The 144,179-nt window shown below is 34.5% G+C and overlaps 3 protein-coding genes, 3 long non-coding RNA genes and 5 other non-coding genes across 13 annotated transcripts; 7 read left to right on the top strand and 4 right to left on the bottom strand.

Annotated features, from left to right (window-relative positions):
• Positions 1 to 19,725: 19,725 nt before the first annotated feature.
• Positions 19,726 to 24,558, bottom strand: LOC108473996 (uncharacterized). Of its 3 annotated transcripts, none has more exons than XM_017775843.2 (7): positions 24,341 to 24,558; positions 24,175 to 24,210; positions 23,606 to 23,830; positions 23,024 to 23,482; positions 21,047 to 21,095; positions 20,316 to 20,410; positions 19,726 to 20,000 (listed from the first exon to the last, which is right to left on the bottom strand). In XM_017775843.2, the coding sequence occupies exons 3-7, from the start codon at positions 23,807 to 23,809 to the stop codon at positions 19,950 to 19,952; spliced, it is 858 nt and encodes a 285-aa protein (XP_017631332.1). In that variant the 5' UTR covers positions 23,810 to 23,830; positions 24,175 to 24,210; positions 24,341 to 24,558; the 3' UTR covers positions 19,726 to 19,949. The 3 variants fall into 3 exon arrangements, with proteins under 3 accessions (XP_017631332.1, XP_017631333.1, XP_017631335.1); XM_017775844.2 differs by having other exon boundaries at positions 19,726 to 20,004; positions 24,341 to 24,546; XM_017775846.2 differs by lacking the exon at positions 23,606 to 23,830 and having other exon boundaries at positions 24,341 to 24,554.
• An 8,375-nt stretch (positions 24,559 to 32,933) lies between these two features.
• Positions 32,934 to 33,129, top strand: LOC128284789 (U2 spliceosomal RNA). The gene has a single exon (XR_008275212.1). It is a non-coding gene; the product is annotated as a U2 spliceosomal RNA (small nuclear RNA).
• Positions 33,130 to 34,474: 1,345 nt separating this feature from the next.
• LOC128284689 (U2 spliceosomal RNA) lies at positions 34,475 to 34,670 on the top strand. Its single transcript, XR_008275112.1, has one exon. It is a non-coding gene; the product is annotated as a U2 spliceosomal RNA (small nuclear RNA).
• A 24,091-nt stretch (positions 34,671 to 58,761) lies between these two features.
• LOC128284823 (U2 spliceosomal RNA) lies at positions 58,762 to 58,958 on the top strand. The gene has a single exon (XR_008275245.1). It is a non-coding gene; the product is annotated as a U2 spliceosomal RNA (small nuclear RNA).
• A 1,325-nt stretch (positions 58,959 to 60,283) lies between these two features.
• On the top strand, positions 60,284 to 60,479 carry LOC128284756 (U2 spliceosomal RNA). Its single transcript, XR_008275178.1, has one exon. It is a non-coding gene; the product is annotated as a U2 spliceosomal RNA (small nuclear RNA).
• A 14,636-nt stretch (positions 60,480 to 75,115) lies between these two features.
• LOC128284156 (uncharacterized) lies at positions 75,116 to 78,598 on the bottom strand. The gene is made up of 3 exons (XR_008274493.1): positions 78,473 to 78,598; positions 77,514 to 77,555; positions 75,116 to 75,247 (listed from the first exon to the last, which is right to left on the bottom strand). It is a non-coding gene; the product is annotated as an uncharacterized LOC128284156 (long non-coding RNA).
• Positions 78,599 to 84,438: 5,840 nt separating this feature from the next.
• Positions 84,439 to 85,525, bottom strand: LOC128283490 (uncharacterized). Its single transcript, XR_008273850.1, has 2 exons — positions 85,417 to 85,525; positions 84,439 to 84,637 (listed from the first exon to the last, which is right to left on the bottom strand). It is a non-coding gene; the product is annotated as an uncharacterized LOC128283490 (long non-coding RNA).
• A 6,669-nt stretch (positions 85,526 to 92,194) lies between these two features.
• Positions 92,195 to 92,390, top strand: LOC128284678 (U2 spliceosomal RNA). Its single transcript, XR_008275100.1, has one exon. It is a non-coding gene; the product is annotated as a U2 spliceosomal RNA (small nuclear RNA).
• Positions 92,391 to 93,066: 676 nt separating this feature from the next.
• Positions 93,067 to 94,495, top strand: LOC108471274 (E3 ubiquitin-protein ligase SIRP1-like). Its single transcript, XM_017772913.2, has 2 exons — positions 93,067 to 93,209; positions 93,403 to 94,495. The coding sequence occupies exon 2, from the start codon at positions 93,797 to 93,799 to the stop codon at positions 94,361 to 94,363; it is 567 nt and encodes a 188-aa protein (XP_017628402.1). The 5' UTR covers positions 93,067 to 93,209; positions 93,403 to 93,796; the 3' UTR covers positions 94,364 to 94,495.
• A 20-nt stretch (positions 94,496 to 94,515) lies between these two features.
• On the bottom strand, positions 94,516 to 97,251 carry LOC108471275 (uncharacterized). The gene is made up of 7 exons (XM_017772914.2): positions 97,080 to 97,251; positions 96,902 to 96,989; positions 96,770 to 96,820; positions 96,550 to 96,601; positions 95,960 to 96,018; positions 95,327 to 95,372; positions 94,516 to 94,855 (listed from the first exon to the last, which is right to left on the bottom strand). Exons 2-7 carry the CDS (start codon positions 96,968 to 96,970, stop codon positions 94,725 to 94,727), a joined length of 408 nt encoding a protein of 135 aa, XP_017628403.1. The 5' UTR covers positions 96,971 to 96,989; positions 97,080 to 97,251; the 3' UTR covers positions 94,516 to 94,724.
• Positions 97,252 to 125,275: 28,024 nt separating this feature from the next.
• LOC128284137 (uncharacterized) lies at positions 125,276 to 128,289 on the top strand. Its single transcript, XR_008274465.1, has 3 exons — positions 125,276 to 125,319; positions 126,130 to 126,213; positions 128,274 to 128,289. It is a non-coding gene; the product is annotated as an uncharacterized LOC128284137 (long non-coding RNA).
• The last annotated feature ends 15,890 nt before the right edge of the window (positions 128,290 to 144,179 follow it).

Below are 144,179 nucleotides of genomic sequence, written 5' to 3'. Positions count from 1 at the left end.
CTAGTACAAAGCCTCGGTCGTAGCCCATCACAAGCTCACGAGTTCAATTCGAGGGATTACATTCACTTATGCCTATGCGGAGGGACAAGTTAACTCATGAAAGCATAAGTCATATGTAACCCGGAAGTATTCACTAGCCTGTGCGGAGGGACGAGTTAACTCACGAAGGCATAGCGTTTACTTCTACTTAAGCGGACGGAGCCCGGGTAGAGAGCTCATGTTATGCAAAAATGCAAGTGCTCGGTGTGTGGGGAGAAACTCACAAACCTTTTCGTTTTTATTTAAAACTAAAAGAAGCTAAAACTATAAAGACTTAGAGCTAACAAGCAAAAGGATAAAACAAGTTAGAAAAATATTTACAACATGATGCAAATGCTTGATTTTTGAAAACAAGACTTGAAGATCACGACTAAATATTAATTTGAACAAGGAAATTTGAAAATTTTGACAACACGCTTAATTAGACTCAACTCTCAAAATGGGTCCCCAATGAGTCACCAAATTGTAGCGACGTAAAATTTGCTTTTGGTCACTAATTGAGGCAATTATTTGTAAAATTTAAAATGGAATTTCGATTTTAAAAGAAAGGAGTCGCCACCGATCCTTTTTCTTAGGTGTGATCGGACACCTAATAAATCCTCTTTTTTTTTAAAGAAAATTTATTTTTTAAATGAAAAGAAGGCCGAGTTTAGGTCTACGTCAAAAGTTTAGAGAAAAATAGGGTTCGGGAGTCGGTTATGCACTGGGAAGGTTTTGGCACCCCCGCGATGCCCAAAATTGGTATCTTATTAAACATGCGTTGTCTGAATTTTCAAAAATGCGAGTTCAATGTAATATTTAATCGTGATCCAATCAAAACACGAGAAATTTCAAGTTTCGCTTTCTTTTGAGAAGGACGTTCCGTTTTTAACACGAGCTGATCAATATTCACCCAACATAGCGATGAAATCGATGACTTAATGTTAAATCGATACGTTGCCTTACTTGTTGAAATTAAAACATGAATGAAAATATTTCTAAATAAAAAAATAAAAGTAAAAGAAAACTAATATTGATGTTGAAATAAGATGTGAACTAATATGTTAAATTCGAAATGCATAAATAATAATAAAAAGTTAAGAATATACTGAAGCAAATAACATATAAAACATTAACAATGTATATGTGATAATAATGGTTATAAAACAATAATAATGCATCGGTATTAAACATGATAATAATAGTAATAATGCAAATAGGAAATAGTAGTGAACATATATATATAAAACATATAATACTAGATTTTTAAAATATATATATACAATATATATTAAAAATAGTAATAATATAAAATAACTAATAATAACGATATATAAATATATACATATATGTATTAAAATATATACATAATAATAGGAATAAAAAGTATATACATAGTATTAAAATATATACATACTATATACATATTAGAAATAATAATAATATTAAAAATAGTTATTACATAAATATATACATATATATATTGAAAATTTATACATAATAATGATATTAAAAGTATATGCGAAAAAATAAAATAATATAATATAAAGTGGAAAATAATGATAATAATATATTAATAAAAGAAATATATATATATACACATACATATACCAAAAATATATTCAAAATAATAGTATTGAGTATTAAAAGTATATATATAATATAGACAAAAATATATGCATAACATAGTATTGAAAGTATTTACATGGGATAATATAAAAAAGTATGAATAATGTGATATTAAAATAGATACATAATATATATATAAATATAATGTTAAAAATATATATGCATAATATATATATATGTAAAATGTATACATAATATAGTTATTAATGTAACACCCGAACCCGGCCAGACGTTATGACCGGATCCGACATGCCACATTGAAGCGTTCAAAACATTTTATATTGTTGATCTAGAAAAACTTACTTAGTGTTTTAAAAGATAATTCCATTATAGGTTAAAGTGAAAGGAAGTCATGCACCGGTAGGAAACCGAAAAGAGGTGGTGAGTCCATCTGACCGCTATACCAAGCTCCCTTCGGATCCAATCCTAGACATGCATACCGCCATTGCCACACCTTAACGTCATGAATATTTCTAGAAACCGATTTGATTAAGTCATTTTTAGGAAAAGTGATTAATTTTGGAAAATACTTTCATTGCGGAAGCTTTGCTTGTTGTCGCGTTGTTTTGAAATCAATTGTAGTTTTTTTTTTTTTGAAAACGCGCCCTAAAGCTATCCAATTTCAACATTTAAAATAAGTAATACCTATCTTAGTAATACATATTAAAACCATCAAAAATAATTAAGCGGCCTTATTACATTTAAAAACCCAAACCTCAACGTAAATAATAGGATGTCCAGTTCACCGAAGAAAATCAAACTTTGAAGCGGTGGCCACTCCAATTCCCTCACGACTCCAAGCCCACTATGGTTGGGGATTTCTGCGTGGACGAAAATAAAAGGGTGAGTTTGGGGAAACTCAGTGTAAGGAAAACCCATTCAAAGCCCAAGTCGGTTCAAGCCTATTGGGCCTAAGCCCATTCAGTAATATGATGGTCTGGGCGAGCCCTTTTCAGATTACAATAAACTGGGTCTTAGCCTTTATTCAGATAACAAGATGGCCCATAGGCCCATTTCAAAATACATGCAACATCAAGAAACATATGCAAGCCCATTTTGGGAGACTACTCAACCCACCAACCACTACACTCCACCCGTACCAGCCATACACTCCATGTGGGAATAGCTCAACCCACCCAAATTTAACACTCCACAAGCTGACCTTGCTTTGCTCGATTAATCAAAGAATTGAGGCAAAGCCTCCAAGACGTGAGACAAGCCACTTTCAAGACTTCCTCCGTCAATATCCCAATCCCATGCATCAGATAATAACAACATGGCATGCAATAAATAACAACAGTCAAACATGCATTTAAGTCAATTTAACCCTAGGGGTATTTTGGTAATTTATCTCCTAGGGGTAAAACTGTAAATTTTCCACTTTTAAAGGTATTTCAGTAATTTATCTATTTTAGGGTTTTTCATGCATATTCCTACCTTTCACGTACTACAGAATCACGTACCGAGGGTTCTTACCGAATTGGGCCCGTTGGCCCATTATTCAAATTTTGGCCCATAAAGCCCAAAAATATCGAGGGCACAAAAATCATGCACTTTGCAGTCCAAATTTTGCAGCTTACCAAAAACATTAATCGATTTACCTCACGAGCATTCGCTTTTTCGCAAATCTACAAAATACCGATTTTCGGCATTTCGCTTTTCGACTTTTGCCGATCCAGACTAAGAAAGAGGGTGTTAGTTACACACATTTTTTATGACGATATTCGACGAGATCCACACACGAACCGCCTACAATTGGATTACTAACACGTTAATCTAACTATTCAAATACAAACTACGTATTAACCCCTTACAATATTCGGCCAACCACACCTACAGATCATAGTAAGGTTATAAGAAATCAATAAGCAACTCATTAACAAATTTTTGTCAATGTTTACCACATAATCATAATTTCACTGCAAGCTGTCTTCCTGAGCAATAGTCACTAAATCATTTATAACTGGAGCTACGAAACTCCAAATCACGTGCCGTTAATTTTCCCTGAAAATAGACTCATATATCTTCTATCCATAAAATTTTCAGAATTTTTGGTTTAGCCAATCAATACCAGATTTTTCTCAAATTTTCCCATGTTTCACTGTTTGACTAATCTGACCACTCTTCATTACGAATCAAATTTCTCATTGTACAGAATTCAAAATATGTTCTCGTTTATTCAATTTTAAACTAGACTCATTAAGCTTTAATTACATAATTTATGCAGATTCTAACTCATCTCCCACAATTTATGGTGATTTTCCAAAGTCACGTTACTGCTGCTGTCCCAAGCAGATTTATTACCAAATCACTCTTTCATACACCTATCTTGCATGCATGTTATTTAAACATGTATATCACCAATCAATCATCACATATCTATGATTTTACTTAAGTATAATCTCCATTTCATCATTTTAAAGCACAACATATTAGCCGATTTTTCCCCTTAGCATCTAAGCACATGCATGCTCATTTGTTTGGCTCAACTTCACATATCTTCCATTTTCATCAAAAGAACATGAAACAACAACCATTTCCTTCATTTTAATTCATGACCAAATGCTCACAACACAACCAAAACCAAAATATGCTTCAAGAGTTAAGGTAGAATCAAGAAGAACTCATGAACATCAAGATAGAAGCAAACTACCATGAATCGACCTTCAATTTTCTTCCCCAAGTGACCGAACATTCAAGAGCTTTCTCCTCTCATTTCTCTTCTCTAACTTTAGGCTATGATGAACAAAGATGGACAAAACTTTGTTCTTTTCACCCCTTTTTCTTTTAATAAAATTTCATATTTCATCCATTTAATTCTTTATACAAAAGACATGAAATGCCCATCATGGAACATTTACCTAAACCATTATCATGGAACATTTACCTAACCCATTATCATGGAATATTTACCTAATCCATTATCATGGAACATTTACCTAACCCATTATCAATTTGTACCATGAATTATGGATATCAAGTGCTCATATTGTCTACAACAACATGATGGCTAGCCACTTCATGTAAAATGGGAGGTTTGTCATGCAAATCCTCCTATTCTGCACTCCTATTTATTTGGCCACTTCAATTTAGCCTATAGCATTTTCAAACATTTTCACATAGGTTCTATTTCATAATTTCACCCCCTTTTTCTTATGGAACAAAAATTAACTAAAATTGCCGGGTTCTATCTTAAGCTTGGACCTTCTAGAGGCCCACTAACATAATTAAACCTATGCCAACATTCACAAGATTCCTGAAAATTGGGGCGTTACAATTAAAATATATATGCAATATATAGTATTAAGAATATACACAATGTATATGGTATTAAAAATATAGTATTAAAAACATAATATATACATATGAGTATTGATTAAAAATAATACTAATAATAGTAATAGTAAAATACTAATAAATAATAGATATAGTAATAATAAGAATATATAAACGATAATATGTACAGGGAAAAATAAAATAATAAAAGAAAATTAGTAACGCTATATATACGTAAACATATATATATTGAAATTATATATACATAGTATTAGTATTTAAATATATATAATATAATATTTAAGAAAAACCGTATATAATATATAATGTATTTGATATAGCGTTTAAAGTGTATATGTAATATAATATTAGACATATAAATATATATATACACGTAATATAGAATTTAAAATATACCTAATATATTAAAAGAATATATACATAATATAATATTAAGAAAATAATAATAACAAAAAAATATTAATAATACTATATAATATATATACATATAAGTATTAAGCAAAAATAATACTAATGCTAATAAATAATAAATATAATAATAATAGTAATAAAATATAATAGTATACATAATATTAAAATTAAAATAAAATAATGAGAAAAAGTAAAAAAGGGACAAAATTGAATTAAAAAATGAAGTTTTGGGGCGAATTTCGAAATAGAACAAAAGAACGGGGCTTATTTGAACGCGCGCAAAACATAGGGGGACCAAAACAGCAATTATTCCTTCCCATCAAAACGCAGCACATCAGTGGGGACTAAATTGAAAACCGCGACAAATTTCGGGGCCAAATTAAAAATAAAAAATGGAAGGGCTAAAAGCGCAATTAGCCCTTCCGTTAAAAAACACGCGGATCCTAGGCGGGTCGGGTCGGGTGGATCCGGTCCAAGTCAAAACAATGTCGTTTTGGGGTTTAATGGCCAACCCCAAAACTGTAACACCCCAAACCCGTGACCGTCACCGGATTTGAAACACGTGGTGTTACCGGGCTTACTTCCCTTTTTTCTCTCTTGACAATAATTGATTTCAGTTCCAGGCAGGCTAGCTAACTACGTCACTGTCACCTTAAAAATCATATCTCGAGTTCCAGAACTCGAAAATCAGTTCCGTAAATTTTCCCTAAAACTAGACTCATATATCCATCCCTGGATTTATTTCTAGAATTTTTGGTCGGGTCAATTGGTACAGTTTATTAGTTAAAGTCACCCATGTTACAGGGGTCGACTACACTGACCTTCGCGCGTTACAACTTGAATATATCTCTGTACAAGCCTTTAATACTGGTGCCGTTTGTTTCTAAAGAAACTAGACTCAAAATGGAATCTTCACATATAAGGCATGACTTCTAATTCTTTCTGGATAATTTATAGTAAACTTCCAAAGTCGCCACAGGGGACCCAGAAACCGTTCTGGCCCTGTCTCACAAGAACTCTAATATCTCTCAGTATACTGCTCATATGGTCGTTTCGTTTCATCCATATAAAAATAGATTCATCAAGGTTTAATTTCATAATTTATTCACTATTTAATTCTACTTCTACTATTTTTAGTGATTTTTCAATCTCATCTCACTGCTGCTGTCAGCAACAGTTACTGCAGTAGACTATGCCAATTTCATGAATCTTTCCTTGGCCTTACTAATCATCCATCATACATGACACAATTTATGGCCACCTTATCAAAATTAAAGTTTCTAAGACTCGTGGCTATAGGTTCTAGCATCCCACTCGACGACCACATAGGCAATTTTCACATGGCTTAAAGTTTACAACCCACAATTCAACAAAACATAATAGCCTATACATGCCAATTGTTCTCCTAGTTCAACTACGAAGACAATACCAAAAGGTTTCCAGCCGGTGTGATGACTTCAACGACGGTTCCGAGCACGCGACAATACGAGTCCAAGAGACCTAAAATGGGTGACAAGAAAACATCGAGTGAGTTTATAACTCAGTAAGTCATAAGCATTCATCAACCATCCATTAGTAAAATTTTCACAACATGAAACAGTAAACGAGGCTAGGTACTTCATCCATATCGAAACTATACCATAATTCCTCGAACCTTTCGATTCAATCTCATTCCAAGTCATACATCCACATTTCATATTCTATACAATAAGATAATTGAGGCATTTTTACACACCAACTCATTCACACCACAATCATACAATTGCAATCATCACATAGATTTAAAGCTTACCACGCTCAACCCCGAGCAAGAACGTATTGCCTATTCGTCATGAGCTCAAGGTACTTACCCGATCCACTGTCCATACTCAACTCGATGGAGACACACCCTCCATATAATTGTTCGATCGGAGATATATATATATATAGAGTACGCACACACAGTGCTTAATACTCGATTTCGCACACTTAGTGACATGCGATCTAAGCCCGCACACACAGTGCCATACCCTTCGAGCTCCCACACTTAGTGCCATATATTTCCAGCATGCACACTTAGTGCCATATATTTCCAGCATGCACACTCAGTGCCATATTTTTCCAGCATGCACACTTAGTGCCAATCTCGTCACCGTACACTCAGATTGTTCAAGCACACTTAGTGCCGAAAGCAACTTTCTACACATTTCACTACTTCTTTTACATTCAACAAATGTCATCATTCCATACACATACATTTTCATTTGTAAATATATATATCATCCCATTAAACACAATTGCATAAATTTTACAATCATTTAAGCAATATCAAATACGTGCTTAATGACTTACCTTGTGTTCGTAAATAATTCCAAGTCGGCTACTCGATGATCTTCGATTTCCCTTGTTGGACGCTCTCCTTTAGGATCTTGAGCTTAAACAAATAAATTAGCTCATTCAACCGCTTTGGTACATATATTGGTATCCACATTTTAATGATCTTATGACATACGGAACGACATGGTAAAATTTTTATCTTACTACCTTACGTTTTAGCTATTCGGCTAATAGCCTTATGCAATTACCATACTATCAATAATCCAATCATATTCATTACTCAAGTATAGTATTTTCACATTCGGCAATAGTATTACATACAATAGCCGATTCTTCTTACTTTGTATTTATGCATCTATTTGATCATTAGTTTAGTTCAAACACCCATACACCAAGATTTATCAAGTTTAGCATGAAACATAACCTTAATCCTCAATGACCACTATGGCCGAAAATCCTAGTCAACCCAAAATCACAATTTCTAACACATAATTGTTCATAACACAATTAAAGCATCCTCTCCATTCCAATACTTCAAGACACATACATTTCCCACAAATCTCCAACTTGACATTCGGCCTTAGTGTACATACACAAGCCGATTTTTTTTTCTTCCTATCATCCAACCTAACTATATGAATATTTAACTAGCTCACACTTCACCCATCCACAATCACTTATTTAACACAAAGAAAATAATCAACTCCCTTCACTATCTACCATGGCGAATACTTCATGCACCACCCAAATCCAAAATTTTAACATGGGCTAGTTAAAGAACTTAGTAATCAACTTACATTAAGCTGAAATTTCAAAATCTAACATGAATTACTAACCTTGTTTTGAGCTTAAAGTTGACCAAATCTCCCTCCCCTTTCTTTCTTCAATTCGCTAAGAGAGAACCAAAGGAAATGAAGCTCTTTTTTTTTCTTTCTTTGCTCCATTCACTGCAAGGGGGGGCAACCACACACACACACATTTTTTTTTTGTTTCTCTTCCGCAACCTTAATATTTTATCAATTTTGACATCAACCATTAACAAAACATGTTTATGACATGTTTTCTTTTGCCCATCATCCTTGTCATGGCCGGCCACTAGGCTATCTTTAGGAAATTTGACATGCAAATCCTCATTTTCACAACATGCATTATTAGGCCACTTTGCATTTGCCTAGCACATTTCTAAATTTTCTCACACAAGTCTTTTCTAGTGAAATTCACATTTATAACACTAAATCAAATCATCAAAAATGTCACACACAATTTAACACATATCATAGGCATCACAATAAATTTTAAATTATTTTTATGCCTCGGTTTTGTGGTCCCGAAACCACATCCCGTCTAGGGTCAATTTTGGGCTGTCACAAAAACGACGTCGTTTTGGGGGGCTATAAGAGGTTCATTTTCTTCAAAAAAAAATCATTTCTACACTTGAAAGAAAAGAGAGAGAGAGAGAGAGAGGGTGGGTAATTTCCGGCCACAAGGCCGATCACCGTCTCGTCACGGCGTCGTCACGGCCACCAGTGGCTGTAAAATCGAAAAAATGTATTTTTTATTTTTTTATGCTTTTTTAATATATATATATATATGTGTGTGTGTGTGCATATGTAAAAAAAGAAAAAAAAAAAAGGAAGATTCGAAGGAAAAGAAGAAGGAAGAAACGAAAATCACCTCTTTTCCTTTTGATCTTATTTTTTGTTGTTTGCTCTTTTGTTTTATGTTCAATCTCAACTATTATGTGTTTTAAAAAATATGTTGTTTTTTTCATCAAAAAAAACCCCCACATGGTTTTAGACTTGGCTTTTTATAGCCATTTACACGCCTTTTTTATTATTTGTTATCTATCTCTTCTCTGTTTGATTTGCAGGTGCAAGTTGCTAGAGCAGGTAGCGGTGGGTGGTGGCAAAGGCGTCAGAGGAGTTGGTGGTGGCAGAGGCTAAGAGCGACAGCTTGACTTAGGGGAAGGCTAAGGTTTTTTCTTTTTCTGATTTTGTTTGGGCTAGGGTTAGGTTGGGCTGCTAGGATTTTTTTAATTAGTTTGAGTTTGGTTTTGGGCTAATGTAATGGGGTGGGTAGTTGGGTTAGTTTAGTGGGTAGGCTGATTGGATAGGTTTAGTTGGGCCCGGGTAATTTGGGCTTCTACATGTTTCTTGTTTATTTATCACAATAATTGTTCACTTAAATAAATTAAGTATGTTGCTTATTTATTTATCACTATAATATTTAATTATTAAAATTAATTGACATATTAATCACTACTAATTAACAACTATAGAGTTGTTTAAATATTAAAATACTTTGAATGAGTATGAATTTGTTTAATTAATGAACTATTTTTTTAAATATATTGTTATAATTTTATTTGAAACATTTTTAATTATTGAGAAATTAATTATTTTATTATTTAAATGTTAATTTAGTAATATAATGAACAATAAAAGATAATTTCATCAATTCAAAAGTTTTTCTGTGTAACGCCCCAACTTTCTTATGTATGAATTTTTAAAATTATATCAAGTAATTTGGTTTGATTTGGTGGTTGAGTGCTTTGCATATTTGCTTATGATCTCGTGTTTGAGTCCTTGTATATGTAAATGGAAATATTTTTACTATTTCTTCTTCTGTGCCGCTCATGGTAGCAGTTTGTTGGTGAGATTCGAACTCTAGTGGTTGGATAGGATATAAAGTAATTAGATTTGTAGGACTTTAGTTAGATAGTATTTTTTTGTGTTAGGTTTATTTTTCGTTGCTTCGGTCCCGTGTTTGAGAGGGTTGTGTTGTCAACTAGGTACAGGTGAGAATGTGTATTTTTCGGTGGAAAGTTTAATCATCCTATATATATATATATATTGGTCTCTAACAATTATCCTACCCATACGTGCAAGAGAGTACTTAAGGTTAATGAAAAATCAGGCTTTAACATGCACATTTCAGTTGAAACAGTAGTATTGAAGTTTTTTTCTATCTTCAATTTTCAGAAGCGATTTTTATTTATAGAATAATTGATAAATGAATGAAAGAGAAAAACGAAATTTTAAATTGAAGTATAGAAATGAACCTCATCATTTGTGAAATATTAAAACGTCACAATCATTGGCTCTTAGGCTCTGGAAAAAAAGATAGAAGAAAGAGAGCAAGAGGAAGAAGGCGGGTGGAAAGAGAGCAAGATGTTTCGAGGAAGGAGGGATCATTTATAAGCAAAATTGGCAGGTGTAGTTTTCATTTTTTTTATTAGGACTACAACGGGGCGTGCAGGAGGGGCAAGTAATAATTGAAGTTAATTTTTCTTTTCAAATACGCATAACTACTTATTTTGCTGCCTAATTTTATAATTAAAATTTTTTTTCAATTTTCAATGTAACTTTTAATTTATATTATTTATCAAACCACTCTATAATGCATTTATTAATTTTACTTACATGGTATACATAATTTTAAATAAATTAAAAATTAAAAATTAAAAAATAAAAAGCATAAAATTACAAATATATATAATTTATTTAATAATAAAAATTATAATAATATTCTATAACTTTTAGAATTCTTTAAAATTTTAATTAATTGTTTATATTGTATATATAAGGACTGCCACGTCACACTACTTTAAATGTTAAAAAATAAACAATTAAATAAATAAATAAAATAACTTTTTCTTAAGTAAGTTATTATGTATTCTTTTTAGTGTATATTTTATTTGTTGAATGAATATATGTGTTTTATTATTTAATAAAATTTTTATTTCTTACAATTGATATAAATAATTATTATTTAAGATAATTTAAAAATATAATATTTTAAAAGTAATTGTAATGGCCCATTTTTGCTCGGGCCCATACAAAAACCAAAAATAAAATAAACCAAAATACAAAAACCAAAATTAAAGTCCAATGTCCATAATAATACCCAAGCCCAAAATCCAAATAACAAGGCCCAAAATGCAAATTAAATTGCAATGGCCCAAATAACAAAAAACTAGCCTGTGGTGAAGTTTAATATTTTCGTAAACCCTAAAGTTTCTTTCCTTATGCCATAATTGGTCTCCAAGACTTCCAAGACTTCTTTGCCTCTGTGCCAGCCTCACGTGCGCGTCCTTCACACCTCATCCCACATGCGTCACCACCTCTAGCTGGCTCCTTACCTGTAAAAACAGAATAACAGCACTAACAATCGCAGCCAAAAGAGCAAAATATAGCAGAAACATCTAAAGGAAATTATTTTCTATTTTCTATTTATTTTATTTCTTCTTAGTCGGTTATAAAAGGCCGAATATGCTTACTGTAAAAGGGGATACGCATACAAAAATCGAAAAAAAGTTTGAATAAAAAAGAGTTTTCAAGAGGTAATTGGAAATCTCATTTTTCCTTTCGTTTTGGCTTCCATTTTTTTTTTATCTTTGTTATTGTATGTAAAAAACAAAATAAATAGAAGCAAAAATACTTATCTTCTTAAGGAGGCTTCTAATCCTTGTTTGCTTCGCGATAATCGGAGGTTAGATGAGGATTGAGATATTTGTCGCCGAATAAGGCCAGATTAGGCCTTCGCCTGACGCCGTCTGCCGAAAGTAGAGGCAAAGTGGCGGTTGAGAGGCCTTTTGGTTCGGCCGAATAAAGGGGGGAATATGCCTTAGGTTTGTGGTTTTGTTTTTCTTTTAGGTGGCTAAGTGCTTAGTTTTAGGGTTTCTTAATTTTGTTTTGTAAAGAGAATAAAACGGCACCGTTTAGGGGGAAAGGGATCCACGTGTCAACCCGCTTAGGAGCCCGGATTCCCGCCTGTGTGCTTAAAATGGGTAAATTGTGCCATTCGTCCCTCCCTTTTTGCACAGGTACCTGATTGGGGCCCTATGTGTATTTTCTTTACTTTTTTATTTTCCCTGAGATTTGTGCGTTATTGTAATTTAATCCGCGCCTAAACATAGCGTTGTGAAATTTGGTATAATTTCAGTTTTGATCCTCAATCACTTGTGCGCACACTCTTTCAATCCTCAGCTCAGTTTAAATGATTTGTCTATTTATAAATTATCCTTCCAATTTTGTTTTTATTTCAATTAAGTTTATTTTATGTGTTATATTCTTTTGGATTTATTTGTTTAGTTATTTATGTAATTTTTTTAAAAACCTATTATTTTAACATATTATTTTGAACTATTTTTTAATTCCATTTTTTAGTTTTTTTAATTTTCTTTTATATATTGCTGAATTGTTTTACTATATAAATTATTATTTTAAAATTTTATTTATGTAATTTTATATTTAAAACATTTATATAATATTCATTCTCATACATTGATATTTATATATACATATACATATTTTATGTCAAATTACTTATTTGAATCCTCTTTTGAACATGTTCATATAAATTTTCTTTAAAATTTTACTTATATATATATATATATATATATATATATATATATATATTATTTGTTTCTTTTAAATCCAATTTTGGTATTATATATATATATATTTTGTTTCAAGTATTTTCCTATATTATTATCCTTTTATATATGCATTGTTTGTACTAGGTTTTTACTTCATGTATATTAATTATTGTGGATAAATTAATCTTGTTTCAATTATTTTGCATGATCATTAATTTCATATTATATAAATAGTAGTTCATATACATTCTTCTATTTATTTTTATACGGTTATATTTATCTTAAAACTTTTCGACATGTACATCATTGGTTTAAAACTTTATATTGGCATCCATTACTATTTTTATAATTTATAATATATTTTATTGATAAATTTTGGGTTTAAATTGTTTTGTATAGTATTCTTTTCAAAGTTCTTCTTATAATACTTATTTTGAAACTCATTTATATGTTAAATTTTATATATTATTTACTCTATATTTTTATTTATTTGATGATCTATTTCAAATTTTGTGTGTATTAATCACTTATATACATATCCCTAGCTTTTATGTAAAATATTTCAAATTCTAACATATGCTATTTGTTCATCAATTCATCACTTTCTTAAAATTGTTTTGTATCATATTGACTTTTGAAAATTTGGTTATATTTTTCTTGGATTAGTTTTATGTAATTGTTTGTTTTGTTAGTTAGTTAAATAAATTTATATTATCTTCATTCACGAGTTTTGTAGTTTATTTGTGCATATTATCCCCTGTTTCCACTTTTTTCCTTTTGGTTTACAAATGTCGCTTTATAATTTCCAACTCTTTAAAATCAACTATTCCATTGTATTTCAAGTAAAATTAATATGTTTTGAGTATACAAATCTTTTTAAAAATCCTAAAATAAGGCAATGTTCAATATTTAGAAATTCGAGAAATCATGCCCTACCGTGCTGGATTTCGATAAATTCGAGAAAGTGATTAGGTTTAGTTTGGTGGTTGAGTGCTTTGAATATTTGCTTACGATCTCATGTTTGAGTTCCTGTATGTGTAAATGGAAATATTTTTTACTATTTATTCTATTCTGCCGCTCATGGTTGTAGTTTGTTGGTGAGATTCAAACTCTAATGGCTGGATGGGATTTAGAATAATCAGACTCGTAGGACTTAGTTAGATAGTATTTTTTTTTTTTGTGCTACGTTTTTTTTTCGTTGCTTCAGTGCCGTGTTTGAGAGGGTTGCATTGTCGACTCGGTATAGGTGAGTATGTGTATTTTTCGGTGGTAAGTTTAATCATTTTTGTGTTGTGAAAATGTTGGAAGGTTTTGGATATTCTTGAATCTATCAATGATAATCATTTGTGTTTTGGTTAAGTGAAGGACTTGAGATTCACAACATTCCTCCAGCGAATTAAGTGATATAGGACTACTATTATTTATGGGGAACGTACTCGAATGCTGTTTTTAAGGGACTGTTTTTAAGTGATAAGCCTTGAAATTGTGTTTTGGATTCTTAGTTTGATGTCAATTTAATCTTAGATATGTATGATATGTTCAGGATTTCTTTGCTACGTTGGTGTCTTTATTCTAGTAGTATCAGGTGTGTATTCCAAACCCGAAATAACAAATTAAAACCCAAAAATCTAAAAGAAAAAGTGAATTTCGAAACTACAGTCTGTGCCACATGGTTGTGTGCACCACACAAATGTGTGCGATTACACAGACGTGTGCAATTACATGGGCAATTCAAGTAGGTCGTGTGCACCACACGGGTATATGCAATTACACGGACAATTCAGGTAGGTCGTGTGCACTACACGGATGTGTGACTAGCCGTGTGCCAGGTCATGTGGAGCATACGGGCGTGTACAATTACACGGGAAAATCAAGTAGGCTGTGTGGGCCACACCGTCTAACTTATTGGGCCGTGTGGTCCACATAGTCGTGTGGCCCTATTTTGGCTTATTTACAGGGCCCTTTTCTGGCCAGGAATAAGGTTATGGAATCGAATCTTTTGACACTCTGTAAGCTTATAAAACTGTAAGTTTTTGTATTGGTATGTTAGTAAGCATGGTATGCTTAATTAATTCGTTAAGTTTTATGATAAAAATAAAAATAAAATATTTATTCATAAAAAATATTATAATTTTTTATCATAGCTTATTTATAAAAACAACTTTCTAAAATTTTGACAAAAATTATATTTATTTAGACAACTCATGAACTCTTTAATTTTAGACATTCAAAATTTCAAATGTGGTTGAGAAGATATTGGTTGTTCTAAATATATATATCATGTTAACATCATCTTAGTATAGTATAAAAAATAAAAGTTGGATTTTGTGTAATTATAGATTTTTTATAAGAATTAATAAATTTAAAATTATTTGGTTGTGTACTTATAATTTATACTACCAAATACGACATAGAAATTTACTATGCAATTGCACTATACTAACCAAACATGTTCAAGAAATAAAAATTTCTTTCAATTATAAATGAGCATAATTATAACCCTGGTAATTATACTTTTATGCAATTACTCTTTCCAGAGTCCGTTTCTTTTTACTCCTTGTAACGCCCCAATTTTCGGGAATTCTGTGAATGTTGGCATATGTTTAATTATGTTAGTGGGCCTCTAGAAGGCCCAAGCTTAAGATAGAACCCGACAATTTTAGTTAATTTTTGTTCCATAAGAAAAAAGGGGGTGAAATTTTGAAATAGAACCTATGTGAAAATGTTTGAAAATGCTATAGGCTAAATTGAAGTGGCCAAATAAATAGGAGTGTGAAATAGGAGGATTTGCATGACAAACCTCCCATTTTACATGAAGTGGCCAGCCATCATGTTGTTGTAGACAAAATGTGCACTTGATATCCATAATTTATGGTACAAATTGATACAAATTGATAATGGGTTAGGTAAATGTTCCATGATAATGGGTTAGGTAAATGTTTCATGATAATGGGTTAGGTAAATGTTCCATGATGGGAATTTCATGTCTTTTGTATTAAAGAATTAAATGGATGAAATATGAAATTTTATTAAAAGAAAAATGGGTGAAAAGAACAAAGTTTTTTCCATCTTTGTTCATCATAGCTGAAAGTTAGAGAAGAGAAAGGAGAGGAGAAAGCTCTTGAATGTTCGGTCACTTGGGGAAGAAAATTAAAGGTAAGTTCATGGTAGTTTGCTTCTATCTTGATGTTCATGAGTTCTTCTTGATTCTACCTTAACTCTTGAAGCATATTTTGGTTTTTGGTTGTGTTGTGAGCATTTGGTCATGAATTAAAATGAAGGAAATGGTTGTTGTTTCATGTTCGTTTGATGAAAAATGGAAGATATGTGAAGTTGAGCCAAACAAATAAGCATGCATGTGCCTTAGATGCTAAAGGGAAAAATTGGCTAACATGTTGTGCTTTAAAATGATGAATTGGAGATTATGCTTAAGTAAAAATCATAGATATGTGATGATTGATTGGTGATATACATGTTTAAATAACATGCATGCAAGATAGGTGTATGAAAGAGTGATTTGGTAATAAATCTGCTTGGGACAGCAGTAGTAATGTGACTTTGGAAAATCACCATAAATTGTGGGAGATGAATTAGAAGCTGAATAAATTATGTAATTAAAGCTTAATGAGTCTAGTTTCAAATGAAATAAACTAGAACATATTTTGAATTCTGTACAATGATAAATTTGATTTGTAATGAAGAGTGGTCAGATTAGTCAAACAGTGAAACATGGGAAACTTTAAGAAAAATCTGGTATTGATTGGCCATACCAAAAATTCTGAAAATTTTATGGATAGAAGATATATGAGTCTATTTTCAGGGAAAATTAACGGCACTTGATTTGGAGTTTCGTAGCTCCAGTTATAAATTATTTAGTGACTGTTGCTCAGGAAGACAGCTTGCAGTGAAATTATGATTATGTGGTAAACATTGACAAAAATTTGTTAATGAGTTACTTATTGATTTCTTATAAGCTTATTATGATCTGTAGGTGTGGTTGGCCGAATATCGTAAGGGGTTAATACGTAGTTTGTATTTGAATAGTTAGATTAACGTGTTAGTAATCCAATTGTAGGCGGTTCGTGTGTGGATCTCGTCAGCATATCGTCGCAAACAGGTGTGTAATTAACACCCTCTTTCTTAGTCTAGATCGGCAAAAGTCGAAAAGCCGAAATGCCGAAAATTGGTATTTTGTAGATTTGCGAGTGTGCGAATGCTCGTGAGGTAAATCGATTAATATTTTAGGTAAGCTGCAATGTTTGGACTGCAAAGTGCATGATTTCTGTGCCCTCGATATTTTTGGGCTTAATGGGCCAAAATTGGAATGATGGGCCAATCTGCCCAATTCGGTAAGAACCCTCAGTAGTGATTCGTTAGTACGTGAAAGGTAGGAATATGCATGAAAAACCCTAAAATAGATAAATTACTGAAATACCTTTAAAAGTGGAAAATTTACGTTTACCCCTAGGAGATAAATTACCAAAATACCCCTAGGTTAAATTGACCTAAATGCATGTTTGATCGTTGTTATTTATCGCATGCCATGTTGTTATTATCGATGCATGGACTGGGATATTGACAGAGGAAGTAATCGAAAGTGGCTTGTCCACGTCTTGGAGGCTTTGCCTCAATTTATCGTTAACTGAGCAAAGAAGGTGCAAATCGTGGAGTGTTAAATTTGGGTGGGTTGAGCTATTCCCCACATGGAGTGTATGGGTGGTACGAGTGGAGTGTAGTGGTTGGTGGGTTGAGTAGTCTCCCAAATGGGCTTGCATATGTTTCTTGATGTTGCATGTATTTTGAAATGGGCTTATGGGCCATATGTTATCTGAATAAGGGACTAAGGCCCGCTTTATTGTAATCGAAAGGGCTCCTACCAAGACCACTTTATTACTGAATGGGCTTAGGCCCAATAGGCTTGAGTGACTTGGGCTTTGAATGGGTTTTTCTTACACATCGAGTTTCCCCAAACTCACCCCTTTTATTTTCATCCACGCAGAAATCCCCAACCATAGTGGGTGGGAGTTGTGAGGGAATTTGAGTGGCCACCGCTCGAAAGTTTGATTTTCTTCGGTGAATTGGATATCCTTTTATTTACGTTTGAAGTTTTGGGTTTTAAATGTAATAAGGTCGCTTAATTATTTTTGATGGTTTTAATATGTATTACTAAGATAGGTATTACTTATTTTAAATGTTGAAATTGGATAGCTTTAGGCGCGTTTTCAAAAACAACAATTGATTTCAAAATAACACGACAACAAGCAAAGCTTCCGAATGAAAGTATTTTCCAAAATTAATCACTTTTCCTAAAATGACTTAATCAAATCGATTTCTAGAAATATCCATGACGTTAAGGTGTGGCAATGGCGGTATGCATGTCTAGGATTGGATCCGAAGGAGCTTGGTACTTAAGCAATCGATGGACTCACCATCTCTTTTCCGGTTTCCTACCGGTGCATGACTTCCATTCACTTTAACTCAGTAATGAAATTATCTTTTAAAACATTAAGTAAGTTTTTCGGATCAACAATATAAAATGTTTTGAACGCTTCGATGTGGCGTGTCGGATCCGGTCATAACGTCTGGGCCGGGTTTGGGGTGTTACACTCCTTTATTTTAATAATATAAGTCTCTCGTTATTAATATTATCTTTGAATTTTCTCACATAACATTAAACATCACAATTTAAAATTTGGTTTCCTAAAATTAAAAACTTAAAATTTTTTGAATACAAATAAAATTTAAAATATAAATGATTAAATTTAATAATATTGCTTCATCATTAATTAATTTAAATTTAATAATATAAATGTTATTGGCATTTGAATATGATTCTCTTCAAAGAATAATTACTTTTAAGACTCAATTTTTTGAGATATTTTTAACTTAATAATATTAATAATATTCGTTATAAAAGCAAAAGCTAATAAATAATCCTAAAAGCTTTTTCAAAATTATTTTAAAAGCTACTTAAAAGTGTTGGATGCTAATGCAACTATTTATAGTGATATATTCTGTTTTAATTTATATGTTACTATAACATTAATTAAGTAATAATTATTAATTTAAAATAATAAGTGTAATTTATCACTAATAAAAACCACACATTATTGTCTATATTTATGATATAAGAATACTATAAGAGGATAATTAAAAATAAGTTTCTTGTTTATTTATTACAATAATTGTTCACCTAAATAAATTAAATATGTTGCTTATTTATTTATCATTGTAATATTTAATTATTAAAATTAATTGACATATTAATCACTACTAATTAACAACTATGGAGTTCTTTAAATATTAAAATACTTTCACTACAGGAGAACAGACTTTTAGCGGCGTTTTTAAGCGCCGCTAAACCAATTAGTGGCGTTTTCACAAGCGCCGCAAAAAAGCCTCTATAGCAAGCCCCAGCTAAAGACCATGACTTTTAGCGGCGCTTTTTTTACAAATGCTAAAGATCATTACCTTTAGCGGCGCTTTTCCCGAAAACGCCGTTAAAAATCATAACCTTTAGCGGCGCTTTTCACACAAACGCCGCTAAAAATCATGAACTTTAAAAAATTATTTTGTTTTAAATAATATTTATTTCTATGTTAAATATTATATTATGTTTAATTTTGAAATTTGAACTTTAAACAAATTTGAACTTTTAAGGATAAATAAAAATATTAATTAAATTAAATTTTCCATTAAAATTTAAACTTCAAAACTAAATATAGAAATTAATGAAATTAAATTTAATACATAAAAAACACACACACAGAGACACACAAAGTATTACAATTTCTAAAACAAAATTCATCCTGGTGAGAATATAATGCCTAATCATCATCACCTCTCATTGCAATACCTGCATATATAACTTAGTGAAGTACTTTGACCTTGATCTTGGTTAAGACTTGTTCCAGCAATAAAGAAAATTGTTAAATGGAATCTCGATCACCTGACTGAGCAAAACAGGGAAATTAGTTATACCATCTACTGTAATGAAAGTGAAATCAATAAAAAGTAAACCCATAATAAAAAAACTGATGCTAGGCTAATAGTAAATGCTACTGTAGAGAAAGTGAAATACAGAAATTATACATAATTGCTACATGTTTTGATCCAGACGAAATGCTATCCTCCCTATATGTATGTGCAGGACCAATTACCAGGCGGTGATGCTCTGAATTATGCTAGATGCCAGATTTGACGCTTCAATACAAGAGAGACTATCTATTGTATGGATATTAAAATGTGGTCAGAGATAACTTACGTAGCACCGAGGAAGAAAGCAAGGGTAAGATTGAAGCCGAACAGAAACACTGAAACAACGGCAGTGAGAAGCATTGCCACTGAAGTAGAATAGACCTGCACCACATTGAATAGACAATGGAACTTCAACTGAAGGATTCAAAATGGTTACTAATATGCTATGAATGTACCATTTGCTCCCTTTTATCACTTCTCTGAATAGGCTGATGTTTACTTTATGTTAAAAAGTTAATTTGCATAAGGTTTGATCCATCGAAATAATTTTAGTTTCGAGTGTGGTTAAATAATTCACTGGACACGTGGAGTATATCATTAGGAAGCCACAAAGTCATTCCTTAGCTTCAATTTCTTTCGAGGAGGCTTCTAGTATGCAGATAAAGATTCTTAAAATATTATTAAACCGCATACCACTTAGCTTGTGTTGCAGCAACGTTGTAAATAGTATAATCAAAAGACAAAAGATGACATTCTTGCTCAATAAAATAAATCACTTTACTTACAGGTTTCAGCAGCAAGAAAACTGGATATTACATATAGTGGAAGCAGAGGAATAAACAAGTAACCCAATCAACTTAAGAAAGAGAAGCAACTTCCTTCATTATGCCATGCAAATGCATGAACATTACTGATAACCATGACATGCCTAACAAGTTTCTTAAAAAATCAGAAAGATGGATGTAAATGCAGACAAATCAATGATTGACTAACATGAAATTTTGGGTCATATCTTACCTTCACAATATTGTCTGCATATTTCATTACCATTGATACAGCAATTCCACTGCAAATGAAACAAATATAAGCATATTTCAGAAAGCAAAATATGGAAATTAAAAGGTCTTTAAAATAGTACTTCACTAGGAAAACATTAGCAAGCTTGCAAGCAGTCAACAAAGCATCTTGAACTCTAGCAATCTGGTAAGTGTTTGAAGTTAAATACATTAGCTTAAGCCATCAATATTTTTGAGGTATTGAGAAGGAAATAAAAGGAAAACTTTCGATGGTGCAAACACTAACAATGAAAATGAAGGAGGCCATATAACAATGATTTTAGGAAGACTTAAAAAAAACTTTCTTTTATAACTTTTCAAAGTAATTTTTTTTTTTTAATTTCAATCTTGTGGGAAAGCAAAAACTATATATGTGGTAATCTATAATATATGCATATACTTGAGAGAGTGCTTTTAGTTGGAGTGGGAAACCAATAATAACAAGTAATGAGATTTCTATCAATCAAATCATCCCCTTTGAAGGCATTGTAATAACAGAATCTGCAGTATATCATCACTAGGAATGATAAAAAAATGAAAAATCAAAACTCAAAAGACATACCCTTAATCATAAGCTTGTGGAAGTTTAAAGTAGCTTATTCCAAACATAGCAGCAACTAGCTGTTATCGACTTAAAAGGATATGCCAAAAAGCTGCAATTAGATACTAATATTTTACCCTTGAGTGCAGCAGAACAAGAAAGAACCTGTACTTTCTATATATATCTAGAGCTTTTACTAATCAGTATTTGAACTGTTACATACAAATGCAATCAATGTATTTGTTTTACATTGTGAAGTTTCTTAATGTAAGCTATAAGCCACAAATGTGAGCAAAGCTCCATATACAAAATTATTTGAAGTCAATATACATGTTCATGAAATAATCACTTTAGAAGTAAAAACATAAACCCAATAGGTAAACAAATAGATGGATCTGCTAGAAGTAGAAAATTGGGTTGATTAAAATTGTATTGATTAAGCTAAATCAAAATCGTTATTGAAATTTTGATACATGACAGATCCATTCTGAAGCATCATAAAATGATTAAAAACGATTTTCAGAAATAATTCAATATAAAATGATTAAACGATTTTCAATCATTTAGGTTGTTCCTTGACAACAAGTTTAGACAGTTAAGAGGAAATAATTGACTGAGGGTGGATGAAAAGATGGCATTAAGCTAACCTTGTTAGTGCTTGAGTGGTAAGAACATATATATATAAAGTGGAGGATCAACAACACTCTCATCAGCATGCCGCAAGAAGAGCAATAGAAATATAAATTAATGCGTGTAACTCTGGAGATTTAGCCTAATCTAAATATGTGGCTATAGCAGCAGCAGGAGCTCGATAAGATGTAGGCAAGCCATAATCAGCCAACTCTGGAGAGTAATGCACGTGATTTTTCATTAGTTTTGGATTCATTTTTTAGTTCTTTCTCCATTCCTTAAAGAAACAAAGCCACTTTGATGGTTGCAGGGAATTTCCAGTCCAAATTCGAATAGTGGAACTAATGGAATCCTCACGTGTTTCTTCGTTACTTTGACACTTGGGCTAATGCATATTTGTCACTATTTGTCACTTAATGTGAAAAATAGTAACTTGATTTTACTTTTCAAAATCTTATTTTTGAAATAAATTATTTACTTTTTTTGAAAAGTAAAAATTTTAACTTTTATTTAAAGATAAAATGAAAGTATGAAAAGATAAAATATTATCATAATAATATTAATTATAATTTAAAAGAATGAATATTATGTAATTTCATAATTGAATTAATGATCTATTAATAAGGGTGATTCTAACTCAAGTAAAGTGCTTAAATATAAATATTAGATAGATAGGTCTAAAGTAAAATTCAGTTAATTAAATTGCATTATAAGAACATAAGATGCATGTGATGATGAAAACAAATATATTTGTAATGATATACATACCTCTTCCACCACCAAAACTGCCTCCCCATTTCCCTTTCTTTCTTCCATTCTAACATCTTCTAAACCCATTATCATTAGCAAACCAGAACCATCTGTGGTCAATTTTTTCAACATTGGCCACACCATTGTATGTTGCCCTTTATAGAAACATTTGAGCTCTTTTAGGGATGTAACCTCAAGTGAAGACACTTTGGGAAGCTCAAACCTCATAGGTCGATCCTCTACTCCTTTCCCTTTCGATACAATCTCCTCCACCCCACAATCACTTATGCTTAAATCTTCAAGTTGTAAAAGATGTTTAGCTATTGACGCTGGAAATAGATTTTTCAAAATCTCACACCTTGAAACACTTAATTTTCGTAGACTTTGAAAAGAATTTGGTGATAGGTCAGTATGAAATATCATCTTCACATTACTCAACATGGAAATTGTCATCGTTTCCAAGCTAGGAACAGCAACCTATTCATATATATAATTCATGCCCATAAGAAAGTTAGCTCATATAATGTAGGAAAAAAAAAAGAAAAGGATGAATCAACTGAATCATATAAGAGTGTAAGACTACTGAAATAAATAAATCACCTTCTCATTGAAGAGAGTATGCATGCCGGACTCAGTACTGCTTTTACTAATGAATTCTTTTAATTTCGGGCAATCCTCAATCATTAACTCTTTCAAAAAAGGGAATTCGATATTAAAGTTTCTAGAGCAGAAGAAGATGAGGTTTCGAAGGGAATCCATACGCAGGGATTTTAATTCCACGTGTAAGATATTGCTAGGGTACATGAAGACTCTGACTCGATCTCCCTGCAATGGAAACAAAAACACAACTCCAAACCCTTATTCTAAAACCTAGAAATTCAATCACCCTTTATTACCCAAACACTGATTTTAGTTCGAAAATGAAGCACTACCCAGCACCATAGTCAACAAAAAACCGACTTCAGCTCAATTTCATAACAAACAAACAATACAGTTAAAACTTCAACTTTATTTTCCATTAAACAGATTAAATCAGCTAAATTTAATCCTACATTTAACTAAATATTCAATTTCCGTAAAAAGGGTTTCCTATAATTCCTAAAACTAAAACCCCAGCTTTAAACCAACAACAATAAAACAGTTCAATTTTTTTGGAAAAGTCTTACTACCTTTTGTAACCCAAGATGGTTCTTCTTACATAGAGTCTGCAAAAAAAAAAAAAAAAAGTGAGTGAGTAAAATCCAAAAGCTATATTCCTTACGTCAAACTGGGAAAATTGATAGAAAAAAGGAGGTAGGTTCAGAACGAAGAAAAAGTGAAGAGATCAAAGGTTACCTGACACGCTCTCCTTGGCGTCCCTTCACCATTTCCTCCCGATTTGGACGCTGAAGCTTATTCCTTTCGAATCTTGAAAAAGGTCTAAAACCCTAATAGGATTTCCGATTTGGGGGAAATTTATATAGAGCGGCTGTAAGTTTTTAGATATGAAGGAAATTATGAAATGAAGTTGGGCCAGTGCTCTTTTTAAAAAAAATCGAAGGGCTCAAAATCTAAGGTATCTGTTCATGGCCAAGCCCTCTATTTTACATGTTTAGATTCCTAACTATTTACCGTGGAATAGATTTTGGTTACATTATAAAATCAATAACTGTGGCACTTCACGCTCGACTCGGACGATGTATTTAAATGCAAGACGTTATATCAATTATTAAATGAGTTGAAAATTTAAGTTTTAAAATGGAATCGATGAATTAAAAAAATACAAAATGACACAAAGAATACAAGTATTATTCTTTAAGTATAGTCGCATTAGTTGTTTAGATTTTTATATAATGGCATCTTGGTTATTACATCAAATTTTATTAATTTTGTTACATCAAATGTATTAATTCAAGATATTAATTCAGGTTGTGAAATTATTAATCTACCTTCTCACATATAAATTAAGTTATAAGAATGTATTTTTATATTTATATATATATAATAAAATTCGAAAAACAATTAACTTTATGATTATAACCAAAATAACAATTAATTTTTATATAAACTTTTAATAAATATATGATCTTAAAAAGAAAAAGTAATTCTCTTAACATACTTTAACAAATTGAATACTAAACCACTTAATCTGTAAAAGCTAAAATATGAGATAAGTATTTATACTTTTCAGTAAAATTAGAATTTAGTCATTATATTTCTATTCTTAAGAATTTAATTCTCTATGTTTCAAATTTCAATTTAAATTTAATTGTTAAAATTACTTTTTATTATTATTAAATTCGTTAGGGACTTAGGATGTCGAATTTGGGAATGGGTGATAATACTTTAAGGATTTAGGATGAGGAAGAAGGGGGAAATAGAACTGGGGAAAAACGGGAAAAATGTTAAGTGTATCAGCTGTGGGTAAAAAATAAGACAGCTAAATGACGAAGTTTTGAACAAAATAATTTAACATTAGCAGCGTTTAAAACCTAGCGCCACTAAAAATGCACCAATTGTGACGTTTAGGGTTTTAGGGATTATAGTTTAGTGTTTAGGTCTTGTTAGGGTTTAAGGGTTTACTATTTTAGGGGTTATAAATTAATGTTTTATGTTTTTTTGGGGGGGTTTTAGGATTTTGGGAGTTATATGACTTTTAGTGGCGTTTTACTAAAAGCGCTGCTAATGCTCTGGTCTTTAGCGGCGTTTTACCAAAAGCGCCGCTAATGCTCTGGTCTTTAGCGGCGTTTTACCAAAAGCGCCGCTAATGCTCTGGCTTTAACGGCGTTTTACCAAAAGCGCCGCTAATGCTCTGGTCTTTAGCTACGTTTTACCAAAAGCGCCGCTAATGCTCTGCTTTTAGCGGCGTTTTAACAAAAAACGCCGCTATTGCTCAGTTTTTAGCGGCGTTTTTCTTAAAACGCCGCTATTGCCCTGTGTTTTACAATTTTTGCGGCGTTTTTTGATAAAACACCGCTAAAAACGCCGCTAAAGCCCTATTTTCCTGTAGTGTTTGTATGAGTATGAATTTGTTTAATTAATGAACTATTTTTTAAATATATTGTTATAATTTTATTTGAAACTTTTTTTAAATTATCGAGAAATTAATTATTTTATTTAAAATTTTATTATTTAAATGTTAATTTAGTAATATAATGAACAATAAAAGATAATTTCATCAATTCAAAAGTTTTTCTGTGTAACGCCCCAACTTTCTTATGTATGAATTTATAAAGTTGTATTAAGTGATTTGGTTTAGTTTGGTGGTTGAGTGCTTTGAATATTTGCTTACGATCTCGTGTTTGAGTTCCTCTATGTGTAAATGGAAATATTTTTTACTATTTCTTCTATTGTGCCGCTCATGGTTGTAGTTTGTTGGTGAGATTCAAACTCTATTGGCTGGATAAGATATAGAGTAATCAGATTTGTAGGACTTAGTTAGATAGTATTTTTTTTTTGTCCTACGTTTATTTTTCGTTGCTTCGGTGTCGTGTTTGAGAGGGTTGCGTTGTCGACTCAGTATAGGTGAGTATGTGTATTTTTCGATGGAAAGTTTAATCATTTTTGTGTTGTGAAAATGTTGGAAGGTTTTGGATATTCTTGAATCTATCAATGATAATCATTTGTGTTTTGGTTAAGTGAAGGACGTGAGATTTACAACATTCCTCCAGAAAATTAGGTGCTATAGGACTACTATTATTTATAGGGTACGTACTCGAATGCCATTTTTAAAAGTCTGTTCTTAAGTGCTAAGCCTTGAAATTGTGTTTCAAATTCTTAGTTTGATGTCAATTTAATCCTAGATATGTATGATATGTTTAGGATTCCTTTGCTACGTTGGTGTCTTTATTCTAGTAGTATCAGGTGTGTATTCCAAACCCGAAACAATAAATTAAAACCCAAAAATCTAAAAGAAAAAATGAATTTCGAAACTACAGTCTATGCCATACGGCTGTGTGTACCACACAGATGTGTACGATTACACGGACATATGCGATTACACTGGCAATTCAAGTAGGTCGTGTGCACCACACTGGTGTATGCAATTATACGGATAATTCAGGTAGGTTGTGTGCACTACACGGATGTATGACTAGCCGTGTGCCAGGTCGTGTGGAGCATACGGGCGTGTACGATTACACGGGAAAATCAAGTAGGCTGTGTGGGCCACACCGTCTAGCTTATTGGGTCGTGTGGTCCACATAGTCGTGTGGCCCTATTTTGGCTTATTTACAGGGCCCTTTTCTGGCCAGGAATAAGGTTATGGAATCGAATCTTTTGACACTCTGTAAGCTTATAAAATTGTAAGTTTTTGTATTGGTATGTTAGTAAGCATGGTATGCTTAATTAATTCGTTAAGTTTTATGATAAATCTATGTTAGTAATACCATGAGCATGTCATATTTCTGAATTGATAATGTTGTATGATGCATTGGGGTGGGATTTGATATGTAATGGAGGAAGTGTGTTCTAACAGTTTTACTGTATTTCTAGCGGTATATCTGCAATATTTATATGGTAGCTCCACTGCAAATTTTCTGAGTAGCATACCACCACATATTGGTGTGATTGGATGGACGAGTTCTTATAGTTATATATTGGTGTGATTGATGGGACGGAGTTAGTGTACAGCGGATGGGGATAGGATTTATTCTGTTCTGACATATGCTTCCGTACATGTGAAAATATGTTCTGTTAGCTCTAATTAACGCATATGAGAATGTTTTGATATAAATTCTGCATGTGGGCAAAGGCACACACTAGGCTTCTAGCTCACTTTGTTTGCTTTATTATTTTTTAGGTAATATTGCTTTATTATTTTTTAGGTAATCCTCATATTTAGGATTTGGTGGCGATTCCAAAGCTTGGTTCAATTAGTTAAAATTTGGGTATGTTTGAAACTTTATCATGGACTGTAACATCCTGATTTTCGGGGTTTTTCGCGGTTCTCGGTATTTTTGGTAAAGTTTTTAAAATTTGGTATTTGGTTGTGGAATTCATAATTTGAATAGGTAAATTTTGGACTTAAGAAGTTAGGGGCCTTGGATAGGTGGTCTTATTAAAATTTGTGGGTAAAAGGTATCACAAATGAGCCTTTGGTAAAGTGGCTAAGTGACGCCACTAGGGAGCTATAAAGGTGGCGTGTAAGTGGTTGGGGGAAGACCTGGGATCGATTCCCTGTGATGGCAATTATGATGCTAATTTTTATGCTTTGTGCATGCAAGAGTTTAAAGCCGAATGGAACTCTGTGGGAGAGAGTTTGAAACAATCAAATGCATGGATTATGGAGGGATAAGGGGAGAGATTTTAGGGATTTGAGAGTGGGATAGAGCTTAGCCGAATTGAGGGGATTAGAGAGGGGATTTCGGCAGAGGGGTTTTAGTTAGGGATTTTCGGCATTAAGGTCTAGGTTGTGCCGTTTTCTTCCTTTTGGTGTAGTCTTTTCTCTCTTTTTTCTTTTTCAACCGAATCTACCATCTCTCCTCTCATCTTTTCTTCCTTTTCCTTCTTCCAAACCAGCCCACTACTTCCCTCCATTCATCTACTGTTTCTTTCCCTTACCTCCACTTCTGCCGAAAGACCGCAAAAGCCGAAATCTGTGAAGCTAGGTGGTGCCGATTCTTTGTTGACCAGTAACCTTCTTTTCCTTTTCACTTTTTAGTGGTCAATTCTCTTATCTTCTAGGCATAAACGGATTCAAGAAGAGAGACTGTGGTAAGTGCTCGAACTCTAAACGATTCCTATAGTAACTGTTGACAAAAGTCGAAACCCCTATAGTTTAGGAGATGGCCGAATAGGGGTATAGGCTCTATTGGGTTCTTCTTTTAATCTTTTTATGGTTTGTTTAGTGAAGGAGTAGCAAGGCATAGGGTCGACTTGGATTAGTTTGGATCATCGGAGTGGCTAGAGCTAGTCATCAATTTCGAAAAAGGTAAGGTTCTTAAGGCCATTATGGAGGGTGGCCGAATGTGTAAGTGTTGATATTAGATGGTTCTCGATTTGGTTCAATTATTGTGAGCTAATCTATTAACGGTTGATTATAAGAGAAATCGTGTAGGAGATCTCGTCGAGGAATATCGCAAAACAGGTGTGTAACGAACCCTTTTTCATAGCTTAAAACGATAAATGCCGAAAAGCCGAAATGCCGAAATTCTGGCATTTCGAGGACTTATGAGCAAGCGAACGCTCATTGGTTAGTTAGATTTGCTAAGTTGATGATCGGGAACGTTGGAACAGGTAAGAGCACGATTTTTGGCATTACGGTAAGTTGGGCCTCGAGGGGTTGAAGTTGGGCCCAATGGGCTTTCGGGCCCATTTGGGTAAAATGGGTAGAAAATGAAAGCCTATTAAATTACACATTAAGACTGGTAACAACATTATGGAATTTAGGCTAAATGGGCCTAGATGAAAAAATCGGCTAAGTAGGGCCCATTAGGGGTTTTGGCCCAATAACTCGGTTGCGCTAAAAATGGGCCAAAATCACTGTTTAGGACATATGAGTTGTTAGTAACTGTTAATGAACATGGAAAACTTTGATATTTGGTAAAATTATGGAATTACCCTTATAGCATAAAAATGACTGTTTTGCCCCTAGGTAAAAATGACCATTATACCCCTAGGGTTTACTTATAAATTTGATACGTGGGATATGATATACATGATTGATATGATATGCACATGACATGTATGATATGCACATGATATGTATGAAGTGCACATGATGTATTCATAAATGCGTTGGGTTGGGTTTTTATATGGATGGAGGAAGTGCAAAGGGCTTATGCCCTAGTTTATTGAAAAGGGCTTATGCCCTGGCTTCAAAAGGGCTTATGCCCCGCTTTATCAAAAAGGGCTTTGCCCGGCCATCAAAAGGGCTTTGCCCGATTATTAAAAGAGGCTAGGCCTCCAGATATATGATAAAGCAACTATCTTCGCTAGTGGTGTGTTGGTTGGGTGGGTTGAATCATTCCCACATGGTGTGTTGGTTGGTACGGTGGAGAGTAGTGGATGGTCTCCCAATTGGGCTTGCATTCATTCTTTCATTGACATTACTCGTGATAATAAATGGGCCTACGGGCCATACCGTTTCTTGATAAAGGCTTCGCCCGGTGTTATGAAATATGAAATATGAAAAGGCTTTACCAAAGATATGTTGAGGTTGGATTTGGGCTTAGGCCTAGCAAGTCGATATTGCTTTGGGCTCGAAAGGGCTTGTTGCACATCGAGTTTCCAAACTCACCCTTTTCCTTAACCTTGGTGAGCCTTGATTTGGGGACTTGGAGCCGAGGGGATTTAGAGTGGCCACGGTGATCGCCTTTGGGCTTTTGAATAAGTGTTTGGTTTTCATTAAGTTTGCTTTATTTATTATTTATTTTTGGGTTGTAATAAGGCCATTTTGACTTGATTTTCTTTCTTTTCTGGGATTATGTTATTTTTAATAACTTTAAACTGGTTGATAATAAATGGGCTAGACTTAGGACGCGTTTTCAAAACGACACTTGTTTTCCAAACAACACAACGTTACGATTATCCGATTTCTCAAAGATATCCATTTAAATAAATTTCAAATCGATATAACCAAGTGTGGCAATGGTTGTGGGCATGTCTAGGATTGGATCCAACCGAAGAGCTTGGTACTTAAGCAACCTTCATGGCTCACCTCCTTTGTTACGGATTCCTACCTGGTGTCCAGCTTCCATTCACTTTGTTAGCTTGACAAAAGTCAGTTTTTAAAGCATTAAAACGAAACATGGATTTTTAACTTCATTGTGGCACGTCAGATTCGGCCATAACGTCTGGGCCGGGTTTAGGGTGTTATATGGACTTTACGAAACTTTACGGACTTTCAAATTGTTTACTTCGTTTTTAGGACATTATTTTGGGTTTTTTATTTTTCTTGCAAAAATTAAATTGAAGTTTACTTTACGTCTATGTTGGGTTTAGGGTAACTCATGTTTCTATATATTACACATAATTGAAGTTTCCTTTTGAATAAAAAAATAACTCCATTAATAGGAATCCTAAACGGAAGATAATATATAGACATGACATAAAGTATAGACCACAATTAATGCACTAAAAGTTGTTGCACAATACCAATGTCATAAAAAAAAACCCAATAGAGGAGATAATTGATAGTAATCGTGACATTGGAAGTTTCAAAAAAAAACTAGAGATGCATTATATTGATCAATCTCCAATAACTTAGATCTCTTCGACAATGAACTTCGATCAACTAATTGCCTACAATCAAAAGACCCTAAGAGATCCCGCTACATTCTTGATGCATGAAAACCAACAATAATGGCCTATCCTCCTCTTCATTATTTTGGAGTTAATTTCACGTTCACCATCAATCTCATGTTCACCATCATATTTCTGTATCTTGATATAGTCCTCTGATAACATTTCCCAACAAAATTAATGGCACACTTGCCTTGATAAGTCTAATAGAGAACACACACACACAAAAAAAAAAAAACTAAAACAAACTAAAGTAATATGCTTCGGGAAAAATCATTATTTTTTGTAGTTGTAAAAGTATTAATATGCTTTAAAAAAAATCCATTAAAAGCCACTAATAGTGTTTTTGAAGGAGAGATTTGAATGCAAAATTTCATTTGTATCAAGGTTTTTAAAATTTAATTCAATTCAAAGAATATAAGTTAAATGGAATTATGATATTTTCTTTCTAGCTCAATTCCAATTGAGAATTCCTAAGCAGGATTTAAAGGCGGAATTGGTTATTGGGCCTCATAGAAAAAAAATAAATTCACATTTTTTTTCAACAAAAATGAACTTCAAGGTATTAAAATTTTGAATTAAGGGTTATTGCATTATTTAAGGTCTAAATTTCGCAATTGTTTTTGTATTGGAGTATAAATTTATTTAAGGTTGTATTTGTTTTATTGAAAATATCTTCCATAAAATGAGGGACAATAATGAATTATTAGATAATAATGATTGCAATAATAATTTTTAAATTTAAAATATTTTAAAATTAATTTAATATTCTTATAAAATTTTAAAACCCTAATCCTTAAATACTAAAATCCTAAAATTAAATTCCAAATAAAAAACAAAACTAAAAACATAAAAAATAAAATAAAATTAATGGCTCACCGTTGTCCATAAGTTGAGTTTATCATTTTCCATCGTAAATATTGCTTCCACAAACGCATGCCCCCTCCGTTGCTTCTAGCATCTTCTCCTTTGTCCACTTCGTTCCCAATTAGCTATGATGCAAATCGTTTGAATCATCATGTTAATATAATAGCAAAGCAGGGTTGAAATACATGGAAGCCAGTGACATAATTTAACTATACATTAAATATTATAGATTTGAGAACAAATTCTACAGAGATCGCAATTGCAATATCCTTGTCAACATAGATGGTTTTCATTTAATTCTAGCTACAAAATTTCATTATGTAAGCTTCATAATTAGTTGAATTTGTGTTTAATCATGATATATGTTTCCTGAACTTGGTCAGATTTCTTTGGTGCCACAATTCTACCATGTCTGGCCGACTTTCCAAATTCCAATGCATGAATTGAGAGATGTTTAGCTGCTGATTCCTGCCAACAAACCTTGTTCCATGCAAACACTAAACTTCTTAAACCTGAAATTCAGCTAGGTTACCTGTTTGTTTCTCCAAGTCTTTTTATCAGTCCAAGTAGCTTCAGAATGGAGTTTTCCTTACCAAAGGAGATCAAACTTCATAATGGAGCATACGTGGCACCTAATCTATCGAATCCTAAATTTGTTTTCTTTATGGTTTGACTGTTAACAAGTCCTAAGTGGCCTGTAAAGCCAACTGCTCTCCTTTATTAGGAATAGGAGCACAACAATCAGATCTTAAACTCTCTGTTAAAATCCCACATCAAGAAGTCGTGAGAGAAAGCGAGAAGCAGCTTTTAAAGGAAGGCGACTTGGAGAAAAGAAGGCATACCTTTCTCGGCCTTTTGGCTAAGATCAAGTGTAGTATCTGTTCTTATCAGTTTAATATTTGATACGTGGGCCATTGGCTCAAATGATATTAAATTTATTTTTTTAGGGGGAATGACCACCAAGGTAGCTTGCTACTGGGTCTTTCGCGCGTCGCCCAGGCGTTGCACTATAGCTCGGGCCAGGCGCACCCCACCCAATACCAGTTTAAAGCTTTAAAGTTTATGGACATTATGTAATAACTTAACTAACGATGTTTATTTCACAATGGATTAATAAATGTGTGTTTTGCATCTGCTGCTCCTTTGGAAAACATAAGACATGAATGAAGAACAAGGTATTTGTTCAAGTTCTGTTTGACTCTGATTTTCTCTTTTACCCACAGCGTTTGATCCTAGTCCTTTTTAGAACTCTTTTGTGCTGCACTCTATCCTCACTTTCTTCAGGACTTTTGTGCAGCACTCAAGGATGCCAAAAATGGTCCTATGTTTGCCCCAATCTCTATATTTTGCAATGCATGGTGTATGTCAAGTGTCAACTCACACTTCCATTATCACGCTGTATCTGTTAATTGCTAGTTCTGCAAGGACCCAAAGCATGTCCTTTTCAGGACTCGACATGCCTGGAAACACATCAAATCAACTAGGATAAAAAAGTCACTCCTGTCAATAACAAATACCAAGACTTAATGCTCTTGGCATATCTTTGGCTCGAATTTATTACGCACCTTATGACCTAAACCCTCCTCACACCCACCCTCGGGCCAATGAGATCTTAGTAGTTCTAGAGTCGCACTCTATGTGGCCTTTGTTACATCCAACCTAAGAACCGTTTCATCGCTAAAGTGCTATACCATGGAGATGCTTTCTTAGTCCCTGTTGATCTATTCAATTCCATTTCTTAGTCCCTTTACTTAGCAGCCAGAATCCAAGTATGATTACCATTGCAAATGTAGTGTTCAGATGAAGAAGTAAATACTTCTATAAGCAGTAAATACTTTATGAAAGCTAATAAGAAAGCAGCAACCATATACAGGGGACAGAGACTTACAAAAAGCCAAAGCTTGTTTGTTTCCTAGATGAAGAAGTGCTCCTTTCTTGATTCCTCTCTAACTTGCTTATATTAAACTTTGACAGTATTGTATAGACAAATCTTGCATGGTTATAAGATATTTAAGCAAAGCCAAGATCACCATACTGAAAATTAATTGTTCGAACTCGCATTGGACAATAGAGGGAGAGAAGCTGATTTCTGATATTTCATCATGTATATATACGCTGTGATGGTTAACGTGTTCCATTCTCATTCAAAAATATTAGGCAATAAGTTTAACTCCAAATAAATATGCTTCTTCAATAATTGTTTATTTTCCTTATATTCTCATTATTTGTAGAATAACATTGCCTTGAAAGCAAGGTTTGAGGACAAACCCTATTCAATCATCACAGCTAAGCAAAGCCTATTTCTCCCACATCAGGCTCGGATGACACTAGGAAGCAGGAGACTTCTTATAAAGAGAGCGAGCTTGGCTTGGAACAAACATACCTTTCTCGGCCTTTTGGCTAAGATCAAGTGTAGTATCTGTTCTTATCAGTTTAATATCTGATACGTGGGCCATTGGCTCACACGATATTAAATTAATTTTTCTAGGGGGAAGGCCCACCACAGTAGCTTGCTTCTGGGGCTTTCATGCGTCGCCTAAGCGTTGCACTATAGCTCAGGCCTGGCGCACCCCACCCAATACAAGTTGAAGTTTTGTAATTTTGCTTTTGATTGAGAAGACGGTTGTGATGAATATATTTGCAGTAAGTTATATGGAATTTGTATATTCCAACTAGTTATTTTTCAGGAGTATCATGTGTCTATGAACTTCAAAACTTCATATTTTTTGTGTTCAAATTTATCATATTAGATAGTTGTTGAAATAAGTATAATGAATAATGCAGTATACTAATTGAAACTATTATATCCGATAAATGTTTTTCCGATTATTAAGCAGTTAAGAAGCATCACCATATTGTTTGGTGGAGAAATTTAGTTTGTGCTAATGCAATTAGAGTTACGTACCAAAGATATAGTCACGTGTATCAATAACCAAAGTACATCAACAAATTCATAAACAATATTAGCATTGAAAAGATAGCTTGAAGTACGTAAATTAGTGTTGGCACTTTATCGACTGTACTAACAAATTCAAACCTACACTCTTCTCTTGATTTCTATGATTCGCTTCCACAAATTTGAAGCTTTGTATAGAAGAAATTGTAGACCTCCTCTTTGTTAAGAATATGTAGGTAAAAGGTACTTATTGGGTTTGTACCTTTTCAACAACCAGTTGGGAATGTTGAATTTGTTAGATAACATCCACGAGTAGCTCAAATTTGACCAAAAGAAAAAAGTTTTGGTGATATCATGAGATGAAAATTGAAATTCAAGATTGGTGAAACATAATCTTTATTACGTGTAGCTTTTTGAAACCCTTGAAAGGATAGGAGATGCATATCATACATAGATACTTTCATTCGCTTTATTTAGACAGCATAATATATTTCTTGTCTCGATGTTAAGAAAATATAAGTCAAATCCGAGTCACGTTATAGAGTTAACTTTCATGAGACTTAAAAGAAGATTGTTCATATGAGGAGTATCCTTTAGTACTGCTTATAGAAGAACAAATTTTAAGGAAATGCACAATTTCGTATGTAAAAGTTGAATTTCATTTACATTATTTTTTTATCAAAAAGTGATTTTGAGAAATTTGGTTAAGCAAAATAATGGATACATTATGTAAATATTTTACTACTATATTATGTATATATTTCAAATACTATATATAGTATATTTCTAACACTATTACTATTTATATATATATATATATATTACGATATACTCTTAATATCATTATTATGTATATATATTCATTGTTTTTCTTTCGTGTTTAATACTATTATTACGCTTAATATCGCATGCATTGTTATTGTTTTTAATATTATTGTCGTATTTATTATGTGCTTTAATGTATTTCCAACTCTTTTATTTTTGTTCTTACCCATTCTGTATTTGCTTGCTTTTCTTATTATATTATTAGCATATCATTATTTTTATTATTTTTTTATTGTAAATACTATTTTATTTTTATCCTAGTGCTTTTATATTATATGTTAATATTTGTCATTCATTATATCATTGTTTGCACTGCTTATTTATTTATGATTTTTTATTTTAAAAATATTTTATTCATTTTTTATTAATTTCAATAAATAAGGCCACGTGCCGATTTAACATTAAGTCGTTGATTTCATCACTATGTTGGGTGAATATCATCGGTTCGTGTTAAAAACGGAACGTCCTTCTCAAAAGAAATCGAAATTATAAAAATTCTCGTGTTTTGATCGGATCATGATTAAATGTTACATTGAACTCGTATTTTTGAAAATTAAGACGATACATGTTTAACGAGATACCAATTTTGGGCGTCGCGAGGGTGCTAATACCTTCCTCGTGCGTAACTGACTCCCGAACCATATTTTTTTCTCTAGCTTTTAACGTAGACCTAAACTTGGTCTTTTTTTTGTTTAAAAAATAAATTTTCTTTTAAAAAAGATGATTTATTAGGTGTCCGATCACACCTAGGAAAAAGGATCGGTGGCGACTCCCTTTTTTAATAAAATCAAAAGTCGATTTTTAAATTTCCAATAAATTGCCTCAACTAGCGACCAAAGCAAAATTTTTACGTCACTACTATTATCATCATCCATAGCCAAAAATCAGTAAAAGAAATAGGGTTTAGAGCTTTCATCCATTCGGCCCTTGTTCATCTTGATTGAGATATGAAATTTGTTCGGTTTTTGATGATTTCTATACTTTTGTGATCGTTGCTTTGAGTACTAGCTAGCCCATGTCTTAATTTTTGAATTTTTTGATGATTTTATGAAGTTTCATTGATGAATGCTTGAGCTTTTTGATAGCTGATGATGAAAAATGAATAATTGTGGTTAGTTTTGCAAGTTTTATAAAGAAATTTTTGGTGAAATTGCATAAAAGGGATTAATTTGTGAAAAGATGAAAATATGTGGTTAAATATGTGAAATATTGTAAAATATGGGCTGCTAGGGGCACTATAGTAACTCGGCTAAGCATGGATCTTATTGAATTTTTGTGAATTTTGTGCATTTATGAAATAGGGGCTAAATTGTATAAATGTGAAACTTTAGGGGCTAAAGTGCAAAAATGCCCAAATATGTGTTTGTGGACTAAATTGAATATGTTGATAAATAAAAGAGTTAATTTTGGATGTATTTAGATCAAGAAAAGAGGAACCCGGACTTAGACCGATGCAAGAACAAAGTACTCTACTAATCGACTAGTTTTGTCGTTTTTACGTTAGAGGTAAGTTCGCACGTGATAGACATTGTTACAATTATGTTTATAATGCTTTAATATTGTATAAATTATATATATGAGACGATGGTTGTGTACGACGAATTAGTGTGCGTTTCTAGATAGCTTCGGCTATATAAAGCACTTAGTGTGTGAACCGGAATAGCTTCAGCTATATATGGCACTTAGTGTGCGAGGTTGAGATAGCTTTGGCTATGAAAGGCACTTAGTGTGCGAGATTATAATAGCTTCGGCTATGCTTTAGCACTTAGTGTGCAAGATATCAAGTATTTGACAGTATCAAGTAAAGATATGAGTTCGATATAAATTTGTACTCGTATGTACATATAAAGCATGAAATCCAAATAGACGAATTTATGAACTTGTTCATAAACACTAGGCTAAGTATGAGGAAAGTTTGTTGGTCACCATGTTTTAGATATGAATTAGTTCAAATTGATGATTTGTATATTATGAACTGTTGAGTATATTTAGTATAAACTTACTAAGCTATGAAGCTTACTGTGTGTTATTTTTCTATATTTTATAGAGAATCAAAGCTAACTTGGACTTAGGGATCGTCAAGAAACTTCATCACACTATCGATCATCTCGTTAGTACTTTTGAAGCTTTGTATATATAATATATGGCATGTATAGGCTAGTGTCATTTTGGTATATTTTGAGTCATAATATTAACCATGAGATTTGGCTTGTAAATGTTAATGTGTATGGCCATTTAAGTTGGCTTGAATTATGTGTTTGATAGATGTTATATGTGATGTATATAAGTTATCATGTGTTTTGGCATGTTTGCCATGGTTGTTGTTATGGCTAAGTGATTACTTATTTGGATAGTTATTAGTTGATGTATTAATACTTGAGGAATAGTAAATTTTGGTATGATTTATGGATGATGAATTGGTATGTTTGAGAAGCATGATTTGGTTGATAGAAAGGTGAGAAATTCATTTAGGAGTTATGTGAGTTTGATGATTCGGCATGATGATTTGGTAAGTTTTGAGTATGGAATTTAGTAGTTGAATTGATTGATGATAGATGGCATGATATGTGTGTGAATTGGCATGTTTTGGCTGCCTATATATGTGTTGAAATGATACCATTTTGATGGCTAGGTGTGCATAAAAAAAGGGTGGCAATTTGGCTTTACAAATGACCTATTTTTGTCCACACGAGCAGAGACACGGGCGTGTGTCTCAGCCGTATGCGACACACGGTCATGCTACACAGTTGTGTGTCCCCTAGGGTAGCCCTACGAATTATGTCAATATACCTTACAGTTTTGACATGGTCTAGACACACGGGAATGTTTATTGGTCGTGTGTGTCACACGGGTTCACACACGGGCGTGTGACATAAGTCAGTATACCCCCTAAATGGCACATAGCCTAGCACACAGGCGTGTGGTCGGCTGTGTGACCCAAGTCAGTAACCCCTCTAAATTTCACACGGCCTAGGACACGGGCGTGTTCTCGGCCGCGTGGTACAAGTCAATATGTATGCCCTGTTTTCACACGGCCTATGTGTAACATCTCGATTTTGGGCCTAGTCGGGACAGTGATTTCGGGACCACAAATTCGATGAAGAAAATTTTTTTTTATTATATTTTTATAGTCTACGATTTCACAGAATGATTTCCTGAAAATTTCGTTCGAAAATTTTAACGTTCGGGCACTCAATTTAGTTAAAAATGACTAAATTGTAAAAAGTGCAAAAGTTGAGTTCTAAATATTATAAGTTTCAAATTGTTATGATTTTTTACATTAAAGATCCTTAAATGGTAATTAGACCATTATTTAGTGATGGACAAAAATAGACATGAAATGGGTGTAATAAAATATTTTTAAGTTAAGGGCATTTTGGTAAACTAATAATTAAAGGAATTAAAAAGCCAAAATTTGTTATCTTCTCCATGTACCAGCCGAAACACCCATGGAAGCCATGGCTAGGGTTTGGTTCAAGCTTCCAAGCTTCATCGTAAGTGATCTTGAACCTCGTTTTTAATGTTCTTTACATTTTTGAAGTCCAGGTAACATGATCTACTCATTTCTACCATTATTTTGAGCTAGGATTTATGTTTAAAAATTGACCCATTGTGACATGCATGCATTTTGATGGTTAATGGTAGAAAATGAGTGTTGGGTGTTAAATAAACGACTTTTACTAAGCGATTTTCGTTGAAAACGTCCGAAATAACCATTTTGTAAAAGTTGTAAAAATGGTATAAAAGGATGTTATGATTAGAATTGAAGTTTGTTATAGTTATAAAAATGGTTCGGCTAGGCCTATAGAGTGGGAAAATTGAATAAAAATCATTTTAGGAGCCTAGGGGAAAAAGTGTAATTTCAAAAAAGTTTAGGAGAAAAAATGCAATTTTTTCAAAAATATGATTTTGGATTAATTTAAATAATGTGAGTCCTAAATAGGCTATATTTGAAATGATTGATCAATGAAATCGAGATTCGGGCTTAAATCAAGGATTTGGACTAAAATGGTAATTTTACCATTTCCGTATTCGAGGTGGTGTAAACTGTCTGGATCTGTACTGTCTTAGTGCAAGCAGAGGAGCATATCCGACGGCTCCCTATACTCCTAACAAGGGAACCTAATCGAAATCTCCGCATCGGTATAATATTTCATCAGGAACCATCCACGAGGCTCTTGTAACGCCCCAAATTTTTGGGAATTCTGAAAAAAAAAGTTTGTAAAATTAAAAATTCTGTGTTCTGCTTGTTAAGTGTAGGTTTAATTGTGATAGTGGGCCTCTAGAAGGCCCAAGCTTAGGATAACCCGATAGTTTTAATTAATTTTAATTCCATAAGAGAAAGGGGTTCTGGTAAATTGGGCTTTGAGGAATTAATTGTGTAAAATAGATCACAAGGAAGCAAGTGGTGAAGTGGCATGTGACGCCACAGGGAAGGCTATAAGTGGCGTGTGGAAGCTAGGGAGGACCCAGGTTCAAGTCACACTGATAGCAAAACAAGGGATTAATTTTTATGAACAGAAAAGGTAGGTAATGGAAATGAAGTGAAAGACTGTTAACAAGAGTTTGAGTTGCTCAGGAGATGGAGCAAGGAGGGGATAAGGGAGAGAAATTAGGAGCTGATTAGGGAGAGATGTGTTGGCTGAATGTTGGACTCTTAAAGAGCAAGAGGTGGCCGGCCAAGGGATTCTTTAAGGGGGCAAAATTCGGCTAGGTTAAGGAGCTAGTATAAATTCGGCACTTAGGGTAGTTGGTGCCGTTTCCTGACTTTTCTCCTCATCTTTTCTTTTCTCCTCTCCTCATCAACCTTTTTCTTCATCTCTTTTCCTCCATTGCTGAACCTTCCTACCATCTTTTTCATCTCCATTTTTCCCTTCAACCGTTTCAAAACCTTCATAGCCTGTGGCCATAAAAAGCCGAAATCCCGAAAGCTTGATTCTTTTTGTGCCAATTTCTTATAACCAAAACCACATCTCTTCTCTTCATCATTTGTGGCCGATTCACCAGCCCTCTAAAACCTCAAGTTTTGATGACAAGACCATAGCAAAACCCTCTCGTTTTACCTTTCTAAACATAAGTTGCAAAAAGCCGAAAACCCCACATTAAAAGGGACTTGGCCGAATACTGGAGTCACTGAAAGCTCGACTTTTGTTATCATCTGAGGGCTTAGATCTATATCGGGATCGAGTGGGAAACTCATTGGAATCATTCACTAAGGAATCGGTGGTAAGTCTTCTCCAAAACTTAGTCTTCTTACATATTTTAGGAAAAGCCGAAATCCCTAAAAGTTAGGGAGGTTGTCAATTTGGACTTGTAACCCTGAGGGGTCGTAATAACTATTTTGTTTTGGTGATAACGTGATTTAGAGGCGGTTGATCAAGGGCTTGGACAGGTGGAACGATCGGATCTTTGGAGTTAACCATCTTTCGGCAGTAAGGTAAGAGCAATAAAGGTGTTAGGCATGTTTGGCCGAATGTGGTAGGGGACTATATACTCAATCTTATTTCGATATTTGGAGTAATATTAAGTGATTCAATTGTAGCCAGTTCATGTGTAGATCTCGTCGAGGAAATCCCAAAAACAGGTGTGTAACTGACACCCTCTCATAGGCTAGATCGGCAAAAGCCGAAAAGCGAAATGCTTAAAAGCCAGTATTTTGGGCACTTGAAAAGCGAATGCTCGTAAGACGTATGGGTAATTATTACTGGTAATCGAAAGTGATAAAACTGCAGTACGCGTGATTTCTTGCGTTTTGATATTTTGGGCTTAATGGGCCAAAACTGGGTTAATGGGCCAACGGGCCCAATTCGGTGAGAACACTCGGTAAGTGTTTCTGGCTAAACGTAATGGCTACGATATGCATGAAAACCTTAGAAATAGTTAGATGTACTAGAATACCCCTATGTATGCAAAATTACCATTACACCCCTATGTATGCAAAATTACCATTATACCCCTATGTATGCAAAATGACCTCTATACCCCTAAGGTTAATTTTGTCTGAAAAGCATGATGAGTTAAATCTGTATGATGTATGCCATGAATGTATATCTGTTGCATGGGGACATGGGTTATATTATGGAGGAAGCGTCCTAGTGGCTATGCCATAAATTATCTGTTTTGGTGGCCCTGCCACGTATATCTGTTCTGGTGGCACTGCCACAAAATATCTGTATCTGGTGACTTTGTTACATTTTCTGTATCTGGCAGCCATGCTGCATATTTCGGTGGCGTGTAGCGGTTGGGTGGGTCGAGTAGTCTCCCCACATGGCGAAAGGATGGTATGGGGGTGTATGTGGTTGGATATGGTTAGGTTTCTGCATAAGCATGATATATCTATTTTGGTCTGTTCTGGGCCTATGGGCTTTATTCGATATCTTCGGGCCGAGGCCAACTTATTCTGCTCTCGTGGTTTGAACCGATTTAGGCTATGGTTGGGTTGAATTACACCGAGTTTCCCAAAACTCACCCTTATTTTCATCCTCGCAGTAATCCTCATCCATAGTGGGCTTGAGTCGTGAGGATTGACCGCCTCATGTTTCTCTGAACTTGGTTTCTTTTCGTGAACTGGACGTCCTTTTAATTTCATTTATGGTTTTGGGTTTTAAGTGTAATAAGGCCGCTTAATTATTTTTATGGTTTTGTTTTACTTTTATTATTTTATTTTATTATGATGAAAAAACTATGATAACTAAGGAAAATGGGTTAGCTTTAGGACGCGTTTCCAAAAACATTAAGTGATTTCAAAATAACTCGATTACAAGTAAGACTTCCGCTAAGCAACGTTTTCAAACTTAATCACGTTATTAAGATGGACTTAACCAAATGGTTTTCTCACAATTACACGAGATGTTAGAGTGTGGCAATGGCGGTGTGCATGTCTAGGATTAGATCCGAAGGGAGCTTGGTACTTAAGTAGTCCGACAGACTCACCTCCTCTTTTTCTGGTTTCCTACCTGGTGCACAGCTCCCATTCACTTTAACCTATATTAAAAGTATCTTTTACATCACCAATAAGGTTTTCCAAACTAAGTAAAACGGAATGTTTTGTACGTATAAATGTGGCGCACTGGATCCGGTCATAACGTCTAGGCCGGGTTTGGGGTGTTACATTTAGTGGTATCAGAGCCAGGTTGCAACAACTCGGCTGTGGAATGGGTTTACAAAACAAAGATTTTCAAAAAAAAAATCGGACTTCAAGGTGGCATTCAATCTCCTACCAAGCTCGTAAGTATTTTGAATTTTTGAACATATTCAATTATCTGTCTCAGATGAAACTTTACTAGAATACTCTAGATAGGATGCTATCAAATCCTAGAAAAGCTTGCTAAAAGATCGAGATCGTAGCTAGACATCGATTCTGCGAAAACCAATTACAATTATCGTCGAATCATAAAACATCTGTAATACACATTGGAATGATATTAATGCATAAAATTCGTAATCAGATAATACGATATGAGTACGCGAGCAGCTCGAGGTAGAGGCCGTGGACGGGGTCGAGGAAGAGCTCGAGCGGGATCTTCGTCTTCAGGACATATGCCGGTGGCGAAGCACACCGTATCTTGACAGCGGAAGTGGAATCACATGATCGTGGTACCGGGGATGACGCCCTGTCGCAGGCAATGCTTCGAGTTCTGGAAAGGGTTGCCGGGGCAAGTTCGGGCAACGGAATTCGAGGATCGATTTCTGAACGACTCCGGGCTAACGGAGCGGAGATCTTTAGGGGTGTATCTGGTGTAGCCCCGAATGTGGCAGAATATTGGTTGGAGGCCACGGAACGAATTATGGATGACTTGGACTGCTCGTGGAGCGGTGAAGGGCCGATGTCGTTCTTTGCGAGATGAGGCTTATCGGTGGTGGCTCACCGTGAGGGATGGAACCCCGGTGATAGGGTTACTTGGGAGCTGTTTAAGACAGCCTTTAAAGGAAAGTACGTCGGGGCAAGTTATGTGGACGCCCGTAGGAAAAAATTCCTGAATCTGGTCCAAGGAGGCAAAACTGCTAAGGCACGAGGTGAATTTCGAAAGGTGAGTAGGTATCTTTGTGGGGATAGTTGCTACTGAGTATGAGCGTAGCGTTCGATTTGAGGATGGACTCGAGAGATGACCTTAAGGTCTGATTGCTCGCAGAGGAGCGTGACTTACTGTTACGGTGGAAAAGCTAAGATCACCGAGGAGGTAAAGCGTCTCGAGAGGCGTAATCGTGAGAAAGATTGAAACCATTTAGGAGGGATTCGGACCTTGGTGGAGCAAATAAGAATGCCAAAAGGGCGAGAGTGGAGGAGCCGATTCGGCGATTCGATGAATGTGGTTAGACCGCCAATCTGTGGGGACTGTGGTAAGGTACACCTGGGTGAGTGTAGGAAACGTTCTGGTGCTTGTTTCTGATGCGGATCTATGGAGCACTGAGTTAAGGACTATCCACAGAGAGCTAATCGTGCTCAAAGTTGTTGCATGAGGGTTGTTCAACCCATGAGAGGTGGACCACAACCACCGAGAGGACGTGGACAAGGTAGGGGCAGAAATGGGAATGGAAATGGTCAAAGTCGAGGGGCGCCTGGCAAGAGAGCCAGAAATGCTGAGGCTCGACAGCCAGCGTTGGTGTATGCAGCTCGTCGTCGAGAGGAGGGCGACGCTTTGATGTCATAACTGTACGTTTTAGTTTCTAATATGCCGATAACGCCTTGGTGGATATTGGATCTACTCATTCTTATGTTGCGTGTGCCATATCTGGGTCTTTGGGAGTGCATTCTGAGAAGATAGTGAGTAGGGTATCTGTGCTAAGTCCCTTGGGTCACTCGGTTAGGGTAGACAAGCTGTATAAGGATGTACCTTTAGAAACTCAAGGTAGGATCTTTCTTGGCGATCTAATGGAGTTGCCATTTGGAGAGTTTGATCTCATTCTAGGAATGGACTGGCTTGTTAAGCATAAGGCGACTCTGGACTGTGCTGCTAAGTGAATGGTGCTAAGGACCACGGAAGGGGATGAGGTTATGGTGATAGGAGAACGAAGGGACTATTTGTCTAATGTGATATCGGTATTGAGGGCTGAAAAGTGGATTCGGAAAGGTTGTGAGGCCTATTTGGCATTTGTAAGTCAAACAGATGTAGAGGGGCTGATAGTGGATAAGGTTAGAACTGTAAAAGAGTTCCAAGATGTCTTTCCGGAAGAGCTTCCGGGATTTCCTCCCAACCGAGAAGTCAAATTTGGAATCGACCTGTTGCCTGGGACAGCACCAGTGTCCATTGCACCATATAGGATGGCACCGAAGGAGTTAGTGGAGTTAAAGGCGCAAATTCAAGAATTGTTGGATAGGGGCTTTATTAGGCCAAGTGTGTCTCCATGGGGAGCACCGGTGCTATTCGTGAAGAAGAAGGATAGGACGATGTGCATGTGCATTGATTATCGCCAGTTGAATAAACTGACGATTAAGAATAAGTACCTTCTGCCAAGGATTGACGATCTGTTCGACCAGCTTAAAGGAGCTTCTGTATTTTTCAAGATCGATATTCGATCTGGATATCATCAGTTAAGGGTCAAGGAGGAAGATATTCATAAGACAGCATTCAGGACTCGTTATGGTCATTATGAGTTTCTGGTTATGCCATTTGGACTAACAAACGCTCCTGCAGCGTTTATGGATTTGATGAATCGTGTGTTCCAACCATTTCTGGATCGGTTCGTGGTCGTCTTTATTGACGATATTCTGGTATATTCTGAGACCGAAGTGAAACATGATGAGCATCTCCGCACTGTGTTGCAAGTGTTAAGGGAGAAGGAACTTTATGCGAAGTTCAGCAAGTGTGAGTTCTGGTTGAGGGAGGTAACCTTTTTGGGGCATATGGTCTCTGCAGAGGGGATTAAAGTGGATCCTCGAAAGATTGAAGCAATTTTGGAATGGAAGCCACCTAGGTCGGTTTCAGAAATTGATGTTTCCTAGGGTTGGCGAGGATACTCTGAAGGTTTGTGGAAGGTTTTTCGTGATGGCGGCACCTCTCACAAAACTCATAAGGAAAGGAGTATCGTTTGTATGGACGGAGAAGCGAAGAAGCTTTTGAGAGGTTGAAAAAGTTCGATCAAGCACTGTGTTAATTCAACCAGAGTCTGGGAAAGATTTTACTGTGTACAGTGATGCATCACACGTAGGTTTGGGTTGTGTGTTGATGCAAGAGGGTAAGGTGGTTGCTTATGCGTCTCGACAACTTAAGCCTCACGAAGGGAACTATCCCACTCATGATTTGGAGTTAGCAGCAGTGATCTTTGCACTTAAAATCTGGAGACATTACTTGTATGGAGAAAGGTGTATTATATACACAGATCATAAGAGTCTCAAGTATTTGCTGACTCAGAAGGAACTGAACCTTAGGCAAAGGAGATGGATCGAGTTGCTTAAGGATTATGATTGTTCAATCGAATATCACCCAGGCAAGGCTAATGTGGTAGCCGATGCTCTAAGTCGTAGAGTTGTATCTGATCTGAGAGCAATGTTTGCTCGTCTAAGTCTGTATGATGATGGAAGTCTGTTGGCTGAATTGCAAGTAAGGCCAACCTGGGTGGATCAGATTAAGGAAAAGCAGTTGAAAGATGAGTCTTTGGTCCCTCGTTTTCAACAAGTTAAGGAAGGGGAAACTTCTGAGTTTAGGTTAAATGATGATGGGGTTCTGTGTTTTCGATGTAGAATTTGTGTTCCGAAGGACTCTGACTTGAGACAGTCAATTTTGAAGGAAGCTCATGGGGGACTTTGTGCCATGCATCCTGGAGGGAATAAGTTGTACCATGACTTATGAGAATCTGTATTGGTGGCTGGACTTAAGCGAGAGGTAACGGAATTTGTGGGAAATGTCTGACATGCCAGCAAGTGAAAGCTGAGCATCAGTTACCTTCTGGATTATTACAGCCAGTAAAAATACCATTTTGGAAGTGGGAGAGGGTAACCATGGACTTTGTGAGTGGGCTACCCTTGACACCATCGAAAAAAGACTCGATATGGGTGATTGTGGATAGGTTGACCAAGTCGGCTCATTTTATACCTGTTCGCATGCACTTTTTCTTCTTGGTTAGCCAAGTTGTATGTGGCGTAGATTGTGCGATCGCATGGAGTTCGGTTTGATTATCTCGATCGGGATCCTAGATTCACATCTCGGTTTTGGCAAAAGTTGCATGAGGCGTTGGGAACGCAATTGAACTTTAGTACGGCTTTCCATCCCCAAACTGATGGTCAGTCGGAAAGAGTTATTCAGATTCTGGAAGACATGTTGAGGGGATGTGTTATTGATTTCCGAGGTAGTTGGGAGGATTACTTGCCTTTGGCAGAGTTTGCATACAACAATAGTTATCAGTCGAGTATTCGAATGGCACTTTATGAAGCACTGTATGGGCGAAGGTGTCAAACACCTAGTTGTTGGACTGAACTGGGGGAGCGACATGTTCTTGGACCTGAGTTGGTGGCGGATACTAAGGATAAGGTCAGGTTAATTAGAGATCGGTTAAAGGAAGCGTCTGATAGGAAAAAGTCGTATGCAGATCTGAAGCGTAAGGAGATTGAATACTCAGTGGGCGATATGGTCTTCTTGAAGGTTTCACCTTGGAAGAAGATACTAAGGTTTGGTAAGAAGGGCAAGTTGAGTCCGCGGTTCATTGGGCCTCATCGGATTTTGAAGCTTAGTAGGCCCAATGGCCTATCGCTTGAATTGCCTTGAGTTAGACAGATTCACGATGTTTTCACGCTCCATGTTAAGGCGCTATCGTTCTGACCCTACTCATGTCGTGCCGGCTGCAAAAATTGAGGTGCGAGCTAATTTGACCTTTGAGGAGGAGCCTGTACAAATATTGGATCGAGACGTTAAGGTTCTGAGGAGGAAATCTGTACCATTAGTGAAAGTGCTTTGGCGTAACCATGGCAGAGAAGAAGCTACTTGGGAGCCAGAGGAGGCAATGCAACAACAATACCCTCATCTGTTCGGATCAGGTAAATTTTGAGGACGAAATTTCTTTAAGGAGGGTAGAGTTGTAACGCCCCAAATTTTTGGGAATTCTGAAAAAAAAAGTTTATAAAATTAAAAATTCTGTGTTCTGCTTGTTAAGTGTAGGTTTAATTGTGATAGTGGGCCTCTAGAAGGCCCAAGCTTAGGATAACCCGATAGTTTTAATTAATTTTAATTCCATAGAGAAAGGGGTTCGTAAATTGGGCTTTGAGGAATTAATTGTGTAAAATAGATCACAAGGAAGCAAGTGGTGAAGTGGCATGTGACGCCACAGGGAAGGCTATAAGTGGCGTGTGGAAGCTAGGGAGGACCTGTGTTCAAGTCACACCGATAGCAAAACAAGGGATTAATTTTATGAATGTAAAAGGTAGGTAATGGAAATGAAGTGAAAGATCTGTTAACAAGAGTTTGAGTTGCTCAGAGATGGAGAAAGGAGGGATAAGGAGAGAAATTAGGAGCTGATTAGGGAGAGATGTGTTGGCTGAATGTTAGACTCTTAAAGAGCAAGAGGTGGCCGGCCAAGGGATTCTTTAAGGGGGCAAAATTCGGCTAGGTTAAGGAGCTAGTATAAATTCGGCACTTAGGGTAGTTGGTGCCGTTTCCTGACTTTTCTCCTCATCTTTTCTTTTCTCCTCTCCTCATCAACCTTTTTCTTCATCTCTTTTCCTCCATTGCTGAACCTTCCTACCATCTTGTTCATCTCTATTTTTCCCTTCAACCGTTTCAAAACCTTCATAGCCTGTGGCCATAGAAAGTCGAAATCCCGAAAGCTTGATTCTTTTTGTGCCGATTTCTTATAACCAAAACCATATCTCTTCTCTTCATCATTTGTGGCCGATTCACCAGCCCTATAAAACCTCAAGTTTTGATGACAAGACTATAGCAAAACCCTCTCGTTTTACCTTTCTAAACACAAGTTGCAAAAAGCCGAAAACCCCACATTAAAAGGGACTTGGCCGAATACTGGAGTCACTGAAAGCTCCACTTTTGTTATCATCTGAGGGCTTAGATCTACATCGGGATCGAGTGGGAAACTCATTGGAATCATTCACTAAGGAATCGGTGGTAAGTCTTCTCCAAAACTTAGTCTTCTTACATATTTTAGGAAAAGCCGAAATCCCTAAAAGTTAGGGAGGTTGTCGATTTGGACTTGTAACCCTGAGGGGTCGTAATAATTATTTTGTTTTGGTGATAGCGTGATTTAGAGGTGGTTGATCAAGGGCTTGGACAGGTGGAACGATGGGATCTTTGGAGTTAACCATCTTTCGGCAGTAAGGTAAGAGCAATAAAGGTGTTAGGCATGTTTGGCCGAATGTGGTAGGGGACTATATACTCAATCTTATTTCGATATTTGGAGTAATATTAAGTGATTCAATTGTAGATAGTTCGTGTGTAGATCTCGTCGAGGAAATCCCAAAAACAGGTGTGTAACTAACACCCTCTCATAGGCTAGATTGGCAAAAGCCGAAAAGCCAAAATGCTGAAAAGCCGGTATTTTGGGCACTTGCGAGTGTGCGAATGCTCATAAGACGTATGGGTAATTATTACTGGTAATCGAAAGTGATAAACCGCGAGACGCGATTTCGTGCGTTTTGATATTTTGGGCTTAATGGGCTTTATTCGATATCTGCTCGGCCGAGGCCAACTTATTCTCTCTCGTGGTTTGAACCGATTTAGGCTATGGTTGGGTTGAATTACACACCGAGTTTCCCAAAACTCACCCTTATTTTCATCCTCGCAGGGAATCCTCATCCATAGTGAGCTTGGAGCGTGAGGATTGGATCGCCACATGTTTCTACGAACTGGTTTCTTCTCGTGAACTGGACGTCCTTTTAATTTCATTTATGGTTTTGGGTTTTAAGTGTAATAAAATGACTTAATTATTTTTATGGTTTTGTTTTACTTTTATTATTTTATTTTAATATGATGAAAAACTATGATAACTAAGGAAAATGGGTTAGCTTTAGGACGCGTTTCCAAAAACATTAAGTGATTTCAAAATAACTCGATTACATGTAAAACTTCCGCTAAGCAAACATTTTCAAACTTAATCACGTTATTAAGATAGACTTAACCAAATGGTTTTCTCACAATTACACGAGATGTTAGAGTGTGGCAATGGCGGTGTGCAAGTCTAGGGTTGGATCCGAAGGGAGCTTGGTACTTAAGTAGTCCGACAGACTCACCTCCTCTTTTTCTGGTTTCCTACCTGGTGCACAGCTCCCATTCACTTTAACCTATATTAAAAGTATCTTTTACATCACCAATAAGGTTTTCCAAACTAAGTAATACGGAATGTTTTGTAAGCATCAATGTGGCGCACTGGATCCGGTCATAACATCTAGGCCGGGTTTGGGGTGTTATAGCTCTCCATTCAACGTCTTCTTCTGGCAAATTTTAGAGAACCGTCATCCAATTTTCTTCTATAACATCATCTCGCCTCGGTGTTGCCACTAACTCTTTCAGTGGAGAGTAATTTTCAGAGAAGATACGATACGAAACCTTTTCCACTTCCAAAAATAGTTGTGGAACCAAGATAGCAAGAGTTGTGCACATCCAATAAATCTCCCTTCACCCACTCTTCTACAAGCACTCAATGATCTGAAAGTTTCAGCCAAGATTGCGGGTACAGGTGTGGTTCCTTTACCAAGCCTGTCAAAAAGGTCGGAAACAACCTCGTCTACATGCCTCAAAACCTTGGGGAAGATGACCAGTCCGTAAATACTCAGGGCGAAGACATCTACCCTTTTCTTCACGTCGGGGTGTGCTAAGATTAGATCCCTCAGGTTCCTCCAAGGAATGCATTTACAATCTCCTTTTTGTTTGATCCGGGTCGTCACCCACTGTTCGCTCATCCCTGTGATGTTCATCAGCTTTTGTGAAAATGTTGGGACATTAGCAGGTCTGGAATAAATTGTGTCAACCTGAATATTTAGGCAATGGAGCAAGGTCGTGTATTCTTCTATAGTAGGTACCAAGTCTACTTTCCCGAAGGTGAAGCAACTGTAAGCAAAATTCCAATATTGGGCAAGGGCTCGAAACAGGTGTTCATCTACCTTGACATCAAGCAGATAAGGTAAATCACCATAATGACAATAGAATAGCTGTTTGACCTCATCATCCCACTGACCCCAAATTTCTTTCATCTCTTGGAGATTATTTTGAGTTACGTTGATCCGAGTAAAATTCCATAACTCTGACACGTACACTAGGTAAGACTGTCACCTTTCTCTTGTTGTGTTGTCTCAGCCCATATCCGGACAGCTGTGTTGTCTTCTACTTTATCAAAAAACCCCTTTTCCATGATAAGCTATCTATTTAGGAACCGAATGCGAATCAACACCTTTTGTGATGAAAATTCCATGCAAATACAATCAAAGTAAAACAAAGCAAGTCAGTATTTCATACGCAGTTCAAAGCAAACAAAGAATAATAAACATAGCACTTGCTCAGGTAACCACTAGGGTTTCGGAGTGGCTCTACCTAGGGTGGGTTCTTAAGGCTCGCTATATGGGGTTTGGTTCTAGAGTAAGGGTGCCTGAACCAACAGATTCCTCGATCTTCACCCATTATAGGCTCATACAGACCGAGTTTAGTTCAGGGGAATACATTTCCCTATGGCTGCACGGAGATGAAAATCTCATGAAGACATAGGTACGGATGTATCCCGAAAGCGATCCACTATCCTGCACGGAGGTGAAAACCTCACGAAGGAGTAGTTTCTCACTCCCACTTAAAGGGGTGTGACCACAACGGTCATGCAATGCAATATGCAAAACCATTTAAATACTCGAACCAACGCAGCAGGTATTGTATCATAAACCAAAAAATAGCTGATGAAATGTAATGAAAGGATCGTATTTCAAAACCAAATTTTCAATTTTTGATAAAAAGACAAAAGTTAATCAACTTGTGGCTTGACTCTCTTATTTGGTGTCCCTAGTGGAGTCGCCAAGCTGTCGTAACCATTTTTAGGGAAAAACGGGAATCGACTTGGATTTTAAAAATGAAAGAACGAGAGTCGCCACCAATCTCTTTTTGATGAGGTGTGATTAGATCACCTTAAATTAATCATTTTAATAAAAGTTAAGATTTACTAAAATGATAATTTTTGGTCTACGAAAGTCAGAAAACGAGTTCGGGAGTCGGTTACGCACGAGGAAGGATTAGCACCCTCGATACGCCCAAAATTGGTACCTAGTTGATTAATTAGTGTCTTAGTGTCGAAAATTTAAAAACTTGAAAGAATTTTGAAATACGATCCTTCTTTATAAAAAGCTCAAGTGTTAAAGACCTTCTCGTCTCAAAATATGAAATGTCACATCCAGTAAGTTAGGACACGACATCTTGAATTTTCGAAAGCGAGCTTGCCTTTTATATAAAATTTCCGTATTTTACTTTATTAAAAGGGTATTCGATTATTTAGAGTAAACGAGAGAAATCGAAACCCATTAAGTTAGGGCACGTTTTCTCGAATTCTCAAACGCCGAATATCGCCTTTATTTTAAAACAAATTCTTATTTCGAGGTGACAAAATGTTATACCCAGTAAGTTAGGGCACAACACTTCGTATCTCCGAGAATAAGCATCTTTCAAAGCTCGTATAGCGATTTAAAAGAGTATTCCGTTATTTAGGTTAAATGAGAAAAATCGAAACCCAGTAAGTTAGGGCACGATCGTCTCGAATTACTGAATACAGATTATCACTTTTATGAAAGAATTATTTTAAGGTATCGGATAGAAAGCATGATGCGATTTATAGTAAAATATAAAAGCAAATTATGATGCTAATACGTAATAATAAGCGTGACAATGTCAAACATAATAATACGAGCAATTATGAAAGGTGAAATAATAACAAGACTAGTAAACAAGCGTACGAGGAAAATGAAATGATCGAATACGCAAGTAAATTAACAAATAATTAAATAAATGACAAAATAAAATGACAATGATAACAATAACGATAATAATGATATATATATGTATTAAAGTACTTACGTAATAATAGAAGTAATAAGAAATATAGGAATATATATATACACAATAATAATAGTACGATATTAAAAGACACATATGCATGGTATATATATATAAAATGTATACGTAATAAAAATTACATAGTATATAGATATATGTTAGTAATAATAATAATGATGATACAAATAGCGAATGATTTAAGGTTTGAAAGAATTTACAAAGATATAAATAAATAGGTGATGATACGATAATAATGTGAGTAATGATATATATAAGCCAAATAAGTATGCAAAATGTGTATATATATATATCTATATTAAATTAGTATAAAAGCAATAGCGTATGGGTAATTATATATATATAAAATATTATAAAAGTAATAATACAATAGTGATGATAATTAAAGGTATAATAATAATAATAATAATAATAATAATAATAATAATAATAATAATAATACAAAGATAATGATAATAATAAAAAAAACATTACATAAGTATATATATTGAAAATAAATATACGATAATATTAAATGTATATACATAACTGTAACACCCCGAACCCGAGACCATCGCCGGTGTCGGACGCGAGGGGTTAACGAGCTAAATCCTCTTAAAGCACCGACCAACTTGGCATTTCCAGACAGGCTGGAAAACTGCGTCACTGTCGCCTTAAAAATCATATCTCGAGTTTCAAAGCTCGGAAACTGATTCCGTAAATTTTCCCTGAATTTAGACTCATATATCCTTCCATGGATTTATTTCTAGAATTTTTGGTTGGGCCAATTGGTACAGTTTATTAGTTAAAGTCACCCATGTTACAGGGATCTACTGCTCTGACCTTTGCGCGCTACAACTTGAATATCTCTCTGTACAGGGCTTTAATACTGGTGCCGTTTATTTTTAATGAAACTAGATTCAAAATGGAATCTGCACATATAAGGCATGACTTCTAATTCTTTCTGTATAATTTATAGTAAATTTTTAAAGTCGCGAAAGGGGACCCAGAAACCGTTCTGGCCCTGTCTCACAATAACTTTAATATCTCTTAACATGTAACTTCTATGACCGTTTCGTTTCTTCCATATGAAAGTAGACTCATCAAGGTTCAATTACATAACTTATTCACTATTTAATACCATTCCTACAAATTTTTGTGATTTTTCAAAACCACACCACTGCTGCTGCCAGCATCTGTTTTCAAGGTAACCTTTACCTATTTCATGATTTCCACGATTCAATTGGCCCTTTTGCATACATAGCATAAAGTGTGATCATGATTAACCATTCCAATGGCTAATCTTTTCAAAACAATTCCATACCCCATAATGATCATCATACAAACGATTATAGAATCATACTAAAACGTATATAAGCCATTTTCGCATGGCTATCCAAGCTTACACAAAACCGAAAGGTACATGACCTTCAACAATAGGGTAGTCCTATACATGCCATTTCAAAGTTCAACCAAAATTATACCAAAATGGAGGCTTTGATAGTGTAGATGACTTCGACTTTAATGATTCGAATCCGATCGCTAACGAGCAAAATCTATAAAACAGAGAGCCAAAGCAACGGGTAAGCATTTTTATGCTTAGTAAGTCTCAAGCAATAAAATCAGCTTTAACTAAGCATTACATTCACATAGCCAAATGAATCATTTCATTAATACACATTCACATAATCATACTTACTTCACACTTCATCATTATATACTTTCACAAGATATCAACCAATTCAATAGCTGAAAACTCGTTAGTCGATTGAGCGAATGTTACTCAAACATATCGACTTTTCCAATGCACATATAAACATACCTTATCCTTTGGGCTTTTCGAAGCGTACTAATTAAATTTATTACAGCAACCAACGCTCACCTCCAGCCCAAGCTTCTTGAATACGACGGATATAACCACATGCACGAATGCCTTTGGGTCTTAGCCCGGATAGAGCGACTTGCACAAATGCCTTCGGGTCTTAGCCGGATAGAGCGACTTGCACAAATGCCTTGGGTATTAGCCGGATTTAACAACTCGCACGAATGCCTTGGTCTTAGCCGGATTTAACAACTTCGCACGAATGCCTTGGTCTTAGCCCGGATGTAGTCACTAGCACAATTGCCTTGGTCTTAACCGGATATAATTACCAGCATAAATGTCTTGGGACTTAGCCGGATATCATTCAATTGCTCATGCACACACATACATCAATAATCATTACACATCCATGTTTCATTTTCGTTACTAAGGCTCAAACACAAATATATCACTAGCATAATCGCCTTGGGACTTAGCCGGGTATCATTCAAATACTCATACACACATAATTCAATAATCATTACACATCCATATTTCATTTCACATAATTGAGTAGGGTCATTTCTTGAGGACTTACTTCGGATGTTGTCGAACGGCTTCAACGGCTATTCGATCACTTTTTCCTTCCCTTTATCGGATTTAGCTCCCTTTGCTCTTGAGCTTAACGAATACAAGTAGAAGTATTCAATATTTTCTCAATAATGTTTACTAGTCAATCACATTCGCATCTCATATCATCTCACTTTATTATAATTTATCATTCAACCTTTGAACCAAATCGCCATTATACTGCCACATATACATACATCCATATATTTAAGCTCAAGAATTTTAACATAACATCAAGTGCTCAAATTACTCATGTGGCCGATTATACATGGTCATAAATACACAAAATCAAAAATAATTTCAAGGTTTTCACCCTATACATGTACTAGGCGAATGTACATGCAAATTTCACAACATTCTTCAACAAATTTCTTCTTTAAACAAACATATTTATCACTTTCTTCATCACCAAAATATCATGTGCAAACATATATACACATATAGGTGCAAGGTCAATTTCAAGGTGTCCATAACCATCCAAAGCACAAATTTTAACTAACATGCAAGAAGCATAAACCATGCTCATGAATGCTTCATGGCTGAATACATCACAATCATGCCCCTTTCAACTTCGGTCATGGTTAAACAAAAAAGAAAACTCAATGTCTTACTCAAGATTGCTACAAAGAAATTTCAAGAGTAGACAATCCATCATTGCATGCATCATTAGCAAGCTTCACATTTCGCATGCAATGGCTTTAACACAATAACAACTTTGGCCAAATACCATTTCCATGGCATAACAAGGATTTGAACCATGGCTAACATGAACATCAAGTTAGCAACTAAAACATGCATGAAACTCATAACACAACCTCATACATACCTTAATCTTGATGCAAGTTTAGCCAAATCTCCTTCTAGATCTCTTCTAAACAAAGAAAATGAAGCAAAAATCTCTTCTTCCTCTTAGAATTTTCGGCCAAAAGAAGGAGGGAAAAGATGAACAATTTTTTTTGTTTTTCTTTCTTAGTTACACGGCAATGGGGGGGAAAGAATGCTACACACATTTTTTTTTTGTTTCTCTTCCCACATCTAATTATTTTATCTCTTCCCACATCTAATTATTTTATCACTTAATACATCATGCATTAACAAAACATGTCATAACATGTTTTCTTTGCCCATAATTCCTTGCTATGGCCGGCCACCACCTATAAAAAGGGGGAATTTGACATGCAAGTCCATTGTTTTGCATGCATGCTTTAATTAGTCATCACACATTTCCCTATCGTACTTTCAAAATTCACTACTAAGTCCCTTCTAGTGAAATTCACCTTTATAACACTAAATCAATCATCAAAAAATGTCACACATGAGCACACACATATTATAGGCATCAAAATAAATTTTAAATTATTTTTATGCCTCGGTTTTGTGGTCCCGAAACCACATTCCAACTAGGGTCAATTTTGGGCTGTCACAATAACAATAAGAATACAATATTAAAAGATATATATGTATAAATGTATACATAATATGATATTAAAATATTTACACGGCATATACGTATAAGAAATAATAATGAAATATAAAATATATGTATAATAGTATTTAAATATGTATCTATGTTTATTAGGGTAATAATAATATTGAGAAATAGCTATAAATATATACATAAAATATAAATATAGGTATTAAATGAAACTACAAAATAATTCTAATGATAGTAAAATATACTAATAATAATAATAATAATAATAATAATAATAATAATAACAATAATAGTAAATAGAATAATAAATAATACTTAGAGTAAAAATGTTAAAATAATGTAAAAACCAAATTAAATCTTAAAAGGGGACTAAATAAGGAATAAAAATGAAGTTTTGGGGCCGATTTAAAAAGAAATATAAAATAGGGGACTTATTTGAACACGCGTGCGACTGCAGAGGGCCAAAAGGGCAATTTACTCGAGCCCTTAAAACGACGTCGTTCGAATGGAGGCCAAAATGAAACCAAAAATAAATTTTAAGGTGAAATTGAAATAAAGCAAATAAAAAAATAACTTAATTGCGAAATCAGGGAAAAGCGGAGGGGCCAAAAGAAAAATAACCCCTCCGCTTAAAAAACACGCGGATCTTCTGCAGAGTGGGTCGGGTCCTCGGGTCGGCGCCTGAATGGCGTCGTTTTGGTGCTGTGAGTTGAGGCCCAAAACGGCGCCGTATCGTATCACTATATAAACCCAAAAATTTTTAAAAATTTTCAGTTTTCTCTATTCCTAAAAAAAACAGAAAACAGGTCCTTTAGCTCTCTCTCATTCTGGTCTCCATTCTTGGGACCGGTCACTGTCCTCCTCGCCGTCCCTTGTGGCATACCAAGTTTCGAAAAAGGTATATTTTTTCTCCCCTTTTTTATATTTTTTCTTTTTAATGTATATTTGTATATGAATAGTCAAAAAGTTTAAAGCTTCGAATAAAGAAAGAAAATAAAAGAAAAATCGACCTTAAGGCGTTTGGACTTTCTTTTTGGCTCGTCTGCCTGTTACTCACTATTGACTATTTTTTGTATGCTTGAAACTTATGCTTTTTCTTTGTATTTGAAAAGAAAATGTCCGAAATTACAATGGTTTTAGATTTGGCCTTAAATAGCCGTTTACATGCCTCTACTTTCTACTTTCTGTCCCTTCTTTATTAATGTTTGCAAGTGTTTGTGGCGGTGGACTTGACCTGTCGGTGGGAGCAGAGGCGGTGGTGGATGGGACAGGGGGCAAGTGGCTGAACGGCTAGGGTTTTAGGTTTTTCATTATTTTTCTTTAATGTATTGGGCTAGGGTTTCCCTTGAAATTGGGTTTTGGGTAAAAACAGTTTGTGCTTTGTGGGTTAGAAGATAGGTTTTGGGCTAGACAAGGGTCCATTGGGTTTGGGTAGATTATTTGGGCCCGCAAATTGGGCTTGTACACCAGTGACATAATTTAACTATACATTAAATATTATAGATTTGAGAATAAATTCTACAGAGATCGCAATTGCAATATCCTTGTCAACATAGATGGTTTTCTTTTAATTCTAGCTACAAAAATTTCATTATGTAAGCTTCATAATTAGTTGAATTTGTGTTTAATCATGATATATGTTTCTGAACTTGGTCGATTTTTTGGTGCCACAATTCTACCATGTCCGCCGACTTTCCAAATTCCAATGCATGAATTGAGAGATGTTTAGTGCTGATTCACGCCAACAAACCTTGTTCCATGCAAACACTAAACTTCTTAAACACGAAATTCACTAGGTTACTGTTTGTTTCTCCAAGTCTTTTTATCAGTCCAAGTAGCTTCAGAATGGAGTTTTCCTTACCAAAGGAGATCAAACTTCATAATGGAGCATACGTCGCACCTAATCTACCGAATCCTAAATTTGTTTTCTTTATGGTTTAACTGTTAACAAGTCCTAAGTGGCCCAGGTAAAGCCAACTGTCTCTCATTTATTAGGAATAGGAGCATAATAATCAGTATCTTAAACTCTTTCTGTTAAAATCCCACATCAGTAAGTCAGCGTGAGAGAAAGCGAGAAGCAGCTTTTAAAGGAAGGCGACTTGGACAAGAGGAGGCATACCTTTCTCGGCCTTTTGGCTAAGATCAAGTGTAGTATCTATTCTTATCGGTTTAATATCTGATACGTGGGCCATTGGCTCACATGATATTAAATTTATTTTTTTTAGGGGGAATGCCCACCTAGGCAGCTTGCTACTGGGTCTTTCGCGCGTCGCCCAAGCGTTGCACTATAGCTCGGGCCAGGCGCACCCCACCCAATGCCAGTTTAAAGCTTTAAAGTTTATGGACATTATGTAATAACTTAACTAATGATGTTTATTTCACAATGGATTAATAAATGTGTGTTTTGCATCTGCCGCTCCTTAGGAAAACATAAGACATGAATGAAGAACAAGGTATTTGTTTAAGTTCTGTTTGAATCTGATTTTCTCTTTTACCCACAGCGTTTGATCCTAGTCCTTTTTAGAACTCTTTTGTGCTGCACTCTATCCTCACTTTCTTCAGGACTTTTGTGCAGCACTCAAGGATGCCAAAAATGGTCCTATGTTTGCCCCAATCTCTATATTTTGCAATGCATGGTGTATGTCAAGTGTTAACTCACACTTCCATCATTCACGCCATCATTAATTGCTAGTTACGCAAGGACCCAAAGCATGTCCTTTTCGGGACTCGACATGCTGAAACACATCAAATCAACTAGGATAAAAAGTCACTCCTGTCAATAACAAATACCAGGACTTACTGCTCTTGGCATATCTTTGGCTCGAATTTATTACGCACCTTATGACCTAAACCCCCTCACACCCACCCTCGGGCCAATGAGATCTTAGTAGTTCTAGAGTCGTACTCTAAGTGGCCTTTGTTACATCCAACCTAAGAACCGTTTCATCGCTAAAGTGCTATACCATGGAGATGCTTTCTTAGTCCCTGTTGATCTATTCAATTCCATTTCTTAGTCCCTTTGCTGGTCCTAGCAGCCAGAATATAAGTATGATTACCATTGCAAATGTAGTGTTCAGATGAAGAAGTAAATACTTTATGAAAGCTAACAAGAAAGCAGCAACCATATATAGGGGACAGAGACTTACAAAAATCCAAAGCTTGTTTGTTTCCTAGATGAAGAAGTGCTCCCTTTATTGATTCCTCTCTAACTTGCTTATATTAAACTTTGACAGTATTGTATAGACAAACCTTGCATGGTTATAAGATATTTAAGCAAAGCTAAGATCACCATACTGAAAATTAATTGTTCGAACTCGCATTGGACAATAGAGGGAGAGAAGCGATTTCTGATATTTCATCATGTATATATATGCTGTGATGGTTGACGTGTTCCATTCTCATTCAAAAATATGAGACAATAAGTTTAACTCCAATTAAATATGCTTTTTGAATAATTGTTTATTTTCCTTATATTCTCATTATTTGTTGAATAACATTGTCTTGAAAGGAAGGTTTGAGGACAAACCCTATTCAATCATCACAGCTAAGCAAAGCCTATTTCTCCTACATCAGGCTCGGATGACGCTAGGAAGCAGGAGACTTCTTATAAAGAGAGCGAGCTTGGCTTGGAACAAGCATACCTTTCTCGGCCTTTTGGCTAAGATCAAGTGTAGTATCTGTTCTTATCAGTTTAATATCTGATACGTGGGCCATTGGGTCACACGATATTAAATTAATTTTTCTAGGGGGAAAGCTTACCATAGTTGCTTGCTACTAGGGCTTTCATGCGTCGCCTAAGCGTTGCACTATAGCTCAGTCCTGGCGCACCCCACCCAATACAAGTTGAAGTTTTGTAATTTTGCTTTTGATTGAGAAGACAGTTGTGATGAATCTATTTGCATTAAGTTATATAGAATTTGTATATTCCAGCTAGTTATTTTTCAGGAGTATCATGTGTCTATGAACTTCAAAACTTCATATTTTTTGTGTTCAAATTTATCATATTAGATAGTTGTTGAAATAAGTATAATGAATAATGCAGTATACTAATTGAAACTATTTTATCCGATAGATGTTTTTCCCGACTATTAAGCAGTTAAGAAGCATCACCATATTGTTTGGTGGTGAAATTTAGTTTGTGCTAATGCAATTAGAGTTACGTACCAAAGATATAGTCACATGTATCAATAACTAAAGTACATCAACAAATTCATAAACAATATTAGCATTGAAAAGATAGCTTGAAGTACGTAAATTAGTGTTGGCACTTTATGGACTGTACTAACAAATTCAAACCTACACTCTTCTCTTGATTTCTGATGATTCGCTTCCACAAATTTGAAGCTTTGTATAGAAGAAATTGTAGACCTCCTCTTTGTTAAGAATATGTAGGTAAAAGGTACTTATTGGGTTTGTACCCTTTCAACAACCAGTTGGGAATGTTGAATTGGTTAGATAACATCCACGAGTAGCTCAAATTTGACTAAAAAGAAAAAAAGTTTTGGTGATATCATGAGATGAAAATTGAAATTCAAGATTGGTGAAACATAATCTTTATTACGTGTAGCTTTCTGAAACCCTTGAACTGATAGGAGATGCATATCATACATAGGCACTTTCACTCGCTTTATTTAGACTGCATAATATATTTCTTGTCTCGATGTTAAGAAAATATAAGTCAAATCCGAGTCACGTTATAGAGTTAACTTTCATGAGACTTAAAAGAAGATTGTTCATATGACGAGTATCCTTTAGTACTACTTATAGAAGAACAAATTTTAAGGAAATTGTTAGAAAGTGGCCTTGCATGCAACACATGCACCAGCAGGCAGACTGAGGAGACTAGGCCAAAACCAGAAGCAGCGGAGCCAAATGCTACTGTCACTCATTTTTATTCATTTTGTTACTTTGATTAATTTATTGCATTCTAGTTCACTTGGAACTATGTTTGCTAAATGACTGATGTAATTAGGTGGTGATTGAGCTAAAAAATCAGCTTTGTTTTGTTGTACAAGTTTATTTACCAAGTTTCAATGTATTTTAGTGGTATTAGGTATACATTAGGTAATGTATTTGACTTATTTTGCTCAGTCAAAGACTAATATATGTAATGGCCACAAGAAAAAGTTTACTTAATGAAAAATTATCAAATTTCATTCAATTTTATGCTCCATTTTCTTTGCTTTCAATTTTTGTTCTTGTTTTTTTTTAGCAAATCTGTTTTGTTTGTTCACCAAGTCACGAGGCTTGCTACACAAGCTTTCGACTCTGCTTGCTTTGTTTTGTTTCAAACACTAACAATTGGCATCTAGAGCCACATTCTTAGAGGACCTTTTGTAATTAAACATCAAACAAGATGGCTTCATCAGGTTTTTCTCATGCAGCACCACCAGTTTTTAATGGTGAGGGATTCCGCATTTGGATTGTCAAAATGAGGACTTACCTACAGGCCTTCGATCTTTGGGAAATGGTGAACACTAATGCCCTGCCTGCTCCACTTAGAGCCAATCCCACTGTGGCTCAAATCAGGCAACATGCAGATGAGAGGACCAAAAGGCACAAGGCCATGTCATGCATTCAGAACTGTGTTTCTGATGTTATCTTCACCAGAATTATGGCTTGTGAGACTCCCAAGCAAGCCTGGGACAAGCTCAAGGAGGAGTTCCAAGGTACTGAAAGAACAAGGCAGTAATAGTTACTAAACTTGAGAAGAGACTTTGAAAATCTCAAGATGAAGGAAGAAGAGACAGTGAAGCAGTACTCAGACAGGATAATGGCTGTGGTCAACAGCATAAGATTGCTAGGAGAACAGTTCAGTGAGGCAAGAATTGTGGAAAAAGTGCTCTTAACATTACCTGAAAGATATGAGGCAAAGATCTCATCCTTGGAGGATTCAAGAGACCTGACAAGCATCTCCTTAACTGAGCTTATCAATGCTCTTTATGCTCAGGAGAAAAGGAGAGCAAGCAGAATGGAGGAGCACCTGGAGGGTGCTTTTCAAGCCAAGGCTAAAGCAGCCTCGAATACATCAGCCTACAAAGGCAAGAAGAACTGGAGAAACAGGCCTAAGCCTGATGCTGCAAGAGGAGGCGATCAACTCTGAAGATTCTGTAAAAAACCTAGTCATCCAGAGACTAGATGCTGGTTCAGGCCAGATGCTGTGTGTCAACGCTACAAGAAGAAGGGCCATGTTGAAAGGGTCTGCAAAGAAAAAGGCAGACCTGGCTAAAACCAACCACAACACAAGGGTGAAGAAGCTTGAGTGGCTAAAGACAGTAGTGACCAAGAAGACCAAGGTAAAGGCTCAAAAGGATGGTTACTGGACAGTGGCTGCACCAATCACATGTCACTAGATGCAACAATTTTCAAAACCTTGGATAGAAACTGCAAAACCAGGGTGAAAATTGGGAATGGTCAGTTCATCAAGGCTGAAGGCAAGGGAGATGTGCTAATATGCACTGCCACAGGAGACAAAATCATCAAAAATGTGCTGTTGGTACCTGAGATTGACAGGAACCTTCTTAGCATCTCTCAACTACTAGAAAAGGGTACTCTGTTGTGTTCAAGGGCCAGGATTGCAAAATCACTGATCCCATTGGATCAAGCCTCATGACAGTCACCATGAGTGACAAATGCTTTGAAGTCAATTGGTCAGACGACTCACACTCAACCCATGCTGCTTCAACAGAAGACATCAAGCTTTGGCATCAAAGACTTGGTCATGCCAACTTCAAATCCATGGTTCAAATGGTCAGCAAGGAAATGGTTGAAAATTTCACCAAGACAGTTCAGAATGAAGAAGTTTGTGAAGTTTGTCAAATGGGAAAGCAAACCAGGCTTCCATTTCATGCAAACACAACCTGGAGAGCCTCAAGCAAGTTGGAATTGGTGCACACTGATGTTTGTGGCCCCATGAGGACTGAATCACTTAGTGGCAACAGGTACTTTATTCTCTTCATTGATGATCATACCAGATATTGCTGGATTTATTTTTTAAAGCTTAAGTCTGAGGTAGTTCAAGTGTTTATAAAGTTTAAAGCAGCAGCTGAAACAGAAACAGGGTGCAAATTGAATACCATCAGGTTAGATAATGGAGCTGAGTACACCTCAGCTCAGTTCCAAGCCTTATGTAATGATGCTGGCATCAAACATCAGCTCACCAATGTCTACACACCTCAACAAAATGGGGTGAGTGAAAGAAAAAATAGAAGCCTCATGGATATGGCTAGGTGTCTCCTATTTCAGAAGAATCTACCCAAGACAATGTGGGCTGAAGCAGTTAACACTGCTGTCTACATTCAGAATAGGCTGCCAACTAAAGCACTTGAGCACAAGACTCTATTTGAAGCCTGGTTCGGATTCAAACCCTCATTAGCTCATCTGAAAGTCTTTGGTTCCCTATGTTATAGCCATGTACCAGCAGTGAAGAGAGACAAGCTCTCAAAAAAAGCCAAACCTGGTATTCTAGTAGGCTACAGCTCAGTCAAAAAGGGTTATAGGATCTTAGATCCCTCAACCAACAAAGTTCAAGTGAGCAGGGATGTAGTGTTTGATGAGAATGCTTACTGGAATTGGGAAAGAAATGAACCTGAAGCAATTTCTGAAGAACTCATGACAGATCAGTTTGAATCTGACCAAAATGATTCTGACATGGATGTTGATGATGAACCAGTCAGGGGTACAAGAACATTAGCTGATGTTTATGAGAGGGCTCATGTTGCACAAGAAGAACCAAGCTGCTTTGAAGATGTTGAAGCACATGAAGGCTAGAAACAGGCAATGTCTGATGAAATAGCCATGATTGAGAAGAACAATACATGAGCACTGGTTCCTAGACCAGCCAAGAGGAAGGTTATTGGAGTGAAATGGGTCTATCGAGCCAAGCAAAATACAGATGGGAGTTTAAACAAGTTGAAGGCCAGGCTAGTTGTGAAGGGCTTTAGCCAAAAGTATGGGCTAGACTACCTGGAAACTTTTGCACCAGTGGCCAGACTAGACACCATCAGGCTACTGGTTGCCTTAGCAGCTCACATGGAGTGGAAAATCCACCAGCTCAATGTAAAATCAGCTTTTCTCAATGGTTTTCTAGAAGAAGAGATATATGTGGAGCAACCCGAAGGCTTCAAAGTGCCAGACAAGGAAGACATGGTCTACAGGCTGAAGAAAGCCTTGTATGGCTTAAAATAGGCACCTAGGGCCTGGTATAGCAGGATTGATAGTTACCTGGTTAGTTTGGGATTTGAAAGGAGTTTTATTGAGCCAACCTTGTATGTCAAAAAGAAGGGAGCTGAGACACAGCTCATTGTGTCACTGAATGTCGATGATCTTTTGATCACAGGAGGAGATCAAAGAATGTTGGCTGATTTCAAAGCCAAAATGATGGAAATGTTTGAAATGTCTGATTTGGGGGCAATGACATACTTTCTAGGATTGGAAGTATTTCAAACAACAAATGGAATCTTCTTAAGCCAAAAGACATTTATAACAGCCTAATTTTCAGCGGTATCGGGAATAGAGATTTGAGATCACTAAATCCGACGGGTGAGTTGAAAATTTAATAAATTAATACCTATGAGTCAAATGTGAATATAAAAACATTTTTGAATTAGTGAATTTGGTGATTTAAAAGAATTAATTAGGTAAATTGAGTCGAGAATGAGGTATTGAGACCTCAACTTTATAAATCGAGCCATAAATATTTTTAGAAATATTTATGGATTTTTGGTGAGGTAGTAATAAAATTTAGTCAGAAAATTTTGACGTTTGGGTGGTTAATTAAATAAAAAAGACTAAATTGAAAAGTGTGTAAAAGTTGCTAAAAGGATTAAATAGCTCAATTATCAAATGAGGAAGGACCTAAAGTGCAAATAAGCCCAAAAGAGATATTTTGGGCGGCAATAGCTGAGAAAAATCAGGAAATGGGTGAAATAAGGGCAAAATTGGAAAATTGACAAAATTGGCTAAATAAAAATGGGACTAAATTGGAATATCTAGAATTCTCTTCATTTCTCTTCATATTCATCAGCTGAAAAATAGCCATGGAGGAGGGTTCCATTTGGTTTTCATACTCTAGCTTCATGTAAGTTTAATTCTTGCTTTCTCCTTGACATTTTTATGTTTTTGGACTTTTACAATTGGGTCCAACTTACTATTTCATTAGTTTTTGATTCCATGTATAATTTTGAAGTTGTTATGGATGAGTGCTGGAAGTATATGATGATTTGGCATGGAATTAGAGCTTTAAATTTTATATATTCTGATTTTATTGAAAGAATTGAATAGAAAGTGAATGTTTGGAACCTAATTGTAAAAAAATTTGAAGTTAGAGTTTTATGTGGAAATTCTGAATTTCAATAGTTATGAAATAACTTATAATGTCTAGAAAAAGTATTAATTGAGAAAATTATCTTAATTGAGGGGTCAATTGAGCAAGGACTGAATTGTATGAATTGTGAAATTTGGGGTAAAATGGAAATCAACATTTTGCACTAAAACTGTTTTGGGCAGCAGCAGTTGTTTAACTTTTAAAAATCACTAAAAATTGTAGAAATCAAATTATAGGATGAATAAAATATAAAATTAAAGCTTATTGAGTCTAGTTTCTTATAAAAGAAATTATGTAAGCAATGGAATTGTAAATCATGAGATACAATAACTTTTGTGAGACAAGGTCAGAATGATTTCGGGTTCCCCTGTTCTGAATTTTGAAAATCATAAAAAATTGGATAAAAATAATTAGAGGTTTAAATTTATATGTTTATAATCCTTAATGAGTCTATTTTTAATAGAAATAAACGAGGACATCATTCGAATCTTGTACGAGAAGATAATTAATTTTTAGTGAAGAAGGGTTGGAACTGTCAGACAGCAGAACAGGGGAGACTTCAATGAATAAAATGTATTAATTGGCCCAACCAAAAATTATGAAATTTTTATGGTAAGAAGAAATATGAGTCTAGTTTCTGGTAAAATTTATGGATATTAATTTTGAGTTCTGTATCTCAAGATAAAAATAATTTAGTGACTATGACACAGATGGACAGCTTGAATATTTACATAAGTAGATAGTGAAAATTATGGATAATGTTACCTACAAGTGTGTTGTTTATACTAACGATGTGGATGGAGAGGAGGAGGAGGAAAATATACAAAAATATATGAATGACTCGTGTATAAATTGATCACATGCCCGATTATAATCGATAAGTGTTGGATTAGAAATGATATAATGTTTTATTTGGTATATTTATTATGAAATTATGATTATTGTTATAATACAAAAATTGAACTTGTGAGTTTATATGGCTAAATTTTAGTGATTATTTGTTAATTTTATGAATTTCATGATGTGTTATTTTATATGTATTGATGATAAAATCGTGAATAATGTAAAAGCATGAAAATTGAATAAATGATCAAATTGAGCATTTCAGTTCAGTGACAAGATGAATTGAAGGAAAAGACCATGGTTGGACCATGGCAACAAGTGATAAGTGATAGCTTCGGCTACACTTATCTGATCAAGGAAAAGTGAAAGTGATAAGTGATAGCTTCGGCTACACTTATCTGATCAATGACAAATGACAAGTGAAAAGTGGTAGCTTCGGCTACCTGATCAGTGAAAAATGGTAGCTCTGACTACCTCATCAGTGAATAGTGGTAGCTTCCGCTACAAGTGACAAGTGACAAGTGATTTCCGTATAAGACCATATCTGGGATATGGCATCGGTGTGATATATGCTACTGTATAAGACCATATCTGGGATATGGCATCAGTGAGATATGTGATTCGTGTAAGACCATAGCTGGGCTATGGCATTGATATATGAATATGTGTAAGACCATAGCTAGGCTATGGCATCATTATGTGAAGATGTGTAAGACCATAGTTGAACTATGGCATCGAGAAAACGAAGTACTCAATTTCGTAAGACGTTCACTAATTTGACAAAGTTTGGTAAGTGTTACATGGAATTATGTGATACAAGGAAGTACGAGTTGATAAGATACGAGTATAGAACTTGGTTGATAAATGAATTCATTTGTGATTATATAATTGTTCATCTTGAATGTACTATCCATATGTATTGATAACTCAAATGTTTTAATGAATAAAATTCCGATATGGAATAAATTGAACACGAGATAAATAATTATGAAATTGAACTCGGAATTCATGAAAATGACGGTTATTGATATATGGAGACATGAGGCATTGATATATGAATATGGAAAATGTTTGATAAATGTATTTATTCATAATTATAGAATTATATACCTCATGTGTACTATTTGCATAAAGATGATATTTCAAATACTTTGGTTATTTAAGCTTAAATATGAAATAGTCGAAATCAAGATAAGTTGTTATGAAAATATATTTAGATTACAGAGATATGGTGATATATGTTGTATGATTACATAACGTGAAATTGTGTATATATATGAGAAATTGAATGATAATTAAGCCCATACACGTTTCTTGTTATTTATATGAAGTGTACGACTGACAAGGGTGATGAAGTTATAAACAGAGAGTTACACGGGTTGAAAACATGAGCGTGTGACTCTCCAAAGTGTGAAAATTTTCTAAGTGTTGAAAAAGTTTCATATGTTTATGGTTTGGTCCCGAACCATCCTGAATGTATGTTTTGGGCCCCGTAGGCCCATATAAGGGACGTTAAACATATGTATGAAAGTTTTTAATTTAAAAAAAAAATTATGGCTGATTGTTTTTACATGATTGATCATATTAAGTTTGGTAATGCCTCGTACCCTATTCTAGGCTCGGAATACGGGTAGGGGGTGTTACAACATTTGCTACAAAGATTCTAAGCAAGTTCTCCATGGAGAATTGCAAGCCAACAAGCACACCTATGGCTGTTGGAATGAAGCTATCAAGCCTTTAGATTATAGAAGTCTTGTTGGTTGCCTATTGTACTTAACAGCAACAAGACCAGACATAATGTTTGCTGTGAGTATGCTATCGAGATTCATGCACTGCTGCAACAAGCAGCATCTTCAAGTAGGAAAAAGGGTGTTCAGGTACTTGAAAGGGACCTTGAATCATGGTTTGCATTTTGGCAAAAGTAAAAACCTAAAGCTAATAGGCTACACGGATAGTGACTGGGCTGGTTCAAAAGATGACATGAAGAGTACCTCAGGGTATGCTTTTACCCTTGGTTCAGCTATGTTTTGCTGGAGTTCTAAGAAGCAATCGATAGTTGCTCAGTCAACAGCAGAAGCTGAGTATGTTGCTACTGCTAATCCTGTTAATCAAGCCATTTGGCTAAGGAAGATTTTAGCTAACTTGAACTTGCATCAAAGGAAAGCAACAGAGATATTTTGTTATAACAAATCTGCTATTGCAATTGCAAAGAATCCTGTCTTCCATGGTAGAACCAAGCACTTCAGCATTAAATTGCATGTGATAAGGGAGATAGAGCAAGCTCGAGAGATAGAGCTGATTCATTGCAATTCAGAAGATCAAATTGCTGACATTTTCACAAAGGCCCTTAACGAGTCAAGGTTTATCAAGCTTAGAAAAGAACTTGGAGTTAGCAGCATGAAGACCAAGGAGGAGTGTTAGAAAGTGGCCTTGAATGCAGTACATGCACTAGCAGGCAGACTGAGGAGACCAGGCCAAAACTAGAAGCAGCCGAGCCAAATGCTACTGTCACTCATTTTGATTCATTTTGTTACTTTGATCAATGTAATGCATTCTAGTTCACTTGGAACTATGTTTGCTAAATGAATGATGTAATTAGGTGGTGATTGAGCTGAAAAATCAGCTTTGTTTGTTGTACAAGTTTATTTACCAAGTTTCAATGTGTTTTAGTGGTATTAGGTATACATTAGGTAATGAATTTGACTTATTTTGCTCAATCAATGACTGATATATGTAATGGCTACAAGCAAAATTTTTACTTAATGAAAAATTATCAAATTTCATTCAATTTTATGCTCCATTTTCTTTGCTTTCGATTTCTGTTCTTGTTTTTTCTTAGCAAATCTGCTTTTATTTCTTCACCAAGTCATGAGGCTTGCTACACAAGCTTTCGACTCTGCTTGCTTTGCTTTGTTTCAAACACCAACAGAAATGCGCAATTTCGTATGTAAAAGTTGAATTTCATTTACATTATTTTTTATCAAAAAGTGATTTTGAGAAATTTGGTTAAGCAAAATGGTGGATATTAAATCCAACAAAAATAAAAGTTTTACTAGAAAAGATAGGTAAATAACAGTGACTAGGGTCATATTCATATGCATCGGAAAAAGTTTATTTCTTCAATAAAATATGAAAATTTTTAAAATTAAAAATAAAATTTGAGAAATCAATCTAACGTAAATCCAATCAAAGTAAAATCTCAATTTTGATCATCGATGCTAAGATAAATTTCAATACTCTTTAATAAATTAGTTACAATTACTGGCATCGCGCCTTCCAACTAATCTTTTATTATGTTTTCAGTAATGAAGAGTAAACTCATTGAAATTATTTCTCTTATTAAAACTAGAGAGACTCGATTCAAGTCAACAAACACACAAATGGGGCTCATTTAGACTAAATATATCAATAAACTTCATAATTTGACATACACAACCATACCATCCGTCTTAAGTATTAGAATAATTAACTGTCATAGATTTAAAAGTTCTAATTAATAAGAAAATTATTATAAGTTATTGAGTACGAATCCTATATTTAAAAAGCTCAAATATTGTAATTCAAATAGAAAATAAGTAAATGTGAGAAAAATAAAAATAAATTGGATTCACAAACTTGAAGAATTTATTTGAGTTGAGTTGTTTTTCATTCCTGCATTTGCGGGGTCTTGCCCAAAAAGTAATCCACTATGAATCAACACTTCATGAGATGATTTAAGTTCTACTCACACACGAAGGTGCAACTTTATTCTTCTGTTTCAACTAAAATCACTATCAACTAAAATTTTCTCCTAAAAAGTTAAGTTACAAACTCAACAAAAAAATAAAATATTTGCAATTCAATTGTACCTAATACAAGTTCCTTTAATTAAAATGCTCTCTTTAATTCATACATGATTTGCCATAGTGTGATATGACAAATTAGGCTTTCCATTATACTTAAGGAGTTTATTCTCAAGCAAAGCAACGTCTTTTTCATAGTTTTTAGATTTTAAGTTAATAAATGTAAAATTCTCGTTTTTACTCATTTTTGTGACCAAATTTAGCCAATGTGCCATTGGGGGCCCTAATGTGTGGTTGAATTGTATAGGGACGTGTTGGAGGTCGAAAACGAGCGAAAACAGCACCAAAGGAAAGAGTATCGCAATATCTAAACCTTGGAATTGCATACCTCCAACAGACTTGAAGATTGGAGACCACCCTTCAGTGGTATCATGATATCCAGCCTAAAAACAACCCTCAATTTTGAAACTAACCAGGGTATCGCGATACCGATATTGTGAAGGGACAAAGTTGACAAAAAGGGTAGTCTTTGTCCACCCAACGCACCAATCACACAAGGCCCTTGTAGGGGCAATTTTGGTAACAAAATTTCATCAGCCATCGGCCTAAAACAACTATTTTTGGCTGAGGAGAGAGGAGGCACACATTAGTTTAGTTTTTAACTTTGGTTTTTCTAAGTTTTCTCTTAATTTTTCTGTAACTTTTCTGAGGTTTTTATTTTCGCTTCTCCTTTCTTAGTTTTAGAGTTTATGTTTTTACACTTCTTTCTTGTTCTTAGTGTTAATTAAGTTAGTTATCACTATAGTTTATGTTTATTTGCACTTTCAGTCCCTGTACCTTGGTTGTAAGACATTTCTAGTTTTAATTTAATGTATTTCAGTTTCTTTTATTTTAAATAAACTAAAGTTTGTTCCTTTTATGTTTATTGTTTTAGATTTTCTTATTGAATGCTTTTAGTTTCATGTTCTTTAAGTTTTCTTGCATAAAAATGCACATTTTTATATTTTTCTTAAGCTTTACTTTTATGACTTCTTTGCTTTTCATTTCCATGTCCATTGGCTTTATTTTCAGCATGAGCTAAATAGAGATGTGAGAATGTTGATTTTTTGGACAATGGACTAAATCATAATAATTTGGACTAAATTGAATAGACCTAAAACCTTAAGAATTGACGCCCTTAACGGAATATCTAGACAAGTGAAAGCAAGAGGTAGTCTTGTTGTGCACCAATTCATTTGTCCCGAATTAACCAGTGAGATCGAGAGATAAACTGGATTAATGTATCTAATTAAGTTGGTAAAATTGAGATTAAGAGATAAAATTGAGCCAATTAGTAATTTAATCGATTTATGATCGGCGAACCACATCGAAATCAACCAACCACCATTAGTCATTTATTGGTTAATCTTGTAACACCCCGTACCCGAGACCGTTGTCGGAGTCGAACACAAGGTGCTAACCGACTTAATTAATTTACTTACACAGTCCACTTTTAAAAATTTCCAGGCAGTTGGCTAACTACGTCACTGTCACCTTAAAAATCATATCTTGAGTTCCAAAGCTCAAAAATCAGTTCCGTAATTTTTTCCTGAAACTAGACTCACATTTCCATCTACAGATTTTTTTCTAGAATTTTTAGTTGAGCCAATTAGTACATTTTATTAGTTAAAGTCTCCCCTGTTTCAGGGTTCGACTACACTGACCTTTGCGCATTACGACTTGGATATCTCCCTGTACTGGGCTTCAATACTGATGCCGTTTGTTTCTATAGAAACTAGACTCGAAAATGAATCTGTACATATATGGCATGACTTCTAATTATCTCTGGTTAATTTATAATGAATTTCCAAAGTCGGAACAGAGAATCCAGAAACTGTTCTGGCCCTGTCTCACGAAAACTTAAATATCTCTTAACATACTGTTCATATGATCGTTTCGTTACTTTCCTATGAAAATAGATTCATCAAGGTTAGATTACATAATTTATTCACTATTTAATTCCATTCCTACTATTTTTAGTGATTTTTCACATTCACATCACTGCTGCTATCAGCATCTATTTTTAAGGTAAACTTTACCTATTTCATGATCCTCCATGGATCAACTAGAGTTTGTCATACATATACCAAAAGTGATCATGAATGACCATTCCCATGGCTAACCGTTACCAACATTTCCATACCTCTCGACAAACAACATACAAAACGATTTTAATGCTATGATCAAAGTATATTTAAGCCATTTTCGCATGGCTATCCAAATTTACACAAAACTGAAGGGTACATGACCAACAACAAAAAGGGTAGTCCTATACATGCCATTTTCAGAGTTCAACCAAAAGTGTACCAAAAGGGCTTTGATAGTGTGGGTGACTTCAACTTCAATAATCCCGAGTCCGATAGCTGCCGAACCAAAATCTATAAAATAGAGATTCAAAGAACGGAGTAAGCATTTAATGCTTAGTAAGTTTTAAGCAAAACAAAGTGTTCTCAATCACTATCATTGGTCATTCATTTCAACTGTTCGATGAAGTTAATCTAGAGCTTCATCTCGATCTATAATATCATTAAACGCAACAACTTGGCTGCCACATAAATACTTTCGAATAATAATGACCTAGATGGTCAAATATTTCCAAAGCACATTCTTCATCGATTTTCAACTTTCAATAATCCTTTCCACTTGTTCATAATCACATCCATACTTTTAAGTATTTCAACATGACAAGTACTAAATTACCATAGGCACATAAAGAACCAAACATATTCCTTATCACATATCGTAAGCTTACAAATCATAATCCTTACCTTGTCTTGGCACATCTAGCTCAACCCAACCCATACTCAAATCATAAGGCTTTTGGCAGAATATGCACTAATACACAAGAATATTTCATCGCATACTTTATTATACAAACATACCATTACCAATTAGATCATTCTCATATTTGGAGTTATAATATTAATCACATTTACCTACCTCTTTGATAACGATAATTCACCTCGAAATCACTCCACCGATGAGTAAGTAATATGTACCTGAACATCTTAAATACATAATACTTATTTGATGGTAACTTAATGCAGATACTCAATATCAAAGTCTTACTTGAATCCTAGCATTTAGCCGTCGGGTCTTTAAAGCTCGGATATAGTACGAGCACGAAGCCTACGGACATTAATCAGGATAATATTCTCGCATAAAGCCTGCAGGGTTTTAACCCGGATATAGTACTGACACAAATGCCCTTCGGGACTTATCACATTTATACACTTTCACATCCATCACATTGGCCATTCGGCCTTATCACATATATACACTTTCACATTCATCACATTCATCACATTGGCCATTAGGTCTTATCTCATATATACACTTTCACATTCATCACATTGGCCATTCGGCCTTATCACATATATACACTTTCACATTCATCACGTTGGTCACTCGACCCTATCACATATATATACTTTCACATTCATCACGTTGGCCACTCGGCCCTATCACATATATATACTTTCACATTCATCACATTGGCCATTCGGCCTTATCACATATATACACTTTCACATTCATCACATTGGCCATTCGGCCTTATCACATATACATATCTTGTACATTAATTTCATCATAACAAAATTGACTAGGTATACTAGTCATTTGTGGCTTATAGCTTTACTTTAATACGGATTTGGTACTTTGATTACCAATGTTTAATCGATAGCTTATAAGCAACTCAAATGGTTTTATTAAGGTTTACAACAAAATCCCAAATTCAGCACAAGCTGTTTCTTCCTGAGCAATAGTCATTAAATTATTCGTAAATGGAGCTACGAAACTCCAAATGAAGTGCCGTTAATTTTCCCTGAAAATAGACTCATACATATCTTATCCAACAAATTTTCAGAATTTTTGGTTTGGCCAATCAATACCAGATGTTTCTTAAAGTTTTCCCTGTTTCACTGTTTGACTAATCTGACCACTCTTCACTACGAATCAAATTTCTCATTGTACGGAATTCAAAATGTGTTCTATTTGATTTCATTTGAAACTAGACTCATTAAGGAGTCTAAGCATATAAATTTTATCTTATAACCATTTTTGTACAAATTATAATGATTTTCTAAAAACAGAACAGGGGATTTCGGAGTCATTCTGACACAGTCCCACACAACTTTAAATATCTCTTTATAGGAAATTTCTTTGCTTCCACGGTCTCTTTTATAAGAAACTAGACTAACTAAGCTTTGATTACATATTTTATTCAGCCTACAATTCCAGGCCAACAATTTATAGTGATTTTCTAAAATCACGTTACTGCTGCTGTCCAAAGCAAATTATTACAATTTGCTCTTAAATTTCCAAGTCCAAACACTTATGAACTTACCTTTTGAGTTTAAGACATATCATGGCCACATCATATCTTATTAACTCAACTCATTATGTCCTATTTTGATTGAATTTACTCAACGTTTGATCACTTAAAACTTACCTCGGAAGTGGTCGACGATTAGGTATCCACGGCTATTCGTTTACATTCTCTTTTTCCCCTATCCGACTTTGATCCTCTTTGCTCTTAAGCTAAAGCGCAGAGCACTTTCGAACACCATCACTCAGCTTGGATTGAAGCATCGGATACAAAAACTTTAACCTTCATGTACAATTAATTTCGGCATTCAATCCCCTTAAATTTCAGCTTGTAAAACAATTAATAGCAGTTTTAGACATCATAGTCTTCATCCATTTAGACAACATTCTTTAACATCTAAATAGCTCATTTATATATCATTTGTTCATTAACAACTTCAACCATTATTAACATAAATTTACAATCACTTAGATAACATTAATTGTCGTCTAAACAACAATTTTTTTTTGCTGCATTAAAACACTAAACAACAGTCCTTAAAACAACATAAATACACCACTATCTGAACGTCATTAACAACACAATATTCAAACAGCATCAATACCACAATCAGATAGCATAAGCAGGGCAGCAATGAACAATACCAACAAGGTAAAATTCGGACAATGATTTAACATTTTCAACAATTGGCAAACACAAGAGAATAAAAGTTCAAGGAAAGCTCACTAAGGTTCCCAACACCGATTCTACCTATTCAATTTGCTTTTTCCCTTTTCTACTACAACCTTCTCCTACCTTGTTAGCTAAATACAATCAACCCCAAAGTTACAAAAATGGATTATAACAACACAAGCATTCACTAAATTCTTTTAACACAAGTGAGAAACTTTTCATCTACTAGACATGCAACATTTGCAACTAGAAAAGAAAATCTTCTCTTCTCCCACATATTCGTCAAGCTCAAATCAACAATGCAACCATAATTTGTCAACGAAAAGCTATGGGCAAGGGAGAGTTTAGAAGAGTTACCCTTCTACTTGAAAATTTTAACTTCTAAGCAAACAAATTTCATGGTTTTCCACTACATGCAGCTGCCCTCTCCTTTCTAGCTTCATTCCTTTCTTCCTCTTTTCATTTCGGCCAAGAAGAACCGATTTCTTCTTTTCTTTCCTTCTCAAGTCACGGCAATGGGAGGGGGAACATGGATGAGACAACTTTGTTCTCATCACCCCTCCCTTTTCATTTCTTTATTACTAACCCTTTATTTTATTCTTTCTCCCATAACACACTAACACAACATGTTTCCAACATGTTTCACCCCATAACATTTTGTCCACTCTCATGCTCATGGCCGGCCACTACTAATTAGGGGGGAAATTGACATGCAAGTCCACCCTTTTTATTTCATGCACTAATAGATCCTTATGTTTTGACCTATCACATTTCAAAAGTGTCACACATAAGTCCTATTGACTAAATTCACATGCAATTTACTAAATCAAAGCTTAAAACTTTCACACATTCGTATTCACATATAATAGTCATAAAATATGATGGCTAATTATTTTTATGACTCGATTTTGTGGTCCCAAAACCACTTTTCGACCAGGGTCAAATTAGGGGTGTCACAAATCTCGTAGTTTTGTACTCTTTACAATTTGGTCCTACATTAGCATATTTAATTTTCTAGCAAAACTTTTTCGTGATGATTTTCTGTACTATAAAATCATACCAGTAGCCGTTTAGACTCTATAGTGTGCGCTATTTATCACTCAATCGCCATCTCCTTGGGGCCCGACCCTTTGGAAAACTTCATGTTTCATCTGAACTATAAATATTACAATTGACCTATATGCTTACAGTAAAACCGCACTTTAAATTTGCTTTATAAAATCGTTTGTTTTATGTGCACGTTTACGCGGTCAATACATAAACTGGTTTTCTTTAAATAGGTTTTTTTTACTTGTAGTCCTTTGTTGATTTATATTCACCATAATTCAATCCAATAAATTATTACTCAAAATCCTCAAAAAGATGTAAGGAAAATAATCATAAGGTTTGAATAAAAATATGCCAACATATATGCAAGTTACACAATTGTTCAATTGTAGAGTGAGTTGAGATGGATGGTGCAACGTGTATTAACATTCTCCCCATTAGCATTTTTTTACTAAAAAAACATTACAACAAATTACTTCAAGCAAGAAAATAACACAAATTCCCCCTTAATCAATAGCTATGAAACCAATCATTAATGCATTAAGGCTGATAGCATTAACAAAAGTAAACATAACAATAAGATAGCACAAGTGCCCTGAGTATCTTACCATTTAGAATTAAGTACAAACCAAATAAGATTTAACACCCCAAACCCGGCCCAGACGTTATGACCGGATCCGACATACCACATCGAAGCGTTCGAAACATTTTATATTGTTGATCTAGAAAAACTTATTTAGTGTTTTAAAAGATAATTTCATTATAGGTTAAAGTGAATGGAAGCTGTGCTCCAGATAGGAAACCGAAAAAGAGGGTGTTAGTTACATACCTGTTTGCGATGATATGCTGACGAGATCCACACACGAACTGCCTACAATTGGATTACTAACACATTAATCTAACTATTCAAATACGAACTACGTATTAACTCCTTACAATATTCGGCCAACCACACCTACAGATCATAGTAAGCTTATAAGAAATCAATAAGCAGCTCATTAACAAATTTTTGTCAATGTTTACCACATAATCATAATCTCACTGCAAGCTGTCTTCCTGAACAACAGTCACTAAATCATTTATAACTGGAGCTATGAAACTCCAAATCAAGTGCTGTTAATTTTACCTGTCAATAGACTCATATATCTTCTATCCATAAAATTTTCAGAATTTTTGGTTTAGCCAATCAATACCAGATTTTTCTTAAAGTTTCGCATGTTTCACTGTTTGACTAATCTGACCACTCTTCATTACGAATCAAATTTCTCATTGTACAGAATTCAAAATATGTTCTCGTTTATTTCATTTGAAACTAGACTCAACAAGCTTTAATTACATAATTTATTCAGCTTCTAATTCATCTCCCACAATTTATGGTGATTTTCCAAAGTCACGTTACTGCTGCTGTCCCAAGCAGATTTATTACCAAATCACTCTTTCACACATAACTTGCATGCATGTTTTTTTTAAACATATATATCACCAATCAATCATCACATATCTATGATTTTACTTAAGTATAATCTCCATTTCATCATTTTAAAGCACAACATATTAGCCGATTTTTCCCCTTAGCATCTAAGCACATGCATGCTTATTTGTTTGGCTCAACTTCACATATCTTCCATTTTTCATCAAAAGAACATGAAACAACAACCATTTCCTTCATTTTAATTCATGACCAAATGCTCACAACACAACCAAAAACCAAAATATGCTTCAAGAGTTAAGGTAGAATCAAGAAGAACTTATGAACATCAAGATAGAAGCAAACTACCATGAACTTACCTTCAATTTTCTTCCCCAAGTGACCGAACATTCAAGAGCTTTCTCCTCTCCTTTCTCTTCTCTAACTTTAGGCTATGATGAACAAAGATGGACAAAACTTTATTCTTTTCACCCCTTTTTTTTAATAAAATTTCATATTTCATCCATTTAATTCTTTAATACAAAAGACATGAAATTCCCAACATGGAACATTTACCTAACCCATTATCATGAAACATTTACCTAACCCATTATCATGGAACATTTACCTAACCCATTATCAATTTGTATCAATTTGTACCATAAATTATGGATATCAAGTGCACATTTTGTCTACAACAACATGATGCTGGCCACTTCATGTAAAATGGGAGGTTTGTCATGCAAATCCTCCTACTTTGCACTCCTATTTATTTGGCCACTTCAATTTAGCCTATAGCATTTTCAAACATTTTCACATAGGTCCTATTTCATAATTTCACCCCCTTTTTCTTATGGAACAAAAATTAACTAAAATTGTCGGGTTCTATCGTAAGCTTGGGCCTTCTAGAGGCCCACTAACATAATTAAACCTATGCCAACATTCACAGAATTCCCGAAAATTGGGGCGTTACAACTCTACTCCCCTTAAAGAAATTTCGGCCTCGAAATTTACCTGATCCAAATAGTTGAGGGTATTGTTGACGCATAGGCTCTTCTGATTCCCAAGTACGCCAAAGTACTTTCACTAACGGGACAGATTTCCTTCTGAGAACCTTAACATCTCGAGCCAATATTTGCACAGGCTCCCCCTCAAAGGTCAAATCAGTCTGAACTTCAATTTCTGCAACTGGCAGGACATGAGCAGGGTCAGCACAATAATGCCTTAACATGGAGACGTGAAAAACATCGTGAATCCTGTCTAACTCTAGAGGCAATTCCAACTGATAAGCCACTGGGCCTACTCGCTTAAAAACCCGATAAGGCCCAATGAACCACAGACTCAACTTGCCCTTCTTACCGAACCTTAATATCTTCTTCCAAGGAGAAACCTTTAAGAAGACCATATCACCTACTTAGTACTCAATCTCCTTACGCTTCAAATCTGCATGCGACTTTTGCCTATCAGATGCTTCTTTTAACCGGTCCCTAATTATTCGACCTTATCCTCGATGATCGCCTACCAACTCTGGTCCAAGAACTTGTCGCACTCCTAGTTCAGTCCAACAACTAGGTGTACGACACCTTCGTCCATACAGTGCTTCATACGGTGCCATCCGAATAGTCGCCTGGTAACTGTTATTGTGCGCAAATTATGCCAACGGAAAGTAATCCTCCCAACTACCTCGAAAATCAATCACGCATCCTCTCAACATGTCCTCCAGAATCTGAATAGCCCTTTTCAATTGACCATCAGTCTGGGGATGGAAAGCCGTACTAAAATTCAATTGCATCCCCAATGCCTCATGCAATTTTTGCCAAAACCGAGATGTAAATCTGGGATCCCGATCAGAAATAATTGAAACTGGGACTCCATAAAGTCACACAATCTCCGCCACATACAACTTGGCTAACTTTTGAAGTGAAAAGTTAGTACGAACAGGTATAAAATGGGCTGATTTGGTCAACCTATCCACAATCACCCATACCGACTCTTTCTTTGATGGTGTCAAAGGCAACCCACTCACAAAGTCCATGGTTACCCTCTCCCACTTCCAAAGTGGTATATTCACCGGCTGTAACAGTCCAGAAGGTAATTGATGCTCAGCTTTCACTTGTTGGCATGTCAGACATTTTCCTACAAACTCCGTTACATCTCGCTTAAGTCCAGGCCACCAGTACAATTCTCGCAAGTCGTGATACAACTTATTCCCTCCAGGATTCATGGCACATAGTCCTCCATGAGCTTCCTTCAATATTGTCTGCCTCAAATCAGAGTCCTTCAGAACACAAATTCTTTCTCGAAAACACAGAACTCTATCACCATTTAAACCGAACTCAGAAGTTTCCCCTTCTTTAACTTGTTGAAAACGAGCAACCAAAGACTCATCTTCTAACTGCTTTTCCTTAATCTGGTCCACCCAGGTTGGCCTTACTTGTAATTCAGCCAACAAACTGCCATCATCATACAGACTCAAATGAGCAAACATTTCTCTCAGATCAGATACGGTTCAACGACTTAAAGCATCAGCTACCACATTAGCCTTGCTTGGGTGATACTCGATCGAACAGTCATAATCCTTAAGCAACTCAATCCATCTCCTTTGCCTAAGGTTCAGCTCCTTCTGAGTCAACAAATACTTAAGACTCTTGTGGTCTGTGTATATAATACACCTTTCTCCGTACAAGTAATGTCTCCAAATCTTAAGTGCAAATATCACTGCTGCCAACTCTAAATCATGAGTCGGATAGTTCCCTTCATGAGGTTTAAGCTGTCGTGATGCACATGCAACCACCTTATCCTCCTGCATTAACACGCAGCCCAAGCTTACATGTGATGCGTCACTGTACACAGTAAAATCCTTCCCAGACTCTGGCTGAATCAACACAGATGCTTCAGTCAGAACTTTCTTCAACTTCTCAAAAGCTTCCTGCTGCTTCTCAATCCATACAAACGGTACTCCTTTCCTTATGAATTTTTTCAGAGGTGCTGCCATCACAGAAAAACCTTCCACAAACCTTCTATAGTATCCTGTCAACCCTAGGAAACTTCGAATTTCCGACACCGTCCTAGGTGGCTTCCACTCCAAAATTGCTTCAATCTTTCGAGGGTCCACCTTAATCCCTTCGGTAGAGACCACAAGTCCTAAGAAGGTTACCTCCCTCAACCAAAATTCAGACTTGCTGAACTTCGCAAAGAGTTCCTTCTCCCTTAACACTCGCAACACTATACGGAGATGCTCATCATGTTTCGCTTCAGTTTCAAAATATACCAGGATATCGTCAATAAAGACGACTACGAACTGATCTAAAAATGGTTGGAACACACGATTCATCAGATCCATAAACACTGCAGGAGCATTCATCAGTCCAAATGGCATAACCAGAAACTCGTAATGACCATATCGAGTCCTAAATGTTGTCTTATGGATATCTGCCTCCTTGACCCTTAACTGATGATATCCAGATCGAAGGTCGATCTTGGAAAATACAGAAGCTCCTCTAAGCTGGTCGAACATATCATCAATCCTTGGCAGTGGATACTTATTCTTAATCGTCAGTTTGTTCAACTGGCGATAATCAATGCACATCTGTATTGTACCATCCTTCTTTTTCACGAATAGCACCGGTGCTCCCCATGGAGACACGCTTGGCCTAATGAATCCCCTATCCAACAACTTTTGAATTTGTGCCTTTAGCTCCACCAACTCCTTCGGTGCCATTCTATACGGTGCGATAGACACTGGTGCCGTTCCAGGCAATAAGTCGATTCCAAACTCCACTTCTCGATTCGGAGGCAATCCTGGAAGCTCCTTTGGAAAAACATCTTGGAACTCCTTTACAGTCCTAACCTTATCCACTGACAATCCCTCCCATTCCGATTGACTTACAAATGCCAAATGGGTCTCATAACCTTTCCGAATCCACTTTTCGACTCTTAATGCTGACACCACATTGGATAAATAATCCCTTCGCTCGCCTATCATCATAACCTCCTCACCCTCCGTGGTCCATAACACCATTCGTTTTGCAGCACAATCCAAAGTCACCCTATGCTTAACAAGCCAGTCCATTCCTAAAATGAGGTCAAACTCTCCGAACGGTAACTCCATCAGATCTCCAGGGAAAACCTTACCTTGAGTTTCTAAGGGTACGTCCCTATATAGTTTGTCTACCCTAACCGAGTGACTTAAAGGACTTAACACAGATACCCCACTCACCATCTTCTCAGAGTGCACACCCAACAACCCAGATATGGCACATGCAACATAGGACTGAGTAGATCCAATATCCACCAAAGCAGTATATGGCATGCCAGAAACCAAGAACGTACCAGTTATGACGTTAGGTGCATCGCCCTCCTCTCGACGACGAGCTGCATACACCAAAGCTAGCTGTCGAGTTTCAAGATTCAAACACCCCCCGGTGCCCCGACCTCGACCGTTTCTATTTCCACCCCTACCTTGTCCACGTCCTCTCTGTGGTTGGGGTCTACCCCTTACGGGTTGAGCAATCCTCTGTTCAGCAACTTGAACTTGATCAGCTTTCTGAGGGCAGTCCCGTACTTTATGCTCCATAGATCCACATCGAAAACAAGCACCAGAGCGTTCCTACACTCGCCCAAATGTACCTTACCACAGCTCCACAGATTGATGGTCTAACAACATTCATCGGCACTGCTCGAACTGGTTCCTCCACTCTTGCTCTCTTAACATTCCTATTAGCATCACCCGAGGGTCCTGAATCCCTCCGAAAATGATTCCGATCCTTCTCCTGATTCTACTTTTCAGCACGCTTTACCTATTCAGCTATCTTAGCCTTCTCCACCAAAACCGCAAAGTCTCACTCCCTCTGCGAAGCAATCAACACCCTAAGATCATCTCTAAGACCATCCTCGAAGCGCACACTTCGTTCATATTCCGTAGCGACTATGCCCACGGCATACCGGCTTAACCTCAGAAACTCGGCCTCGTACTCAGCAACTGTTTTACCTCCTTGCACCAGATTCAAGAATTCCTTTCTGCGGGCGTCCACATAACTCGCCCCAACATACTTCCCTTTAAAGGCCGTCTTAAACAGTTCCCAAGTTACCCTATCAGCCGGGATCTCTTCCCTCACAGTGAGCCACCATTGATAGGCCTCGTCCCGCAGCAACGATATGGCTCCCTTCAGCTTCTGCTCCACAGAGCAGTCCAAGTCGTCCATAATCCGTTCTGTGGCCTCCAACCAATATTCTGCCACATTCGGGGCTATACCAGACATGCCCCTAAAGATCTCCGCTCTGTTAGCCCGAAGTCGTTCAGAAATAGATCCCCAAACTCGATTGCCCATACTTACCCCAGCAACCCTTTCCAAAATACGAAGCATTGCCTGTGACAGGGCATCATCCTCGGCACCGCGGTCATGAGACTCTTCCTCTATTGTCGGTGGTACCGGAGCATCCACCGCCGGCATATGTCTCGAAGACGAAGATCTCGCTCGAGCACTTCCTCGGCTCCGTCCACGGCCTCTTGTACTCATATCGTATTATCTTGATTACGAATTTTTATGCATCAATTACTATTCCAGTGTTTATTACAGATGTTTTATGAATCAGACAGAAATTCAGAGTTTGTTTTCGCAGAATCGAAGTCTAGCTACAGTTTCAGTCTCTTATCAAATTTTCTTATGGTTTCAGTATCGTCCTATCTAGAGTATCCTAATAGGGTTTCAGTATAGACAGATAATTTAGGAGAATATTTAGAAAAGTTCAGAGTAATACTTACAGGCTTGGGCCGGAGATTCGGAATGCCACCTTCTAAAGATCTAAATTTTGAAAATCGCGTTTTTCGCAAAAAAAATTTTGTTTCTGAAAATCTTTGTTTATTTGTAAACCCATTCCACAGCCGAGTTGTTGCAACCTAGACTCTGATACCACTCACTATAACACCCCAAACCCGGCCCAGACGTTATGACCGGATCCGACATGCCACATCGAAGCGTTCAAAACATTTTATATTGTTGATCTAGAAAAACTTACTTAGTGTTTTAAAAGATAATTTCATTATAGGTTAAAGTGAATGGAAGCTGTGCTCCAGGTAGGAAACTGAAAAAGAGGTGGTGAGTTCATCGGACTGCTTAAGTGCCAAGCTCCCTTCGGATCCAATCCTAGACATGCATACCGCCATTGCCACACCTTAATGTCATGGATATTTCTACGAAACCGATTTGATTAAGTCATTTTTAGGAAAAGTGATTAATTTTGGAAAATACTTTCATTGCGGAAGCTTTGCTTGTTGTTGTGTTATTTTGAAATCAATTGTTGTTTTTTTTTGAAGACGCGCCCTAAAGCTATCCAATCTCAACAGTTAAAATAAGTAATACCTATCTTAGTAATACATACTAAAACCATAAAAAATAATTAAACGGCCTTATTACATTTAAAAACCCAAAACTTCAAACGTAAATAAAATGATGTCCAGTTCACTAGAAGAAAATCAAACTTTCAGAATGGGTGGCCACTCCGAATTCCCTCACAGCTCCAAGCCCACTATGGTTGGGGATTTCCTGCGTTGATGAAAAAAAAAGGGGTGAGTTTGGGGAAACTCAGTGTGTAAGGAAAACCCATTCAAAGCCCAAGTCACTCAAGCCTATTGGGCCTAAGCCCATTCAGTAACAGATGGTCTGGACCAGAGCCCTTTTCAGATTACAATAAACTGGGCCTTAGCCCCTTATTCAGATAACAGTATGGCCCATAGGCCCATTTCAAAATACATGCAACATCAATAACATATGCAAGCCCATTTGGGGAGACTACTCAACCCACCAACCACTACACTCCACCCGTACCAGCCCTACACTCCATGTGGGGAATAGCTCAACCCACCCATTTAACACTCCACGATTGTGCCTTGCTACTCAGTTAAAAGTAAATTGAGGCAAAGCCTCCAGTACATGGACAAGCCACTTTCAGTACTTCCTCCATCAATATCCCAATCCCATGCATCAGATAATAACAACATGGCATGCAATAAATAACAATAGTCAAACATGCATTTAGGTCAATTTAACCCTAGGGATATTTCGGTAATTTATCTACTAGAGGTAAAATTATAAATTTTCCACTTTTAAAGGTATTTCAGTAATTTGTCTATTTTAGGGTTTTTCATGCATATTCCTACTTTTCACGTACTAACAGAATCACGTACCGAGGGTTCTTACCAAATTGGGCCCGTTGGCCCATCATTCCAATTTTGGCCCATTAAGCCCAAAAATATCGAGGGCACAGAAATCATGCACTTTGCAGTCCAAATTTTGCAACTTACCAAAAACATTAATCAATTTACCTCACGAGCATTCGCACACTCGCAAATATACAAAATACCAGTTTTCAGCATTTCGGCTTTTCGACTTTTGTCGATCCAGACTAAGAAAGAGGGTGTTAGTTACACACCTGTTTGCGACGATATGCTAACGAGATCCACACACGAACTGCCTACAATTGGATTACTAACACATTAATCTAACTATTCAAATACGAACTATGTATTAACCCCTTACAATATTCGGCCAACCACACCTACAGATCATAGTAAGCTTATAAGAAATCAATAAGCAACTCATTAACAAATTTTTGTCAATGTTTACCACATAATCATAATCTCACTGCAAGCTGTCTTCCTGAACAACAGTCACTAAATCATTTATAACTGGAGCTATGAAACTCCAAATCAAGTGCCGTTAATTTTACTTGACAATAGACTCATATATCTTCTATCCATAAAATTTTCAGAATTTTTGGTTTAGCCAATCAATACCAGATTTTTCTTAAAGTTTCGCATGTTTCACTGTTTGACTAATCTGACCACTCTTCATTACGAATCAAATTTCTCATTGTAAAGAATTCAAAATATGTTCTTGTTTATTTCATTTGAAACTAGACTCAACAAGCTTTAATTACATAATTTATTCAGCTTCTAATTCATCTCCCACAATTTATGGTGATTTTCCAAAGTCACGTTACTACTGTTGTCCCAAACAGATTTATTACCAAATCACTCTTTCACACATAACTTGCATGCATGTTTTTTTTAAACATGTATATAACCAATAAATCATCACATATCTATGATTTTACTTATGTATAATCTCCATTTCATCATTTTAAAGCACAACATATTAGCCGATTTTTCCCCTTAGCATCTAAGCATATGCATGCTTATTTGTTTGGCTCAACTTCACATATCTTCCATTTTTCATCAAAAGAACATGAAACAACAACCATTTCCTTCATTTTAATTCATGACCAAATGCTCACAACACAACCAAAAACCAAAATATGCTTCAAGAGTTAAGGTAGAATCAAGAAGAACTTATGAACATCAAGATAGAAGCAAACTACCATGAACTTACATTCAATTTTCTTCCCCAAGTGACCGAACATTCAAGAGCTTTCTCCTCTCCTTTCTCTTCTCTAACTTTAGGCTATGATGAACAAAGATGGACAAAACTTTGTTCTTTTCACCCCTTTTTTTTAATAAAATTTTATATTTCATCCATTTAATTCTTTAATACAAAAGACATGAAATTCCCATCATGGAACATTTACCTAACCCATTATCATGGAACATTTACCTAACCCATTATCATGAAACATTTACCTAATCATGAAACATTTACCTAACCCATTATCATGGAACATTTACCTAACCCATTATCAATTTGTATCAATTTGTACCATAAATTATGGATATCAAGTGCACATTTTGTCTACAACAACATGATGGCTGGCCACTTCATGTAAAATGGGAGGTTTGTCATGCAAATCCTCCTATTTTGCACTCCTATTTATTTGGCCACTTCAATTTAGCCTATAGCATTTTCAAATATTTTCACATAGGTCCTATTTCATAATTTCACCCCCTTTTTCTTATGGAACAAAAATTAACTAAAATTGTCAGGTTCTATCTTAAGCTTGGGCCTTCTAGAGGCCCACTAACATAATTAAACCTATGCCAACATTCACAGAATTCCCGAAAATTGGGGCGTTACATAAGAAGTTGAACAATCAACCATCATAAATCAACAAGAAAGTTATCAACCAAGTTCAACAACAACACTAACCAAAAATCAACTATGCCTCTCCCCTTAACTGCACAAAACTCCCCATTTTTTTAATAAAGAAAAACTCAACATGTGCCAAACCAATGAGCATTGCCCAAGTTAGGCTATTAGAATACTTGAATAAAGAGTTAGCCTGCCTTGATAAAGACATCTAATATCATAAGCAGCAGTTGAAAATGATTTAAGGTCAAAGAACTAACGCTTATCGATACAAACCTGTTTGCTCAACAAAATTGAATGCCTTTTTTGGCATTTTTGAAAAAAGAAAAAGGGAGAGTAAGTTCAAACGGAGGAGCATAGAATTGGAGAGTTGGTAGCTAACTTGTTTATTGATGATGTATTTTTTTTTTTATTTAATGATATTGAAGTTTGTTTCATTTTGGACTTTTTGGTGATTTACAAATCATGGTATTTGATGGAATGTCTTTTGTTGATTACTTAATCTTGCCAATCTTTTCTATGATATTTTAATACTATGTGATTTAATTGTTGATACCTTTTGTTAGCTTGTATTAATAGTTTATTCCATGGTTTAAATTCATAGTTAAGTATATGGTTAAATGGGGAGTATTGAGTTGGTAATCCTTACTTGAAATGCTGCTAAGTTTTTGTTCAAAAATGACAAAGGGAGAGAGAGTGCAAGTTATAAGTGTCATCTTCAATACTAATTGCAACTTAAGAAAAAGTTAGCATAACATTGTAACATACCTTATTTAATTGGTATGTTTTGACCAAATAAGTGGACCTTTAATTATTGATCTTTGAAGACATTTTATCATCGAATCAATGAAGACTTTACATGCAAGAATCAAGACAAGTATAGAATGAATTTAGTCTTTCAATACAATCAAAGTTTCCTTAAATAGAAGATTTAATCTTCTAGAAATTTGATGACAAGATCTTTTCTAAATATACATTTTATTGAACACCTTTTTAAATGGCTATTTTAGTGGGATTTGTGATCATTATTTATTATAATTAAACAAGCCTTTTTTGTATATATGGTGAAAGTTGTGTTTAGGTTAAGGGTACAAATTAGAGAGCACTTTTTGTTAATTTAGGAAATGTTTTATGAACACAAAATTGTAAGTAAATTGAATTATATTCATCAGTTTACATCAAAGATTTTAGAGATAAAGACTTATAGGGAAAGTAATTTAGTTCGAAGTATATGAAAGAGATTGCAGCTTGATAAGTGAGTTAACTTAAATAAATTAATTTAGTTCGAAGTATATGAGAGAGGTTGCAGCTTGATAAGTGAGTTAACTTAAATAAAGTAATTTAGTTCGAAGTATATGAGAGAGGTTGCAGTTGTATAAGTGAGTTAAACTTAAATCACACTTGTACTTATTGATTGCTTATTGGATTACTTTTTCGACAAGGCCTTGTAATATAAGAAAATTTTTAACTAAATTGAACAATTTTTTTGTGTCCATTTCTACTATTTTTAAGTAGCTATTTCGTCTAGTTGTAACTGAATGAACATAAAGGCAAAAATTAACCAACTTTCATATATAATCAAAAATTCAACTCAATACTAATTTTGTATTTTTAGTATGTAATCTTTTTTGGCTAGGTTCGTTGAGATGAAAAATGTTTTGGTTTTGTAGGGAGGTTATCACATACATGAAATATCTTACGATGACCAACAAAAATATATACCAAATTTTAAATTTTTGGTTAAATTTTAATCTTCAAACGTCATTATTAAAATTTAGGCCACGTTGATCAAGTGTCAATTTAGTGAATCAAGAAATGACTTGACATTCCTTCAATATTTAATTCTAAAAAAGATCGACCCTTGATGTTTTACATTTCATTATATGTTATATTTTTCATATATATTTTTAATAATCTCATTATATGTCTTGATCATATCTATTTTTTTGACACAATATTTAGAATTACCCGCAACTCTTCCTCAATCCATAAATAGGAAGATAATACGCTTCAGTGCATTTTAACCCACGTCTTCCTACATTGGTAATAATGCCCATGCCAATCGAGTTAAAACTCAATCGACTCTTTTTTTTTTGTGATTATTTGTGAGAAGTATACTATAAAAGTTTATTTATCTATACTATTATTTAAGCTCCTCACTGAATCAATGTTACTTTTAACCAAGTCACCGACTTAGTTAGGAAGTAACAGGAATGTTCTCCCGTAATTAAAATATGTAATATTATTTGAGGGTACTTTAGTCTTTTCACTTCAAAAAAATCAATAAAATAAGGATATGGTAGGATTTGAACTCACATCAATTGTATTAATAAAACATTTAATTTACCACTAAATTAAAACTTTATTTTGATTTTATGCATTTTAATGTTATTATGCACACTTTAGTACATCCATAAGTTATATATATATATATATATATATATATATATATTAATAATGCATTTGATTGAATTGATATTACAAGTTAACTCGGCACCGACTCAATATTGATGACAACACCTTGATAAACAATTTAATCTAATTTTTTCATTTTAATAAGGTACATATTTCATGTATTATTATTAATCAGTTTCAAATCATACATTTTATTATTTATTATATGTTATTTTTAAATAACAAATTTATACTCTAAATTTATTATTTTATGCGTTTAATAAGATTTCTAGTATATATAAATTATTTTATTTTCATTTATAAAAAGAATTCGTTCAAGGGATAACTTTAAGTTTTTCATGTTTTTGAATATACATCTAATTAGCTAATGTTCTAACTTGGGATTGAATACAGGGGCGAAGCCAAGGGGGCTGGCATGGGCCTCGGCCCCCCCCTAAAATGTAAAATTATTTTTTTAGGCCTTTAAATTTTATTTAAAATTTTAAATTAGTAAAGGTAAATTTGTACTTTGGCCCTCCTAAAATTATAAATATTTAATTTAATCCTTTACAAATTATAAAGATATAAACTATAAAAAATTAAAATTTCATCCGGCCCCCCTAAAAAATTTTTCTAGCTTTACCCCTGATTGAATATCAATAATGGCAACATATATTTTAGAAACTTATTTCAAACTATGTCAGCAATTTAGAATAATTGTTGCTTTTGGCATATTACTGGCACGGGCCATTGTAGTAATTGTGACTTTCAACTTTTTACCGTTGAGGTTAGTTTTGATTTTTATTTTTAGTTTTTTTGTTTACAAAGTTAATTATACATAGGAGAGGAGTTTACTTACACTACTGTAAAATTATAGTTTTACACATTTTAATAATTTTTTGTACAATTAATATTATAACGATCCCATCAAAACTTTGGAGTTAAGTGCATTTGGACAAGAGTAGTATTAGAATGGTGACCTCTTAAGAAGTCCTTGTGTTACACGCCACTTTTTTTTTATGTTGTGAAAGCAGAACAATAGGGTGCGTTAGATGGCCTTAAGCTTGCATGGGATATTGGTCTACGTTGTATAATTCTAGAAATGGACAGTTTAATTGTGACTCAGTTGATTCGGAATATAGCTCGACATCACTCAACGATTCTTCGGGTTATTATTATGATTTTACAACAATTTTGGGATGTTAAAGTACATTATACATATAGAGAAGGGAACAAAGTTGTGGATGGCTTAACTACTATGGCTTATCTTTACCCGTTAGATGTTCATTCTTTTGTTCAACCATCACAGGAAGTATTAAACCATGTTCACGATGACAATATTGGCCGGACTTAGCCAAGGATAGCTCAAGTTTAGAGGATTTCTCTCCTTTTTGTACCAATATATATATATATATATATATATATTGAGATATTTATTATTATCATATATGTAAATTCATGAATTGATACGATATCTTTATCATATCGATCTAAAAGATTGTCTATATTAATATATATTTAATGGTTGAAGTTTTTTTATATAAAACAAATAGTTAAAAGTTTTAATTTACTCTAAACTTGACATGCATAATCTATATGAATGAAGTGTGAAATATGAATGTTGAATTATTAAAATATTAATTATACAAAAAATATTAAAGAGTGTAAAACTACTCTAATTTTAAAATATTGTAAGTAAATTTCTCTCTATATATATATATTTAAAACCCCAATTTTAATTTAAATATAATTTTGATATAGAATTTGTTTTTGAATGATTTTATAAGAGATTATCCTAAATTTGGCAATCACGTAACTTCAAAGTAAATATTTGGCTGTTGAGGTATTATGCTGAGGGTACGTTTTTGTTTGTAAGTTCGTCTTTGTGTTGATTTTTGAGTTTGTTTACAAACTTGGACCCACGTCAAGGTATAAATCTGTGTCCATGAACAGGGTGCGTGCAACATATGTAAATATAGAGAGAGAGTGTGTGTGTAATAAATTTGAGAATACTTTGCTGAGGTACTAAATATGTGAATATTTGGATGAATACTTTGCTGCCCAAATCCACATGAAATATAAACAACTTCCAGAAAATGGCTTTCCTGATTCTTTTAAATCAGTAAATACTTTAAGAAAGCTAACAAGAAAGCAGCAACCATATACAGGGGACAGAGACTTACAAAAAGCCAAAGCTTGTTTGTTTCCTAGATGAAGAAGTGCTCCCTTTCTTGATTCCTCTCTAACTTGCTTATATCAAATTTTGACGGTATTGTTTAGACAAATCTTGCATGGTTATAAGATATTTAAGAAAAGCCAAGATCACCATACTGAAAATTAATTGTTCGAACTCGCATTGGACAACAAAGGGAGAGAAGCTGATTTCTGATATTTCATCATGTATATATACGCTGTGATGGTTAACATGTTCCATTCTCATTCAAAAATGTTAGGCAACAAGTTTAACTTTAAATAAATATGCTTCTTGAATAATTGTTCATTTTCCTTATTATTTGTTGAATAACATTGCCTTGAAAGGAAGGTTTGAGGACAAACCCTATGCAATCATCACAGCTAAGCAAAGCCTATTTCTCCCACATCAGGCTCGGATGACAGTAGGAAGCAGGAGACTTCTTATAAAAAAAGCGAGCTTGGCTTGGAACAAACATACCTTTCTCGGCCTTTTGGCTAAGATCAAGTGTAGTATCTGTTCTTATCAGTTTAATATCTGATACGTGGGCCATTGGCTCACACGATATTAAATTAATTTTTTTAGGGGGAAAGCTCACCACAGTAGCTTGCTACTGGGGCTTTCATGCGTCGCCTAAGCGTTGCACTATAGCTCAGGCCTGGCGCACCCCACCTAATCCAAGTTGAAATTTTGTTATTTTGCTTTTAATTAGAAGGCAAGTGATTCGGATTAAGCTATTTCTTGCTTTCCATGGTTCCTCTTTCAGTTATAGTTTTAGGATTTGTAGTTTAATCTGGCACATTAAAATAGTGCTACAGGTTTGAAATACAAGGAAAAGGGTTGTCTCACCATGGGGTACTTTTACAAATGCCCTGACTGCTGTCATTGTGTTTCTTTTTACCAAATATTTTGGGGACGAGAGCTTTGTTGTAGTCTTAGTTCCAACCAGGCTTGTAAGTTTCATGTAATGTTATGGAGTGGAATATGCTTTGAAGACATCATTTGTGTTGTATAAGATTTACCCTTGCCAATAATGATAGCCTGAACCTTCTGTCAAGGTCAGTTGCATATGTTTACAACATCTAAAAGAACATCTGAAATCTAAGATTTTTGTTTCAAGAAGTTTTCAAGTTTGCCATGTCATTATCAATCATGAACTTGCCCAAGTAGGAGGAGGTGCTGAGTTTATCTACCGAAAGCGAAATGCAGCCAACCAATTGCTGAATTACCAGAAAAAGAAAAACCAATCAACACTATTTTTGAATCAAAACTTGTTTTAACATCAACCATAGTATGCAATTGCAGCATATAGAAATGATTGGTTAGAGAAGTAATGAACTAAAAATGTCCTAAAAAAATTAAGACCAGGTTTAGAGAAGAAAATTGAAGAGAGCACACCATTCTTTGTCTACCCTTTTTAACCATTAAACTCATTTCATGATCTTTTCCATACCATAATATGCTTAAATTCCCTCATCCTCTATCTTGAAGGTAGCAAAGAAACATCATCTCTTTATAATTTTCTTTTTCCAAATGATATTTTAGTTTCTTAATGCGATTCTTTACTTGTTTTTCTTTAAAATGCATAGCTTGGTGTGTAAATACTTCATGTTAATCTTCCCCAAGGATTATTGCTTTGTTCTTACTTTTAACCACATTCATTGCTCTCTTTAATTTGAAGCAGGTTCTGTAGAAAGATGGGGGATACAATGGTAGGTAGGTATTGGTGTTACATATGCTCTCAAATGGTGATTCCAACGACAGAGCCTGCGATTAAATGCCCTTTATGTGAGTCCGGATTTGTGGAAGAAATGTCCAGCATAAGACATTACCCCAACAACAATGGTATTGATTTAGCATCAGTTAACAATCTTTCCCTTTTGGCTCCAATCTTGCTCGGCTCGATTGGCAGTTTAGGTGGCTCGCAGTTGCGTATCGCTGGTAGGGATCAAATTAATGATAACAACTCATCACAAGATGCATTGGGTGATGAATTCGGAAGTGAATTTGAAGCCCTGTTTAGGAGAAGATCTTCAGCTCTTGAAAATCCTTAAAATGGTAGAGAAAGGAACGACATAATGATCTTATCTGATCCATTCAATGACGAGGCTTTGATTGCTCAAGCATCATTCGGTGATTACTTAATAGGACATGGTTGGAACCTTTTGTTACAGTATTTTTCGGAGAACGATCTGAGCCTGTATGGAACCCCACCGGCATTGAAAGAAGCAATTGAAGCAATGCCAAATGTTACTATGGATGACAATTTACAGTGTTCTATATGTTTGGAGGATATCAAGATTGGATGTGAAGCAAAAGAAATGCCATGTAAACATAAATTCCATAATGGATGTATTACCCCATGGCTGGAACATCATAGCTCTTGTCCAGTATGCAGGTTTCAGCTGCCTTGGGATGATTCCAGGTTGGAGGCAAATCTTACCATCGATAGTGAAGGAAGAGTTGGCATTGTAGATGTTCGAAGTGGCAACTGGCTAGGAACCGGAAGACGGTATTGGATCCCGAATCCATTGCCTTATGATCGTTTACTGGCCTTACCAGGTTCCCAAAGTGGCTCTGCTTCAGCTTCATCGTCGGAGGCTATGCCAGGGAGTGAAAGTTCACCTCAGACGGATGGTATTTGATTTTTTTTTTTTTTACATTCAGATGATTTTAGTGGCATTAGCCTGAAAATTTTCTGCAGTATACTTTGCAGCCCAAGACTTGTTTGCCTGTTTTTAAATTCATAATTAAATTATGATGCAAAAGTGCAATAACTGTATATTTAACATGATAGTAAAAAAAAAGTGCATAAAAACCCTTTTATCATATAACATAAAAAATACTTATAACAGGAAAAGAAAAGAATTAAACATCAACATAAACCTATATTACAATTTACAAACACAAAAAAGTGTCCTCCAAGATTACAAAATTTCAAGGCAGTAGGCTCTTATAGAAGAAATGCAAAACATGTGGAAAGAGATTCTATATATATTTGTATAATTATAAAGTGGAGTTGGTCCTAGACTTGTGCATCTTATCATCCTGTGAAGATGGAGGCAATGAAGAAGAAGACGAGAATGCAGCATGGTATGACGATGAAGCTAGTTGAGCTAGGGCTGGAACAGCACCACCTGTAGATTTTTTTCAATCAATATACCATCAGATTCGCCAAGCGGCAACTATTAGTCCAAGCAAACATAATTCGATGAAGCAAGAGTTCATCAAATCTTATAACACAAGAATGATATTATAATCCTATTGAGACAATGAATAAATAATACATACTTAAAACAGATGCAACCAGAATGCTACACAAATGATATACCAATACAATCATAGAACATATTTTCAAATATTAAGAAATCTTCTAAAGCACACAATAAAGATAATCGTCAACATCTCTATTAAGAAACACAAATCCACTGGCTAGGCAACCTAATGACAGGAACAGATTCGTGTTTAAATATGAAACTAATCTCTGGAAAACATAGAAATAATTATTAAAATCCTATTTTTTATGCATGAAATAGTGTCATTACAAAAGAACTGAATCATTTCAATAAAAATTACATAAGATGACCGTTGAAGAGAAATTTTCTCACCTGCCAACCCTGCACAAGCAGAGGAGAATACTATCACAGGTGGTGCCTGCATGTAAATAAAGACAGATTACATGTGTTACACTATAATATCAAATGAAAACACAAGAGCATAGCATGCAGTATGATAAACATAAAGTTCAGCTTATATGTTTAAGGATGTAGGACTGGAAGGTGAGTAGTGAACCAGCTGGAACTGCCAAAAACCAATCGGTTCTTGACATGCAGGCAGCAGCATAAGGATGTGAAAAAGTGTCAACCTTGACAAACAACCCATCCAAAGCACTAACAGACGATTATCAAAATTGGTATATTTACCAATAAGGCACAGTAACTGAACAAGGACAGTTTAATTCTTATCATTTATCATAATCGAGGAAAAGAGTCTAAAATGCAGCGTGAAACTAACTTTCAGGCCACAAGTCCAAGTAATAAACATAGTTCATTGATAAGCACAACAAATGAAGGGCAAAAACACTTGAGGGACCCTGGAACAACCTCCACAACATTGAAAGCTTTTGACCAGAGATAAGTTCAGTTAGCAAATCTGAAACTATGCACCAATCCTAAGGCTGGAGATTACATCCAATTCAAAACAAAAGATAAATTAAGAGATTTGGCATGTATAGAACTTACACCAACAAGGAAATGCACCCACATGGGCCCCTTTACATACCTCCTGACTATTGGCATCACTGCACCAAGAAACATATGTCAGAAAGACAAACTAAACTCAGTTCTCTAAATGCAAGGCATCAAAAATAATTTTTAATTGATCATGTCAAATAGACATCAAACAGCAACAACCATGAATGGTAGATGCAGAAATAGAATCTTTAACATGGAACTTTAAGCACCAGCGCACAACTGAGTTTTTTACTCCCATGAGCAAGCAAGGATCAAATTTCAGTTTAGTCCGGTAGAAGAATGACACAATTTTGAAGTTGAAAGAGGAAAAAACAAACCTCAATAGAAAACATTAAATGCCGAAACTTGTTTGGAAATTGATTCTTCGTAAGCAACATGAACACTACTGTCGTGTAAAAGGAAGCACTTTTTTGAAAAAAGGCAACAATTCATAGAAGGCATTGCACAAAGATAGTCATTGAAGAAGCCATGCCCATGACAGTAATATAAAAACTTAAGTTACAGCAAGATAATCAAATCAAAGCATATCAACTGAAATATATCTAATCAGTGAAAGAAGAAGAAACAAATCCATATACCATGGTTGAACCCATAGAATGCGCTTGTAGTGCCCCCAGCAGCAGAGCCAATCTAAAATAACAATCAGAAACACACAAAATAAGCCATCCTCCAAAACATAAAAATACTCAAAATAAAAGATGAAGCAGAAGTACCCAAATTTCCAAAAACGGATCAAATAGAAAGCGAAAAAAAGGGTCCACATTGAAAGAAAAAGAGAAAAGGAGGGAGAGTTTTTACCATAGAAAAACTATCCCTAACAAGTGGAGCAACAGTCCATTCACTTGTTTCCTGCACCATAGAACCCCAAAAAAGAAAATTAAAAAGAACAAGGAAAAAGATAAAGATAAAGATGTACGTAAAGATTATTACCATCTCTTTGGAAAGAGGGCCAGCGCAGTGATGGCAACTTAAATTTCTTAGAGGGTTTGAATTTTCCATTGCTTTTCTTTTTTTCTAACTTCAAAAAGAGAAAAAAAAATACAACTCAAAACCTGATGACTCAAGTAGAAATCAATGTTAAAGCTGAGTTCAAGGTTTCAAAAATTACCTTAATTAATTTCCCGGTCTGTCTGTCGGAAACTTGAAGGCAAAAGAGGGCTTACGAGGCTGTGACACAGTAAGCGGCGGGGATGTGTGAAGAGAGATCGAGAGTTGATCCGAAAGGAAATCTTTAATAAGTTCCTTTACATATAATTGGTCAAATCAGGCTATTACTCTTTTATTACACATAAATTGTGGAATTAGTCTTTCTTTTCTAATAATGGTAAAAATTTATTTTGTATAATTTTTAAATTGGTTAATTTTAATTTATTTTTAAAGTTTTAAAATTTTAATCTCATTCACATGGCAACAATTAAATTTATTTAGGTAAATTTCAAATAAATTTATTTAGTTAAAATTTGATATTAATCATATAGTATGTTTAAACTATAGGTTTAATTCATATTATTTAATTTGATATTTTTAAGTTTTATATTTTTGAACTTTTAAGTTTCATTTTCAACTTAAATGATAATTTCATTAATATGTTTTAGTATTATATGAAAATAATAAGTGAACATAATATGTGATGTTTGATGAATTAGAATTTAGAAATAGTATAAATTAATGAATTTAAATATTATTATTTAAACGAGATTAAAATTTTAAAGTTTGGATAATGTGATTGTTAAAATTATCAATTTAAAATATAAAGCTACGAATAATATAAAAACTAATTTAACTTATATAATTGATTTTGATAAAACTTTTTAAAAATTTTCTTTTTAGTGATTTTAATTTAATATCCAACAAATTCATCATAACTTCATAGTTTTTAATAAAAGTGAAATTTAGATTATAGTTTAGATATAATTATTAATTAAATAGATTTTATATTAAGTTTTATTTTCGCCACGCATTGTAAAGTACGATTAAAGTTTTGAATGTGGTAATGTAATTTTTAAGTAAATGAATTTATAATTATTTATATAAAATATGAGTGAATGAGGAAATGACAAGACGTGACATATAATTGAATATAATAATGTGTTAAATTTTTTATAAAACAAATTATTAAATAGAATTATAAATGAGAAAAGTAGCATCAATATGAAATCAATGATACATGACACATAATTGAAAGTTATGTGATTTAGTGCCAATCACAACTAACAATTTTGGAGACAATTAACATAAATAAAATAAACATAAATTATATAAAAATTTAAATTGTCAATGATTTTGTTTATTTATTTATTTGGGTGAGTTTTATCTTAAATTATTTTGAAAAGTAGTAAATACTATAGGATGAATTTTAAATGATTAAGGTTTTTAAGATATTATAATATAAAATATTACAACAATATTGCTATTCAATTAACTCATAACACTAATTTAATACAAAACTTTATATATAACATAAATAAAATAAAATAATATAAATAGCAAATTGGAAGTTAATAAAACTTGTTAAATTATTATAATATTTTTAAAGGGTAAACTACAGATAGTCACCCAACTATCAAAAGTTCTCATTTTAGGCACCTTAAATAAAAAGTTTGTAATTTAAGCACCCACATTATATAGTTCATTAATTTTGGTCACTCCCGTTAAAAGCTCTAATGGAAATCTGGCATGACATTTTTTTTTGGCACGTGCACCAATCATTGGATGCAACATGGCATAATTTACCATATTATAAGTGTTGCATACTATTTTAGAGAACTAAAATATAATTTACTCAATACTAATTATGAACCAAAATAAAAGAAAAAAATAAATAAATAGTTGAAAAAAATCCAAAAATTCAAACTTCATCTTCATCCTCATATTTTAACTTAGAAAAAGAAACAACACATAAAAGAAGCTCTGATGGAAGAAGAAACACTATTCGGAGAAATCAAGAAACCGTTCAAAAAGAAAATGTTCAGTCTTTTTACTCTTGAATTTGACCTCTTGAAGAGGAAACTTTCTAAAGTCAGATACAGAGAGATTGAGAAATATTTAAATGTTATGAAAGATTTCAAAATCCATACTTTGAATTCGATTGTTTGAAGGGAAAATGGAAACCCTTTTAACAAAAGAGCTTTTGAGGAAGATCTAAGTACTTGAAGCGGGACATGTCGATCTCAAGCGAGAAATTTCAATTTTTAAAAAATTCGGTGGCAATTTTTAGACTAATTTCACTCATTAAAGATCTTGCTCTACTTTCCCTCGATGTTCGCACTTCACGAGGAATGCAATGAAGCTTGTTGCTTGGAAGAAAGGTTCAGCTTCGTTTCGACACTCCTTATTGTTGCGAAGAGAAAGAAGAACAAAGACACTAGCAATGGTAACAACAATAACGAAGGAGACGTAGGAGGAGCAGTGTAACACCCCGTACCCGAGACCGTTTCCGGAGTCGAACACGAGGTGTTAACGGACTTAATTCATTAATTAAACAGCTCATACAATTCATTTTAAAATTTCCAGACAAGCTGGCTAACTGCATCACAGTCACTTTAAAAATCATATCTCGAGTTACGAAACTCGAAATCCAATTCCATAAATTTTTCCTAAAACTAGACTCATATATATATCTACTAATTTTTTTCTAGAATTTTTGGTTGGGCCAATTAGTACAGTTTATTAGTTAAAGTCTCCCCTGTTTCAGGGTTCAACTACTCTGACCTCTGTGTATTACGAATCAGATATCTCCCTGTACAGAGCTTCAATGACTATGCCGTTTGTCTCTAATAAAACTAGACTCAATAAGGAATCTGTACATATAAAGTGTGACTTCTAATTATCTTTGTAAAATTTATGGTGAATTTCCAAAGTCAGAATAGGGGATCCAGAAATTGCTCTGGCCCTGTTTCACAAAAATTTAAACATCTCATAAAATATAGCTCATATACCTGTTTTGCTTATTCCATATGAAAATAGACTCATCAAGCTTCGATTCCATAACTTATTCATTATTTAATTCCATTTCTACTATTTTTAGTGATTTTTCAAACTCACGTCACTGCTGCTGTCTGAATCTATTTTATGGTAAATTTTACCTATTTCATGGTTTCCATGGATTAGCTAGCAATTTGACATACATAATACCAAATATGATCATGATTAGCCATTCCAATGGCTAATCATTACCAAGCATTTCTATTTCCATACCACTCAATAACCATATCATAAGTCCATACATATAAAATGATTATAATGCTATACATGCCATACTCAAAATATACAAGCCATTATGCCAAGATGGTATACGGATAGTGTGAGCGTGCCTCCGACCGTTTCCGATTTCCGAGCTGGCTTGTCAACACTACAAGGAATGAAAAGGAGAGAGTAAGCATAAATGCTTAGTAAGCTCACATGAAAATAGCAAGTAACATAACCATATAAGCAAACATAAAACATCATTTGCATAATCATCACCAAGACATTCATATCACCTTTTCATTTATCATCTTACCATATTGTTGTTATATCGAGTTTTCAACCCGAGGGTTAAGTACATACCTGTTCAAAGTATCCATTTCACAACACTTACCAATACGTCCCTTTCATCTTGAGTATTCCTCCATTTGAGTAGAACTTTACCCGTTGAACACATCGGAATATAATTCGGATACATGGATAACTTGCACATAAGTGCCACATATGTAGCCAAGCTACCATGTAACCCGCCCATAAGTGAACTCGGACTCAACTCAACGAGCTCAGGCGTTCGATCCATAAGTGAACTCGGACTCAACTCAACGAGTTCGGATGCCCAAATATCCCAGTGACATGTCACTTGTATCCTAATCCATTCCCGAGGTTCAACGGACCTTTTCCCAATCATGTGTCTCAACCATCTTCTACGGAATGCCGATACCGATACTCGGTAGTATTTCACATTTTCCAAGTATATCACATAATTTGACATATTATCAAACAATTATCACAAGTATAATATTTCATAATAATTATCATATCATTTAAAAACATTAAAACATTTAAAATAATAACTATGTTACCAACATTTACATATGAACTTACCTCGTATGCGAAAATGGCTATTTTACCATTTCGTCCACCACTTGGTATTTTCCCCATTTTAGCCCAATTTCAGTTTTCCTTGCTCTATCATTTAAAATATAGTCTAATTAGGACTCACATTATTCAAATTGACCCAAAATCATATTTTGGAAAAATTACAATTTGCCCCTAAACTTTTGCATATTTACACTTTTGCCCCAAAGCTCGTAAATTAAAATTCAGCCTATTTTCTTATGTTTTATGACATGCTGATCATTTTTCCTTCTATGGCAACATCAAATTCTCACTCTAACATGTACTTATGACTATTAGGTATTTTTACCGATTAAGCCCTTTTGCTCGTTTTCACTTAAAACCGAGTAGCACAAGTTGTCTAACATAATTTAAAACCTCATATTCTATCATAAAACACCAAAATACACAAATTTCACCTATGGATATTTTTCCAAATATAAACCCTAGGTTAAATTATTGCTAGCATAAGCTAAATCGAGCAACCGGACTTCAAAACGTAAAAATCATTAAAACGAGGCTAGAACGAACTTACAATCGAGCTTGGAAGCTTGAAAACCCTAGCCATGGTTTCTCCTTGCTATATTCGGCCATGGGGTTGAAGATGAGCAAAATTGGCTTTTAATTTTGTATTTTAATTCATTTTACCCTAAATGACCAAAATGTCCTTACTACTAAACTTTCCAAAATTCCATCCATGTCCAATTTTGTCCATAGACTTAGAAATTGGTAAAATTACTCTTTAAGGACCTCTAATTAATAATCTAATTCAATTTTATGCAAAATACTTCTAGAACACAAGTTTTGCAATTTATTCAATTTAGTCCCAAATTTCAAATTAAGCACTTTATGCATAAAATTTCTTCACGAAATTTTCACACAATCATGCAATCATATCATAGACCTTAAAATAATCATAAAATAATTATTTATATCTCGGATTTTGTGGTCACGAAACCACTATTCGACTAGGCCCAAAATCGGATATTACAACTCTCCCCTTCGAGGATTTTCGTCCCCAAAATCTTACCGTAAAAGTGGTCTTCACTTTTAATCTCATATTTGGTGTCAAGAACTTGCACTTAGACTGTACCTCCAATACATCTCTTCAATTTCTCATATGATCTAAAAGCTTACAGTCTCAACTCTCAACTGTTCTTAAATTTTCAACCCTTCTCAATTTCCCATGATATCATGACATAAAACCTGGATCTCAACTTGATTTAATGGAGACCGGAATTCCAAGAAATCCGACAATCAAAGAGACCGAAATTCCATGAATCTGATGAGTAGGAATTCATTCAATACAGATGTGATTTATAGATCTCGCCAAACATTTAACAATAGGATACATCACATTTTCCTCTTTCCGCCATAGAAATAATTCTGATATGGCCTCAAGAATAATCCTTCTCATTTCCATCCCAATATCAACATTGACAAGGATAATTTTGATAGATCCCAATGCTCGGCTTTAACCCCTTTAACAACTTCGATTTTATGTAACATCGGATGCTCTAAACTATCACATTACCTCACTGTCTTGAAACACATCACAAGTCATACAACAATACATTACTGAAAGTCAGGAAGTCTTTGCTCAATGTAGACTAGTCTAGTTCAGACTCTTCGGTTACCAATATTCTCATCTATTCGAACTCTGTCAACATGTAATAAACTTTTTAGCTTTCACAAGATGGAAACCTTATCATTCGTAGTGACTTAAACTAATATTCAACTCTTTCTAATAAATATAGACTTTTCGTTCAAACTATTTACTCTTTGATCTGTACAAAATGAAATTCTATTATCAAACTTGGGAAAAATAATCCGACATAATTGTCACATGAAATCTTTCAAATAAATAATTTACCATACCGACTAAAACTCACGCTTTTATCACCTATGCCTTTCTCGATGTCAAATCCTTACGAAATTAGAAAATCCCAATACTAAAATCACCACATTACCAAGACCAAATTAGAAGTATAGTCATATTTGACATGATTATCACGAGTGAAGAACGATTGAACATGAGTCATAATTGACAAATTATGGAACAAAGATAACAAGAAAACCGAATAAAGAAATCCAAGATAGAGAAACCCGAATAAAGAAATCCGAATAAAGAGATCCGGATAAAGAAACCCAAGATACGATACTATGGAGAATCGAAAACCAAATTCATAGAGAAAATACGAGAATACCACGATAATTCTTCAAAGAAAGAAAGTCCAAAAGAAAACATTATTTAATCCCTTTGAAATCAAATATAACCAGATCAATATATCTTCCCATACATATATATCGATGAAGCATCAAGTAGAAGAAAGCAGAATCATAATATCATATGAATTCTCTCATCAATTCTTATTAGACGAAATGAAATAGAATACCCGATGAAATAGAGCAATATAAATTATAAACCAATCGGACTACCAATGCTTTCATCCAACACCAAATTAGAAGACATTCCCATATAACAAGAATTTCTTCGAAGATCAATAGCCATAGAAATATTTCGAGAACGGGTGAACACATAGAACATCTCAAAAGAGATCTAAATCATCCGGTCATAATCTGTCACACTCGGATAATTCACATTTGAAATATCATTTCCCCAACTAGTTCTGCCGTCACAAATTTCATATTAAATCATTCACTAACGAATGTGGATTCGAATAAATTTTGATTTACCAAAGAGAATTCCTTCTCTAATCGGGACGATGCATAATTCCAATAATCTTTATATCAATCGATACTTTCGCTCGACTTTACTTATCAGCTCATTTTCAATCTCGGATCATACTTATAATTATTCTATCTTTGAACTCTTTGGGTTTTCAACAGAAACTTATTCAATACAAATCTCATGAAATTCCATTATAAGTACCACTTTGGTAAGGGGAGGGTTGTAGGACCTCGACTCGACTTTCTTATACATACACATATGACACAACTTCCATCATCATAGTAACATCATCAAAATCATGTCATTCATTCATGTTGGCTTACACCAATTTTCCTATTGTCCCATTTAGACAATATACTTATACATACATTCTATGTTTTCTAGACGACTTTACTTATCCATTCATTTAATTAAATTAATTCATGCTCATGACATTATATAAGGCCAAACAAACATAAATATTTGCATCACAATCACAACTTTCATTTCGTGCATCATCATGTACATATCATTACAATCATACAATTCAGTCCAACAATTTAACATAGATAAGTTCATTTCATTATAATCCTTTACCTCATAAAAAAATTGTATATTATTAACATTCATCAACATTCAACGTCCAATCAAGACAAGGACATTTTCATTCGTATTATGATATTATGACCTTTATTCATACCTCTACTACTTTTTATTTATTCCGTTCATCTTATCAAGTAAGCCACATACACTACATCATATGAGCATTAAGCAAATATGAATATTTATCACAACATGAACTTTCATCTCACATATTATCACATATGTATCATAAACCTTTATTCATACTTTTCGAACCGAGACTTATCATAATCATAATTTTACTCAAATACCTTTACTTAACATTGAACATGGTTGGAGCAGCTCGGTTGGAGAGTACCCTGTCTAAATAAGACGGTACTTATACGCGTCGGAAGACATCACACTATCACAGATCAGTGGCATGTATAGCTAAACTTTTACACATGCTAGGTTAGTCCGAGAACCGACTAAACCTGCTCGATACCACTAAATGTAACACCCGTGCGAGACCATTTCGAGTCGAACACGAGGTGTTAACGGACTTAATTCATTAATTAAACAATTTCATACAATTCATTTTAAAATTTCCAGACAAGCTGGCTAACTGCATCACAGTCGCTTTAAAATCATATCTCGAGTTACTGAAACTCGAAATCCAATTCCATAAATTTTTCCTAAACCTAGACTCATATATATATCTACTAATTTTTTCTAGAATTTTGGTTGGGCCAATTAGTACATTTTATTAGTTAAAGTCTCCCCTATTTCAGGGTTCAACTACTCTGACCTCTGTGTATTACGAATCAGATATCTCCCTGTACAGAGCTTCAATGACTATGCCGTTTGTCTCTAATAAAACTAGACTCAATAAGGAATCTGTACATATAAAGCGTGACTTCTAATTATCTTTGTAAAATTTATGGTGAACTTCCAAAGTCAGAACAGGGGATCCAGAAATCGCTCTGGCCCTGTTTCACAAAAATTTAAACATCTCATAAAATATAGCTCATATACCTGTTTTGCTTATTCCATATGAAAATAGACTCATCAAGCTTCGATTCCATAACTTATTCATTATTTAATTCCATTTCTACTATTTTTAGTGATTTTTCAAACTCACATCACTGCTGCTGTCTGAATCTATTTTATGGTAAATTTTACCTATTTCATGGTTTCCATGGATTAGCTAGCAATTTGACATACATAATACCAAATATGATCATGATTAGCCATTCCAATGGCTAATCATTACCAAGCATTTCTATTTCCATACCACTCAATAACCATATCATAAGACCATACATATAAAATGATTATAATGCTATACATGCCATACTCAAAATATACAAGCCATTATGCCAAGATGGTATACGGATAGTGTGAGCGTGCCTCCGACCGCTTCCGATTTCGAGCTGGCTTGTCAACACTACAAGGAATGAAAAGGAGAGAGTAAGCATAAATGCTTAGTAATCTCACATGAAAATAGCAAGTAACATAACCATATAAGAAAACATAAAACATCATTTGCATAATCATCACCAAGACATTCATATCACCTTTTCATTTATCATCTTACCATATTGTTGTTATATCGAGTTTTCAACCCGAGGGTTAAGTACATACTGTTCAAAGTATCCATTTCACAACACTTACCAATACGTCCCTTTCATCTTGAGTATTCCTCCATTTGAGTAGAACTTTACCGTTGAACACATCGGAATATAATTCGGATACATGGATAACTTGCACATAAGTGCCACATATGTAGCCAAGCTACCATGTAACCCGCCCATAAGTGAACTCGGACTCAACTCAACGAGCTCGGCGTTCGCATCCATAAGTGAACTCGGACTCAACTCAACGAGTTCGGATGCCCAAATATCCCAGTGACATGTCACTTGTATCCTAATCCATTCCCGAGGTTCAACGGACCTTTTTCCCAATCATGTGTCTCAACCATCTTCTACGGAATGCCGATATCTGATACTCGGTAGTATTTCACATTTTCCAAGTATATCACATAATTTGACATATTATCAAACAATTATCACAAGTATAATATTTCATAATAATTATCATATCATTTAAAAACATTAAAACATTTAAAATAATAACTATGTTACCAACATTTACATATGAACTTACCTCGTATCTGAAAATGGCTATTTTACCATTTCGTCCACCACTTGGTATTTTCCCCATTTTAGCCCAATTTCAGTTTTCCTTGCTCTATCATTTAAAATATAGTCTAATTAGGACTCACATTATTCAAATTGACCCAAAATCATATTTTGGAAAAATTACAATTTTGCCCCTAAACTTTTGCATATTTACACTTTTGCCCCAAAGCTCGTAAATTAAAATTCAGCCTATTTTCTTATGTTTTATGACATGCTGATCATTTTTCCTTCTATGGCAACATCAAATTCTCACTCTAACATGTACTTATGACTATTAGGTATTTTTACCGATTAAGCCCTTTTGCTCGTTTTCAATTAAAACCGAGTAGCACAAGTTGTCTAACATAATTTAAAACCTCATATTCTATCATAAAACACCAAAATACACAAATTTCACCTATGGGTATTTTTCCAAATATAAACCCTAGGTTAAATTATTGCTAGCATAAGCTAAATCGAGCAACGGGACTTCAAAACGTAAAATCATTAAAAACGAGGCTAGAACGAACTTACAATCGAGCTTGGAAGCTTGAAAACCCTAGCCATGGTTTCTCCTTGCTATATTCGGCCATGGGGTTGAAGATGAGCAAAATTGGCTTTTAATTTTGTATTTTAATTCATTTTACCCTAAATGACCAAAATGTCCTTACTACTAAACTTTCCAAAATTCCATCCATGTCCAATTTTGTCCATAGACTTAGAAATTGGTAAAATTACTCTTTAAGGACCTCTAATTAATAATCTAATTCAATTTTATGCAAAATACTTCTAGAACACAAGATTTGCAATTTATTCAATTTAGTCCCAAATTTCAAATTAAGCACTTTATGCATAAAATTTCTTCACGAAATTTTCACACAATCATGCAATCATATCATAGACCTTAAAATAATCATAAAATAATTATTTATATCTCGGATTTTGTGGTCACGAAACCACTATTCCGACTAGGCCCAAAATCAGGATATTACAAGGAGCTATTGCAAGAATCGGGAACATTGAGCCAGTTGCCATCAATTTCCTTAAAAGAGGATATGGTTGTTGTTCCCCAATTTTTAGGGTAAGTTTATATGGAACTTACCACTCTATTTTATTTTATGTATGAATTATATTTGAATTTATGTTTATATATTTGAATTGATTAGAATTAGTGAATTTGACACATATGTCTAGAAATGGATTGAATTGTAAATTCATGTGAATATTGGCTATATGGAATCAATACAATATGTAAATATGACTATTAATTGATTATATAACTCAAAAATGAAAAAAAATAAATTATTTAAAGGAATTGGTATTTTCATTTATATGGAAATGATGTTCGAGTGAACTTAGTAAAATGTTAAGATACGTATGGCATGTCATTAGGGTTATATGCGTGATTGATCAGATATTTTACATGTTATTACGATCTAAAATTTGTTGCATATTCTCGAGTTTTACGTATAGCAGGTTTAGCCTAGACAGGTAACCTCGATAAATGTCAGGTTGTGTGAGCAGCTTAGTCTCGTGTATCTAAGTTTGTTTTACTATAGGTCCATTGGGCAATATTCAATTGAATGAAAATAGAAATTAGACTATGAAATGGAAATGAAATGGTATTTGGTTATACTTGATTGATATATGGATTGTTACATGACTTTGTTTAAATTGTGATATTATTTATGATTCTAGAATGCAACTAAGGCATTTAATTAGTGATGTTGTTATATGTATAGTTATGTCATAATGTGCCAAGGATAGTTAAGTTGGTTTCTGAATAGATTATTTAACTATGCCTTAATAATCAAGGTATCATTTAGTTTCTATTTGAAGTTACTAAGCATTCTTAATGCTTACCTTGGTTGTTTACTTTCCTTGTAGATTTTTACCTTGCAGAACTCCAAGCAGAATTAGCAGAGGAGCATACGCTATCTCGAGATGGTAGTTATAAAGTCATTTTGAATCTAGACTATGTGGCATGTAGTTAAAAGCCCTTAGTATGTATTTGGGTATTTTGGGGTTTGGTAGTCTCATGTTAATATTGATAATGGTTGATTTAATTATAACTTATGGTATGAAACCATGTAACACCCCTCACCCGTATTCACTATCAAAATAGGGTTACAAGGTATTAGTAATCAATACACATCATTTCAAACACAATTCATACATTCATTCATTCTTACTTAAACATCATTTAACACAATCCCATTGTCCCTTATAAGGGCTTACAAGGCCTTAAACATGCTTTAGAAATGGTTCAGGACTAAACCGATAACATACAAAATTCTTAGAAAACTTATAAAATTTTCAAACATATAAGGGTCACACGCCCGTATGAATAGGCCGTGTGCCTCACACGGCTAGTAGACACGCCCGTGTCTTAGGTCGTGTAGAAACAGGGCATACATACTAACTTGGGTCACACGGCCGACCACACGCCCGTGTGTCTAGCCCGTGTATCTTTCGAAGTGGCTACACACGTCCGTGTGCTAGGCAGTGTATCAGGCCGTGTCAATCCTGTAGGGTATACTGACTTATGCAACATGGCCAAGTCACACGCCCATGTGCTAGGCCGTGTTCCATTTAGGAGGTATACTGACTTGTGCCACACGGACAGTCACATGCCAGTGTGTGAGGCCATGTAGAGCATACTGACTTCAATTTATTACAACACCAGGGGACACACGGCTGTGTAGCATGATCGTGTGTGGCATACGGCTGAGACACACGCCCGTGACCCTGACCGTGTGGACAAAAATAGACCATTTGCAAAGCCAATTTTCCACCCTTTTTACGCATACCTACAAGAACTCAAATGGTACCATTACATCATACAAATAAGCAACCAAAATCATCATCCAATACACAATTCATGTTATATCCATTTCAACCAAGTTCAATACTTAATTCAATGCCAATTACCTATTTAAATACTTGTAGCATCAAACAACAATTTTGAAGCACATAATTTATCAAATTATCAACTTCAATCACACTATATAGATCATTTACTTAACTCAAAATATAACCATTTGAGCATTTATAAATCCATAACCACATTATACCAAAACATACCAAAGCATATACTTTTACAAGCCAAGTCTCATGGCTATATTCACAACCAATAACTAGCCTATACATGCCATATACCATATATACATATCTCAAAAGTACAAACTTAGGTGTTTGATAGTGCGATGATGTTCCCGATGACTCTCGAATCCGAGTTACCTTTATTTCACTATAAAACATAGACAAATAACACACAGTAAGCTTCAAAGCTTAGTAAGCTCGTAAGTGAGTAATTCAATTCATCAAATAAATGTAATTCAACCATATACACATTACCAAATCAACATCACATTAACACAAACCTTTCTCATGTCTCAAAACATGATTAAATACCATCTCATTGAACTTTCTCATTGTAATACTCAAATAGGTTATGTACGTAACTGTATCACCTCATACTAACCTCTTTCTCAACCACGTCATTCTTTTACCTGTTGAACCATTCGGATTAGAAATCGGATACTCAAGGATCACAATCGATAAATACTTATACCATGGCCCATAGCCAAATCAAGGTAACTTATCCTGGAGTACCTATACCATGGCCCGTAGCCAAATCAAGGTATCATTCGCACCCGTAGTGCCGATATCATGGCCCGAAGCCAACACAATAGCCTAATGACATGTCACTAGCAATCCTAATCTATTCCTAAGGTTCAACCAGGACGTTTCACTTATCGATTTCATCGTGAACACATCCGCAGTGTCGTATTCGTAATTCAAACAATCTTCGTAATCTCATAATCACAGTTTATGTAACATCGAAGCATTTACATGCATTTATAATAAAATTACCACATACAACTTACTTCAGTATGAAAATAGTAAAATGAGTAAATTACTCGATAAGCTTGCCTTTCCCCCAATCTAATTCCGAATTCTTTCTTTCTTGATCTATATATATTCAAAAATAACTCATTTATTCATTGATTCATTCAATTCAGTCCAAAAACACATATTTAAGCCAATTTGCACTTTGGCCCTAAACTTTCACATTTATTTAATTTAGTCCCTATATCACAAATACACAAAAATTACACAATTTCTTTCAAATACATGCTAGCCGAATTTTCCTAGTGCACATATCAGCCTATATATATCATTTATTCACACATTTAACCATACATTTTAACATTTTCACAAATAAATCCCTATTTGACATTTTTTGTCAAAAATCACTTTATAAAACTTGTGTAACTATCAACAAATATTCATTTTTCATCATCAACATTCAAAAAATCAAGCTATCATCAATGGAAACTCATAAATTTATCAACCAATTCTTAAATTAGGGTATGGGGTCGCTAGAATACGAAGCAACGATCACAAAAACAAAGAAATCATCAAAAATCGAGCTCCAAACATACCTCAATCAAAGCTTAATCAAAATTTGATGCAATCGTTGAGAGCACCAAAAATATCACATCCCTATAAAATAATGAAAAAAATAGTATAAGGGAAGTAGGGTCAAATCCTCAGGGACTGGATTTGCACAAATGCTTGTTCCTCGAAACCCCAGACTGAGTTGGTCCCAAGAAAACCTGCGTACCTGAAAAAAATAAAAAAATAGAATTAAAAGATTTGATCTGGAAAAAATAAAATAAAAACAGAATTAAAAGTTTTGATTGAAATTCTGAAAATTAAAATTAAAATAATAGAGATAAATAGAGTTGAGGAAAAAAGAGTTCTTATGGAGAGATTCCAGTCTTCGGTTGCCTCAATCTGCCTTGGGTTCTATCCTCAGCTTTTAGGTGATCCTTCTCAAATAGACTAATCCAGTTATAGTGGAAGATGACGCATAAGACCACCAGCTCCAAGAATTTAGACTTATGATTTAGCAGAACCTGACTCTAGCCAACAATTGCTTTTGTGGGACTATCTTATGCTAGATCATCACTTCTCAATGGTGAATACCACTCCATTTTTTCTCTTGGGTTCGCCAACCTTTGACGCAGTAAGCTAACAAAACTGACTGTGCAACCTTCCCAAAACATAAAAGCGGTCGTCTTTGCACAAGATGAAAAGATCACTTTTTAAGGGACATGGACAGAAGCGTCAGCCCTGTAATACAGAGAAACGATGAATACTCGTTGAGAAGGCTAAGTACGGATTCTAAGCCTCATGAACCCTTTTGGGGATCTTCGACAACCTTTGGCTAGATAAGTTTAGTGGCTCATGATTTTTGGGGAAAAAGAAATAAATGTAATGGAAATAGAATTTTTATTGAAAAATAGGGAAAGAACAAAAGGCTAAACTTTATGGGGGATAGAGTGTTTACAGGAAAAGATGATCAAATTTGTGTCACTTCATCCCCTATTTATAGTACTAGAAACCTAGCCTATTCCTAATTAAATTTTAAAAGATGAATACAAATAATTAAAAATAATTAATTATAATTAAAGATAAATGCTAAATCTAAATCTAAATAATAATCCTTAATAATTATCCTAATATAATTAAAAATTAAATAGAGTCTTTTGCTATAAAATCTCTTCATTTTCATTTTTGCTCCCAAAATCTTCCACAATTTGCATTTTTGGCACCACTTTTCTACTACTTCGCATGTTGGCCCAATTTAACTTTAAATTTACGCTTTTAGCCCCTAAATATCCTTTTATCTTCAATTTAGTCCCTGTAAGATAAAAAACCATAAATAGCTCAAATTAGTAGGATCATACTCAAAATAAGCATATAATTAACGCATAAAAATATGTCATTCCAGAGTATTATCACTTAATATGTACTGAAATTTTAAGCCCTATTTTAGCTTTCTTCTTTGTTTCATTCAGCCATAAAAGATGAACATAAAGATGGCTTTATGTTTTATTTTATTATACATAATACATAGTTTACCATTTTACCCTTGGTAATTAAACTATTTAATCATCAAATATAAGACCATTAATGTCCATCTCTACTATCAATGGTTTAATAACAACATAAAGACTTCACATTTAATAAATCATAGCAATTAAGCATTTTAAACAAGTAGAATGCAACTTTTGCATTTTACGCGATTTAGTCCTTTTGTCAAATTAACCATCCAATCGATAAAATTAAATTACGAAACTTTCACACATACATATTCACATGCTATAAACACCAAAAAAATAATATTAAAATAATTTTTTGAACTCAAATTTTTGGTTCCGAAACCACTGTTCTAATTTGGCTAAAACCGGGCTGTTACAAACCAAATGAGACATAATTTGGTCAAGATGATGTTATGAAAGCAATGATCTTATTCATGAATGATTTGTATGCTATAATTTGAATTTGAACAATTTGAAATAACTAGAGTGCTTGATTATTTGTAAATGGTGAATTGAATGTTAGGTATGCTATATGGTTTGGCAATAGATTTGGTTAGTTCAAATCAAGTTTAGGAAATTACTTAGTCTTTAAATTTCATATTGAGGATAGGAATTGAAGATAATAGTATTTTGAATATGGCTAATTGACTTAAGAAATAAATAAGCTTGAACGTTGAATATTTGGATCGTATAATCTTAAGTTGATTTAGGTGCTTTTCTACTTGGATTTGGTTGTCAGCAGAATGGCTTAATAGCTTATTTTCTACAATATTGATTGAACACTTAGAAAGAAATAATTTACAACTCTAGAATTAGGTAGCAAATATTTATTTTGCCAAAAACAGGGGCAACATTGCGACCTCAGACTTTTGACGTCGTTATGTTGCCATCATAGAGGGTGATGTTGTGACGAGTATAGGCATGTCATCACAACTTGGCCATGCGACGTGACATACTATGATTGCCACATCGTGATAAGGATATGATGAAGTCACGACGTCGATCCAAACATTTTGAAACCTTAGAATTTGGTCCTAATTCGAGAGTGGACTAATATAAGAGTATTCTTAAGCCTATGTACGTCCTGAAATTAGTTATATATTGCATCATATGTCTATCTTGCTTGTATCTAAGTGTACAATATCATGAATTGAATGTTTATTTGATGCTTGGTGCTCCAATAACTAGAGTAGCATTTTTTAGCTTAGACTCGATAATCGGATCGGACAATAAGTATTATATTTAATGGTATTAGAGTTACGATTTAGTCAATTCTAGGACTAAATCGTGGTGTAAGTTGAGTCTAGAAATACATGTCACAATAGTCTATGATAGTGTGATGCGTATTGATTTGAATCGAGTTTGTTTCTCATAGAGATAAACCATGTCAACTGATTCTAATCAAGTCATAAGCAATAAGGTTGAAAGTAATACTCTCGCTTTGATCAACGAGCTGCTAGAAGTAAACCCGTTTTGCAAAGGCTTGAAAATGATGCTAGAGACGCCTTTATGAATATGATGAACTAATGGTTCACACATTTTATAGGAGCTACTCCTTCCACTCCCCAACAACAAATGCCCCATCCACTACTGTAATGCCTCTGATAACACCACATCGACTTTAAATTCCTCATCAGATACTGGTGACTCACCCTCTGATAGAAAAAACTCCATAAATGTGGAGTGGAATAATTCAAAGGAAAAAAAAAAGATGACACAAAAAAATTTTGAATATTGGCTAGAAAACACCAAAGAATCATTGATAAGTTGATGTGTTTTCCCAAGGATAGCGTGAAATGTGTTGTGTTTTTATTTAAAGAAGAAACATATCAGTGGTGGACAACATTAACATCAGTAGTCTTGAGAGATTGAATAGATTGGGTATTCTTTGAGACCAAATTTAGAAAGAAGTACATCAATCGATTATATTTAGAGAAAAATAAGAAGGAATTCATAGAGCTAAAGCAAGGAGAAATGAGGGTAGTTGAATATGAATGGGAATTTGTTCATCGTAGTAAGTATGCTAGAGAGCTAGTATCTACCGAATTCGATATGTGTACTCATTTTGAATAGGGTCTAAAAGAAGATATTCGTATGTTGCTAGGAGCATTGGAGTTGAAAGAGTTTGTTGTGTTGTCCAAGAGGGCACAGGAAATGGAAGACATAGGTAATGAGAAAAAGTAAGACAAATCCAAAATCCAAGACTCCCACAAGCGAAGCATGACTAGATCTTTTTTACTCATCCACTATTCATCCACTGTAAAAGTTGAGAGATCTTTAAAGTCATTCATTCACTGTGTCAGGAATTTTTATGAGAGATGAGCTAAGACCGAGTATTCCACGACCTCAAGCTACATCTGTAGCTAGCATTGGAAGTGTTCGCAGTGTAGATAAACCAGTTTGCGGGCATTGTGGAAGAAATCAAAAGGGCAAGTGTAGGTTGAAAAGTGGTGCTTTTTTCTGTGTGACTCCAAAAAGCATTTAAAAAGGGACTACTCGAGAAGGCCAGATGAAAGCAAAGAGTAAACTACAAAGACTGTGTCAGTCTTATAGAGAGAGGAAACCCAGTTCCAGTTGTGGTATTAGTGGTAACCGGGGAAGAGTTAGGGATACATTATTGAAATATGAGGCTCGTGCACTCGCCAAAGCCTATGTAATCAAGCCAGAGAAAAAGCCATTGCTCCAGATGTTATTGCTAGTACATTTTCATTATTTGCTGTTTTTGTGCATACGTTGATTGTTCATGGGTTGACTCATTCATATATTCACACCCCTTTTGTAACAAAAAGAAACATACCAGTAGAAATGACAGAGTTTGATGTCCAAGTAACCAACCCATTAGAACAAAGTGTTGTTGTCAAAAAAATTTGTAAAGAACGTCCACTAAAAATTTAGGGCCAAGAATTTTTAGCCAATCTAGTGTTGTTACCGTTTGAAGAAATTGATATAATCCTCTGTATGGATTAACTGTTTCTTCATGATGTAGTGGTCAATTGTAAAAAAAAAGAGAATTTCTTTGAAACCTACAAAAAGTGATTTGGTAAACTAGCTTATCGAAATGTCCAACTAATATAATTACTGCTATGTTAGCTCAAGAATTGATTAGAAAGGGATGTGAGACATATGAAGGCTATATCTTAGATTTGAGAATATCATAATCCGATTTGGATCAAGTTCTAACAGTATGTGAATTTCAAGATATTTTTCCTAAGGAATTACTAGGTCTGTCGCCTAAAGGAGAAATCAATTTTGTTATTGAGGTGGCGCTCGAAACTACACCGATCTTTATTGCACTGTACAGATTGGCTCTAGCTGAGTTGAAAAAGTTGAAAGCCTAGTTGCAAGAGCTTTTAGATCTAGGATTTATTTGACCTACTATATAGATGTGGGGAGCCCAGGTCTTATTTGTGAAAAAGAAAGATAGAACTTTGAAATTGTGTATTGATTATCGATAGTTAAATAAGGTAATGATAAAGAGCAAATACCTTCTTCCACAAATTAATAATTTTTTTGATCAACTCAAAGGCACTAAGTTGTTCCCAAAGATCGATATTTGATTGGGATACTATTAACTTAAAGTTAAAGAATCAGATGTGTCGAAGACTACCGTCCAAACTAATTACGTACATTTTAAGTTATTGGTAATGTTGTTTAGGCTTACCAATGCCCCTGCCGCCTTGATGGACCTGATGAACAGAATCTTTCAACCGTATCAGGACTAGTTTTTGGTCGTGTTTACCATTGATATTTTGATCTATTTAAATAATAAAAAAATGATCAAGATCAGCATTTGATGGTCGTGTTACAAATTTTGTGAGAAAATCAATTGTATGCTAAGTTTAGAAAATGCAATTTTTACCTCCAAGAAATGGGATTCTTAGGACATATGATATCCACCAAAAGAGTTTGGGTTTATCTGAGTAAAATTTTAGCTATTATCGACTAGAAACCCCCAAAAATTGTCACCAAAGTGAAAAGCTTTTTGCACTTAATGGAATGTTATCAACAATTTGTAAAAGGATTCTAGACAATTGTTCTTCCAATAACCAAACTGCTATAAAAAAATGTTAGTTTTGAATGATCCAAAAAATTTTAATGGAATTTTGAAAAGTTAAAAAGATACGTTGATTGAAGCTTCAGTTTTAACTCAGCCTGAGTCAAGAGTTGATTTTGTGGTGTTCAACAACACATCTCTCAATGGTTTAGGGTGTGTACTGATGCTAGTAGGAAAAGTAATCGCATATGCTTCTTAACAACTTAAGTTGCATGAGAAGAATTACCCTACTCATGACTTAGAACTCACAACTATAATTTTTTACTCTGGAAATTTAGAGACACTACTTATATGGAGAAAAATGTCACATCTTCACCGATCACATAAGTCTGAAGTTTTTGTTGACACAAAAAGTGTTGAATTTGGGACAACATAGGTGGCTCAAATTACTTAAAGATTATAATTTGATTATAAATTATCATCTTGGAAAACTTAATGTTGTGGCTGACACCCTGAGTTGAAAATCTTTGTTTGCTCTGAAAGAAATGAATGCACATTTGACAGTTGAACATGACAACTCCATCTTAGTCGAGTTGAGAGTTAAAATTGTATTTGCAGAAGATTTAGGAAATTGCAAAAAATGTGATAGCAAGCTTGAAGCTAAACAAAAATTGGCTAAAGGTGAATTAGTGATTTCAGTATAAGTGGTGACAGGAATTTATACTTTCAAAATAAATTGTACATACTGGATGATTCAACATTGAAGAGAGATATTCTCCACGAGGCTTAGAGCAGTTCGTCTGTGATGCATGAAGCTGAAAATAAAATGTATAATTATTTGAAACCATTGTATTGGTGGTCGGCCATGAAAATGCAACACTGGTCAATTTTTTTATATAAAAATTTCATAGCATGTACTTCTACATCGCGACTAACCACACCTGAAGATCATTGTACAACACGTACCTATCTTTGTACAATTGCTCTATGGCCACCTGTTTCGCTCACCATGCTTTCTTATATGACACTTTCTACTAAAATCAGCCTTGCATGTTGACAATGAGGACTGATATAGGAATTGTTGGCATGTCTTTAACCAGTGGCATGATGTAGTTACAGATTATTTTCGCATCAAGTTTGTGATAGTCTTGTGTCATACGTGCAGCAGTACATGTATGAGGTCCTTTAAATCTTTGAATTTCCCACAGTTGCGACCTCTAGATAAATACAGCTCGTTCCCTCCAGTTGCACTCATCTGTAGACCTCCAACACTCCCCAACATATAATGTCGATGTAGATATAATGACTTTTTAGTCAACTGACACCTTCATGTTATATTGCTTGATGGTAAATATGCAGTCCTTCTTATTCGCAAATTATTGGTATATGAACAACTATTTCGGTTCAGAATATGCCGCCAATCGATAAGAAGGTATTATATTTGGGTACTCAAGGAACTCAAATGCATGTATCGCATAGGGATCTACGCTCAACATGTGGGCCTAGGGTCATTGCACATAACAATGTCATGACTCAGGTTCTTGACCGAAGGGGCGTGTACATTTTCACCCTCGTCTGCACTTTCATCGTCGATAACATCCGGGACCTCATCCAAGTCAAGGTCACTAAAATCTCCACCCTCTTGATATGAATGACCATCATTATCGGGTCATTCTTCACATTTGCACTAGTACCAATCACCTCTAGAAGTATCTGTAAACGAGGACCCGAATTAGGGTTATTATACATAGTTGAACCATGGTGTGGATTTTTTACCCATGTCGATGTCCCTTAATAGTCGCACTGTTTTGCCATCCAACGTTCAGATCAAAGTCAAATTTGTTTACAAACGATTGCCTATCAATAGAGACTCTTAGAATATCCGTAAACAGGTCTTGAACTCTATATTGTTGACTTAATGAATATACATTTTGAACAAACTTCACATTTGCTAACTCAACAAACAACTGAACTGGTTCAACGTTCACGTTCCCACTTAAGCAATAAAGTGTGATCATTGTCTCCAAGTCTTCATTATCTTCAAGTTTCATCTCGGTAAATTTGATAAGATTTGGTGAAATTGGAAATTTGTAGAATAGTTTGGACATCCTCCTCCCACAACGTCAAGCTATTTTTGCACTAATCTTTTGTTTCCTATCTTTAAGTTTTACATTCTTATTAAATCACATTCTTATTTGCTAACAAGATTCAAATAATAATTACATACAAAAAATAACTAGCCTTATAAACTCAAACTTATTTTTGAAATTTAAAACACAAATCTTTTTTCTTTTTTCCCTGCTTTCTCCCCTCCTACTAAACATAAATCTTCCCTTTTTTTCTCCCTTTCTCACATAAAAAGACACCAAAAACTTCAACAAAATCCAAAACATTAGATACAATTTTTTGGTCAGAGTGAGGTTATTTAGTTTGAGTGGTGCCGCCTAACAGTATGTCGGATTATCGATGCTGCCTGACATGTCGACGACACCACTAATAAATTTATTTTGTTTAGTCTCTGTTTTTCTCTTCACAACTTTTTTTTTCGAAAAACACTAATGCTGCCTAACACATTGATAACACCTATTGAAATTTTTTCTGACAATCTGCCATTGATATCACCTGACAGCGTGGCAGCACCAATTAAAAAAGATTTTTTAAAAAATTAGCAGTGCTACCAGACTATTGATAAATTATTTTTTCCATTGTGAATACCTATATTTTTCACGTCTATTTTGAAAAATACGTACGGGTGTAGCCTAACACAGTGGCGGCACAAAAAAGTTATTTTTTTTAAAAAAAACTAATGATTGGGTAATGATTAAACTGGAAAAGAGGGTGGTACCATTGATTGGTCAGGCAACACCAACTTTCACTGTTGCAAACAAGTCATTTTCGTATATAATTTTTCATCCATGTCATTTTCATAATTAATTAATATTTTAATGTTATTTTTATAAAAAATTCATACAAATGGCTAAATTCATGGAGTAAAATATATGTATATTAACCCAAATAATTTAAAAATACACTTCTTTGTTAGTTTTTCCTTAATATGATGAAATAATATATTAAAAACCAAGTAAATTGTGAATATTTCCGATTACATCATGTATATATAAAAATTTTAACAATATTTGTTACATTTTAAATGAATAAAAAATAAGTGAGTGAACAAATCATTTTGTATAAGTTTAGATTGTGTTAGCCTATTCTCACCCCTAATATTATATATAAAAAATTGAGCAATTCAAATAAATACATAAAAAAATCAAAAATATTTTTAGATATATGATAAAGAAAAGAGCAAAAGAAGATTGAATTCAAGTTGTTCGATTCGATAAAGAAAGATTTGGATCTGACCTGAAAAGAAGAAATAAACAAATTTAAAAATTGAAGAAAACAAAAACATTAAAAGAAGAAATTTAAGAACTAAGAATAAATATTCAAAATAATAAATAAACAAAATTTAAAAGTAGAAGATGGATTGAGTAAACCAATGGATATGATGGACAGATGAATAAGTGTCAAATTAAACTATTTGAGATATAAACCCCAACAAACTCAATTAATGACTCTAATCAACCCTCCAAGAAATAATCATTGTTAAATTGGAGGATGAACACTAAATTCCCATGATTCCTTGAAGAAAATCGAGAAGAAAATCATAAGAAAAAATCTTACACAAAGAAACTCTTAGAGTTGAAAACTTTATTAATGAAAACAATTGTGTCTAATAAAAAATGAAGAGGCCTTTCTATGGACTACCTTAATTGCATCCAAATAAAACTCTAAAGTTTAATGAAACTCTAATGAATCTAAACAAGAAGTAGTTTTAAACTAGACTTTCTTGTTTGACTAAGAAACAAATGGTGAAGAACTTGGTGTGGAAATTGAGTCGATGAGAGGTTATAATGTCGACCTTTAAAGGGAAATATAATTGAAAAGTGTGATAAAGAAAGAAAAAGAAGGGTAAACTATCAAAATAGTCACTTTTGTTTACCTCGGGTTATATTTTAGTTATTTATGTTTGAAATGTTACATTTTAGTCACTTACGTTAATGTATTGTAACATTTTAGTCACTGAACTATTAATTGTCGCTAGTGGTGTAATGGTAAGTTGACGTGGCACATTAAATCATCATTTCAAACAAAAATTTTAGGTTAAATTATACAATCGGTGCCCATATTGTTTCATTTTAAGCAATTTAATTTTTTTCTTTTATATTTTTTTAACTTTTCTTTTTTTCTTTTCTTTTTCCATTCTCTTCTACTTCTTCCTCTATTTTCCCCCTTCTCCACATTTTTTAACGTAGTTTTTCTATGTTTTCCATTTGTTAATTTTTTATGTTTATGAAAAAAGAACAGGCGAAAGATGAAACCAAAATAAAAATTACTTTGCATATTCTCACCCCACAATTACGCACTATTATCGTCCATCATCGCTTTAACGAACCAATTTGGATCTCTCAATGACCACCTTATCTATCTTACCTGCAACATTTTTGCCCTCTCGAAACTACGTTGTTTCACGAATTCTTCAAACGAGATCTACACTCTTAATGACTAAAATTACCTGTAACGCCCCAAAATTCTTATGTCTGCTTCTATAAAATTTTGACACAACTGTGTATTTGCTTCAATAGTTAAGTGTTCTGGGTGTGCGTTGAGGTCCTAAGTTCAAGCCTTAGCTTTGGAAAATTTTGTTATTTTTGGAATTAATCCCTATCTCTGTTCAGTGGGCTTATATTTAATTACCTGTAAATTCATATCAGAATGAGCCTGCTAGTTCAAGTGGTAAGGGTGTTGGTGTGATGGAAGTCCTGTGTTCAAATCCCTACGCGAGTGTGGGTATTATTTTCGCCCGGCTCTGTGATAGAGTTCGGTTGTGGTTGAAATCTGAGTAGTCGGTGGTTAGGATTGTGGTATAGTAGGATTTGAGTGAAACTCATCCTTTTTCCTCAAAAATCCCTCTGTTGGATATCTAACGTTATTTTTCTTCTTTCTTGGCAAAATTTCGACTTCTCTTATTTCTTTAATTTTTCTCACCACTTTTAGTTCCACCGTTAATATTTTTTGGTTTTAGGGGTTTCCTCGCTCGATTAAGGTATGTGGACATAGATTGGTTTGTTCGAGTAAGGGTTCTTTAAATCAGTTATTGCCTTTTCGAAATCTTTCGATTGGAACCTTATTGTCTGTTTTGGCAGCACCAAATCAAGAAGTTAGGGACTCTCCTCGCTCAAAATTGTAATCGAACTGTTCGGGGCTGTAAGGTGAGTGTTGAATGTTTGATTTGAAATATTGTCGATTTTGTGATTTCAGGCTAATCGTGGATTTAAACTGATTTTGGAAAGTTTGTGGTCTAAATTTTAGGTGCTGGTCTATTTGGGAGGGTTTTTGCATCAAAACGATACCAGGTGTGTACCCGAAACGCAGAAAAATGAGATTCAAAGAAAGCCAAAAAACCCCACTATCGATGCCACACTGCCGTGTGGTAGGCCGTGTGCGGCGACACGGTCGTATGATTGATGAAGGCCAGGCCATCCATAAGACACGACCGTGTGATGGCTGGAGTGTGGCCATGTGGGTCACACGAGCTTGTGGGCCCACATGGGTATGTCACACGAGCGTGTGAACTTTGGGACAGGCCGATCAGGGCGTGTGGGCCCACACGGGCATGTGGACCCATTATACTAAGATTTTTTATAGGGTTGCACGGGTCATCCTAATTGATTGTGGGCCTACCGTAGGGTTGATAAACGCTATCTAACCCTAAAACCAAGCATTATGTTAGACTGAGATATGGTTTTGAGCATGCTTATGTTTGTTTATTTGTTATCTAATTATAAGAGCATGTTAAGTATGATATATCTGTTAATTCTATATGTATGATTATGTTATCTGATATTGGGGATGGGATGATGTATATTGGAGGAAGTGTTTTGAAAGGCATTTGTGCCTATTATTTGGCAACACGGCTACATTATATCTGTTATGTGCCGCATCGGCATAACATGATGTGTAGGGCTGGGTGGGTGTTTTAAACCCCACATGGTGTGTAGGGATGGTCAGAGACAATGTGTAGAGGACGGGGGTAAGACATCTGTAATAGCCTATTTTTAGGGTTAATCGAAACAGTGGTTTCGGGGCCACCAAATCCGACAAGTAAGTTTTTACATATTTTATTTAATATTTAAGAGTTAATTTTTATTTTAAAAATGTTTTTGATATTGTGATTTTAAAAATATTTATGGAGTGGCAATAAGATGGTATTAAAGTTTCGTTGAAAAATTTTATCGTTTTCGATAGCTAATTAAGCAAAAAGGACTAAATCGCGTAAAATGTAAAACTTGTGTGCATTAGTTAAGGTGTCTAATAGCTATGATTTATTAAAGTGGAGGCACTTATGTTATAATTATACCATTTAAGTGTTAGTGGACATTTATGGTAGTTGGTATTGTTGAAATTTGTTTTAAATTAAAAGGTTAAAATAGTAAATTGGAAATTAATGTTAAAATGAATAAAACAAATTATGTATCATCTTCCACTATCATTTTGGCAACCGATAATTGAGAAAGAATGGCAGCCATGGAAGCTTTTACATTCGGCCATGGAAATTGGATTGCATGGTATGGTTTTTTATTCCCATTTTTAATAATTTTTACATTTTTGAGCTCGTTACAGCTTAATCTAGCTAGCCTGTATCTTTATTTTCGAAATTGTTATAGATTTGTAATGATGCCATTGTTGAATGCTTGGTTATTTAGATGTTTTATGATAGATTATTAATATTTGAAGCTAGATTAACAAGTTTTATAAAGTGAGTTTTGACAAAAAATGTCAATTAGGGATTAAATTGAGAAAATGTGAAATGTTGTGGTTAAAAGTGTGAAATAAGTGAAAATATGGGCTGCTATGAGGTTGTATTAAATTTTGCTAGTCTTGGGTTTGGCCAAAATTGAATGAATTTCATTTTACGAGCTTAGGGACTAAATTGTAAAATTGTGAAACTTTAGGGGGTAAAATAGTAATTTTACCAAAATATGAAATTGAGTTAAAATGAATAGAATATGAATTGAAATAGCTGAATTTGATTGATTAGATCAAGTTAAGCCTCGTACGAGTCTATATCGAGAGAAAAATAAAGTTTCGGACTAGTCGATCCATTTCAACATTTTGATGATCCAGGTAAGTTCGTATGTAATGAACTTATTTAATGTTGTATTTAAATGCATTGATGCATAAATTGTATGTTTGATAATATTGAATTGTTTGATAGAGATTCGACAATGATTCGTTAAGGAATCGTCAAAGACTCGATGATGAGCGATAACGATCGCGACTACGGTTTGGTATTAGAAAGTCCCGATTGAACCTTAGGAATAGTTTAGGATGCTATTGAAATGTCATTAGGGTATTGATATCGGCACTTCGGGTGCGATTTGCCTTGAGTTGGCTTCGGGACATTGTATAGGTACTCCAAGTAAAGTTACGTTGATTTGGCTTCGGGACATTGTATAGGTACTTCGGGTAAAGTTACCTTGATTTGGCTTCGGGCCATGGTATAGGTACTTCGGTGATAATTTACCTTGAGTTAGTTTTGGGCCATGGTATAGGTACTTATCGTGTGAAACTCTTGAGTATTCGACTCTTATTTCGAATGGTTCAACGGGTAAATGAAAGATGTGATTGAGTATGAGATTGGTATGAGATGGTACAGGTATGTACGAAAATTAGTACAAGATGGTACATGTATGTACGGAAATTCAATTGAGTATTGAATCTATGAAAATGGTGAGTTCATGATCATTGTGGAAATGAATATGTAATAATAATGTGATTAATGGTTTGGTAATATATTATGTTATATTACTTGAATAGTGATTGAATAATCAATTTGATTGATGATTACATGTTAGGCTTTTGGGTCAAAATAAGTTGTGATATGCTCCATTTTTACTCATTTAAATTGTGGCTTAATGGTTATGAGAAAAGGGTAAAGATTGGCAAATTCTTAGATTTGAATTGCTATTGAAAGCATGGAAAAGAATGAGTTTTTGGATGATTTAAAGATAGTTAGCTATGTGCTTGATATGTGAATACACATAAGTAATGTAAACTTATGTCATAATGCTTTATGATAATTTGCTAGTTCATGTGATGTTTAAAATTTAAAAGCTAATGTTGTTTAGGCTAGGGCAAAGACATGTTGGATTGACTTAAATGGTTTATGCTTATAAATTGAAGTTATAAGCTTTATTTCTTTGAATTACGAACTTACTAAGCTGTGAAGCTTACTTTATGTTATTTTTCTATGCTTTGTAGTATTTCGGATGATTACTCAGGTTGGAAGTCAACGGAGATCATATCACACTATCCGGCCATTGATTTTCGGTATTTTTTGCACTTTGAGGCTTGGTACATTGTGACACCCCTAATGTGACTCTAGTCGGAAAGTGGTTTCGGGACCACAAAACCGAGTCACAAAAATAATTAGATGTTATATTCTGTGCTTATTGTATGTGGAATTTGTATGTGTGAATATTTCGTGCCTTGATTTTATCAATTAGGTGCTAATTTATAAGAAAGGACCCATGAGATAGGACTTGAAAATGTGATAGGTGAAATTTAAAGTGGCCAAATAATGCATGAGTTATTGACATGAGGGACTTGCATGTCAAATGGACCACTTTAATTTAGTGGCCGCCATAATGATGGTTGATAGATATTATATGCATTTTATTTTAGCATGACAATAGTTAATGGCTTTATAGTATGGAAGAAAGAATAATTAAAAGAATGGGAGAGTGATAGAAACAAGGTGTGTCATCCTTCTTTTCCCCATCTTGCCGTACCTAGAAGAAAAAAAAGAGGCTTCATCCTCTTTGTTCCTCTTGACAGAAAAAGGAAAGAAAGAAGAAAGTTTGGTTGCCTTGATTTTTGGCTTAGAAGATAGCTAGAATGAGGTATGTATTGAATGATTCTTGAAACTCATAGTAGTTTGTTTTGGTAAGCTTGGTATACGGATGATAGACGTGTTTTGGTTTTGGTTTGATAATGATGTTGATGATGGTGAGTTTCGGTCATGCATTAACTGAAATTGTAAGTATGATTTATGGTATAATTTGTGTGATGGAATGGTCTTGAGAGTTGGCTTGATTAAATGGGTAAAATGCTAAGTGTTTTAAAGATGATGTAATGGTTATTTCGGTTTATGTGAAGTAAATCTGGATGATGGTTATAAGCTGTTTTATGATTTGATAATGGTGATTAAATCTTGTAGTTAAGTGTTTAGATATATATATATATATATTAATAATGAATTTAGTTGTACTTGCTATGTGAGAAATGTGCAATGCTATAGGTATTTGATTATTAGATATGGTTATTTTAAGTTGATTTGTGATGGTATGATTGCATTGATGAAATGGTGGGAAGAATTAGCTATTATGCTTGATACTAATGCCGAATATGAGAATGTTGTACTTGAAAAAATGTAGGTGAACATGACAAGCGTATTCAGCTTAGGGCCTAAAGGATATGAAAATTTGGTATTTATTTTTTATTGTGTGTGTATGACCATGGATAATTGGCTGCACAAATATTATGAATACATAATGTATGATAAGTTTATTAAGTTACAAAACATTATACATGATCGGCCAATGTAAATTATTTGAGTAAAGTATATCTTGATGGTACATTTCGGCTAGTATAAAATGTATATGGATGTCGTATGACTATGTTTAATTTGGGAAGTAAATTGTTTGATCTAGCTCAAGAGCCTAGAGGATCAAAGTTGGATAAGGGAAAGAAAGAGGTGATCGAATAGCCATCGTAATCGTTCGGCAACTTCCGAGGTAAGTTTTAAGTGATTAAATGTTGAGTAAATTCAACTATAATAGGATATAATGAGTTGATTTAATAAGATATGATGTGGCCATGATAAATGGTAAGTTCCTAAGTGTTTGGACTTGGAAATTTAAGAACAAATTGTAATAATTTGCTCAAGACAGCAGCAGTAACGTGATTTTAGAAAATCACTATAAATGTTTGGTGTGGAATTATAGGCTGAATAAAATATGAAATCAAAGCTTAATTAGTCTAGTTTCTTATAAAAGAGACCGTGTAAGTAAGGAAATTTCCTATAAAGAGATATTTAAAGTTGTGTGAGACAGTGTCAGAATGACTCCGAAATCCCCTGTTCGGTTTTAAGAAAATCACTATAATTTGTACAAAAATGGTTACAAGATAAAGTTTATATGCTTAGACTCCTTAATGAGTCTAGTTTCAAATGAAATCAAGTAGAACATACTTTGAATTCTGTACAATGAGAATTTTGATTTGTAGTGAAGACTGGTCAGGTTAGTCAAACAGTGAAACAGGGGAAACTTTAAGAAAAATCTGGTATTGATTGGCCACACCTAAAATTCTGAAAATTTTATGGATGAAAGATACATGAGTCTACATTCGGGGAAAATTAACGGCAATTGATTTTGAGTTTTGTAGCTCCAGTTATAAACAATTTAGTGACTGTTGCTCAGGAAAACTGCTTGTAGTGAATATGTGATTTTGTTGTAAACTTTGATGAAACTATTTGAGTTGCTTATAAGCTATTGCTGAAATTGATGTACAAGAAAAATATGAAATATGTATGAGATATATATATGTGATAAGGCCTAATGGCCGATGTGATGAATGTGAAAGTGTATATATATGTGATAAGGCCTAATGGCCGATGTGATGAATGTGAAAGTGTATATATATGTGATAAGGCCTAATGGCCGATGTGATGAATGTGAAAGTGTGATGAATGTGAAAGTGTATATATATGTGATAAGGCCTAATGGCCGATGTGATGAATGTGAAAGTGTGATGAATGTGAAAGTATATATATATGTGATAAGGCCTAATGGCCGATGTGATGAATGTGAAAGTGTGTATATATGTGATAAGGCCTAATGGCCGATGTGATGAATGTGAAAGTATATATATATGTGATAAGGCCTAATGGCCGATGTGATGAATGTGAAAGTGTGTATATATGTGATAAGGCCTAATGGCCGATGTGATGAATGTGAAAGTGTGTATATATGTGATAAGGCCTAATGGCCGATGGGATGAATGTGAAAGTGTATATATATGTGATAAGGCCTAATGGCCGATGTGATGAATGAGAAGGTGTATATATATGTGATAAGGCCTAATGGCCAATGTGATGAATGTGAAAGTGTATATATGTGATAGGGCCGAGTGCCAAAGTGATGGATGTGGAAGTGTATAAATGTGATAAGTCCCGAAGGCCATTTGTGTCAGTACTATATCCGGGTTAAAACCCCGCAGGCTTTATGCGAGAATATTATCACTGATTAATGACCGTAGGCTTCGTGCTCGTACTACATCCGAGCTCTAATGACCCGATGACTACGTGTGGAGATTTTGTCCGGGTAAGCCCCGAACTAAAGGTTTTGCTGAAGATTCAAGTAAAGCGTAAGATTATGCGACTTCACAGTGACAATTAGTAATAAATACGTTCAATGCGTTAAGTTGGTCAGGTATGTATTTGAGATTATATTTAAGTTTGACTTAGACTAAATCACAAGGTCGTCATGTGATGCACATGTGAGTAAAGCAATAAGACTGTTCTATGATTATTGTGCATTTGGTCAATGTGGAAAGTCAGGTAAAAATAGGTAATGCACCTATGATCATAAGAGGTCACCGTCAAGTGAGAATTTATCTGCCTATTACATATGATGAGACGTGCATATTCGGAAAAAGGGTTGGTATGCCCGAAGGAAGAGTGAAGTAAAAATACGAACAATTATGTTATAAGTTGATTGTTATCTGTTGACACTGCTTGAAACTTACTAAGCATTTTAATGCTTACTCCGTGTACTTTGTTTCCTCTGTTTTATAGATCTCATTTGGAAGCTACCGGCTCGGGGATCGTCAGCAACTAGTCACATTATCACTACCCACTGTTTGGTACTGCTACGTTTTGGAATATCTTATGGCATGTATAGAATAGACTAGTAGTGAGAGGATATTTTGGTCAATGTATAGGACTACTCTTTCGTTTGTTGGTCATAGACCCCTTGGATTTTGTATAAATTTGGATAGCCATGCGAAAATGGCTTAAGTATACTTGATCATAGCATTATAATCGTTTTGTATGTCGTCCGTTAAGAGGTATGGAAATGTTTGGAAACGATTAGCCATTGGAATGGTTAATCATGATCATTCTTTGTGCCATGTTTGCAAAAAGGGCTAATTGAATCATGGAAATTATGAAATAGGTAAAGTCTACCTCAAAGGCAGATGCTGTCAGCAGCAGTGGTGTGGATTTGGAAAATCACTAAAAATTATAGGAATGGAATTAAATAGTGAATAAATTATGTAAATGAACCTTGATGAATCTACTTTCATATGGAAGAAACGAAACGGTCATATGAGTTGTATATTAAAATATGTTTAGGTTCTCGTGAAACAGGGCCAGAACGGTTTCTGGAATCCCTGTTCCGACTTTGGAAATTCACTATAAATTAACCAGAGATAATTAGGAGTCATGCCATATATGTATAGATTCCTCCTTGAGTCTAGTTTCTATAGAAACAAACGGAATCAGTATTGAAGCCCTGTATAGGGAGATATCCAATTCGTAATGCGTGAAGGTCAGTGTAGTCGAACCCTGGATTAGGGGAGACTTTAACTAATAAACTGTACTAATTGGCCCGACCAAAAATTCTAGAAAACAATGTGTAGATGGACATATGAGTCTAGTTTCAGGGAAAAATTACAAAACTGATTTTCTAGCTTTGAAACTCAAGATATGATTTTTAAGGCGACAGTGATGCAGTAACCAGCTTGCCTGGAAAAATTTTTATGGACTGTGAAAGTAAATTAATTAAGTCGGTTAGCACCTCGTGTTCGACTCCGACAACGGTCTCGGGTACGGGGTGTTACATACATGGCATGTATAGGCTATTGTTAAGACGATACGTTTTGAGTTGTGATTTTAGCCATGTGATTTGGCTTGTAAGTAATGATGCGTATTGGCCATTTATGTTGGCCTAAAGTATGTGTTTGATAACCTATATATGTAGGTGTGTAATGTTCCTTGTTAATATGGTTCATAGTTGAATTGCTAATTGGTATGTTTAAGGATTTAGTCTTAGATGTGCATAATTGAATGTGATATGAAATTTATGGCATGATGTATCTTTGATGTTTTGGAATTTGTTGATGTTAGAATTGGTAGGGAATAAGCTTGATTGAGGTTGTTTGATAGCCTATTGAATACTTTGAATTGTGCCATGTTAATGGTTAATGAAAGTGTACTTGTGTGTTTGAATTTGAGGGTGGCAAATGGCTTGGAAAATAGCCTCAAAACTGACCACACGAGCTGAGACACGGTCGTGTGTCTTGGCCATGTGAGGGACACGGTTTAGGGACATGGGCATGTTCCCTTACTGTGTGAAGTCTGCACTTTAATTTTGGAATTTAATTCGCCACATGGGCTAAGGACACGGGTGTGTGCCTTAGTCGTGTGGCCCTAAATTGTTGCTGACGTCAGAAACAGAATACCCCTTAATTTTGGCACAGCCTAGCACATGGCCTGGACACGGGCGTGTGCAAGGCACACGGGCTAGACACACAGGCGTGCGGTCTGGCCATGTGATGTAGTCAGTATGTTTGCCTTGTATCCACACAGCCTGAGACACAAGCGTGTCTATTGGCCGTGTGAGTGACACGGGCTGGGCACACGGGGGTGTGACCCTTACAGTGGTGAAAATTTTCTAAGTTTTATAAAGTTTTCTCGGGTTATTGGTTTAGTCCCGAACCCCTTTTAAGCATGTTTTAAGGTATCGTAGAACCTTATAAGGGACAATGTGGATGAATGTATAAAAGTTTTAAATTTTATGCAAGTTTTGTGAATGGAAATGTGATTGGATGTTTTGTTGTAAGTCTGGTAATGCCTCGTACCCTATTACGGTGTTGAATTCGGGTAAGGGGTGTTACAACATCTAATTTTGATTCTGGTTTACACAAATCTGTATCTGTAATGGGCTTAAGCCCGAATCTGTATCTATCTGATTTTGATTTTCTATTGTGTGCATGCTTAATTTTGTGGGGTTACACACTGAGTTTACGTAAACTCACTCCTTTCTATTTAATCTGTACAGGTAATCCACAGAGTTAGGCAGATTGGTGCAGCGGAGGACTTGACGGTGACCACACGTTATCATTGGTTTTATTTGGGTTATAGTTTTGTTTAAGTTTGGCATTACGAATGAGAGTCTGTATTTTCTAAGACTGTGTAGACTTTTTAATTGTTTGGCTTTGGCTTTGGGTTTTGGTTTAACCTGCTTATTTTTATGATGGTTTCACCAAAAGTATTGCTTTTCTAAAAATATGAGTTGTTTTTCTTAAACACAACGTTTTTCTAAGCTTCCGCTAAATTGATGCGTTTTAAGGCAAGTCGATTAATTAAACATATTTTTTGAAATAAATGAAAGCAATTAAAGGTTTATAAGCTTAAGGTTTTTACCGAGTTAGTTCCGTTTTCAAAATCCCTTCCATGTGACATCACCAGATTCGGCCATAACGTTTAGACCGAGTTTGAAGTGTTACATGACCACTATATGAAACATACCCTCAAATTTACCCAAACCAGTTTGGTTCCATGCTCTCTTTCTCTCTTCGGTTCATCCATGTTCGGCTTCCAATCAAGCTTCCTTGGGAATACACAAGAAGGTTTAGATCAATTTTATCGTTTGCTTTTGTAACAGCCTAATTTTTTAGTGGTTTCAAAAACAGTGGTTCGAGACCACCAAATTCGGTGAGTAAGCTCGTAAATTTTATTAATTAATATTTACAAGTCAAATATAGTTTTAAAAAGGTTTTTGAATTAGTAATTTAAGTTTTCTAATTATTTATTAGGTTCAAGTATTAAGACCCTAGGTCAAGTGGTTTTAGAAAGTGAGGTATCGAAATCTCGTTTCTGTAAACCGAGCCATAAATATTTTTATAAATATTTACGAAGTGTCATTAAAGTGGTATTAAAGTTTCATTGAAAAATTTTAACGTTTCAATAGATAATTAAGTAAAAAGGACTAAATTAAAAAAAGGTGCAAAACTTGCTAATTATAATAATTAAGTGATTAAAGGGCTTAATTAATAAATAGGGAAGGACTGAAGAAATAAATAAACCTAAATTAAAAGGTGAGGCGGCATAATAAAATAAAATAATAAAATAAAGCCATAGAATGGCAAAATGGTAATTTCAATGAAATTAAAATAAAACAAATTTGAAACTGGAAAGTTTCTAAGCATTTCTTCTTCAATTTTCGGCCAAAATAGCCATAGGAGAGAGAGTTTAACCTAGTTCAATTTTTGCTTCATGTGAGTTCAATTCTTACCCATTTCTTGTAATTTTTATGTTTTTGAGATTGGTGCAATTAGGTCCAACTAAACCTTACCTTTATTTTTATTTTATTAAAAATTTTAGAAGTTTCCATTGATAAATATTAGATATTTTTTATGAATAAAATGGATTTAGAGACTTGATTGTGTTGTATGATGAATTTATAAAGTGATTTTGTTAAATATTGATATTAGGATTAAATTGTGCAAAGGTTAAAATATTAGGGTTTGATCATGAATTTTGGGTTTATTAGGGGCTGTATGAAGGCCTAGAAAATTTTGATAGATTATTGATTGAGAAAATTAGTTAATTTGATAGATTAACTAACTAAGGGATTAAATTGCAAAAATTGTAAAAGTTTGGACTAATTGTGTAAATTCAAAAAATAAAATGGGATTAATTGTAAAATGAATTGGAAATGAAATATATGCTAATGAATGAGTAATTTTATATTTTAAATCAAGATCCCGTAGATACTCGTAAAAAAGGAAAAATAGCAGAATAGTCCCTGAACTTCTACAAATACTACAATTCAATCCAATTAAGTTCGCACGGCTAAAATTTAATATTTGTAGAAATTTGATGAATGGTATTATGCATTTATTCTATTGTTGGAAATGAATTATTGTTGGAATTATAATATTGAATTGGATATTCGGTTTGACTAGAATGCGAGATTTGAGTACATTCGTAATTTGGTGTATGATGGCATTGGAGGGAGATATTAGCATTTTACCCAAGTAAATCGGGGTTCAGCATTTGTTTCGAACTCTCGTGTTTTACTTTCTGTTTCGCGTAATTAGGTGAATTAGCTCTTATGAGCTTTTGTTCAACTCTTTCAAGCTTCTGTTGATGTATTTGGGAGGACCAGCTCTTATGAGCTTCTGTTAACGATGTACTCTTATCCGTAAGTCGTTCTTCGAATGAAAAAATTTCGGTAAAGTGATTTATTAAATGAATTTGAAAGACATGTTATTTATTTTTGTATTGATTTGAATACAGATGTATTTATCAATGGAAGTTGTGAATGACTGGAAATGACATAATAATTTTATTTATTTGACTTGATATAGTAGGTTCGGTAAGATTTCTTTTATTTAACCTGTCAAACTTACTAAGCTTCATTAAGCTTATTTGTATTGTTTAATGTCTTTGTAGATTTTTAGAAGGTTGGACAATCTAATCAGCACTCAAGTCACAATATCCAGCTTATCTTGGTAGTTTTTGAAACATTAAATACGATTTATATGGCATGTATAGGCCTTTGTTCAACCTTGGTCAAAGTTTAGCTTATGTAAATAATATGAATAATATTATGTTTATATAAATAATATTATGTTTATATAATCAACTTACATATTAGTATGAGATTAAGGTAAATTTGTGATGTTAATATGTGTGATTTATGTATGTATGTATTTGAATTATAGTGAACTTTGGTAACTTGGTTAGATAAATTAATTAGGTAAGTTTGGATATTGGTGGTGTAACAACCCGATAGTCACAAGTATCAAAAAATGTATTTTCGAGGCTCTGTTTTCATAAATTAGACTCGTAAATATTTATTACGAAGTTAGTTGTGTGGTTAATTAGGTTTTGGTTAGATGAATTTGCATGAATTAAGAGTAATTAGGTAAAAGAACTAAATTGCATAAAGGGTGAAAGTTGAATTATAGATCAAAGAAAAATTAAAGGGACTAAAAAGTAATTATGCAATTGCTCATAAATGAGTGCAACATAAGTATATTAGTATAAAATTTAAAGTAAAATATATATTATAATATTATATAATATTAAAACTTAATGTTTAAGTATATATATTATATATTATATTATAATATAAAACAAAGAAATAAAAGAAAATTGAATAGAAAAGAAAGAAAGAAAATGAAACAAAAAGGAAAAAGAAAGAAAAAGGAAAGAAAGAAGGAGAAAGACAAGCTAGGGTTTTCAATTGTTCAAAGCTCAATTGGTTGGTCAATTTAGTCCATTTTCCTTGTAATTCTATGTTTTTGGAATTCCGGTATTAAATACTACTCGACCCATGTCAAAATTTTAGAAATTATTGAGTTTTTAAGTGGTCTATGTTGAATAATTTTAGTATTAGGGATTAAATTGATAGATTTTTAAGTTAGAAATGAAAAAGGATTGAATTGTAAAATAAATTGTAAATTTTGATCAATAGGGACTAAATTGTGAAAATTCAAAATTTAAGGATTTAAGTGAAATTAGGGGGTTAAATTTAGTTTAAAGTGGAATTTGTATAAAAATATAGGATTAATTGTAAAGTAATAAAGTTAGTCTCGGTTTAGGGACTAAATTAGAATTTAAGTAAATATTGAGTTAAAAATTTAAAATATTAAATATGAGATTAAATTGTGTTGTATTGATGAATTTTAATTGTTTTAATTTCGTAGCTAACATCGTACTGGAACCCTCGACTAAAATGGGAAAAGATAAAGTCGACGAGGAATAGCTCGGAATTTCCGATTTGTATTTTTATAATCCAAATCTAGTTATTAATTGTTGAAATTTTTATTTACTGTATATGGTAAGTGTTGAGGTGAGTAATTGATAATTTGATAATTGATTGAATGAATTGAATTAGTAGATATATATTGAATGGATTGATTTCTGACTTGAAATGAATATATGTGTAATTAAGTGATTATATGAAAAATTAGTATTGGATACTGATTATATCTGAAATGTGAAATTAAACCCTATTAACTGTATCAGACTGAGTCTAATATAAATGGCATGCCATAGGATTAGAAGAGTTCAAGGATTTTTTCAACTTCGAGTCAATGAGACACTAAGTGTCAAATTATTATTTCGGATATATTCGATGAGGCACTGAGTGTCAATTTACTTCGGTTTAGCTGATGAGACACTGGGTGTCAAATTATTACTTCGAATTATCCGATGAGACACTGGGTGCCAAACTTGTATATTTGGTTGGATCCGCGTATCCATTCGAGTCTGAGTCACGTTAATAGGGGTAATTAATTGAAATTGCATTATGATTGATGTTAGATGATATTGTAGGTGAAACGAAAATGGGACAGTGAATTGAAATATGGATTGAGACACATGAATTGAGTATTCATGAATTGGATATGAAATGAACAAAATTATTGTTTAAATAATATGTGTATTATATTGTGAAAAACTATTTATATAGCAAATATGAGAATTGAGATATTGTGAAACAAATGAAATGTGATATGGTTATTGAAATATTTAGATTGTATATTTGTGATTTCATATTTTTTTTATATTTGGATTATAGAAATACCACTGAGTTTATGCTCAGCGTATGGTTTTGTTTTCCATGCGCAAGTTAGGTACTTAATTTGATCGTCGATTCAGCATCGAACAATTGTCTCAAACTCAAACGTGGTGATGTTTTATCCTTTTGTGTTGGCATGTACCTGAGGTGTCTAAATATTAATCATTTTGTGGATTGATTGTAAATAAGATTATAAGTTAATATTGGTTGGTTATATACATATAAATACGTGTTTATGTTAAAGGTTATATTATGGCATGTTTAAGTTAATGTTTAAATGAACATGAAATAGGCAAAATAGATTGAATTTGGCATGTTTATAATTTGGACTTGAATGATACTTTGATGATATGATTTGATGATATAATTGTGATACCAATGAGGGTACATTGGTTAGGCACCTAGGATGATTGTTTTGACATGTTTTGGATGCGTTTGATTGGTTTTGACTTGAATATCATATAATATGAAATGTTTTGAAATTATATCTGTTTGATCGGAAATGCTTTGAAACCCTATTCCGGCGACGAATGTAGGTTAGGGTGTTACAGGTGGACATATTTTTAAGTTGTCATCAGAGGTACCTAAGGGTATATTGTCTGTATGTAGTGATAATGCATGTTTGAGACTTGATTTTTAGCTTGTGTTGAATGCCTTATTATGGCTTGTTGATGTGTAAATTGTGGAGGCTAAGTTGGTGTAAATTTGGGTAAGAAATGTGGCTTAGAAAATGGCCCATTATTGTCCACAAAAGTTAGAGACACGGTCGTGTGTCTCAGCCGTGTATGACACACAGCCAAGTGACACGGCCGTGTGTCCCCTGTATCTTCTTAAGAATGCAAGTCAGTATGCTCATACGGCTTAGCACACGGGCGTGTGACTTGACCATGTGACCCAAGTCAGAGAGTAACACGGGTACAGACACGAGCTGGACACGACCGTGTGTCCCTATTTCGAATGCCCACACGGGCATGTCTCCTGACCGTGTGAGTCACACGGCCATGTGACCCTTGCAGTGTTGAAATTTTTAAATATTCTAAAAAATTTTATGAGTTTTCGATTTAGTCCCGACTTGTTTCTAGTATGTATTTCGGGCCTTAAAGGCTCGATTAAGGGACAATGTATATGATTTTGCTTGGTTTTATTATGAATATTGATATGTAATGAAACGTTTGAAATTTCTATCTGTTTGATCCGTAAACCCTCGTAATACTCTGTAACCCTATTCCGGTGACGGATACGAGTTAAGGGTGTTACAGCTTTATCTTTGTAACATCTCAAAAACCATGTTAGTAGAAATTGGGTTAATGAACTGAGAGCGGTCACGTCCCTTTTTTTAAGGTTATCTTCGCGCATTTGATAATAAATATATATCAATTATAATGATTAAATAGTGGTAGAGTTGTCCTTGATGATCTATGTTCGAATCATTTCCCTCTCGTTAATTTCTATTTTGTGAAATTTTTTTCAAACCCTTAGCATAGATCATCCTATGTTTTATTTATTTTCTTGTTAAATTGATCATAAGTAAGTGAGTGGTAGAGTGATTAAGTGTTTAATTAATATCATATTGGTCTTAGGTTTAAGTCTCCTAATCAACAAATCTTTTAATTAATTTTTTTGATTTTTCATGTGCAAAACACCCTCCTTATCGTCCAACTTTCTTACCATAGTAGGGGAAAGATTATTTCCTTTTCTTTTGTTCAACATGCCTTAATTGTAGAGACCAGGATCCCCTTTTCACTTCATTGTCCCCCTTACTTTCCAATTACTCAATTTTTGCAATATGAATGGTTCACTGAACCTAGACAAGGTTGACTACACTTTTTTCATCCATCCTTTCTTTTTCTCTTTTGTTTAGCTTTCAACCTCACTTTTTGCTTTCTCTTTCTTTCTCCTCCACCATTTCTTGGCCATGAACCATTATCACCTTACTACTGAACCTCTTTTGCACTGCTACTTATCTCCTATTTTCTCTCCAAGCGTCACCCCTAGCGCCGCCCTCCACCACCATACCACAGCACAACTTCTCTTTTTTTCTTATTTTCTTTTCTCTTCCCATTTCTCCTCCTTTAAGATAGTGACTGAAATCATATTCTTTTTTTCCTTCTCCTTCGTCATAGCCCCACCTCCTCCATCATTGAATCTCCGCCACTGTTGTCGCTGCGCCTCCACCGGCTTTGGTGATTCTTTCTCTTTTCTTCACCATTTTCCAACCTCTATCATCCTTATAGTAAATAGAAATTCTATTGCCCTATTTCAATAAGTTTAAATTTTAAATTATTAAACTGAGTGACTCACTTTTTGAAGTGATCCTATTCCCTAGATTCTCATCCTTATCAAGAGTACAATAATCCTTCGATCCTCTCATTTTAATCGAAATAGAGTAAGTATGATAATGGAATGAAATCTACTATTTCTTCACTAATTTTCCTATAGGTCAAATGTGTTTATAGGGTTTTAATATATTTTCCTTCAAGTATTAACGCATTGTATTCTACTTTTGATGAAGGACTGATCGATACCATTTCGAAAAACCCTTAATGTTTGGAACGAAATCAATCTTCAATTGATTATTATTAGAGTAACCTATCGATTAGATCCAAGTGTAAGTGTCTATTTAGAGTGATGACTTGCATTGGATCTATTATCATGTCTGGGATTTAACACTAAATAAAATTAAGACTTGTTTTATATTGATAAATATGTTGTTATTTAAATAATGTTGATTGATGAAGATACAATATGTATCCATAAATAGATATAAATCATCGTTATGGATTTTATCAAATAAGAGTTTCCCCAAACCGTATATGTTGTGGAAAGCATGTTGTGTGATATTAATGCTTACTACTAATGTGAAAAATATGTACATCTCATGCCCATGTTATGTGATTATATGGCATATGTGATGTTCGTATGAAAATAAAATATGAAAATTTGGTATCATGAGTAAATATGTGATTTGCATGTTAAACATGCCTATATGATTTCGAGTGATTTTGGCCATATCACATGCATGGGGTGAGATGTGAAAGGTGGAAGTATATGGCAGTTTATCTGCATTATTGTCACACTATTCACGATTTGATTTTTTGGCCGTTTATCTGCGACTTTGGTGGCTTGTCCACGATTTTGATTATGTGGTAGTTTATCTACGTTACCGTGACACTATTCACAATTTGGTGTGTTGGATGGACGAGTTCTAGGTGTAATAGGCCAATTTTGGCCCGAGCCCAAACTACAAAAATAAAATAATTTTAAACCAAACAAATAAAGTCCCAATCCATTTACAACAACTTTAAACCAAAATTGCAAGCCCAATTACAGCCCAAATAAATTAAAACCCTAGCAGCCCAAAATGGCCCAAAACTAAACTAAGTTTTAGCCAAAAAAAAAGAAATGAAGAAACCCTAGCCGCAAGCTTCTCTGCCACCACTGTTGACTTTCGTCTCTGCCACCTGCAAAGAAGAATCAACACGCAAGAACAGAGACCATGTGCAAGCAACAGTAGAAAAAATAGTAAAATATAATATGTAATGTTGGCTATAAAGGCCACAACAATCAATGTATTGCACAAACAAAGAATATTAATAAAAAAAGAACACAAAGTTAAAGAAAAAAGGTGACTCTTTTTATGTATTTTAGTTTTTTTTTATTTCGTAAGAAAAACATAAAACAAAAAAAGAAAACTTACCGTTCTCGTCGCGCCGTCACCGTGGGTAAACAAGTTCGTCGCTCTCGAGGAGAAGCGACCCATCTCCGTCGAAGGAGAGGGTGTGAGAGGGACACCCTAGGCCGAAAGGTCCCTTTATTTCTTTTCTTTTTTTCTTCTTTTTCTCGAATTTTGGTGGGTTTTTGGACATTTTGGTTCTAAATCGAGACTGAGGGTGAAAAAGCAATCAATAAAGGGATTCAGGCATTTTTCGACCACCTTGGACGGTGGCGCCGTCGCCGGTGACTGGCGGCCGTCACAGTGGTCTGGCGCTGGATGTAACGCCCCAATTTTCGGGAATTCTGTGAATGTTGGCATAGGTTTAATTATGTTAGTGGGCCTCTAGAAAGCCCAAGCTTAAGATAGAACCCGGCAATTTTAGTTAATTTTTTTTGTTCCATAAGAAAAAGGGGGTGAAATTATGAAACAGGACTTATGTGAAAATGTTTGAAAATGCTATAGGCTAAATTGAAGTGGCCAAATAAATAGGAGTGCAAAATAGGAGGATTTGCATGACAAACCTCCCATTTTACATGAAGTGGCCAGCCATCATGTTGTTGTAGACAAAATGTGCACTTGATATCCATAATTTATGGTACAAATTGATACAAATTGATAATGGGTTAGGTAAATGTTCCATGATAATGGGTTAGGTAAATGTTCCATGATAATGGGTTAGGTAAATGTTCCATGATGGGAATTTCATGTCTTTTGTATTAAAGAATTCATTGGATGAAATATGAAATTTTATTAAAAAAAAAGGGGTGAAAAGAACAAAGTTTTGTCCATCTTTGTTCATCATAGCCTAAAGTTAGAGAAGAGAAAGGAGAGAAGAAAGCTCTTGAATGTTCGGTCACTTGGGGAAGAAAATTGAAGGTAAGTTCATGGTAGTTTGCTTTTATTTTGAGGTTCATGAGTTCTTCTTGATTCTACCTTAACTCTTGAAGCATATTTTGGTTTTTAGTTGTGTTGTGAGCATTTAGTCATGAATTAAAATGAAGGAAATGGTTGTTGTTTCATGTTCTTTTGATGAAAAATGGAAGATAGGTGAAGTTGAGCCAAACAAATGAGCATGCATGTGCCTTAGATGTTAAAGGAAAAATCGGCTAACATGTTGTGCTTTAAAATGATGAAATGGAGATTATACTTAAGTAAAATCATAGATATGTGATGATTGATTGGTGATATACATGTTTAAATAACATGCATGCAAGTTATGTGTGAAAGAGTGATTTGGTAATAAATCTGCTTGGGACAGCAGCAGTAACGTGACTTTGGAAAATCACCATAAATTGTGAGAGATGAGTTAGACGGTGAATAAATTATGTAATTAAAGCTTAATGAGTCTAGTTTCAAATGAAATAAACAAGAACATATTTTGAATTCTGTACAATGAGAAATTTGATTCGTAATGAAGAGTGGTCAGATTAGTCAAACAGTGAAACATGGGAAACTTTAAGAAAAATCTGGTATTGATTGGCCAAACCAAAAATTCTGAAAATTTTATGGATAGAAGATATATGAGTCTATTTTCAGGGAAAATTAACGGCACTTGATTTGGAGTTTCATAGCTCCAGTTATAAATGATTTAGTGACTGTTGCTTAGGAAGACAGCTTGCAGTGAAATTATGATTATGTGGTAAACATTGACAAAAATTTGTTAATGAGTTGCTTATTGATTTCTTATAAGCTTACTATGATCTGTAGGTGTGGTTGGCGAATATTGTAAGGGGTTAATCGTAGTTTGTATTTGAATAGTTAGATTAACGTGTTAGTAATCCAATTGTAGGCAGTTCGTGTGTGGATCTCGTCAACATATAAATGCAAAATGTGTGTATGTGACACCCTCTCATAGACTAGATTGGCAAAAGCGAAAAGCGAAATGCCGAAATGCCGAAAAGTCGGTATTTTGGGAATTTATGATGTGCGAATGCTCGTAAGATAGTTGGGTTTGTATATTTGGTAATCTAAAGTAATAAATCGCAAAGACGCTGCGATTTCGTACATTTTGATAATTTGGGCTTAATAGGCAAAGATCGGGTTCATGGGCCAACGGGCCCAATTCGGTAAGTATGCGCGGTAAGTGTTCTAATAGTACGTAAATAGTTAGGATATGCATGAAAACCCTAAAAGCAATTAAATTACTATAATACCCTTATGTATGGAAAATTACTGTTATACCCCTAGGTGCAAAATTATCGTTATACCCCTAGGGTTAATTTTGTCTTAAAAGCATGACGATCTAATTCTGTATGATGTATGCCATGATTATATATCTGTTGCATGAGGACATGGGTTATATTATGGAGGAAGCGTCATGGTGGCTATGCCACAATTATCTGATCTGGTGGCTCTGCCACATATATCTGTTCTGGTGGCTATGCCACGATTATCTGATCTGGTGGCTCTGCCACATATATCTGATCGGTGGCTCGCCACAATATCAGTATCTGGTGACTTCGTCACAATATCCGCGACCTCGCTGCGATTTACGTGGTGTGTAGCGGTTGGGTGGGTCGAGTAGTCTCCCACATGGTGTAAGGCTGATACGGGGTGTTATGGATGAATCAGGTTGGGTTTACGCATAAATATGTAATATCATTACGTTACATTATGGGCCTATGGGCTTTATTCGAATTTTGTTCGGGCTAAGGCCAACTTATTCTATTTCGTGGTTTGAGTGATATAGGCTATGGTTGGGTTAATTTACACTGAGTTTCCCCAAACTCACCCTTTTATTTTCATCCACGCAGGTAATCCCCAACCATAGTGGGCTTGGAGCTGTGAAGGAATTCGGAGTGGCCACCCGTTCTGAAAGTTTGATTTTCTTCCGGTGAACTGGACATCCTTTTATTTACGTTTGAAGTTTTGGGTTTTTAAATGTAATAAGGCCGCTTAATTATTTTTGATGGTTTTAATATGTATTACTAAGATAGGTATTACTTATTTTAACTGTTGAAATTGGATAGCTTTAGGGTGCGTTTTCAAAAACAACAATTGATTTCAAAATAAACACGACAACAAGCAAAGCTTCTCAATGAAAGTATTTTCCAAAATTAATCACTTTTCCTAAAAATGACTTAATCAAATCGGTTTCCTAGAAATATCCATGACGTTAAGGTGTGGCAATGGCGGTATAAATGTCTAAGATTGGATCTGAAGGGAGCTTGGTACTTAAGCAGTCCGATGGACTCACCTCTTCTTTTCCGATTTCCTACCTGGTGCACAGTTTCCATTCACTTTAACCTATAATGAAATTATCTTTTAAAACACTAAGTAAGTTTTTCTGGATCAACAATATAAAATGTTTTGAACACTTCGATGTGGCATGTCGGATCTAGCCATAACGTCTAGGCCAGGTTTGGGGTGTTACACCAGAGCAATGGCCGGACTTGGGGATTAAGAAAGAGAGGAGAGAGCTTTCTGAATTTTTTTTTAAATGAGGAATGAAATGACTTTTTTTGTAAGAATTTTGGTTTAAATAGGCCCCCTAAAACGACGTTGTTTTAGGGCGGGCTTCAATAGCCCCAAAACGACTTCGTTTTAACAACAACCCAGAATCTGACCCGATGACCCGACCCGCAAGGCTAGGATCCGCGTGTTTTCTAGCGCATGGGTTATTTACCCTTTCAGTCCTTCCGCTTTTCGAATGGTTTCCAATCTGGCCCAAATCCCTTTCTTTTAATTTTTATAGATTTGGCCATTAAAGTTTTCGCACATTTCAATTTAGTCCTTGGTTCGCTGATGTTCAGAAGACTGGGATAATTTCTTAATAAGTCCTCGATTATTTTCGCGCATTACATTTTAGCCCTCTCTTGATATTTATTTTATTCAATCTGTCCCTTTAATTTCATTTAAGTTACAATGAAGCCCTTTTTATTTTAATTCTTTATTTATTCATCTATTTATTTACTTGTTGGCTATATTCAATTTTTTTATTTTTATTTTCTTTTCACCGAGCCTTTGTTTATTTATTTATTTTATTATTTTATTATTCATTTATTTATTACTCCTTTTTATATGTACCTAAGAATTGAATTATAATCATGTTTTATGGGTACATTTTATTTATTATTGTCTTTTATTATTTTATTTTTGTTCTATTTTGTCTTTTAGTGTATTCTTGTTCATTTATTATTATTATTATTATTATTATTATTATTATTATTATTATTATTATTATTATATTTAGCATTTTTAAACATACATTTTCTATTTTTATTCTTACTTTGAATTACCTCATTTATTTCATTATTATTTATTATTACTACAATTACATTAGTATTATCTTAACATTTATTTATTTATTTATTATATATCATTTCTAATATTCTACCCATTTTCATTATCACTATACCATATATTAAGTTTAAACATTTATTTATATTTTATGCCCAAATAAGTAAAATGCATATTGTTTTGAGTGTTATGTTCGTTTTTTCGTACGATGCATAAAAAATGAAAATTTTTAAACCGAGGCAATGTTCATTATTTTGAAGTTAGAAAAAGTCGTATTCTTAACTTATGGAATATGGCTTCCTTTTAAAACCGAGATAGTCGAATATTTACTTTAAAATAAATAAAAAATGAAATTTAAGTAACGATCAACTGGCGTTTATTCTCGTTCTCGAGGATTTAAGGCATTGTGTCCTAACTTACGGGACAGGATCCTTTCTTTCCGACTAACTTGAAATAAGCTTCCTTTTTTTTTCATGAAAATTAATGCTTTAATACAAAAAGGGATTGTGTTTTAAACTCCTTTCAAATTTTCAACTTTCGACACTAAGACATGATTTAATCAATTAGGTACCAATTTTGGGCGTTACGAGGGTGCTAATTCTTTCTCGTACGTAACCGACTCCCGAACCCATTTTTCGATTTTGTAGACCAAAAATCGTTATTTTAATAAATCAAACATTTTATTAAAAAATTACGAGGTGATCCGATCACACATCATAAAAAGATTGGTGGTGAATCCCATTTTCTCATTTTCGTTTTTTTAAAACAAAAGTCGACCTTAACAAAAAAATGGTTTCGACACTGGGAAAACTTAATTTTGGTGTGTAGCGAAGATGGGTAGGATCGTTTTCCTAAACTCTGTATCGTTTTATAAAATGTATATCGATATGGTCATGCATAGTATAAATGTGAAATAATGAGTTATATGAAACTGATATGATTATTATGATTGTGTAATGTGTATATATGTTTGTGTGTGTTTATGTTAATCTCACACTGAGCTTTATAGCTCACCCCCTTTAGTTTTTTGATTTTATAGATAACATCGAGATTAGGATTCGACAACGGGAGTTGGAGGAGTTTCTCATAATTCTTTTTAAGTTAAAGTAATTAAATTTTATTTTAATATTTTGAGTTTGTAATAAGTTTGAGT

This window comes from Gossypium arboreum, chromosome 11, assembly GCF_025698485.1.
Source record: "Gossypium arboreum isolate Shixiya-1 chromosome 11, ASM2569848v2, whole genome shotgun sequence".
Lineage (NCBI taxonomy): Eukaryota > Viridiplantae > Streptophyta > Magnoliopsida > Malvales > Malvaceae > Gossypium > Gossypium arboreum.
This window is presented reverse-complemented; position numbering and strand designations above follow the sequence as displayed.

What these genes read in the sequence shown, in the direction of transcription:
- LOC108473996 (XM_017775843.2), bottom strand. Translation starts at nt 23,809, where the DNA reads ATGTACCCTAGCAATATCTTACACGTGGAATTAAAATCCCTGCGTATG. An exon ending in ATGCAGACAATATTGTGAAG is followed by an intron (nt 20,411 to 21,046) that starts GTAAGATATGAC and finishes AATGTGGTGCAG; the next exon opens with GTCTATTCTACTTCAGTGGC. An exon ending in GCTTTCTTCCTCGGTGCTAC is followed by an intron (nt 20,001 to 20,315) that starts GTAAGTTATCTC and finishes TTGCTCAGTCAG; the next exon opens with GTGATCGAGATTCCATTTAA.
- LOC108471274 (XM_017772913.2), top strand. Translation starts at nt 93,797, where the DNA reads ATGATCTTATCTGATCCATTCAATGACGAGGCTTTGATTGCTCAAGCA.
- LOC108471275 (XM_017772914.2), bottom strand. Translation starts at nt 96,970, where the DNA reads ATGGAAAATTCAAACCCTCTAAGAAATTTAAGTTGCCATCACTGCGCT. An exon ending in ATTCTATGGGTTCAACCATG is followed by an intron (nt 96,019 to 96,549) that starts GTATATGGATTT and finishes TTCTTGGTGCAG; the next exon opens with TGATGCCAATAGTCAGGAGG. An exon ending in TGCTTGTGCAGGGTTGGCAG is followed by an intron (nt 94,856 to 95,326) that starts GTGAGAAAATTT and finishes AAAAATCTACAG; the next exon opens with GTGGTGCTGTTCCAGCCCTA.